Source organism: Centropristis striata, chromosome 13 (assembly GCF_030273125.1).
Source record: "Centropristis striata isolate RG_2023a ecotype Rhode Island chromosome 13, C.striata_1.0, whole genome shotgun sequence".
Taxonomy (NCBI): domain Eukaryota; kingdom Metazoa; phylum Chordata; class Actinopteri; order Perciformes; family Serranidae; genus Centropristis; species Centropristis striata.
The window spans coordinates 31,708,924-31,853,102 of record NC_081529.1 but is presented as its reverse complement, the minus strand read 5'-3'; the positions used below and the strand labels follow the sequence as shown (position 1 = coordinate 31,853,102).

The window sequence follows — 144,179 nt, the reverse complement described above, 5'->3', positions numbered from 1 at the left end:
ATGTTTACTTTTAGTCATACTTTCATGTGACTTTATATATGTGGTCATTTACGCACTTAAATACTCAGGCTTCAGACGTGACGATCTACTGTAGATTATTAACTATGGAAGTGGAACTTTCCCCCTTAATTTTGGCAATAATAGAACCGGTTTGTACACAGGTTATTATAGTTAACAAAAACTAATGAAATAACGAAAACTAGAATTGAAAAAACATTTTCGTTAACTGAAATTAAAATACAAACGAGAGTTTAAAAAAAAAAAAAAAAGATAACTAACTGAAACTGTATTGTGTGGTTACAAAACTAACTAAAATTATAGTGAAAATGACCTTCGTTTTCGTCTTTGTCAACTTTTTTCATGCGTAAACCTTTTTGGTTGATATGAAATCTATTTCATCTATCTGGTTTTAAACTTAATAAACTTATTGGGGCTGAGATGGATCAGACAAAGGAAATAAAGGAAACATTTATTGTGACTTTTTTGACTCTGGCACCCAACAAATACCCCTTTACAAAAAAACTAAAACTAACACTAAAACTAAGCATTTTCCAAAAAATAAAAACTAATTAAAACTAGCAAACTCACTCTAAAAACTAATTAAAACTAACTGAATTTGAAAACGAAAAATCACAACGAAATTAAAACTAAAACTGATGAAAAATCCAAAACTATTATATCCTTGTTTGTTACACAGGTTACCTTTGGTTAGACTGGACTATCTCTGTCTCAGTTTACACCAATCAGAAAACATTGTCACTTCATCCTTAGTTAAAGCCAAGTATTGAAGAAATAGATAACCAGCGCGATTAACACCTACATCTTTTCTCAAATGCCAAATAAAAGGGAGCCTGTTTGGTTTCAGAATTGGCTGGGGAAATAAACTTCAAATGTGGGAATATAATTCAGTATGTTTATACAGGTGCATCTCAATAAATTAGAATATCATATAAAAGTCCATTTCCAGTAGTTCAAGTCAAATAGCCCCAACCAAGTATTGAGTCATATAGATGGACATACTTTTCAGAGGCCAACATTTCCATATTAAATATACTTTTTAAAATTGGTCTTTTGTAAAATTCAAAATTTTTTTGAGACACTGAATTTTAGGTCTTCATTAAATGTAAGCAATAATCATTAATAATTGGAAGAAATTAAATAAATGAAGACATGAAATGTTTCATTCTGTGTGTAATGCATCTATATAAAGGTGTTATTTCCACTTTTTAAATTGAATAACTGACATAAATGAACTTTCTATGATAATCTAATTTATTGAGATGCATCTGTATATGTAATAAATATATTTAAATTGCAATATAATTTAAATAATGCCACTTAAAATGTCTTAGTAAAGAGCTAGTTCTTTATTTTAGATAAATATTTGCTCCTTAATATCAAGAGCATCTTTCTTTTATTGCCTTATCTTTGACTGATTATGATCATTATTGTATTTTTAGGAGAACACGGACGATAAAAAAATGCTTTATGTTTGGTTTGTTTAACCAGAAAAACACACAGGTTTATATGACGGGTTATATGTGGAGGTATATATATATATATATATATATATATATATATATATATATATATATATATATATATATATATATATATATAAAGATATATATATATATACCATCGACCAATAAGATGGTTAAGCATCGGCCCCTGCAGAAACATGCATGTACATTGGGCTTTAATTGTGCCAATTTGTATTTCCACTTCAAAATCATATGATGATGAAGATGTGTGTGTGTGTGTGTGTGTGTGTGTGTTGGGGGGCAGCCTGTCCTGTCCTGTTGAATCTTGCTTCAATGTTTCTATTTATCTATTTTATATATTGTCTCTTTGCCTTGTTCTGTAATTAATTTTACTTAATCATTTTCTTTTTCTATACTCATTTTCTATGTATTGTTCCATCAACCTGCCCAGGGACTACAGGTGGAAAATAGCAATCTGCTAGAACCTGGCACAATGCATATTCTCTTGTTGTACAAGATGAATGTCTTATTGTGCGCTGTCCCTGTTTTGAAATAAATAAATTACAAATTACAAATGAAGCCGAGTGTGTAATAAACAGGGTGTTCTCTATAACATGTTACAACAACTAATGTTGCACACATGGGAGAGTAACCCTATACAGTATGACTAAAATTAAACCTTTTTCATCAAGCCTGCAAGAAAACAAATCCAAAATAGCATGCTGTGCTACACTGCCCTACAGCAGCTCAGAAATAGGAAGCCCACTTTACAAATCTGCATCACTCTGATCAGATTCTGTTGAGCAAATGTTTCAAGCTTTCTTCAAATGCAGATTTGTAGCAAAAGAAAAAGCAAACAAAAGGCAATTTGTAAAAGTATTTTCTACCCGCACAAATGGTTGGATTTAATCATTTCTGGGTAAAGCAGCGTTAGCAAATAAAATAGAATTAATCTGCCCAGTAGGCAAACTTTACACAATTGTGTGCATGCCAACTGTGAAGCTGCAGGTTGGCAGAGCAGAGCAGAGCAGGCAGCCGCGTACTTGTGATGTGATAGCGAACAGAGCTTTAGGGGAGGCAGACTGAGAGTCCGCACATGATGAGCCTGCACTTGTACTTGCAACACGACTGCCCATCTGCAGCACAGGAAAAGAGTAACAAATAATTAATGAGCGGTAAACTGTATGTAGTTGCCACATATCTTATTTTTATACACATTTTATAGTTTTTGAGAAGTTCAGGAACAACAGTAAACCCCCCTGGCTCCCACATGGTTGGACCTAGAAGTCTGGAATTGTATTCAGGTGTGGTTGACAAGATGTAGAAGGTATATGGGGTTTGCATATTTGCATATTCTATAACTTACTTATCATAGACTTTTTTAAGCCATGTTTGAACTGATGTGGTTTTGGTTGTGTTTTAGCCACAGAAACCATCAGCCTTGAGTGATCTCAGATATCCCTTATTCAGAGGTGGGCCGTCAGGGCCAGCAAGGCCTTCTCTGCTGGCCTAACATAACCAGAAATCATGATCATGATTATGATAAAGGTTAATTTAATTTTTCATTTACTTTCCCTAAATATCTAAAAGTATTCATATTCTCCTCATGTCATATTATGCTCCTTGCAGTGCTGTTGTTTTTAGGTTAGAGTTTTTATCCAATCAGAATTCAGCTATCTTATGTTGCCAGGCTGTATGAAATCTGCCCGGGCCTTCAGAATCAACAATGCAGGCGTCTGTGCACTGTAAGTGAATGGGCAAATACAGTTGATAGATAGTTGCGATAGCCAATCAGATCACGAGTTGTGTCAGTAAGGCCCTCTAGCTGGCCTCACGTTGAACGTGACATTTACGCGTCCTGTGATTGGATATGGATACTTACTAGTTTGAGCCACGGCAGTGCTATGCAGATCAACAGAGTCACACCCGGGACTGTTAACGGTATGTAAATAATCTGGCGCATTGGCGCAGCTGTGTGGTTGTACTCAAAGCAACAGGTCACGGAAAGTCGTGATACGTCACATTTTGACATGAAAAAGTTTTTTCACAAAGAAACTTGTTTATTGTGTCACTGTCGCCAAAGTACGGCCGTCTTGTTAGCGTCTTTCTGATATTAAACTGCGATTCTTTGTGGACTCATTTAATAAAACTTTTTGGAAAGATAATTTTAAAGACTTTTATTTTTAAGTTTTGACAGTAGCATATCAGATATGTTTTAATTGCTAATGCGGTATTGTTGATTTTTAAAAATGCGCCGGATAATAGCCCATTTTGTACACAACTGAGGTGATGCAATGCCTAGTAGTGCTTAAGTGTGTTGATAACTACTCTCCAGTCCTGGTGTTATAAATGCTGGCATAATGAAAGGTATTTATTGACTAAGTTGGACATCACTGAAGGCCTAAGTGTGAAATGCACCGCCCGCCACTGCCCTTATTCAATAAGAGAAGGTAATGTTCTGACATGGTGTCATAAATATCTTACCTGTCCAGCAATGGGGAAAAGAGGCTTTGTGACATCTGGCTGGACTGAGGGGACAGTGGCAGCAACAACAGCAGGTCTGGTCAGCACGTTAGCAGCAGGGGGAACCTGAGCCATGTGTGTGATGCCAGGACGGTGGCCCACGGGAGGAGGCATGCCTGACAGCAGCAGAACAAATTCATTACATTATTATTTATGATGGTGTCATGCATAAATAATATGCCCAGCCCAAACAGGCTTACAAAACATCATTATTTAGAAAAAGAGACCAAAAATCAAAGTAGCAGCATACATTACAAATAATACTGAGCATATAAACCAGCCGGAAATTTTTCCAAGCTTTGTTAGTGTAACAACTGATTCTCTCAGCATCCGTGCACCAAAACATTTCTGGATTTTGAACAGACATTTGATCATATTTTCATCATAATTAGGACAATACAGAAGACAATGTGATTCATTCTCAACTTCTCCTACTTCGAATAATTCACACAAGTTGTCCTTCTGGATGTTTTTTAAATCTGCTAAATCTGGACAAATGATTCCTGTTCTCAACTGTGCAACGAAACACGTTTGAGTCTTTGTTATTACATAATATTAAGTGTCACAATTGTGCTTGATGTGGAAGTAAGAGCTTTCTGGGGGCATTACCTGGTGGCACACCTGGCATCATTGGTGGCATCCCTGGACCTGGGGGCATCATCCCGCCCATTGGTATCATTCTAATCAAATGAGGGGAAAATCTATGTTTATAATACCAAGAAATAATGATGAGGGGAATAACATTAATTAATAATACAAAGCATTTACCCTGGAGGCATTCCTGGCATTACAGGGGGCATTCCTGGCATCATTGGTGGCACACCTGGCATCATTGGGGGAATTCCTAAAACAAAGAGATTGAAGAGAAAAAGACATAAAACATCACTGAACAGTTCATTTAATTTATATTAAACATGACATAAACAACGCCTGCTCTTATAAGTTCCTGTTCAAATAGCTTGTTCTTCAAGAAATACCTCACGCTTTAAACAACCTTTCTTTCTTGAAGAAAATGTTGTTTTTCTTGCATGCCTCCACGGTGAACTGAGAATCCAAAAACTGAGTAAATTCTTAATGGATTTAGGTAAATGGGGGCCGCTACTAATCCAGACTTGCATGAGACAGCAGTGATCAGCCATGGATTTATACTATATGACTTGTTTGAGAGGTTTGTAAACAGACGTTTTGATAATAACCTTGCTGTTGTTGTAAACAACACCCATTTACTTTAATTCAGGTGGAAGAAAAACAAAGTTTTCTGCATGGATTTATGGTAACACAAGGGTAATAATTGATATATAAACTGACATTTTAAAGGTGAAGTATTTCTTTAATAGTTTAGGGAAAATACAGAACGTGTTCATGGATATAATATAAATAGAAGACTTCTTCACTTAATCACAGTAATAAAAGACATTTAAACTTGTTTACACCATGATCAAACTATGACTATCAGAGTCAGGAACATTTAAGGACACAAAGTGTAATCAATGTGCTTGAAAACATCTAATGTCTGAATCTAGTCTCATGGCTGTTAAAAAGAACAGATTGAGGCAGAGCAGTTAGGGGAAAGTGAAAGAAGATACAGCACCTGGATAAACCCTGTCAGCAACAGGTTTGAGGTTAAATACTGGACTTGCTCCATAAACAGAATGAAATCAATTCGGCGTTATTTAGGATTAGCTCAATAGCGGTCTTATTTAAAGTGATTGTTTACTACCTGAGTAGCTGCCCGGTGGTATTACTGGAGCACCAGAGCCAGGAGGCATTCCAGGCTGGGTCATAGGGGGTATGAAGCCTGCCTGTGGCTGGCCTACAGCGGGCTGCTGGAAGGAGGGACCAGGCTCATCATCCTCATCATACTCATCAGAGTCATCCTGGTTCTGCTTTTTCTTTTGAGTCTCTGGAAATAGGGAAGAGCATAATAAGTCCCAAGAATAGACCATAACAAGACATTAAATCAAAGTAATGCAATGCAAATACCTTGGTTCTTTTGCTCCAGTACTCTTCTTCTCTCTTCCATGTCTTTTTCCGGGATACCTTCCATGCCATATATTTCCAGCTCGATATCCGTCCTTCCAGGTATTGCATTAGGGACTCCATCAATAGTCTCTTTATGTACCTACGATCAAAGTGATAAAGTGAGCTACATCGAGCAAACAAACAAAGTACTTTGATTGAGCTCATGGAGATGTTTTGCATTATTGTTTTTCCTCACCTGCATGCAGTGGATTGCAAGTCCGGGGCCCGTGTACAGCTTTTTATGACAGATGTGGCACTTGAAATGCTTGGCCTTCTGATGCTGAATGAGGATCTTCTCATCATCGAAATCTCTGTTACAGTACCTGACATTACAATTTAGGAAACTCCTGTCAAACACTCGGTGATGCATCATTGTAACGTGTTGTGTCTTAGCTGGTTTCCACACTAACTGGTTGCCGCTGTGTTCTGCCTCAGTCAGCAGATTCGTCACATATTTATCCCTTTGATGCACAACATGGGTCTAAAGTGACCTGACTGAGTTTTTATTTTCTATATCTTTGCAATAAATGAATTTCATTTCATTCCAGGTTTTCCTTAATCAACTTGTTTTTGATCATCATACATCCTCATTTTTTGTTTTCATTTCTTACTTTTTGAATAAAAACCCTTTTTGTATCACTACGCTTCTAATGCACAACACATTTTTTTTAGACCACCCTTGTTTTCTTCATTGCATTTGTTCATTTTGATGCCTGGTATAACTAAATGTACATTTTTTTAGTTTAATTTAAGAGCTGATATCTAGACATTTTCCATGGTTTTCTTGATAATGATTTTGGTTATTATGAAGAAAACCATGGAAAATGTCTAGACATCAGCTCTTAAATTAAACTCTTATGAGCTATTTATGTTGTTATCATTATATTTGTCCAAACAAATGTACCTTTAGTTGTACCAGGCATTAAAATGAACAAGAAATGGAAGAAAACAAGGGTGGTCTAATAATTTTTTCCATGACTGTAGAGGTGATGGTTCATGAACAATTCAATTTTGCTGTAGTGAATTTGAATCCAGCTCTAACCGATCTTGCAAACATTATATTTTCATGCTTTCTTTTTATGTGTAGGTGGCTGTGATTTAGTGTTCACTTATGCAACAATATTATCCACAGTAGATAGGAGATGCGACCTGAAAATTGCCAGTTATAAGTTTATTAAATATGTGACGAATCTGCTAACTGAGGCAGAAAACAGCTGCACACAACAGTACGGGAACCAGTTAGTGTTGAAACCAGTAAGGACATAACACCAGCTCTTCTTGGTGAGCTGAGACAAATGATCCGGATCACTAAAAAGAGACCAAACTACCATCACTGGCTGAAACCAGTAAGGACACAACAATGGCTATTTTACAGTGTCGTACGTTTGTTTATTCCGAAACAACATGCAAACAGGAGCGTTCCTGGTGGCACACCTGGTAGAGACACTGTCCTCGTAAGAAAAAATCCCACTTGTGGCCGAATATATATTACATCACTATATTTTTAAATTAGGACTGGGCTGTAAAAAACAAAAACAAACAGTTGGGACCAGCAGGGGGCGCCTTGAGGCAATAATATGTCTCTGCAGACTCGGAGAATGCAGATTCAGACCCGCAGTTCTAGACCCCTTGTATTTCACTTGTATTTAAAACTGCAGCTAAATCAGCATCTCAAAATCCCTAAAAAGAGAGTGCTTGATTAATCAAAGTTAATATTTTTCAAGTGTTTTACAGACATAAACAAGGCCAAAACTTAATAATAATAGACAAAATTAAATTTTAGATCTTCTGCGCTGGATGAGCTTAATTTCTGTCCAATAAATCTCTAAATATATGCTATAGAGTAGCCTAATATTAATGTAGTGATATAAACACACATGATATAGATGTATGAATAATAAAGGGAAAACGTGTGTGTAGGTGTATTACATGATATACATAAATTCATACATAATTAACTTTTTGCATAAAGTACACTAAATGCCAATATGTATCCTAATCAGTTTCATGCTTGTATGAAAACGTAGGCCCATATATGTTTTTCTCATATCAATCACACCCGCGGCCCGGGTTCGAATCCCACTCGGAGCCCTTTCCTGCATCTCTGTCTCTATCAATAAAGCCCAAAAAAAAAAAAAAAAAACATGCTAACAACAAAAACAGCACACCAGAGACCGACATTGCCTGACTTAATGTTAAATATTTTCTCCAAAGCCGGTCATTAAACTAAAGCCACCGAGAGAAAACGTTAAAAACATGCTATATTAACCACATACCATGAGCCTGCCATTCTAACGGTTACTGTTGCCTCAGTTACCGTTGGCTTACTGAACTGAAGATATCGCTGTCTAACACAAACACAGGTCTTAATAACAGCAAGAAAACGGTATAACACAACTGTGGAAAAGGATACCAGCACCAAGGCTTCATCTGCTTTTTTTTCTTTCTTCCCATGATTTCTGTAACGCTACTGTAAGTCCTCTGCCTGCCAATCCAGTGAAGTAAACAGCTAACACACCCACCAGAGGAGAGAGCTGAGGAAATTGAAGATGGCGGCGGGTTTACAGCGCACTGCGGCCTCAAGGGAGGACGGAGTGTCTGCAGACCCGGAGACTGCAGATTCAGACCCGCAGTTCTGGACCCGCAGTTCTACACCCCTTGTTTTTTGCGACAGCGCCCCCTATTTCATTAGAAGCATTACGTCACCCTGTTAAAAATAATCGCCTAACTCATTTTTTCAAGTTTTGCAGGAAACACAAAAAACTTCACCAAAAGTGTAACATATGACATTTATTGATCATTTCACTCAAAAAAGGATGTAACAAAGGATGGCTATTGGCATAGTAATAACACTGTGTGTAAATTATGTAACTTAAGAGAAATAAACGACTTGATGGCATGTTCAAAAAATTGCCTTAGTCACATTTTATTTTGATTTAGGCATAATAAATCCGCTTAAGTCACACACTTGACAGGCCATTTATCTTAAAGGGGTAAAATCACATGATCTGATCAACTGATGATGTAGGCAATTTTGACAAAAAATGACTTAGGCGATTATTTTAACAGTGTGACGATGTGCTTTAAATTAAACCTAATATATAATAAATTAATGAATAAATGATTAAAGCAATGAAGTGGATGATATGAGAAAAACATATATGGGCCTATGTTTTCATACAAGCATGAAACTGTTTAGGATACATATTTGCATTAAGTGTACTTTATGCAAAAAGTTAATTCTGTATGAATTTATGTATATCATGTAATACACTACACACACGTTTTTCCTTTATTATTCATACATCTGTATCATGTGTGTTTATATCACTACATTGCTATTAGGCTACTCTATATGTGATACTCACAAAATATGTGTTTTTGTTGAGAGGTTACTGCCTTTTATTTCCTCTGAGAGTCACTTTTTTTTGGTTTGTTGCTATTGTATTGGTTAATTGTGGTCTGTCTGGTTTGGTTTGGTGTGGGTCGCACGCGGAAGCACACAGTGACGCACTGTTGCGTCAGATGGACGCTGGGTGACGGCGCCTGCCGGCAGCGTCACTGGGTCTCTAGGCAACGAATCGCGAGGTAGAGCTCATAATCCAAACGAATGGAGAAGGAGCAACAGGTCTGCTTCGCTGATTTCTGTCTTATAATTTCAGGTTAGTTACTAATTTTTTTTATATGACTACAAATGTTGAAAAACTAATATGAATCCCTGGTGATATGTGGTTTGTAAATTAAATGCATGTTAAGTATGTAAATATTAAAGTGTCACGGTAACTTGTAGATGAGAGATATTGCCAACACCGTAGTCAACTGTTACTTTGTTACTTTGTTTCTTTGTTTCTTTGGGCTCCAGGGCATTTGTGGGTTATGGCTGTATCTATTTTATATTGGCTATATGTGTGAAAATCCGTTGTTGGTTTGATACAATGTTAAAAATGTTTAAGCTAATGCTAATGTACAGTTAAAAATCAGTTGGAATCAGTTACAACGGCAGTTTGGTTAAGGGCACGCGCATTAACCGTTAACCGCGAAACTAACGGCAAGTTATGAGTCAGCCATGTGTATTCTTTCTGTTGGTATTCTTTTACTGGAAAAAATGCTTTACATAATACCATTTTACCATTAATTTGTTTGCCTTTTGTTATCACTTCTTGTACCATATTTTTTTCAGCAACCCATCTCTAAAGTTACAATATTGCTACTAGCTTACATATATTTACAATTATTTTTAAGCATTGTATTTCAAACAAAGATAAGGAAGTTCATTTAAAACTTTTACATAAAATATACCCTGCCTATTGTCTTATGGCTAAGTTTACGGGAATGTATATTTCTTGTACCCTTTGTAAACATAATAATTAAAAAATATATATTTTTTAAAATTGTAAAATATCCTAAAACAGATCTGTAGCCTCGCTTTTTTGAAGATACCTAATATATATATATTTTTTTTTACTATAATCCAGACGATGGCGCTCTTGAATCTCTGACAAACTTCATTATTCTATATGCAACCTTTTTATTAGGCCTATTTTTAAAAAACACAAATTGTCGAAATTACTTGATAAATTATCAGTTTTTCCTCCATGAAGTGTATTAAACACTTATTTTTGACTCAATTTATCAAACAAAAAAAAGGTACGCTTCTGAAAATTCATGGAACTTTTTCATATATCGCAGAAATGTTTGTCAATTAAAATAATAATTTAAAAAAGTATCCACAATTCATACCTTTGCAAGTCCAAACACTATTTACAGAAATAACACTATCCTAGTATTTGCACAGCCCCTTTTAAAAATGTTGTAACGATAAATAAATAAATTAATAATAAAAATAAAAATAAAGACACTTAAAGCTAGAGCAGAGGGCATTGTAATCATAGTTTTCAACCATCTCTTCTCAGTGAACTGCCTCCTTGCTGGAAGTCTGAGAGAATTTTCTAGCTATCAATATGAATTTCCCATTTTTTTTAGGAGTCTGTTGACACTGATATAGGCAAATAAAAACAGCATGGATTTGCTGAACAGAGGTTTCAATTCATCGCCACAGTAGGAATGAGCATGGAAGATTCAGTGATTCAAGATATACAGGAATGTGCAGAAAGAGTAGAGTGCCATTGTTTGTAAGGATAACTGAAATCTCTTTTTTTCTTCCCTTTTGACTGAAATAAAACAGAAAAATGACACTAACTTAACCAGCTGGAATTTTAAGTCAGTCAGAGTGTTTGTGGTTTATCAAATGAAGAGATGTAAAATTAGCAGCCAGGAAGAAAGTCTTGATGCCAGGACCAGAAATCAAGGAACGTTTATATATCTTTATATAATGAATAAACCATGCAATGCACTTAGCTATTAATCTCAGCTAAATCACATTAAGTCGTTATCCTCAGGTACACTAACTTTCTGCTCCGAGAACTAATGGTAATTTACCTAAATGTAACTGTGTGCAAAGACCTTTGATTCTGCAGTAGTCCCCTCAGGCCTGGGGATCTTTACATCACTTACATAGTGATTGGATAGCTGAGAAATACAGTGGAGCATTTAGAAGATAAAACATATTTCTTTTAGTTTTTAGAGACCAAATAGTGTTTAAAAAAAGCATATATAAATATAACCGTAGAATCAAATCGACACCTCTAATAAGACAGCCATACATGTAAATATTAAGGATCATAATAAACAGGATTTCTTTCCAAGCTACTGTGTTAGATTGCTGTGGATGTAGCTCTCTGTAACAAATATAATAGTAACTCTGGGTGACTCTACGTCCCTGTTCACCTCCAGTACCAGACCAGCTGACCAGAGCTTTCCACGACCCTGCTCACTGGTGACAGCTGCGCCCATCTCTATGGAGCAACACACCATCCCAGAATGGCCAAACAACAGCTCCTTCAAGACAGACGGGCAGTCAGACCAGGTCTAGAGCACGACCTGACCCAGGTAACCCTAACCCCAGCCACCCAGGTGTGCTCCACTCGCCCCAGCACAACAACTCTTCTATTTACTCCGTGTTTACCTCTTTGATGTAGATTCTTATTCTTATGTTGCAGTTTTCAGACTGTTTTACTGGAACATTATTAGTATGTGGTTGCCTGATATCATTCCACTGCATTCAACACTGGAGCATCACCAGCAGTAACCCTGAGTGTCACATTTAATGTCTCAGACATTCAGTGTAAATTAGTTAGTTTATAAAGTGACTTTGCTGCCTCAGAAAATATATGAATAGTGATAAAGCTCAGGACTGAAATATGAATATTATTACTATCAATTGTTGATACCTGAAACAGGAAGCTATAATATCATTAGTCTTAATCCTTTTTCAACATGCAGGAATTCAATTGTAAATATGTAAAATATTCTCAGTTGTAAAAGGAGATATCTGTAATTAAATTAAAGAAATCAGTTTTGATTGTTGAAATGTTTTGACATTATATTTGTCACATCTCAGAACTCTTTTACAGATGTGTTCAATTTCAAATTCAATCTAATTAAAAATGAGATTTTAACATTTTAAATGAAATGCCTGGAAGACACAGTAGGTGTCTCCAGGATCACATTTTGCCACGACACACACACACACACACACACACACACACACACACACACACACACACACACACACACATTACTGTCGCAGCTAGTAATAACACAATGGTTCAGTAAAGATAAGCAGGTCTATTCTTAGTCCTCTTTATTTCTCATATATGGATGAACAAACAAGCAGCAGTTTTGTCATTGAACATGAAAGAAAAACGATTGAGATAATTCCTTCAATAAGCCTGAAGTCTCTGTCCAATCCAACCTGTGATATGTACTGTAATCCAGGTTCAGGACGACTATAAAATCATTGAAATTTCAGCATGCTAAACTACTAAAATATAAATCATGGACAAAAAATTTGAAAATATATTGAAGAAAAAACCTGTTAAATCATTAAAAACAAACAGTCTCTTGGACTTCATAGTGGCCTAATGGCTAAGACATTAAAATCACAATGTTTAAATCTGATTGGGATTGCTGCATGTCATCCCTCTTTCTTTCTCCACACATTTCTGCCTCTGATCTTTAATCTTTAAGGCAAAAATGTCCTAACAGAACCAGAAAATCTGAAACCCCCACACATGTAAATCACCACCACCAAACAACAATAGTACATATAAAAAACAGGGATAATAACTTGACAAAACTGGTTGAGACTAAATCCAGAAGCCTCTCCTCTCTAATGCCTGCAGGAACCTTCAGTGGGTGATCAGGCCTCTGCAGTTTCTCTCCACTGAGCAAACCTGAAACATCCACCAGAGAGACAAACACTGAATATTAGTAACAAACAGTAGAGCTGTCATCTCATTTATCCTTTTTGAATGCTTCATGTCACTAAAACGTACCTGTGTAGATGTCATGGATGCAGTGCAGCTGTTGGACCCGGTGGATCTATTAAACAACATATTATTATTTACATCATTCAGAACAACAAATTAATCAGGACATTATGTTAACATTTTAAAAAAGGTTTTACCAAACAAGAGGTTCATCACCTGGGCTTCACATCAGTTCCATGTAGTGCTTCTTCACCATCTCAAGCTCCGCTTTAACATCTAAAAGAAACAGTGCACTGTAAATTACACTATTGATGACTTAGTGATGCCATTTTGATATTTACAGTACTTTTTATATCACATTTGTATTTGATAGATTTTACCTGGGATTGAGGCACCATCTGTCTTGAGTGACAGCTCGATTGATTTCTGCATTGTTTTCTCCAGTTTCTCCAGGATCTCCATCTAAATTAGCACCAATTTATTGTCAAATATTGTGTTCAAGATGAACTGAATCCTACATGAATTAACTGTTTAGATGTGAGTACAGAGAGGTCAGACTGGGCTTACATGTTAATAGTTACATAATATTTTGTATATTTCTGTCTTAGAACAATGGTTGAATGTTTGTAACAGTGCCTGGAGTGTTTTTCGTAGAAAGAGCAGCTTTGCATATTTCCCTTAAATTTAGACAGCACAGCCCTTCTTACATTATCGTGTGACGTTGTATAAAATGTGACAAACCTTCAGGTTGACCAGCTGGTTCAACATTTCATTTTTCGCTTTCTCAAACATGATGTTCCCTGAATTATGTACATGTTCCATAATAGTTCTCCTCATATTGTCCAGTGAGCCGGCTCCTGTACATTTTTGTGCTTCTGCAGTGAAACAGAAAATTGTTGTCTTTTCTGCACAGTTGTGATGAATGTAACTGAGTATTGAAGCTCAGGTTTTATGTCTTGATTTTCTTACTTTGATAGCATTCTTGCATGTCTTCCTCGATTGTCGTCATCAGACTGCTGTAGATTATTTTCTTGCGATCCCGGATGATTTTGTTCAGTTTTGTCTTAATTATTTCTTCCTTTGAAAGAGAAATTAAAACACCATCAACATATTTTCAAGTAAAATCAACCATTACAACTTTTTTTGCTGTGAATTATTCAAATTCATTCATAAATCTGCATAGTAAACATTTATTTTACTGTATCTTTGGTCTGTATCTGACAGCTGCTTTCCCTCCCAATCTGCTGTGTCGTGACATTTTAATCAGATGGTTGGACATACAGACTAGACTCAACACTGAGCATGCTAACAAACGCTATCACCAAAATCAATACTTTCTACCTACACATATCTGCATTTCTTATTAGTTATTGACTCCAAATACAGATACATGAGTGTAATTTAACGTTTCAAGGCTCCGTGTGGCATCAGGGGGGCACCGCTGAGGATGTGTGGACTACAGACTGCGCTCATTCACCTGTTCACACACACATTCATACAGGTGGCAGAGGCTACCCGACCACCTGCCACCATTGGGAATTCATTCACACAGCAATTCGGGGTGCATCAAGCTCTGATCATCTCCTGAGTACTTTGTACGCCTGCATTTTGTATCAAGTTTTTGGCCCAGGCGTCTCCTGAACCAGCAGATGGCCAGAAAGGAGGGTGATGTTGCAAAAGCATAAACCTTGGCTCAGGCTGTGTTATGGACAGGATGTCAAGGTGCAGCCAGGGGGAGCAGAAGGTCTTGGGATCCTTCTGCCCCCACAAACTGGCCCCAGATAAATGGGAAAAAAATGAACGGATGGACAGATGTTTACTCTTCTGCTTCAGTCTCCCTGATCTGGACAAACAGCTGATAAATAGATACATTTATTAATAGGATAGTACCGTTCTAATCTTTTACCTCTGTTCTGAGAAACATGAGTTGCAGTTCAACATATTTGTTCTTTTGCCCCTTTCGCATCATCATCCTCTTTGTGTCAAGTGAAAACTTGTTGATGATCCCATTAAATGGTTCACTTTTTCCTTCATTTCTGAAACATAAAAAGTTAAAATGCTCTCGACTTAATGTAATTTGTATATATGTATTATTTAACACAAGTGGCACGTTTTTACTTATGAGAAGAAGTAACAAATGTTATGCTAAAACCTACAGTTACAAAGTAAAAACATGGGTTTCTTGTCTTCATTAAGAAATTTCTTACGGGAAGGTCTTCTTGAATTCCTCATCAATGCTGTCAGTCAGACATGAAGCCAACTTCATGTTCAGGTTTATTTCTTTCTTTCCTCTCGGTTTGTGTTTGCCGCCGTAATTAACTACACACTTCAATGTCCTGTGAAAGCCTTTATTCTTGCTCTGAAGCTGAAACAAGAAAGAAAGACAACAGACGTAATGCAATAGAGTTAACATAGTCACAAGAATTTCAAAATCGGTTGTTTTGATGTCATTATAATTCAAATACATACGACCGACTCCAATTTCTTTTCCCATGAACTTTTTAGTTTTTCGACACCCTCACTGAGGCGTCTTTCAAAAGACCAGTGAGTCTTTTCAATGGATTTTCTGACATTGTCAAGTCCAAGATTCATCTTTTTTTCAAGTTCTGTGCACACATCTGTCTTGTCATCCTGAAATGAAACACAACACATTCAGGATTTAAAGCAATTAAACTAGGTTGCTCCCTTTATTTAATCACATATGAATTTCATTTAAAATTGTTTGATGGTTATGCTTAGCCTGGCTAACACCAGACTAATCACAAATGAGATTAGTCCTGAAACCAGCCATTCATTTCTCCGTAGAGGAGGCGTGGTTTATGATCATCCAGAGCCGTTTATTGGGCACTAAGAATGTCTATCAAACGTAGCTCTTAGCCAACCGTATCAGTTATACCAGATGACGTATGTAGAGTGACAGAAATTGATGTTTACATAGCCAACAGCATATTCTGACTCTGGCTGCTCACCGTCTACCGGCAGTGTTGATGTGTGTGTGTGTGTGTGTGTGTCTGAGAGAGAGAGTGTTGCTTGCTGCTTTGCTTCTCCAGTTCTCGCTTTCTGCAAGATTATTTATTTTTACGCCTTATTCCCCCTCATGTCATTCAGCCACACACGTCCACTGATTTTATGGTCAATAGACAAGCTGCTGGGGGTCTCTGGGCGGCTCCGCTGTCCCCCGGCTCGTAGCGAGATCACCGGCGTTACAGCAGCAAGCGGTATCGGGGCTCGTTGGTAGATTAGGCTTTGGCCAAATCCTGTCGGAAGCAAGGCTAAAACATCCTTTTTGGTGGTGAAACAGGAGTTTAAAGTCAAACGTTGTTCTTCTTTTAAAATCAACTTTCGGTCTAAACTATTTAAAACGGCTTCTACAGCTAAAGAGAGTTTTGGGTCTGCTGCAGCCATGTGGGATCCGTAAGAAAACTACAAAACTACAAGCTTCCTTCTGCCGAGTAGTACGCGTCACTGTCTTGCCGTCCCTCCCCGTTCTGTGATTGGATCCCTAAAACAGGGCTAAGAAACCTCTCTGGTTTCCAGACTGCCTGGAGGTTCGAAATGAAATTGAGCACGCAAGGCAGTATGGGTATACCCAGGCTAGGTTATGCTGCTTCTTAAGCAAAAAAAAGACAAATCAGGAAATCAACTCCCTAAAAATTCTGTAGAGTTGGTAAATTAAATCTACAAAGTCTCTCTCTGACTTTATCATGTTTTCACTGAATTTGAGCAACTAAAATCACATAAAGTTACCTGTGTGTGTGTGTGTGTGTGTGTGTGTGTGTGTGTGTGTGTGTATCTGTAACTGTAACTGTAATCACATAAAGTTGTGACTGTGTCTGTCTGTGTGTGTGTGTGTGTGTGTGTGTGTGTGTGTGTGTGTCTCTCTCTCTGTGAGAGATGGATCAAAGGATGAAAGGCTTTGGGGTCGACCAATCAGAGCAGAGCAATCATCGGAATTAATTGCCGCTGCCAGCTATTGCATAGCTGTAAGGACCAGTGCTCGGTGCGATTGCCCCGTGGCCCTAATGAAAAAAGTGTTATTTCTTGATCTTACCCCTTGTCTTTGTCTGGCCCCTTGAATCAGAGAGAGAATCCCAAGAGCTCCAGACACATAGTTAAATGTCTCTGAGTGACAGTCGTTGAGATCTTGCAGAACTTCCTGAAGTTTGGGTATCTCTGTAAAAAAAAAAAAAAATGCAGTTTGCATCTCACATATTTAAGCTAAATACTAACTTTTAAATAGAAAAAATAAATTTACTATTTTTGTTGTTAATTATAGCATTTAAAGTAAACGAAAACTAAATTTTAAGCTTTACATTTAATGCTCATTGACACCTCAACTTACCAGTGCCATTTGCGTCTAGATGTTTCCCTTTGAGAAACTCTTTGACGCTCACTGTGAATACTTCCAAACATTCATCAGTGAAATGTTTCTGGGGAAAAAAATAGTTTTTTCAGGAAGGATTGCTGGTGTCGAACATCATTGTGCTATATTTTCTGTCACTTGAGAAAAATTCACCTTAGACTGCTTTAGTTTGCTGAATTTTTGTTTCACTTGTTCCTTGGCTTGTTCGTTTCTTTTAAATATGAGATCACGAACACCAGCTGCTGACCTGTAAGAAAAGGTTTGTATTAAGTGGCGCCTCAGACAGTATTTGAAACACTGAAACCAGAAATCTGACTTCTCTTGAAGAATAAAAGCCTGTACCTGTTAATAACAAGCATACCATTTACAACAAAAAAAGTGTGACCATTTATCTGATGGTGTGTAAATATTATATAACCTTTTTTATATATATCTTTCATGTAACAGCAATGTAATAGCAACATTATACATTGATATCCCCTAAGCATTATGGAATATTGTGATGACCCCCTCCCCTTCTGTGTGTTGTGGCTTGTCGTATTTGTCTTCCTTGGTAAGAGGAGCCACATGTCAGGCCACTCCTCCAGTCTGAGGCTATATAGAGGAGCTGAGGCTTCATCTCTCTCTCTCTCTCTCTCTCTCTCTCTCTCTCTCTCTATCTCTCTCTCTCTCCCTCCCTCCCTCTCTCCCCCTTTCTTATAACTTGAATACATGTGTGGTCTCCCTTGTTTTTGTCATGATCTATGAGACGGTTCATGACAATATGTAGTTCAAAATCTTAAAGGCAAACATACTGCACAATAAATATTCTTTTGACATAACAGAGGCTCAGAGGGTCTCGACATGGTTTGGTGATGTCAGTGTGTGTGTTGTGGGGATGCAGTTGCAACAATTTGTTTCAAGGGTCCATAGTATGACACTTTCAATATTCATGCCCCTGAACTAGTTATATGTACTTGTACTTGTGTTTACTCCTGCTGATTTGTTGGGCTCTGTATGACTCAGTGTCTAATCTGGATGTTATCATACATCTTAAATCACTTACTGATCATCGCAGTCTTCAATATTATCTGACTTGGTGCAGATAAAGTCAATGCGCTGACACTCGCCACCATTTCCCATGAGGCTGCTGGCACTTTCCAGGATCTCCCAGGCTTCCTTCTCTGCTGCTGCTCGATCAATGTCAGTCACGACCCACACAGTAGAGCAACTTCCAACAACCTGAAGGGACATAATAGCAAGTTTGTAATAAACAATTAATCACCAGCTTTGTAAAAATGTTCCAGATAACACAATAAACAGCATTGCATGTGAATAAATTACCCCTTTCCACATCTTGTCTCTGCTCTTGTTACAGTCCCCATTTCCAGGAAGATCCACAAGTGTGACGTGCTGGAGAAAATCATTATCTGGCACCCTCACAGTCACACACTTCACCAGTGGCCAGTACCACCTCTTTACTCCTTCACCTTCTCCGTCTTTTGAGTCACTTCTTGTGTATTTGACCAATTTCGCAGAGAGCTCTCCAGCCTGCAATAAACAATAACATCAGATGAAGTAAGTGTAACTATAAACTTGATGTTATATCTTAAAAAAACCCAAAAAAGAACATGAAAAGACCAAATAAACGCGGGCCAAGTACCGATCGTTGTGGTACTCCACAGGTTACACTAGAATTTTTTCAAACCAGTTGCATTAATTTTGAAACAGTTAACCATAATAATGACTTTTAAACTGCACAAAAAGGTCCATAGCACAATCAATTAAAAACAAAATAAAGACAATATTTTTTGTGATTTTCCTATGAGGGGTAGTTTTGATATGGGGTTGTAGTTGAGGACAGATCAAGCCACCTTTTTTTTAAAGTATTCTTTACATACTGATTTTACTTTAAGATGATGTGTTCAACTACTGTAGGACTAAACCAACCTGACATGGCTAAACTGTAAATAACATAAACTTCAATAACCCAGAATTCAAAATGTTTAACTGTCAGACAGACAAGAATGTTTCACTGAAGCGATATCTGATGTTTCTCTTACTTACTGTTTCACATGTCAAAATCTTGCTCTTGGAATGGAGAAATTCTGGGATTTCTTTGAAATGTTTGTTTTCCATGAGATTTTCCACAGATTTGTTTTTCCATTCCTCTCCATACAGAGCTGACAGCTTTTCATCGGTTTCACAATCATCATCCTCATCATCCTCATCATCCTCCTGATCCGTGTTATCCTCAAGGAAATTCTTCAAGGTCCACAACTCATCTTTCCACTCCTAAAAAAGTATTTGAATGTGAATATAACTATAATATAAGTCAAATTAAATTGCACATTGTGAGATCAACTATATTACATACATTGCATAACATATTTTTGTAGCTATATCATAACTTTTTAAATAGCCTCAAGTAAACCATCATATTCAGCTCATTTCACCTCTTTTGTGATGAACTCAATGTGTGCCTTGTACTTCATGTTGTGCCTGTTAGCCTCGACTTTAATCATGACTGAAGTACATGCTTTGACACTTCCAGATGGCAAGAGATTCTTCTCTCCAATGATTGCATTTATCAAAGAGCTCTTCCCAGCCCCGGTTTTACCAAAGACACCAACCAGCTCCCTCTTGTCTGTCTCCAAATCACTGATTCTTTGCCTGTTGTACAAGAGTTTAAATCAGGGTTAATCAAATTAATTTGGAAAATACACAACTAAAAATGACTCCATCTATAAACAGCCGACTCAAGCATAATGTCACTTTAGTAAGAACTTTTACATATAAAATAAAGGTAAATTAAGTAATCTCAATACTAACTTGAGGAAGTTGTTGAGCTTGTTGTCTTGGTTAGGCAGTTTTTTCTGGACACCTCCCATGATTTTTTTTACATCAGACAGTATGATTCCTTCTGTCAGAATAAAAGAAAGCAGTGATATACAATAAGGCATGTTGTTATGCAAAAAAGAAAAGAGAAGAATATGTGAGAGGCACTTTCTCCACCAAGTTAATTTAGGATGCCTCAGAGTGTTTCATCAGGCTTTTACTAAATGGAAACTTGGTTTCTGGATAAAAAGGCCACAGTTAAGTTATATCTTTAGGACCCTTGTTACTATGGATACCTCATAAATCTGGCATGCGCATCATGTTTGAAGTGTCCTGATAAGATTTTAACAGTCAATGACAAAGTATTTTCTGTGTCAAAAATATAAAAACAGACATTTGCTAGACAATTTAAATTTCATTTTTTTTTAAACACTATAGTAAGTTGTATTTATTTAGAAAGTATTAAAAATACCTGATCCCGGTTCAGTGTCAAGTCGTGATTTTCTAGTTGGTGACTGCCATTCGCTGGACCGGTCGTGAAGATCCAGCTTTCTCTTTCCTGATTGGATTTTTTAGATAAAGACTGGTCAAAGCAAGACACCACTACCTTGAAAACATACATGAACACTAAATGTAATCAATAAGTAATCAGTAAGATACTAAATATCTCACCTTTATCCCTTGTGCCACTGGTGGATGCAGAAACCTGTGGATGAACAGGAATATTTTACTTTTAAATGAAAGAAATTGACTTCATGCTCTGTCCTCTAGGGTTCAACCAGCTTGATCACACAACTTAATTTTTATTCTCATCCAACCTGGGATGAGCCTTAGAAAACCCTGAAGGTAGAGTCTTAAATAGAATGAACAGCTGATCACATTCAGCATTTTTTTCGCCATCAGTCAACACGCTGTGATCCAGTGAGACAATTCTTCAGTCAAGGATCAGCATGTTCATAATCTCATCCCTGTGAAATGGAATGTCCTCAACATCCTTAACATCATACTTCATATTCCCATGTACGCTTCAGATAAAAGTAACTCTCTTAACTAGGCAATAACTAGACTAGACAGCTCCACCCACCAGCTCAGCTGCCTGTCACCTAAAGCTAAGTGGATGTACTACAATTTAATCAAATTCTGCTCTACGCCTGTACAAACTTCTACCGCAACTAACTATCTTATTACACCAGTAAAATGTAGATAATGAAGATTTTTTTTTAAATTCTTTAATCATCCTTCACCACCACACTTTATCAAATAAGTTCAAACTGAAATCCATAGAAAGTCATAGAAGTTCATCACAATACAACTGAGAATATGATTGTGGAATTTAATAAAACAGTTAAATAACTTAAAACAGAAAGAAACTACCAACAACCCAACAACACTACAACTACTCATAATAATAAATAAAAAACAATAATTATTATAATATATATATATATATATATATATATATATATATATATATATATATATATATATATATATATATATATATATATAAATTATATATATATATTTATATGAAACAGATGGTGCCTTGAATACAGTGAACTGTGTTAAACTTTATTCAACTTACTTGAGCATAATTTCTAATCCATAATAGTTAAGAAATGTTAAAGTTCTCGTAAATGCCATTGATGTCAATGGCATTTGAGTAGTATTTGTTTTTGTTTTGTAATTGTCTTCACAGTGCAAAACTTTACCTTCAACAACTGGAATTTCTTTCTGAATATTGCACTTGGTCCCACTTTTGAGATCAAACCAGAGATATCTTGATCATAGAGACTATAAAGAACTTCCTCATTCCTCATAACTCCTCCCATAGTCTGCTTAACCTCCTGTCTTACCTTCTTATATAAATGGTCTCAGTTTCTTATTTATGTTTATGCCTTCATGTCAGAAATGAGCTACACAGAGAAGCTTGCCTTGGGTTAATTCAATTGTTTGTCACATTTGTTGAAGCATCACTTAATTTGGCTGGTTAAACTACTAGTTTAATCTTGAACTGCACATTTTGTTTTGTCACAATGTTATACAACTCTCTCTCTCTCTCTCTGTCTCTGCAGGATACCAGGCAGGACACTAATAGCATAAAATTAAATAAATGCTCGCCACTCTGATGCTGTCAAAAAGTCCCTACACTAGTGATCGCAGAGATCTCTGTTGTTGTTTTTTAATGGTGAAATTAAGGATACTACTAATTTTTAAACATATTACCCTTATATTCTTTCATGTCTCAAATAACTTATTTCTCTGTTCTAAACTATTTAATAGTCCTTTGTTCTTTTAATTTGCCTCAAAATGTTTTACTTTACGGGCATTGAATTGCCTTCGTGTATGAAATGTACTATACTGGGAGACAGCTGGTCTGGCTCTATCCAAAGGTAACAACATTCACAAACAAGCACATATAATTTCACCTTATAGACATTATACTTGTGTCGATTTATTTCATCCAACTTTGTGTAATACATTTATTCTCAATTATATGTGACACTATTCCTTGAAAAGAGCACCATTTAAGTGTTATTCTGTTCAGTTTGAATGTCATGAACTAACCAGGTCAGGTCTCTCGTCACTGTTTGAACTCATCTCCTCTTCAGTGTCCATCCTTTCAGGAGGATCCTCGTGTTTTATTTTCAGGGCCTGTAGTGATGACACATGCTTAAATTTAAGATTCACTTCATAAGCACATACTTTATCTTTTTCTTCTGCCTGTGAGGCATTAGTGTGGTGGCTGGCTGACAAAAGTATCAGAACTTTCTTATGAAAGACAGCAGACGCTAAGGGGTTAACATCCCCTCCGGCTCTGTGACTGCAGCTGGGAGAGACTGCTGCAGGAGGACTGTGCCACTTCAACTCGTTCTTACTCTTAAGGAGCCACAGCCCCGCCCCCTCGAAGAGTAAGAACAAGTCTCCAAAGGTCTCCAATAACACCAGAAAAAGTCGCTAAATTTATTGACAAAGTCACTAAGTTGGCAACACTGCTTTGCCGGCTTTTACGAATGGCGCGTGTTGTTGTGGTGTCGAGTACTACGCCACATCCTGCTTAGCCTTCTATCAGCAACCAGGCTTATTTCAGGAGAGAAAAAACAGCCCTGCTCTTCGACAGGGCCAAAAAAAGTCTCGACAAAGGACCGCTCAGGACGGCTCATATTCAAATTAGGGGCGTTTCGGGTATTGGACTGTAATGGAAACAGCCCTAAAATCCTCTTTCATAGTGTGGTCCCACAAATGTCCCGCTATATAGCCGGAAAGATCTGTGCCAGCTTTTCGCCTTAGGGCGTTCATAGTGATCCCACAAAGGCGTGATATTTGTGCCCTTACATAGTACAGTCTGGCGTCGTGGAACGAAGTGGGAGAGTATAGTGACATGCAACAGAGCAGTAGCAGTGCTGCGCAGTAACACAGTGCTAACAGGCTAACAGTTAGCTCTGTAGCAGTACAGAATGTATGTGCTGCAGCAGGATGTGTTCACTTGGTGACGTCCTTTGTTTACAATAAGCACCGGACACTCAGCGGAAAATTAGCGATGCTGTTTTGTTTACAATTAGCGGCGGACGCTGTGTACAGTTAGCAACGGCGGCCGCCGTTGTTGTGCAGCTGAACTGTGATTTGATGACTGCCGGACCAAGTGGGAGGTGTGTGTCGGACGTCAAGTGTGACTTCAAATATCCCGCTTCACCCCAATGTCCTGTTCATAGTGGTCCCGCTTCCAATAGACCCACCAATTTTCCACCTCTGTGACGACCTCTGGAGGCGGAAAATTGTTGGGGTCATTTGAATCCGTCATCCCGCTTCGGGTGCGTTCATAGTGCAGGCGAGACTTTACAGAGCCGTAAATGTCCCGGCATGAAACGGCACTATGAAAGGGGCTACTGAAATACATATGAGACTTTCTGGGAACAAAGTGTTCAGATTAATTTAAGAAGTTAAGGAGAAACATAAGATCGCAAGTTGCCTTAAAAGTTTCAGGAATCTGTTGTCGCCACCACACTCACACACAAAAAAAACCCTCAGCTGTCAAGGGTATTGCTGATTTACTTACTCTTAATTAGTCGTTGTTGTTGAGTGAGAAAATTGAGAGAAAAGATCATTAGGATCGTTTTTCATCTTTCAAAATTAGTTGTAATCTCTGAACAAACAAAAACACTTACCTGTAAAGTATGAGATATCTCAATGTATATGGATCAAAGTTTGTCCTTCATCTGTGAAGCGATAAATGATTAATGGTCAAGCCACACACAAAAAACAGACAGACAGACAGACAGACACACACACACACCAATGTTAAACATTAACCAGAAACTAATTTTTGACCTCAGAGAACTGTGATATAAAACCTTTCAGTTGGACTGTGACCTAACTCACACTGAGTAAGCCTTCAGATTTAATCACTTACACTCTTTGCTGAACAGGTGTTTTGATTTGTCTCCACAGTGTGCAGGTAACATTTGTGCATGGAAGAGTCAGTGATTCATGATAATGTACAGTAAGGTGAGTGTACCACTGTTAGACATAAGGACCTTTACAACCACATTTCAAACAGTGAGACTTTAATTATAATGTTGTACTTGGTTACAGTTACAATGTAACAGGTTACATCATTCAATAGCAAGAAGAGCACTCACAATATGCAACATTTTACTGACACATATCTTTCTATCATAATCTGAGTATTTAAAAAAAATAAGAAAGTAAACAAGCTTTACAGGTAGTTATTTCAGTAATAACTGTATCACAATACAGCAAAATCATTTTAGTATTTATACATTACTGTTAACATTGATTTTCATAAAATTTTCAAAATGAGCAAGAACACCATTTAGATCAAGATACGCCATATAGTTTCAGGCAGAAATACAATCAATATGTACTATATTGATTGTTTAATTAGTGAACCAAATAGATCAGAAGTCAAGTCAGTAGTAAAAGTAGTTACATATTAACAAACACTAAAGTTAATCAGTTTGAACATTAGCCTCTTATAAACCAGCTACTCTGCTGCGTTCAGGGGGAGGGTTAGGATTAGGCCGAAATAGCCAAGTGTCAGTCCCCAAAACAGGGCATTTTTCCCCTGTGTTTTTGGCCGGATGAAGCTCCATGAAGCCTTGAAGCTTTTCATCCAATTAGTTAAAAAAAAAAAAGGTTCATTTCTCAAGGCTTCATGTTCAGATAAAACCCCCCTGCTGGTCAAAATCTGTATTGTCATTTCAACTATTTGTGATCGGCCTCTTGTCTGTCTGCAACAGTGTCAGCTTGAGAATAATCACTGCCAAGAACAATTTAATTTGATTATGTGTGGTTCAGTCATTTAATGTGTTTTTGATTACTGTGTGGGTAATGACAAGAGTCTACTAATGTAAAAAAAACCAACCTGTCAGTATAATTTCAGTCAATGTTTGAATAAATCCAATGGGACATGAGATGTTTGTGTTAAAACTGTTGCAGTGTTTTCCAAAGATTAGACAGTGATTGTGCTGATGAATACTGGGTTGATGATGATGATGATGATGATGATGACTTTATTAATTTTTATCAAACAATATTTTTGCCACTGTGCTTTGACTCAATTTTGTGGAGATCCATTGCGCTTTATATATTGTTCATAAATCACGGCAACACTCGAAAAATTCCCAGAACCATCGAGGCTTCACACGTCATCAGTGACGTCACTCGCCCTTAAAGAAACAAGCCTCGATACGCTTCATAAAAGACTTCCTGGATTTCTCGACACGCTCCGAAGCCTCGGCACAGTCCGTCCCATCACTACTGCAAACGCTTTAGTGACTTCAATATCTCTCGTATGTGTTTGGTACAGGCACAAGCCAACCACTCACAAACTGACATTTACACTTGATATACTCTAAGAGGAAAGCTTTCGGTTTTTCGGTCCTTTCAACTCTTTCAAAGATCGTCTTAGACGTATTGTTAGGACGCATTTCGCTGAACAGTGTACCAGGTGTGATGTCATACAGGTGGACCACAATGATCAACTGTATTTCTCCACAGCAGCCATCTTTAAGTTTGACAACACAGCCTGTCTTGTCTGACTCTTTACAGTTTGCAGAGTGATAAACAGTGTGTCTAATACTAAAGGACAAGTAAAAATAATGGTTCAGATATGTAGGCTGCAGGATACCAGGCAAAACACTAATAGCATAAAATAAAAGAAATGCTCGCCACTCTGATGCTGTCCAATATTCTCTACACTTTAGGGATTGAGGGGATCTGTGTTTTTTTTTTCAAACGGTGGCTTTAGACTTTGAAGACGTGAGTCCATTTGGGAAATCTGTTGGCCTACGTCACAATCAGAATCACTTTTATTGTCACTGTACCTGGGTACAATGAGATTAATAAACAAACAATCACCAAGTCAGTGTGAGAGACAATGTCTCAGAAATAATAATATACAAATAATATACAAACAGACATAAGGACATAAGGTGCACACTTTTTGAATTGCAGCAGTGAAAAATAAATATGGTCCATACACGTGAGATATTGCACTTGTTTGGAGGTATTGCACAAGAGGGAAGATCAGTTCATACTGCAGTTTAGGGTGATTATGGCCTTGGGGAAGAAGCTGTTCTTGAGTCTGTTTGTTCTGGCCTTAATACACCTGTAGCGCCTCCCTGAGGGCAGCAGGTCGAACAGGGCGCAGCCAGGGTGGGAGCTGTCCTTGGTGATTGCTCTGGCTCTGTTGAGGCAGTGGGAGGTGTAGATGTCCGTCAGGGGGGGGAGAGGGCAGCCGATGATCTTTTGTGCTGCCTTTATGACTCTGTGCAGCCTCTCCCTGTCTGCAGCGGTGCAGCTGCCATACCAAGGTTTCAGAGAGTTTTTATTTTTTATTTTTATCCCACGATTTTGTAACCCATTTTATTTATCACCCAGTTTGTCCTATCTTGATCCTGGGCGCTACCTCGTCTGGGGAGAGCCCTGAACTGGCCACATGCTTCCTCCGATACATGCGGAGTTGCAGACCGCTTCTTTTTTTTTTTTTTTAAGATTATTTTTTGGGCATTTTTTTTGCTTTATTGATAGTGATAGATAGGTAGAAAGGGGGGTGATAGAGGGCAAAGGGAGCTCAGGCCGGATTCGAACCCGGCTCCGCCTTAATGAGCGCTCTACCAGTGTGAGCCACCGGGACGCCCGCGGACCGCTTCTTGACACCTGACAGGGGGAGATTCCCCGGTCGTGGGAGGATCACGTTATTCCCACCGGTTCCTCGCCCCGACCAACCAGAGGGAGGCTCTAAAGCTTTTTGTGAGAGGTCCTCGGGGGACACGGGGAGAACATGCAAACTCCACACAGAAAGGCCCTTTTGCCGACACCGACAGCTCTACAGACACCGGAGACATGGAGCTGGGGACACGCCTCCAATGTCCACAGCGTCCTGGCGGGAATCGAACCCAGGAGCTGTGAGGCGAGAGCGCTACCAACTGCACCACCGTGCCCCAGGTTTCAGAGAGTTGACTGGGTCCAACCACAGAAGCATGAGTCGTCTGGTAACACCACGTAGAACAGAGTGCATGTAGTCGGGTACAAATCCAAAAACAATGTCAAACACAGGAAGTATGGAAAAAGCAAGGACAAGGCCTTTTACTCCATTTTTTATCAGACCCTTCAGCTTGTATCGCATTATCCCTAAACATTTCATTTGACCTGGCTACTTGCTTCTGTTCATCATATGGATAGGACCTCATGTATCCACTGCCTTTTTTAACCATCATGCCAGGATGCAAACACCAGTCACAACCATATTCACCATCACATCTTTAATGTCATTCCCATGATTGACTGTTTTAGGTAACAACTCAGTGCCATAATTCTTAAAGACATCTTTCAGAAGGTCTTTGAGCGATGCAAACAAAAAGAAGTGTCCATTTTCAGAGCTGCTTTTTTTTGTTGAACATTGTGCCACAGTGCAAACAAGAAGAACCATCAGGAGATTCTTCCATGTAGTTTTGACACTCATGGCAGTAGAACACACTCGAAAAGGTGGGAATCTTATCAGAGAGATATTTGGATGCAACAACCAGATTAGGGCACAGGAAATTCAGTAGAGCCATTAGGCCACAGCGACAGTAAGTTGGTGTCGCAAAATGAAGAGTATCACAGCAACTAGGCCTTTACCTGAGTTCCTGTTGGACATTGGCTCCTCACTCTGCAAAGACAGAACACATACGTATAATACAATGAGGGGAAGAAATGTGTGTTAACAGAAACATAAGACCCATCTTGATGCAGACTTTCACCGAGGAGAATGGGGTTCGTGTCCGTGTAAAAATGTTACATCACTTCCACGGTTCACGGTTTGTGAATTATGTTTTTTAAATTTGACTTCCATTTTGAACATAACTTACGTAATATTCGCGGTTCAGGGTTTGTTAATTATGTTGTTTGCGTTCTCGACATAACTAACGTTGTTTCCGTAACTTCCGTAACTCTGTGGCTCACTGCAGCCTTGTAGCTGCTTCACTTCCAGCATTTACGTACATTTTTGTTTTTTTGTTGCAATAGTCCAAACATGTTATCACAAGAGCCTGTATCAGAAGTTGTCATTTGTTCCAAGTTTCGTGGAGAACTTGTGGGGACAAGTTGCGTGGATCTGAGTTGAATTTTATTTGGCTGATATAAGGCGGGATGGTCCGGGATGACCAGAAGTCATTCAAATACATTCAAATTAAGTGAAACATTTCTCTATCATTCAATATTCATCTTAATTAGCTGTCATTTTTATTACATACCCTTTAACCAATCAGATGCAGGTACCCACCTACTCACAAACAACATGAAAGGGCTGCAACTGAGGCGTGCTTCCTCTTTAAGCACCAGCACAAGATGGCCTCCACAAAGGACTCAAAGGACAGGTTATGACTTTAACTAAAACTGAGCTTTATGCAAAATAAACAATGTGTATCTCCTAAATTTATCATCTAACTGTTTCATACCAAATAAAGGAAACAAAGAAAACTGTGTATGAGTTTGTGTACTTTTGTTAAAGGAAAAAAAAGGGTTTAAGCAACAGCTAGTGAGGGAGTTGATGCTTCCTCACATTTCACACCTCCTCCCCCTCTGGCTTACACAGGTCAGGCAAACGGGAAAGATAGTCAGCAATTATGTTTTTCTTACCCGGACAATGCTGTATGGTGAACTGGTATGGCTGGAGGGCTAGGCACCAATGCAGGATCCTTGCATTCTAATGCTGCTTGGAATGCATCCACTTCAAAGGCCTGTGGTCAGTCTGCAGCACAAACCGTCTTACCAAAAGGTAGTACCTCAACGAATCAACAGCCCATTTGATAGCCAGCCCCTCTTTTTCCACAGTAGAATATTTTTTCTCACGGTCAAACAGTTTCTTACTCAGGAATAGGACAGGCTTCTCCTCACCAGGCTCTCCTTGGGCTAGCACAGCTCTTAGTCCAACACCCGAGGCATCGACCTGCACCAGGAATGTTTTTTTGAAGTCTGGACTCTGCAACACAGAGGCTTGACAAATCTGCCTCTTTAATGCCTGGAAAGCATATTCACAGTCATTATTCCAAATCACTTTGGTGGGTGATTTTTTTGTTAGGTCAGTGAGTGGTGCTGCCAGTGTAGCAAAGTGGGGAATAAACCTTCTGTACCAGCCCACTAGTCCTAGAAAAGACCTTACTTGTTTTTTAGTAAGGGGTCTGTTGATCATCTGTATGGCCTTTACCTTTTCTATTTGTGGATACACATCTGGGTATCTGGTGGCATAGTCACATATTACAAGGGCAAATTTGTGTCCATTGCTACTTTTTGGTAGGGGACCAATGATATCCATAGCTATTCTCTCATAGGGCACACTCATGATAGGCAAAGGTTGTAATAGGCCTCTGTCTGAAACCTTGGTGGGGGCTACAATCTGACAGTCATGTCATGTTTTACAATATTCCATTACATCTTTGTACAAACCTTGCCAATAGAAGCGCTGAGCAATGCGGTTATAGGTCTTAGTTTGTCCTAAATGCCCAGCCCATGGAACAGTATGACCCAAACGCAAAATTACTTGACGATACTCTTTTGGAATAACAAGCCTAGGCTTCTCAATGTCTGCCAAATACAAAAGGTTGTCTTTTATGATAAAGGGATCCCCAGTTGCATTTTCCAGCCCCCTTGTGCCTGTGTCATAGTCCCCATTAACTTCACATGCTTTTGCAAAGAGAGGTTTTAGAGATGAGTCATTCTCCTGGCTCTGCCTATATTTGTCAGGGGGGGTCAATGATGGATGACACAGGAAGCTTAGGTTCAGAGGTTTTAGCTTTATCCTGATTTCTGTTTTTCTCCTGACGTCGTTGTCTTTTTGTTTTCTTAACCTTATTTCCCCCTTCAAACAAACTGTCATGTATACCTGGCAGGGGTTCTAACCCCTTGGCCACTGAGCGGGTAACTACAGCACAAGAGTATGCAATAGAATTTTGCTGGACCAAGCTGTCAAGGATAGGCAAATCTTCTCCAAGGATTACATCATAGGCTAATTTATCTATTTCCGAGAGGGGGCCTCAGTCAGCGTGTGCGCGCCACTCCAGACCGCCGCTTCTTTTCCCCGTCGGTGGGTCTGGGAAGCAACAGGCTGCTGAGGATATTCCCGACGACCGCTCCTCTCTTCTTGTTGTTGGAACTTCCATGGTCCGACATGTGGAGATTAGCAGATGCAGCACTTCCTGCCACCCAGGTGCGCTGGTCCAGGACATCAATGACGTCACTCTCCACTGTGGTTGCTCACGTTGGTACGTGCGACCTCAAACTACAGCAATCAGAGAAGCTTAAGGACGACTACATCTCACTCATAAGCACCATCCTAGACTCCAACAAACAGTGTGTAGTTTCTGGCCCCTTTGCTCCCCCCTGTTTTGGTGATGTAAAATTTAGCCGACTCAGACAACTCCACATCTGGCTACTGTTGGATACTGTCGCAGCCGATACATCCCATATGTGGACAACTTCACCTCCTTTCTCAACAGAACTGACCTCTTCAAAAATGACCGTCTGCACCCAAATCTCATCGGATCTCGCCTCCTATCCCTGAACATTGATCTCACCCTGCGCTCCTGCATGGCTTACTCTGGTTGACGGTCAGTGATTCCACACTTAAAACACTATATCGGTCCAGGGACAGTCTCATCTATCCCTGTTATCATAAACCTTAGGCCTAAGAAATGCACTTCTGATCACACCAGCTCAGCGAATCACAGTAATCTAATCCATATCCCTCCAGTTGTCAGCCCCTCACACAGCAATGCACCTCAAATAATAAAAATGGCTCTTTTAAATGTCAGGTCACTTACAAATAAATCATTTTTAATTAATGAACTCATTAGTACCCACAGTCTAGATTTCACTCTACTAACTGAAACCTGGTTGGATAAAAACGGAGCCACTACACTCATTGAGACTGCACCTCCGAACTTCAATTTCCTCCATACCACTAGAACTGATAGGAGAGGTGGTGGAATTGCTGCTGTCTTCTCTGACATTTATGTCTGCAAGGAAGTCCACCGTGGTGATTACATATCATTTGAATACCTTGCCTTGTCAGCGCATTGCAAAACTACAGTCTTAATAATAACTGTTTACCGTCCACCAAAATCCAAATGTGGATTTCTGGAAGAATTCTCCCAGCTATTATCTAAGGTTTCCATTGATTATGACTGTCTTATTATATCTGGTGACTTTAATATTCACATTGACAATGAAACTGACCCAGATGCCATAAACTTTGTTAGTCTGCTGGAGGCATTCGACCTCTCCCAACATGTCCGTGGACCCACCCACAATAAAGGGCATACTCTGGATCTTGTCATCTCAAAAGGACTCAACATTACAACACCTCTTGTCGTAGATATAGCTTTTTCCGATCACTGTTGCATTTACTTTGATGTTTCTGCTTTCCCTGTACAACGTCAAAGTTCTCAATTACTCAAAAGACGCATAATTAATTAATTAATGATAATTAATGACAATACAATTGAAAGCTTTCAAAAAACTATAAATGAGTTGTCGTTGTCCATGACATCTTCAACTGGGGATCTTGTGGACAACTTCAACTCAAAAATACAGAATGTATTCAACAAAATTGCACCGCTTAAATCTAAATATGTAAAAAAACAAAAAGCTTCCTGGAGAAATGGAGTGGACATTAGACAGTTAAAGAGAAAGTGTCGTCAGGCAGAGCGACAGTGAAGAAAAACAAGACTTTACGTTCACAATGACATCTATAAGGATAAACTGAATGAATACAACAAAGCAATTAAACAAGCCAGACAATCATTCTTTTCTAAAGTCATCAATGAAAATATTAATAATAGTAAAATGCTTTTCTCCACTGTTGACAGACTTGTTAACCCACCACCCACTATTCCTTCAGAAATATTGTCCTCAGTAAAATGTGATCAATTTGCTTCTTTCTTTAATAACAAAATCATTACTATTAGACAAAACATTACTGCCCCTAAAACCTACAACTGAACTTGCCCTCCCTTTCTCCAGAAACTCCACCTGTGTCATGCCTCATTTTAACTGTTTAAATCTGATAGAACTTGGTGATATTGTTGGTCAGCTCAGGTCCTCCACCTGCTGCCTGGCTCTCCTCCCAACTGCATTTTTCAAAAATGTTTTTAACTGCTTAGCACCAGAGGTTTTACATATCATTAACACGTCTCTTCAGTCAGGTATATTTCCCACATCACTAAAAACAGCTGTCATCAAACCACTTCTGAAGAAAAACAATCTGGATCAAAGTGTCATTGCAAATTACAGGCCCATCTCCAACCTACCATTCCTCAGTAAAATACTTGAAAAAACAGTTTACATTCAGCTCAAGAATTATCTAGCATCAAATAGCCTCTTAGATACATATCAGTCTGGATTCCGTCCCCACCATAGCACAGAAACAGCACTTATTAAAATCCTAAATGATCTACATATAAACACAGACTCCAAAAAAATGTCTATTCTTGTTCTACTCGACCTTAGCTCTGCATTCGACACCATTGACCACAATATCTTACTGGAAAGACTTGAAAGGTGGGTTGGTTTATCAGGCCCAGTTCTAAACTGGTTCAGAACCTACCTTCAGGACAGACAGTTTTACGTTTCCATCTGTGAATTTCATTCAAACAAAATGAACATTACATGCGGGGTACCACAAGGGTCAATTCTAGGACCACTACTGTTTAATCTCTACATGCTTCCACTCTCACATGTCATACGCAAACATAAAATTAGTTATCATAATTATGCAGATGATTCACAACTTTACATTTCACTACACCCCGATGACCTATCGCCCATAACATCCCTCACTCAGTGTATCAAAGACATTAATCAATGGATGTCACAACATTTTTTACAACTAAACAAAGACAAAACAGAAATACTCATCTTTGGTGCACAGGCTCATAGACTGAAAATTGCAGCACACCTCAACTCTCTCTCCCTTGACAGCAAAACTGAAGCAAGGAATCTGGGTGTAATTATCGACAGCAATTTAAATTTCAGAAGTCATATCAACCACATCACCAGCTCATCTTTCTACCATCTCAAAAATATCTCTAAATTGAGAGGCTTTCTGTCAAAATCCGACTCAGAAAAATTAATCCACGCATTTATAACAAGTAGACTAGATTACTGCAATGGTTTATTCACTGGAATCTCCAAATCAAGCATTCAAAGGTTACAACTAATTCAAAATGCAGCTGCACGCATTCTCACTGGCACCAAGAAATATCAACACATCACACCCGTTCTTAAATCTTTGCACTGGTTACCCGTTAGAATAAGAATTGATTTCAAAATACTGCTCCTGGTTTATAAAGCACTACACGGCCTTGCACCTCAGTACATCACAGATATGCTCATCACCTACACGCCAGCAAGAACACTTCGGTCAACAGGCAGTGGCAACTTACTCATCCCTCACACCAGATCCAAAGAAGGAGAAGCAGCTTTTAGTGTTTATGCCCCGCGAAAGTGGAACACCCTGCCTGACACAGTTAAACTTGCCACATCAGTAGCCATTTTTAAAAACAGATTAAAAACCTATCTTTTCTCTACAGCATTTGGTTGAATTGTGTGCATGTGTGGTTGTGGGAGTGGGTGCACATGTGTGAGTAAGTAAGTGTATATGTGGTGAATATGGAATAGCTCGTCTACCTGCACTCTTCAATTAATTTGTAATCGATTTTTGTTCGTTTTTTCTGTGTTTTTTGTTGTCGTTTTTTTTTAACTGTAATTATGTGTATACATTGTGAAGCACATTGAGTCTGCCTTGTGCATGAAATGCGCTCTATAAATGAAGTTGAGTTGAATTGAATTGAATTGAATTAATGTCATACATTCAAATTAAGTGAAACATTTCTCTATCATTCAATATTCATCTTAATTAGCTGTCATTTTTATTACATACCCTTTAACCAATCAGATGCAGGTACCCACCTCCTCACAAACAACATGAAAGGGCTGCAACTGAGGCGTGCTTCCTCTTTAAGCACCAGCACAAGATGGCCTCCACAAAGGACTCAAAGGACAGGTTATGACTTTAACTAAAACTGAGCTTTATGCAAAATAAACAATGTGTATCTCCTAAATTTATCATCTATTTCATACCAAATAAAGAAAACAAAGAAAACTGTGTATGAGTTTGTGTACTTTTGTTAAAGTAAAGTAAAGTAAAGGGTTTAAGCAACAGCTAGTGAGGGAGTTGATGCTTCCTCGCAGCTAGTAAGCTCAGTCCTAAATAAAAATATAGTGATGTCATATATTTAGATGAACAGTAAGGAGACCCAGTTAAAATGTATAAATGTATAAATAAATAAGTAATAAATAATCGATGATTAATGTATGATTAACTAAATGAAAGTTAATAAAGCTGATAGATATAATTATTCAATGAAACACATTATAATTAAATAGGACATAAATGTATATCATGAATTCATTTCTAAATGTTCCTTTCCTTTATTCTTCCTTATATCTATTTTTCCTGTAAAATAGTCAACTTTTCATGTCAGAAAAACAGAAACCCTTTTTCAGCTTTGTGAGGAGCATTTGGTTGCGTCTTCTCCTCCAGTTTTCTCCTCTCATGTTTTTACTAAGAGCATGATGGGGAAAAATTGCATGGTCGGAAAAAAAACTGCTAAAAGAATCTAGTTGTAGTCTTGTAAATAGTTATCCTGCAAGATTGACAGTCTGTCTAAAATCCCAGTGTGAGACCAGACTAGGACTAAAAACTCTAAACTCTTGTCTTTAGATGTGAGCTGATAGTTTTCCAAATATTTTTATCAAATATTTAAATCTTCTGATGTTTAGGGAGCATTACTCAGGAAAAGATTCATCAAGTGTTTTACTTGTTTAAACATGATGTATGTAAGGGGTTCAGGCCATGACAATGTAAAGTATTACTTGCATTGAATTGCCTTTGTGTATGAAATGTACTATGCAAATATACTTGCGCTGCCTTGTAAACATGAGCTGTAATTCACAAAGACTGAATGGGGAGACAGCTGGTCTGGCTCTATCCAAAGGTGACAACATTCACCAATAAGCACCTATAACTTCACCTTACAGACATTATAGTAGTGTTTTTTTTTTATCCAACTGTGTGTAAAAAAAAAAAAAAAAAAATATTCATCACAAAATGTGAAAATATTCCTTAAATGGCTCGTCGTTTGAATTTGTCTCCTCCTCAGTGTCCATCATTTCAGGAGTATCCGTATGCTTTCTTTGCAGGGCCTGTAGTGGTGATATGAATTTAATATTTATTGGTCCATCTATCACAAATGTATGTATTCATCTGTTTCAGTATCCATAATTTGTTATCAACATTTTGTATAGTCATTAGATTTTTTTTGTTTTATCTATTTTCTTATCTACCTTCTTCTAAGGTGTTTGCTTGTACTATGTGGCATTAGTGTGGTGGCTGGCTGACCAAAATATCAGAATTTGATTTTTTTTTCTTCTTATGAGCGACAGCTGCTGCTGCTGTTATTCCATTTAACAAAAGTAAGAAAAACAGAGTTGGATTTTAAAAAGACAAATTCAGATGCATGAGGTGAAAATTATGTATGTAAGATAATAAATTTTTTTTATTTCATACAGTCAGAAACGTATGCTTGTGTCAGTGTTTTAACAACATACAGTAGCACATCATCCTGATTGACTAAATATGCACATTTAACATTGAGTGAATAAAGGTGCAGAGATCAGGAACTGACTTCTAAAATAGTTATGTTAGATTCCTCATAGCTTAGCTTCAGTGTCATAATAGTTAATAATTAATGCAGAATGTACAGTACCTTCAAATCTCTGTATGAACTCACTGAAGCCCCACTCAGTTAGTTTGCCTCGGACAAAGTCTGGTGTCTCCATGGCAACCCACTGTAAAAATGGGTTGAGAGTGGTTGGTTGATATTGAAAGTTTTATTATACACTCAACATCACTGCCTTACACTGTCCAATTGAATTCTGAGGTTTTTGATAAGAGGTGTCAGTTTTTCAACAGCTGCTTTAAAACTCCCTTTAAAATAAAATGTAAAGTAAGAGGGCATTTTATTCTGATATTCCACTGTGAAAAGTCCTGTAAGTTTGTGTAAAGATACCTGAGGTCCACTAGAATGTATTAGACGTGGAATTATTGATTGGAAACAGACCGTTTAATTTGGATTATTTTTTAATATGTCATATTTTACTGTACAGTCTATATCCAGGGGCAATTTATTAAGAATTTCCACAGTGAAAAGTCCTGTAAGCTTGTGAGAAGACACACCGAGGTCCTGTTTGAAGTGGAATTAGTGATTGGAAACAGTTTAATTTTAATCAATTTTTTATTTTGATGTTACATTTTTACTGTACAATAAATATCCAAGGGCATTTTATCCTGATATTCCACAGTGAAAAGTCCTGTAAGTTTGTGAAAAGATAACTTAGGTCCAGAATGTTGAAAAGACCGTTTAATTTTGATTAATTTGTAATATAATGTCATATTTTAATGTACAGTCTATATCCAAAGGCGTTTTGTTTATAAAAAAAAATACATAGTGAACAGTTATGTGAATATCATGCAATTAATCTTATTTCCATATTTATCTGGTATTTGGGCCTGGTTGTGTAACACTTTATTCTGAAAACTGATAACCTCACGTCGATACAAGAAATACGTTTTTGGCGCAACACAATTTGATTATTTCACGTGTTCATGTAAAGTTAATACTTCATCTCCTCTCTGCAGGTAAGAGTTTTATACTGAAAAAAGTGAGAAAGAATGACAGTAAAGTGTTTATCCTACATGTCAGCTCGCTTGGAGCAGTTTCAATAAATTTACCGTAAATATCAGAATATGGGCGCACTACATTATATAGGGACGGCTGGTTTGACTACGGAGAAGTGAAGGACGGCTCACTTGGCCGCAGTTCTAGTTTATAGTTGTACAGTGGGCGGACATAACACATTTCTACTACATGAGAAAAACATTTGGTTTTTGCCTTAAATTGCATGTTTTCAGCATTAAAAATAGCCTAACTTTGCAGCGTTATTTCGACAACTTCCCGACACGATATCCTGATGTTTAAAAATGCCTTATATCTGTTACGGCCTCCGGAAAAAAAAATAAAAATAAAAAAAAATGGCGAAAAATACTGACGGAACTACCGTCGAAACGCTAAAGCGGATAAAAACAAAGGCAACACAACTGTATTATCACAACAAACATTTATTGAATCAATGGCACTAATATTTATACTGTTTTCTAATAAAAGTGTACTTACATTTCTTCTCCAAGCTTGTAGTGGAAATGTTGTAGACTTACACTCCCTGTGCTCTCTGTCTTCCTCACCTCCTTCCTTTAGAGCAGCTCTGTATAACATGCTTGCAAAAGTCAGCCCTTTACAACTTCCCAATGCAAAACTGTGAATTTACATACTCTACAACAATGGCTTTCTATCTTTAATTACTGTCCCCTCCCTGTACCAACAGAGAAAAACAGCTGCTGAATCAGAAAGAAAAAAACAATCTGATCAAAGATGGATAATCAGGTTAGACGAGGTTCATATGAGGTTAGAAATGGTTTTAGAACACGATGAGACCAAAACACATCCTGTTGGTGCTGTCAGGGGACAAAACTACATCTATGTATCAGGCTGTCTGTGAGAAAGCTTTTTGAGTTCTGTGTTTTTCAACCAGTGCTCATAACAGCAATCAAGTTTCAATGTAGAAATCAACTCTTAATACAAAATGTGTGTTGCATGTGGTGCTTGTAAATGTAGCAATCGCAAATTAAATCAGGAAGTTCTTAGTGTCCTTGTTGTTGTCACACCGTGGTGAGGTCTTGGGTTTTTTATGTTTTGGTCTCGTCACTGCTTTTATTTTGAAAAGTAACTCTCCTCTCGTTTCAGATCACCTGCCCCTCCCTGTGTGTGTCACCTGCCTGAGCGTCTCCCCTAATTACCAATTGTGTTCACCTGGTGCTCCCTCCCTCATGTGTTAAATAGTCTGTGTCTCCCTTGTCCTGTGCCAGTGTGTCGTTTTTCGTCTCGCCAGCATTTCCACAGTTCTTGTCATCGCCACAGTCATCTGCCTTGCTTCGTTTTCAAGTTTGGTTCTCCTCGTAAGAGTGATTTTCTTTTGTAAATTTTCACAGCTTAGCTGCTCCCTTAGTTTGTTAGTTGTTTAGATTGCCTGTTGTATTTCCTCCTTAAGAGTGATTTTGTGTTATTTAGTTTTTGCCCTTAGATTGTTCCTCCATTTTACGGAGTGATTTTTAGTTTAGTCTTTTTCCCTGTTTAGATTTTCCTCCCTTTTGGAGCGTCTTTTGTTTATTAGTATTTTAGTTTGTCCCTTTTATTCCCCTTTCCCTTGTCTAGTTATTTATTCTTTACCCCATAGGATAGTTTGCCCTGAGATCAGGATAGTCAGGAGTTTAGTGTTTTTTCCCTCTTTGTAGGGATTATTATTGTTAGGTCCTTTAGACTGTTAATGTTCATAGCCTTTTTGTTTCCTCTGTTCGGGGAGTTCCTCTTGCTGACCAAGTATCTAAATAAAGTGCTTTTGACATACTCTGATATATCTCTGCGTCTGAGTCCTGCTTCGAGCCCGGCCTGACAGTTGTTGTTTTCCAGCAGAGCTGTTTGTGTGTTTAATTTGTTCTGATGGTGTGTAGACGTCACTTGCTGCTGCTGCTGCTGCTGCTTGGTACAAACAGCTGCTTACTTACCAATGCAACAGTCATGCAAAAAGACGACAAATCAGAACCTGATGTCAGGGCACACAAGATCAGCCACTTGATGAGCACAGGGTGTTTTGCTGCAACATCATTTTTGTGGTTTCCTAATATCATTATTGTCTCACTGTTAAATTTAGTCTCTCACTAATATATCTAGTTGAGAATGCATTGATGTCATTGCACTTACAATTATTCATATCAAATCACATTTTATGAGCTTATATCTGAAAAGTAACTAGTACCTGCAGCAGTCAGATAAATGTTTTGAAGTAAGAAGTCCAAAAATTCCCAACTGAAATCTAGTAAAGTAAAAATGTACATTAATAGGAAAAAGTAAGAACCTCAAAACTGTACTCAAGTACTGTACTGGAGTAAAAAAATAATAATATATATATATATATATATATATATATATTGACATCTATAATTAAATCAAAGACATCTGTAAATCACTTTTGACTTGTCAAAATGTAATTTTGCAATGTTTTAACATATTTGTCACATCTCAGAACTGTTTTACAGATGTGTTCAATTAATATTTCATCTAATTAAAAATTACATTTTAACATGTTGAAATGCCTGATGCGCACGCACACACACACACACGGTGAAAATTATACAAGCATCACTGTCGCAGCTATTAATAGCACAATGGTTCAGTAAAGATAAGCAGGTTTATTGCTATCATCTAGTTCTCTTTATTTCTCATATTTGGATGAACAAACAAGCAACAGTTTTGTCATTGAATATGAAGGAAAAATGTCCAATCCAACCTGCTATTTGTACTGTAATCCAGGTTCAGGACGACTATAAAATCATTGAAATTTCAGCATGCTAAACTACTAAAATATAAATCATGGACAAAAAATGTGAAAATATATTGACGAAGACATTTAAAAACCTGTTAAATCATTAAAAACAGAGTCTCTTGGACTTCATAGTGGCCTAATGGCTAAGACATTAAAATCACAATGTTTAAATCTGATTGGGATTGCTGCATGTCATCCCTCTTTCTTTCTCCACACATTTCTGCCTCTGATCTTTAATCCATTGAAGGCAAAAATGTCCTACCAAAACCAGAAAATCTAAAACCTTGCTACATGTAATTCACCACCACCAAACAACAATAGTACATATAAAAAACAGGGATAATAACTTGACAAAACTGGTTGAGACTAAATCCAGAAGCCTCTCCTCTCTAATGCCTGCAGGAACCTTCAGTGGGTGATCAGGCCTCTGCAGTTTCTCTCCACTGAGCAAACCTGAAACATCCACCAGAGAGACAAACACTGAATATTAGTAACAAACAGTAGAGCTGTCATCTCATTTATCCTTTTTGAATGCTTCATGTCACTAAAACGTACCTGTGCAGATGTCATGGATGCAGTGCAGCTGTTGGACCCGGTGGATCTATTAAACAACATATTATTATTTACATCATTCAGACCAGCAAATTAATCAGGACATTTTGTAAACATTTAAACAAAGGTTTTACCAAACAAGAGGTTCATCACCTGGGCTTCACATCAGTTCATTGTAGTACTTCTCCACCATCTCAAGCTCCGCTTGAACACCTAAAAAAGACAGTAATGATGACTTAGTAATGCCATTTTGATATTTACAGTAATTTTTATATCAAATTTGAATTTGATAGATTTCCTTTACCTGGGATCAAGTCACCATCTGTCTTGAGTGACAGCTCGATTGAGTCCTGCATTCTTTTCTCCAGTTTCTCCAGGATCTCCATCTAAATTAGCACCAAATTATTGTCAAATATTGTGTTTGAAGGATAGGGATATTTAGCTTAGCTTAGCTTAGCTGTAACTGATGTGTTAAAACTATTATTTGTTAAAAAACCTCATGGACTTTGCAGAAGAGTGTTCAACGAACATTTAAGTTTCACTTCATCTATTGAACTGCACCTGGTCGAGAGGGCAGATCCTGCCCTCATTATGAGCAAGGCTCACTTCTTCTATTTGTCTATAGGTTAAGACAGCACATCAAGCGGTCTTATTGAACCTTTCCTGAAAATTGGTTAGAACTAAATCAGGGTGCAGCTATTTCAGTAAGAAACATACACAAAGGCCTCAAAAAGGGAACTAAGAAACATAAATAGACACCATAGGCTTCACAAAAAGGGAAGGTGTTAAATATCACGAGGTGTGCAGTATGGGTTGGGAGTGCGGGAGGCTTTAAGAGCCCCAGCTATAACATGTTCAAGATTAACTGAATCCTACATGAATTAACTGTTTAGATGTGAGTTCAGAGAGGTCAGACTGGGCTTTAATGTTAGTAGCTATAAAATATTTTGTATATTTCTGTCTGAGAACAATAGTTGCCTGGAGTGTTTGTCATAGCAAAAGCAGCTTTCCGATGCATATTTCCCTTAAAATTAGACAGCACAGCACATCAAAACCCTGCGTGTTTTACTAGATCATCGTGTGACGTTTTATAAAATGTGACAAACCTTCAGGTTGTCCAGCTGGTTCAACATTTCATTTTTCGCCTTCTCAAACATGATGTTCCCTGAATTATGTACATGTTCCTCAATTGTTCTCCTCATATTGTCCAGTGAGCCCTCTCCTGTAAATTCTGCTGCTCCTGCAGTAAAACAGTTAATTGTTGTCAACTCTTCTGCACAGTTGTGATAAATGTAACTGAGTATTAAAGCTCAGGTTTTACGTCATGATTTTCTTACTTTGATAGCATTCTTTCATGGCTTCCTCGATTGTCCTCATCAGACTGCTGTAGATTATTTTCTTGCGCTCCCGGATGATTTTGTTCAGTTTTGTCTTAATTATTTCTTCCTTTGAAAGAGAAATTAAAGCAGGATCAACATATTTTCAAGTAAAATCAAACCATTACAATTTTTTTTGCTGTGAATTATTCAAATTCATTCATAAATCTGCATAGTTAACATTTATTTTACTGTATCTTTGGTCTGTATCTGACAGCTGCTTTCCCTCCCAATCTGCTGTGTCGTGACATTTTAATCAGATGGTTGGACATACAGACTAGACTCAACACTGAGCATGCTAACAAACGCTATCACCAAAATCAATACATTCTACCTACACATATCCACATTTCTTATTAGTTATTGCCTCCAAATACAGATTCATGAGTCTAATTGAATGTTTGAAGGCTCCGTGTGGCATCAGGGGGGCACCACTGAGGATGTGTGGGTGTCTTTACAGCAGGCATGAATTTATGAATTGAGTGTATGTTTGCTGGTATGGATGTTGACTGGCTCTTTCAAAGCAGTCATTAGGACAAAGGAAATGCCCAACATCTGCATTGCTAACATTTACTGTATTTATAGAATTTTCCATTTACAGTAAACATAAATGTTCATTTGTATTTACTGACTGTTTACAACTTCTTCCAGCATGATCTGTTTATCTAGAAAAACACTGGCAACATGCAACATCTACACTATTTTTATTGCTCTTGCCACCCTGTACTGAATAGCGCCATAGGCCCAATACCTGCAGGAATAGGCATTTGGGTGCAATGTGAGCTGGGCAGCAGGACATAGGCTAACCACTGGTATCACAGACTCATTCTATGGTGGAAGTGGAATGGCCTCAGTCTATGAGGTCTTCAACTCCCACCTCCAGTAGAATTTTTGTGGATCCTAGGAATGATTGTGGTCATCGAATCCTGAGTGGGTCATGTTAAAACCTCCACTGTGGAGGCAGCTGCTAGGAGTTGTGGTTGGTAGACTGGTGTGCCTGTTGCATCTGCAACCTAAGAACCATTCACCAGCGGTGAAGGAAGCCATCGAGCCTAAGAAGGAAGCCTTATGGGCTTGGTTAGCCCAGGGGTCTCCTGAACCAGCAGATGGCCAGAAAGGAGGGTGATGTTGCTAAAGCACAGACCTTGGCTCAGGCTGTTATGGACAGGATGTCAAGGTGCAGCCAGGGGGAGCAGAAGGTCTTGGGATCCTTCTGCCCCCACAAACTGGCCCCGGATAAATTAAAAGAAAATGAACTGATGGACAGATGCTTACTCTTCTGCTTTAGTCTCCCTGATCTGGACAAACAGCAGATAAATAGACTTATGAATAAGATAGTACCATTCTGATCTTTTACCTCTGTGCTTAGAAATGTGAGTTGCAGTTCAACATCTTTGTACTTTTGCTCCTCTTCCATCATCCTCTTTGTGCCAAGTGAAAACTTGTTGATGATCCCATTAAATGGTTCACTTTTCCCTTCATTTCTGAAAAAAAAAGTTAAAATGCTCTCCATTCAATGTAATTTGTTTATATGTATTATTTAACACAACTGTAACTGTAGGCTTCAGCATAACATTTGTTACTTCATCTCCATAGTAAAAATGTGCCAACACTGTTTTTTTTGTCTTCACTAAGAAATTTCTTACGGGAAGGTCTTCTTGAATTCCTCATCAATGCTGTCAGTCAGACATGAAGCCAACTTCATGTTCAGGTTGATTTCTTTCTTTCCTTCTGGTTTGTGTATGCCGCCGTTATGAACTATAGACTTCAATGTTGTGTGAAAACCTTTATTCTTGCTCTTATGCTGAAACAAGAAAGAAAGACAACAGACATAATGCAATACAGTTAACAGATTCACATGAAGGGCAAAATCGGTTGTTTAGATGTCATTATAATTCAAATACGTACAGGATGTAAGACCGACTTTAAGCTTTTTTCCCGTGAACTTTTGGATTTTTCGACACCCTCACTGAGGCGTCTTTCAAAAGACCTGTGAGTCTCTTCCATGGATTTTCTGACATTATCAAGTTCATGTTTCATCTTTTCTTCAAGTTCTTTGCACACATCTGTCTTGTCAGCCTGAAATGAAACACAACACATTCAGGATTTAAAGCAATGAAACTAGGCTGCTCCCTTTATTTAATCACATATAATTTTAACCTCTATTTTTTCTATGGTTACGCTGCTTCTTCAGCAAGAAAAGGAAAAGGAAAAAAATCAGGAAATCAACTTCCTAAAATTTCTGTAGAGTTGGTCAATTAAATGTACAAAGTCTCTCTTTGACTTTATCATGTTTTCACTGAATTTGAGCACAGTTTATTTCTGTTGTCTTATTTTGCTATGAATATTATTATATTCTCTCAATATTAATTACACAGATAATGAAAGAAGTGTTGTTTCTTGATCTTACCCCGTGTCTACGACTGGCCCCTTGAATCAGAGAGAGAATCCCACGAGCTCCAGACACATAGTTTAATGTCTCTGAGTGACAGTCGTTGAGATCTTGCAGAACTTCCTGAAGTTTGGGTATCTCTGTAAAAGAATGCAGTCTTTATTTTACATATTTAAGCTACATGCTAACATGTCAATAATTCAATTAATTATTTTTGTTTTGAATTAAAGCATTTAAAGTAAATTAAAACCAAAATTAAAACTTTACATTTAAGTGCTCATTGACACCTCAACTTACCAGTGTCATCTGCGTCTAGATGTTTATTTTTTAGAAACTCTTTGGCGCTCACTGTGAACACTTCGAAAAATTCATCACTGAAATCTTTCTGGAAAAAAAAATCAGGAAGGATTGCTGGTGTCGAACATCATTTTGCTATATTTTCTGTCACTTGATAAAACTCACCTTAACCCGGTTTAGTTTGCTGAATTTTTGTTTCACTTGTTCCTTGGCTTGATTGTTTCTTTTAAATATGCGATCACGAACAGCTGCTGACCTGTAAGAAAAGGTTTGTATTAAGTGGCACCTAAGACAGTATTTGAAACACTGAAACCAGAAATTTGGATTTTTTTTGCAGACTTCTCTCCTCTAAATAAAAGCCTGTAACTGTTACTAACAAGCATACCATTTAATTTAAAACAAAAAAAGTGTGACAATTTATCTGAAGGTTTGTAAATATACAGTACACACATATATATATATATATATATATATATATATATTATGGCATGCCATTCAGGAAATTATATATATATATATATATATATATATATATATGGATTCAAAACCTGAGAATATCGAAACCTGAGTATATATACTGTACTTTTCAGTGAGCAGTGGTGTTTTTCTACTGTACTGTTACTGTGTGTTCTTCCATATTTTCCTGCAGGCCTATGGCCTTGCTTTGTTGTGCTGTGTGTTATTGCATTTATATATATTCATTCATTTAAGAGTGAAAGTTATCCATTCTACCAGGTTCCAGTCCTACCTGGCTGGAAGAACAGAATATGTCTCCCTGGGAGGGGCAAAGTCAGAGACACAGACTGTCACCTGTGGTGTCCCTCAAGGGTCGGTTCTCGGCCCCACCCTGTTCACCCTCTAAACTCTTCCCCTTGGCCGTATCATAAACCAGCATGGAATATCATTCCACTGCTACGCTGATGACACACAACTATATATAAAAACTGGTCCATCACTATCATCATCATCATCATCATCACCATCATCATCTTCATCAACACTGAGCACCTGCCTTGAGGAGATAAAGGCGTGGATGGCAAAAAACTTTCTTCAACTAAACAGCTCAAAAACAGAAGCTATCCTAGTTGGCACACCACACCAGGTCCGGTCATCTCCCATAATCCCACATCACCTTCTCTGGTCAAAACATCCCCCTGTCATCTACAGTCACCAACCTGGGTGTAAAATTTGACACTCACCTCACCTTTGACACCCACATTAAACATCTCTGCAAGACCTCCTTCTACCACTTCCGAAACATAGCCAAACTCCGCCCCACACTCAGTCTGTCAGATGCAGAACAACTGGTCCACGCCTTTATCTCCTCAAGGTTGGACTACTGTAACGCACTCCTCATCGGGACTCCTAGCAAGAGCCTACAAAAACTGCAATATATCCAGAACAGCGCTGCTAAGGTCCTGATGAGGGTGCGTAAATATGACCATATCACACCCATCCTTCACTCACTCCACTGGCTTCCTGTTTCATCCAGGATCAACTATAAAATATCCCTACTCACCCATCAGTGCATCCATGGAAATGCCCCACCTTACCTCAAAGTACTCCTCACACCACAAACCTCCTCACGTAACCTCCGCTCCGGAAACAAACACACCTTACACCCCCCCAGGACAAAGCTCCATACAATGGGCGAGTACAGACTCTTTTAAAAAAGGCCTAAAAACCTTTCTTTTTAGAAAAGCCTTTTATTAAATGTATCGTTGTGCTTTGGCCTTTTAACCTGTTTTTAATCTTGTTGTACTCTGTAGCACCTTGAGATTGCTTTTAACAATGAAAAGTGCTTTACAAATAAAAAATATTATTATTATTATTATTATTCTGTCTTTCTGTGTTTTGATTGACACTCTGGGATGAGGGCTGTCTTATGTAGCCTACATGGAGTGTAGTGTGGATATGGTGTGGTATGGTTAGTATGTCTACATGTTCAGGAGAGCACTAAGATAGTTTGTGTGTCATCAGTTGTGGTGGGCCGGTTGGGGCAAAATAGTATGGGACTTTGAATATTCATGCCCCTGAACTAGTTATATGTACTTTTACTTGTGTTTATGAGCTCCTGGGCCCTGTATGACTCAGTGTCTATTCTGGATGTTATTTAACTTTCTACTTTTCATCTTAAATCACTTACTGATCATCGCAGTCTTCAATATTATCTGACTTGGTGCAGATAAAGTCAATGCGCTGACACTCGCCACCATTTCCCATGAGGCTGCTGGCACTTTTCAGGATCTCCCAGGCTTCCTTCTCTACTGCTGCTCGATTAATGTCAGCCACGACCCACACAGTAGAACAACTTCCAACAACCTGGAGGGAAATAATAGCAAGTTTGTAATGAAAAATCTATCAACAGCTTTGTAAAAACATGACTTTACAGTTTCCAGATAACACAACAACAATAAACAGCATTGCATGTGAACAAATTACCTCTTCCCACATCTTGTCTCTGCTCTTGTTACAGTCCCCATTTCCAGGAAGATCCACAAGTGTGACGTGCTGGAGAAATTTATTATTTGGCACCCTCACAGTCACACACTTCACCAGTGGCCAGTACCACCTCTTTACTCCGCCTTCTGCGTATTTTGAGACACTTGTGTCTTTGACCAATTTCTCAGAGAGCTCTTTAGCCTGCAAGAAACAATAACATCAGATGAAGTAAGTCTAAGAATAAACTTGATGTTATATCTTCAACAAAACAAAAACAAAATATTCCACAGGTTACACTTAATTGCATGGAAATAAGGTTGCCAGTTTGAATAAAATAAGTAATATTATTATTTGTAACAAAGAGGTCAACCCAGTCTTCCAACCTGTTCAACACTAACAGGAACAGAACTTTACTGGAATTTGTCAAAGCAGTTGTATTAATTTTGAAACTGTTAATCATAAAAATAACTTTTCAAACTGCACAAAAAAAGGTGTTTAGCTCAATAAATAAAAACAACAAAATAAAGGCAATACTCGTTATGATTTTTATGATATGGGTTTGTAGTTGGGGTCAAGACCTCTTTTTTTAAGTATTCTTTACATATTGATTTTACTTTTACATGATATGTTTAACTACCGTAGAACTAAACCAACCTAACATAAGCTGGTGTAAATAACATAAATCTCAGTAACTCAGAATTCAAAACGTTTAACAGTCAGACAAGAATGAAGCGATATCTGATGTTACTTTTACTTACTGTTTCACATGTCAAAATCTTACTCTGGGAATTGAGAAATTCTGGGATTTCTTTGAAGTGTTTGTCTTCCATGAGATTTTCCGCAGATTTGTTTTTCCATTCCTCTCCATACAGAGCTGACAGCTTTTCATCGGTGTCACAATCATCCTCATCATTCTCCTGATCCGCGTTATCCTTGAGGAACTTCAGCAAGGTCCATAACTCATCTTTCCACTCCTAAAAAATGAAATTATTAATTTTACTTAGTGAAATTAAATTGCGCATTGTTAGCTCAACAACAATATATTTTTGTAGCTATATCATAACTTTTTAAATAGCCTCAAGGAAACCATCATATTCAGCTCATTTTACCTTTTTTGTGATGAACTCAATGTGTGCCTCGTACTTCATGTTCTGCCTGTTAGCCTCGACTTTAATCATGACTGAAGTACATGCATTGAAACTTCCAGATGGCAAGAGATTCTTCTCTCCAATGATTGCATTTATCAAAGAGCTCTTCCCAGCCCTGGATTTACCAAAGACACCAACCAGCTCCCTCTTGTCTGTCTCCAAATCACTGATGCTTTGCCTGTTTTACAAGAGGTTAAATATGGGTTAATTGATTCATTTGGAAAATACACAACTAAAAAATGACTCCATCTATGAACATCCTACTCAAGCATAATGTAACTTTAGTAAGAATTATTTATAACATTTAGGTAAATAAACTGGTGTTATGGCGTTCATGGTTTAGGCTGCAGTATTGGATTTATGGAAGGAATGATGAAAATTAAAATCTTTACCATTTCAATAGGGCACCGCAATACAGCACCGCACCGCTGTATCTTGCCCACTCGGGCTTAGAGCCCTAATTAGGGGTACCGGAGGTACTGAGAACCCTATTGAAATTGTAAAGATTTTTTTTTCATAATTTCTTCCATAAATCCCATACTGCAGCCTAAACCATGAACGCCATAACACTGGCAGTCACAGGGCTGGTACAGACTGCTGCACCAACACTTAATACTTACTTGAGGAAGTTGTTGAGCTTGTTGTCTTGGTTAGGCAGTTTTTTCTGGACACGTCTCATGATGGTTTTCACATCAGACAGTATGCTTCCTTCTGTCAGAATAAAAGTAAGCAGTAATGCACAATAAGATGTTTTGTTATGCCAAAGAAACAAAACAAAAATGTGTGAAGTTAATTTAAGTTGCCTCAGAGTGTTTCATCAGGCATATACTATGGAAACTTAGCACTGGATAAAAAGGCCACAGTTAAGTTATATATTTAGGACCTTTGTTACTATGGATACCTCACATTCTGGCATTTGGAAAATGTTTGAGGTGTCCTGATAAGATTTAAAAAGACAGTCAATGAGAACTATTTTCTGTTTCAAAGATTTGCTAGACTATTTAAATGTCTTTAAAAAAACATTATAGTAAGTTGTATTTATTTAGAAAGTATTATAAATACCTGAGTATGATCCCGGTTCAGTGTCAAGTCGTGGTTTTGTAGTTGGTGACTGACATTCGCTGGACCGGTCCTGAAGATCCAACTTTCTCTTTCCTGATTGGATTTTTTTTTAGATAAAGCAAGATATCACTGCCTTGACATGAACATGTTATCAATCAGTAATCAGTATGATACTAAATATCTCACCTTTATCACTTGTGCCACTGGTGGATGCAGAAACCTGTGGATGAACAGGAATATTTTACCCTTAAATTAAAGAAATTGTATTCATGCTCTGTCCTCTAACAGGATTCAACCAGCTTGATCACACAATTTCATTTCATTAACTTCAACTTCATTTTTGTTCTCATCCAACCTGGGATGAGCCTCAGAAAACTTAAGTCTAAAATAGAACGAACAGCTGATCACATTCAGCATCTTTTTCCCCTCAGTCAACACACTGTGATCCAATGAGACAATTCCTCAGTCAAAGATCAGCATGTTCATAATCACATCCCTGTGAAATGTAATGTCCTCAACATCCTTAACTGAGCAGAATTGGTCGCTTCTTCATACTCCCATTTTCACTTCAGATAAAAGTAATACTCTCTTAACTAGGCAATAACTAGACTAGACAGATCCCACCAGCTCAGCTGTCTGTCACATTCTGCTCTACGCCTTTACAAACCTGTTCCACAACTAAAACACCAACGTGAATCTTTTTTTTTTTTTTCCACAATATTTTTATTGAATTTTACACATTTATAGACAGCAGTGGAACATGATCACCAAGTTACATTTCTCATAAAAAAGATACATCACATTTCACATATTCCACATAACACAAGTAAATTAACAAACAAAACCAGACAAAACAAAACAAAAGAGAGAAAAACAACAACAACAACCAAACAAAAAAAAACAAAAAACAAACTCAGCAACAACTCAGCACCTCACAACCGAGTCAAGGTGAATGCGCACCCTGATTTGCAAGAAAGTTCAATAAGGGTCTCCACACTTTTTCAAATTCCTCCGCTTTTCCTCTGGTTATATAAGTCAGTCTTTCCAGCACCACAGAGGATGCCATCTCCTTCACCCACACGTTTATTGAAGGTATATCCATTTTTTTCCAAGATAGAGCTATCATTCTCCTGGCCTGCAGGAGTCCAAAGTCAATCAAAGTTGACTGTTTAGAGCTGACTACACAATTGTCCGGGTATATACCCAGTACACACAGCTTTGCCTGGTGGGGCACATTCACTCCCACAATCCTAGATATATACTCAACAACTTTCACCCAGTATTCATTTAATTTTGGACACTCCCATACACAATGGTACAGGGTGCCTTTTCCTTCCAAACATTTAATACAAGTATCTGGAACATCAGGGCACCAACGATTCAATTTCACCGGGGTAATGTAAGTTCTCATCAACCACTTGTATTGCAATAGTGTCATTCTAGTATTGATTGATTGTTTTTGAGCTTTTAAGCATGCCATTTCCCAGTCAGCTTCATGTATATCTTCTTGAAGATCTACTCTCCATGCCTCAAGCCTGTCAGTACTAGATTCCTTATCATATGACATCAAAGCTGTATAGAATAGAGAAATCTGACCTCTCCCATATAAATTTGAAATTGTAAGTTTTTCAAGATGTGATAGCGGTGGCGGTTTAGATAACATTTGCTTATGTTTTGATTGTATGAAATGTTTTAATTGTAAATGTTTGAAGAAATGTTTTTTTGGAATGTTATAAGTCTGACACATCTGATCAAAAGTGAGAAAATTACCATTCATATAAAGGTCCCCTATTTTCACAACACTTCTTTCTGCCCAGAGTTTAAAACCGCCATCTGCTCTTCCTGCCCTGAAATTTGTATTACCCCATATGGGAGAGAACTGGGATATGGGAGGAATGTCTTGAATATACTGATGCGCTTTATACCAGATATCAATAGTATTTTTGAGGAAAGGGTTCTTTGTTGTTCTTTTCAGTCTTTTTGGGTCTGCAGCATAAAGATACAGCTTTAATGGGAGATTTAGTGCTGATGCCTGTTCGATATTCATCCAGGATGGAGGAGCTTCCGTTGAAAAATAAAACATTGCAGAGCGTAACTGTGCGGACCAATAATACAGTTTCAGGTTAGGGAGCCTTAACCCTCCCCGTTCATAAGGCAGGTATAGCAGTCTAAGTCTCAATCTGGGTTTATTATTATTCCAGATAAATTTACTAAAGATGCTATTTATTTTGTCAAAAAATCCTTTCGATAATGGTAGGGGGAGTGATTGAAATAGGTATAAACATTTTGGTACTATAGCCATTTTAATCATATTTATACGGCCGATCATTGATATGGGCAATGTCATCCAACGGTCCAATGTTTCCTTCACTTCATCCACTAACGGATCATAATTTGTTGGGACAATAGTTTTAATTTCGGGGGTAATTTTGACACCGAGGTAGGTGAATCCTTCCTTTGAATTAATAAAAGGGGTTCTTATGATTGGTTTCAGTCTTTCTTCCTTATTCAGAAATAATATTGATGATTTTGAGTGGTTGATAGTGTATCCGGAGAATCGCCCAAATATTTCAATCTGTTGCATTAAGTTTGGGATACTGACAGATAAGTTTGTTAAAAAAATAATAACGTCGTCAGCATATAGGGAAATTCGATGCTCCTGTTCCCCTAGCTGGATGCCAGACAGGCCTGTCTGTGTTCTTATTGCCATAGCCAATGGCCCTATGGCCAACACGAACAGCATCGGCGACAGAGGACATCCCTGGCGAGTAGACCGTTCCAAGGTAACTGGTTTAGAGACCATACCATTTGTTAAGACACTGGCTGTTGGGTTAGTATATAAAATTTTAATCCATTTCAAGAAATTATTTCCAAAACCAAATCGAGGCAAAACATTAAATAGATATGGCCATTCTATTCGGTCAAAGGCCTGTCGAGCATCCAGTGATAGTACTGCCGCATCCTTAGTGTCAAATTTTTCATGTATAATGTTAAGTACTCTTCGAGTATTGTGGAATCCTTGGCGTTTTTGTACAAAACCGTTTTGATCATTATGAATCAGGTGTGGAATATGAGGATCTAATCTCATGGCAAGAGCTTTACAGAGGATTTTTGTGTCAACTCCAAGAAGACTTATTGGTCTAAATGAAGAATACTCTGTAGAGGGTTTGCCTGGTTTCAGGATCAGGGTTATCGTTGCTAACCTTAAAGAGGGTGGAAGAGTTTCATTTTGATAGGACTCGTTAAACATGTTTAAGAGTGGGAGAAGCAGTTTTTCTCTGAATGTTTTGTAAAATTCTATTGGCAGGCCGTCAGGTCCTGATACTTTACCACTGTTAACATTTTGGATAGCCTGTGATACCTCTTCAATTGTTAAATCACTATCTAACTTTCCTTTTACATCTTCTGTCAGTGTCTGAAATTGTAACTTATCAAGATATTTGTCCCTTTCTTCCGAGGCTTGAGAGCATTCTGATCTATATAAATGTTCATAGAATTCCCTAAAAGAATTATTTATTTCCGTTGGATCTACTGTTAGCCTTCCTGACAAAGTTGTTATAGTATTAATTGCTCTATCAGACTGCATTTTTTTGATTCTCCATGCCAAAAGTTTCCCCGCTTTTTCCCCTTGATCATAATAGGATTGCTTCAGCCACAACAGGCTTTTTGCAGCTTTGTCTGCGGATAATTTATTGTATTTGGTTCTCAAAACTAACAGTTCTTTTTCTTTTGTTGGGTTGTCTCTTTTATTTAAATCTGTCTCTATGGATTTTATTTGCTTTTCCAAATTTTCCATGTCTATTCTTCGTTGTTTTGCTTTGGAGCTTGTATAGCTAATAATTTCCCCCCTTATGTATGCTTTAAATGCTTCCCACCTTGTGCTAGCGCTGGTTTGATCCGTATTGATTTCAAAGTAGCCATCTATTTTAGTTCCTATATGTTTAACAAAGTCAGGGTTATGTAGCCACCAAACCTGAAATCTCCAGCTAGGGGGACTGTGTACGAGTTTTGTTATAAGAATACTTAATGAAATAGCAGCGTGATCGCTAATTATGATACTATCATACCAGCAACTTTTAATCCTTGATAAAAGCTCCCTTGAGACGAGAAAATAGTCAATGCGAGAACGGGATTTACCAACACCTGAGTGACAGGAGTATTCTATTTTACCAGGATTCTGTTCTCTCCATACTTCAACCAGATTTAAATCCACAATATACTGTTTCAATGATTTTCTAGTTTGTGCCTTAGAGGTATCACAGCCTGTAGATCGGTCTTTTACTGGGTTTAAAACGCAATTGAAGTCTCCCCCAATTATATAAGATCCTCGTAAAGTGGACATGGTCAGAAACAGATCTTCAAAAAATTTTGGATTATCCTCATTTGGCCCATATACACTTACTAGATTTAATGTGACAGATAAAATATGACCTTGAGTAATAACATACCTTCCAGCTGGGTCTTGAATGGTTTTTGTGGTCTGAAATGGTATAGTTCTGTGAATAAGAATAAGTACACCCCTAGCATAATTGTTGTATGATGCGTATATTACCTGACCAGTCCATCTATTCTGAACCAATTTAATATCAGAGGCTGTCAAATGGCTTTCTTGAATAAAAATTATTTTGGACTTGAGCTCTTTAATCCTGTTTATGACCTGTTTCAATTTTCTTGGCTTCCTCATACCCCTAACATTCCAGCTTGTGATTTTAATGTCAGAGGTATTCAGGGTGTTAGTTTGTTCCATGTATAGAATTTGTTGGTTTTACAAGGAGAAGTCATTAAAGGTATTTTTGCTGTGCTGAGTCCCTGACACACATAAAAGAAAACAAAAAACACATAAAAACTTACACATAAGAACATTTGAACCCTTGGAACCCCCCTCCCCTTACTCACTACAAGAACTTTTGGGGCTTATACTGATCCACCCTATGGAGGAGCAGCTAAACTGTGCAAACCTAACCCTGCAAGCAGCCAATGGTCTCCATCAGCCGTGCACCTCGTAGTCTATTGAAACATTTCGTATTTAACCCTCATGGCTTAATAATAACATCAGAGTAGCAACTATTTTGAACGCCAATATTGAATAGTAAAATGTTCTTTAAGACTCAAATCAAGTTTCAAAAGCAACCAGAGCTGTTATAGAAAACTCAGTTGACATAAACCTCCTCTTAATAAACTCCTTTCAAAAACAATAGAAGTTGATGAGGTATTTCTCATTCCAAGAAAGAATATCTTGAAAACAACTCGATTCTCTTGGACCCAGTCAGGATAGTTTTATACCTCTTAAGCAGGCAGTGACATCCTTTTTTTTTTTTTTTTTTTTTTTTTAAGATGAAAATTATTTTTTTTTCAAATGAAAGTAAGCAGAATGATAAAGTCAATCTGGCAGTATAGACATCTTCTAAAATAATAATAGAGGTTGAGGAGCTTTTTTTTTTTTTTTTTTTAGCAAAACAAAGCAAATCCTGTGAGAAGAAAAAAGAAATCTTCTTGGGTCCAGTTAAGTGTACCAGTGACACAGCTGACACCTGCTGGCTAAATAATGTAAATAAACAAAATACTGAGTTATCGACTACAGTTATCCTGACGGCAAAAAATACCGAGCATTTTCAAAATACAACAGGATGCTGGAAATAATAATATTTATATAATGGAAATAATGCAGACTGAAAGAAATGGAAAGTAAAAGAAAAGGAAAAAATGTCTTCTGAGTCTCAGTCTGGTTTTCGTTTCATACCTGTAAGTCAGCCGGTGCCAGCTGACTTATGTAAGCAAGCAAATAGTTTCCACTGCCACCTTCAGTCCTCTCCAACGTGTTCGCGGCGGAAGTCTTCTGCCTCTTTCGGTGACGAAAACAGGTGTATTTTCCCCCTGTAGAGGATCCTCATCTTGCATGGATTATACTGGAATCCGCGGAAAGTCCCTCTCTCCACGAACACCTTCCTGGCCGCGTCAAATGCGCGCCGTTGCCGCATCGTCTCAGCCGAGAGGTCCTGTGCGAAGAACAGCCGGTTCCCTTCATGCGTAATGGTGCGCTGCTTGGTGGAGCGGAAAACAAACTCCCGGTCTTGAAATTGCAGGAACCGAATGAGAACCGCTCTGTGTTGATTTGGTTTCGGCGGTGCTAAGGTGCGATGGACCCTCTCCAGGACGAAGGATCTGTCGGCGTTCAAGTCTAGCCAGCGCGGTAACATGTCCTTAATGAACTCCAGCAGCGGTCGGCTGCCTTCGGCACCCTCCGGGAGTCCAAACAACCTCAAGTTCTTCCTTCGGCTCCGATTCTCCATATCCTCAGCTTTCGACTCCAGGTAGCCGATTTTTTTCACAGCATTGGTTAGCTCCGTCTGGCTTTTCTCTAGTTGATCCTCTGCTGATGCTATGCGGTTTTCAGCCTCTTCCATCCGTGTGGTGTTGGAAGCCACATTTCGCTTCACCTCGGACACGTTGGTTTCCAGAGCAGCGACAGAGCTGGCCATCTTACCCAGGCGGCTGTCTATGCCATCTAGTTTGGATCCAAAGCTCCGTGAATCTTATTACACCAGTAAAATGTACATATTTGTTAGCCTGAGTATACCCAGACTGCCTTGCGCGCTCGAATTTAATTTCGAACTGCGGCGGGGTCTGGAAACTAGCAGGGATTCTTAGCCCTGTTTTAGGGATCCAATCACAGAGCGGGGAGGGACGGTGAGACGATGACGCGTACTACTCGGCACTTGGAAGCTTTCCGGATCCAACATGGCTGCTGCAGACCCGAAACTCTCTTTAGCTGTAGATGGTGTTTTAAATAGTTTAGAGCGAAAGTTGAAAGGCGAAAGGTCTCTCGGCGGCTCCGCTGTCCCCCGGCTCGTAGCGAGATCACCGGTAGCGGGACTATTAGCGCCGCACCGGCGGTCTCGGCGGCTCGTTGCGCCGAGCCGGTGAGACCGCCGGTCACCGCCGGTGATCTGGCTACCAGCCGGGGGACAGCGGAGCCGCTGAGAGACCCGCAGCAGCTTGTTTGTTGCCCATAAAATCAGTGGATGTGTGTGGCAGAATGACATGAGGGGGAATAAAGCGTGAAAATAAATAATCTTGCAGAAAGCGAGAACTGGAGAAGCAACGCAGCAAACAACACTCTCTCACAGACACACACACAACAAACATCCATCTCTGTTGCTCTACATACGTCATCTGGTATAACTGATCTGATTGGCTAAGAGCTACCTACAGACGCTTTCGATAGACATTCTAAGCGCCCAATAAACGGCTCCGGAGGATCGTAAACCACACCTCCTCTACGGAGAAAAGCATTGAAGGTGTCCAGACCTAATCTCCAATGAGATTTGGTCTGGTGTTAGCCAGGCTACATATTTGTACCTTTTTATCAAATTCTTTAATCATCTTTCACCACCACACTTATTGAATAAGTTCAAGTGTAGAAAGTCACATATGTTCATCACAATACAACTGAGAACATGAATGCCATGTGTAATTTAATAAAACAATTAAATAATTTAAACAAAAGAAAAGCAAATTATTTCCCAGGAGAAACACATATAATACTATTTGGTATTTGTAACCTAATTTCACCTGGTCAGTTCAAATTTAACAAGACAAAATGTCTCTCTGTCTCTTGTCTTTTATTTCAACAGTCCACCCCAACACAGGCATTTAGATTCAGAGGTATAAATTACTACTACTATTACAATAATAAACTAGAAAATTTCCTCAGGGGAAATTCTGAAAGGGCCACGGGGGCTACTGCCGGTGTGTATGATGAGATTCTTCAGAGATTTCAAACAATTAATACTAGTAATGTGATGATACTATACAGTATTATATACAAGGAGCACACCTACAACAAGCATTCCTTTTTAAGTATTTATTTATACAGCAACCTATGACCTTTAACCTCAAAATGTGTGTGTGTGTGTGTGTGTGTGTGTGTGTGTGTGTGTGTGTGTAACGAAAATCACATAGAGTTACGTGTGTGTGTGTGTGTGTGAAGCATGTGTATCTGGAGGAGTGTGCACGCGTAAGCACGCATGTGTGTGTGCGTGTATCTGTAACTGTAATTACATCAAAGGCAATCAGGTCAAATCAATCAACAGAATTAACTGCCACCTGAATGTACCGGAACAATGACAGCAGCCAGAGGTGGACAGACCGGAATTTCTGGCCTCGAACAGAAATCATTTTTGGCAAAACCATAATACCTATCATTGATCCGACTTCATTTGAGCGCCCTGAGTTCTTCCTGAACGTCTACATATGTTTTTTGTGAAGAAAAATGAAGAAATAGCTTTGTAAGAGCGATCTGAAAAACTGTTAAATATGCTTTTCTACAGAAATCTTCCTGCATTTTTAATATGGGAGCCAATGAGGCTATTGGTGCGTGTTGGTGGCGCATATGTGCATCCTACGCCCAAACTATAACTCTTTACCAGGGGATTGTGAGTGAGAAGACAAATTTTCCTACATTTCTATGTATAAATTATTTCTGTAGAGTGGAATTTGCGGCCTCGAGCGCAGTTTTAAAATTTATTTTTTGACAATTTTTTCTCTCCCTCTACACTCTGGCGATGATGTCACATACTGTGACACGAACATTCCGTGCAATACACACCCATTATAATCTCAGAATTTCTCCAAAAATGATCATGGTCATTGAACAGGGATTGATAAAAAACTATATGACCTATCGAAACGTGGATTAATACACCAATACACAAGAGTTGTGTCTACTGCTACTAATTTTTTTTCCCGGCTGTCCCATTCACTTCAATGCAAAATTTTGGGCAGTTTTTCGGGACGTAAGTCGTATTCCGTATAGAAAAGTAATAGCACACTGATCTCGATCAAACCGCACGTTTTGATATATAATTTGTACTCTTCGAGTTGTAGGACCAGTTGCGGGAAGAAATTGTGTCCAGAAGAGGAAGAAGAAAAAATCCAGTATAACAGTAGTGCTCGGTGCGACTGCCCCGTGGCCCTAATAATAAACAATAATAATTATAATAATGTTAAATGTAGCGATAACAACATCTGCACATAAAACAGATGGTGCCTTGTATGAATGAATACAGTGAATTGTTTGAAACTTTATTCAACTTACTTGAACAGAGGAATCAACTGTTTCTGGATATGCTGTGATTTGTTCCTAGTGACAAAAGGAAAAAGTTGCAAATCCATTTTAGTTAAGAACTGTTAAGATGATAATAAATACTATTGATGTCAATGATATTATTTGTCTCTGTTTTGTAATTGTCTTCAAAGTACAGGACTTTACCTTTAACATCCGGAGTTTCTTTCTGAATTTTACCCTTGGTCCCACTTTCGGGATCAAATCAGGGATATCTTGATCATGGAGACAGTAAAGACTTTCCGCGTCAATGCCCTCATCTGTAAAAAAAAAAAAAAAAAAAAGTAGCCTATACAGTTGAATCTTTGCCGCAGAAATCTATCATATAAGGTGTGAAAAATGCGTGAGCGTTTTTTTGAGACACATAAACAAGAATTGCCAGGATTAGTATTAATGTTAAAGGTTAACAACAAACCAGCACAGTAATACTTTACCTTTAAATTTGTCTATCCACTTGCTGAGACCCCACTCAGTTAATTTGTTCCGAACAAAATCATCCATGATCAAGAACAGCAACTGGAGGATAAACACATAATGTTTTAATCAACAATGACTACGTGACATTTAAACTGTTATGATCAATAATTGATCTGTTATTATTACAGACAAAGGAAGTAACAAAAAGAAGAAGATAGAAAAAAAGGGTTGTAAGTGTGTCATTACTTTCCTACCAGTGTGAATGCGTCATACAGACATTTAGCTTGTTGTAAATATTAAATGCGTGGTTTTGATATATCTTGGATATATTTTTGTTAAGAAAATTAAGAGAAAACATTATAGGCATCGTTTTTTATCTATCAAAAATAGTTTTAATCTCTATTGTTAGATAATTCAATTTTAAAGGTTTCCTCAAGCTATTTTTCTGACACCAACAGAAAATCCTCACCTATTTCTCTATGCAGATTGTTTGATGGGGAATGATGAGCAGGAGACGTCCAAGTTCTCAGTTTAACATACTTTTATTACAATACGTCAAGAAATGTGCAGTTACAGAGTCTCTGGGTTCAAAACTCACTTCCCAGATTTACATGATAAAGGCGGATCAGTTCATGAGGTCTGACCCCCCTTCTGTCCCTCGAACCCTCTTTTATATCTAACAATGGTTTACTAATCATGAAGGTGGATTTCTTCCAGGAAGTTCCACCTTCTGGATCCGCCGATTCGTCAGTTTTAATCAATACAGAGACACATCATGTCACCGCGCAACAATCTTCACTGCCCTTCACACTGTGTCCTTGACCTGTCCTGTTCTCCAAAACATTCAACAAAACCTTCTGCCTTGTTATGTCTTACAGATATAATTTGGAGACACAGATTATAGAATCTTAATCAGTTTAAGCAAATGGAATATATGTATTTAAAGTAATCACAGTTTCTAAACCAAAATAACACACAAACATAATCATTGTTTTAAAACAATATTAGCACATGATCATTGTATCAAAAGCATATTGCATGATTCATACATAAATGCATAGAGAGAGGGCACACACACACACACACGTACGCATGCATTTGATATTGACCTTTGATAGTGACCTGCGTCAGGCACAGAGACAGACAACAGAGACAGACAGAGAGATTGAAAAAGAAAGACGAATCAAATTATTTCTTACACTATCTTTTAATCTTTAAAAAAAAACCTTACCTGTAAAGTGTAAATATGAAAATATCTACATTTATAAATGTTTGTCTTCCGGCTGTGAAGCGAGCGAGACGATTCCGTCACGGATCTCCCTCTCGACAGTCAGACCCAACCCATAAAATGAAATGGAAACTTATTTGTTCTATTAAACTACTCTGTCAAAGGTGTGCACACGGTAGCTCCTCCCATAATCTGCTGAACAGCACTGAAAGCTACATATGAGACTTTCTGGGAACAAAGTGTTCAGATTAATTTAAGAATTTATGGAGAAACATAAGATAAGCTGCCTTAAAAGTTTCAGGAATGTGTTGTCACTACCACACTGTCAGGAGTATTGCTCTTAATTTGTTGTTGTTTGTTGAGAAAATTGAGAGAAAAGAACATCATAAGGATAATTTTTCATCTTTCAAAATTAGTTTTAATCTCTGAACAAACAAAAACCTGTAAAGTATGAGATATCTAAATGTATATGGATCAAAGTTTATCCTTCGTCTGTGAAGTGATAAATAATTAATGGTCAAGCCACACACAAAAAACAGACACACACACACACACACACACACACACACACACACACTCACACACACACACACACACACACACACACACACACACCGATGTTAAACATTAACCAGAAACTAATTTTTGACCTCAGAGAACTGTGATATAAAACCTTTCAGTTGGACTGTGACCTAACTCACACTGAGTAAGCCTTCAGATTTAATCACTTACACTCTTTGCTGAACAGGTGTTTTGATTTGTCTCCACAGTGTGCAGGTAACATTTGTGCATGGAAGAGTCAGTGATTAATGATAATGTACGGTAAGGTGAGTGTACCACTGTTAGACATAAGGACTTTTACAACCACATTTCAAACAGTGAGACTTTAATTATAATGTTGTACTTGGTTACAGTTACTATGTTACAGGCTACATAATTCAATAGCAAGAAGAGCACTCACAATATGCAACATTTTACTGACACATATCTTTCTATCATAATCTGAGTATTTAAAAAAAATAAGAAAGTAAACAAGCTTTACAGGTAGTTATTTCAGTAATAAGTGTATCACAATACAGCAAAGTCATTTTAGTATTTATACATTAGTGTTAACATTGATTTTCATAAAATTTACAAAATGAGCAAGAACACCATTTAGATCAAGATATGCCATATAGTTTCAGGCAGAAATACAATCAATATGTACTATATTGATTGTTTAATTAGTGAACCAAATAGATCAGAAGTCAAGTCAGTAATAAAAGTAGTTACATATTAACAAACACTAAAGTTAATCAGTTTGAACATTAGCCTCTTATAATCCAGCTACTCTGCTGCGTTCAGGGGGAGGGTTAGGATTAGTTTGAAAAAATAAACAAACATAAATAGTGATGGCCGGATGAAGCTCCATGAAGCCTTGAAGCTTTTCATCCAATTGGTCCAAAAAAAGGTTAATTTCTCGAGGCTTCATGTTCAGATAAAACCCCCCTGCTGGTCAAAATCTGTATTGTCATTTCAACTATTTGTGATTCTCTTCTGGAATCGACTCCCTCCCCAATGCAGACAGTTTTTCCACCCCTGATGAGTTGGTCCTCAACTACAACAACAGTCTCCATAATCTCCTGGACTATCTCGCCCCACTCAAAACCAGATCTGTCACCTTCACCTGCTCCTCACCGTGGTTCACGCCCGCTCTCAGACAACTCAAATTCATAGGACGCCGCCTGGAACGCCTCTACAATAAGACTGGTCTAACTGTTCACAAGGAAATCTATCATAACCACATACTCCACTACAAGAACTGCATTACCAAGGCCAAATCCACATACTACGCAGATCTAATCAGTTCCAACTATGGCAATTCAAGAGCCCTCTTTTCACTCGTCCGCAACACCACTCAACCTCCGGACTCACTACCACCACAGATGTACTCTACCGCCTCCTGCAACACTATTCTATCCTCTTTCACTACTAAAATCCACAACATCCACCAGCAACTTGCTCCCAGTGCCTCTCATAGTTCATCTCCGTTATTTCCATCTGTGCCCCCCTCCCACACTCTCTCAGCATTTACCCTCCCCCCACTCTCTGTAATTACTGATACCATCAAGAAATCAAAATCATCAACCTGCCGCTTAGACCCCCTTCCAACTACTCTTGTCAAAGCCACCATTCCCTCTCCGGCCCCCCTCATCACACACATAATCCACTCCTCTCTCACTACTGGAATTGTCCCATCACCCCTCAAAACAGCTGCTGTCACCCCAATACTAAAAAAACCTGGTGCAAATCCCAACGACCCCAACAACCTCCGTCCCATCTCCAATCTGCCATTTCTGTCAAAGATTCTGGAAAAAACTGTTGCCACTCAACTCCATTCCCACCTTTCCCACAATGACATTTTTGAACAATTCCAGTCCGGCTTCCGACCTCTCCATAGCACTGAAACTGCACTACTCAAAGTCACCAACGACCTCCTCCTCGCAGCTGACTCCGGTCTCCTCTCCATCCTCATCCTACTTGATCTGAGTGCGGCCTTCGACACCATCTCACACACCATCCTCCTTGACAGACTCCTCTCCATAGGCATCACGCACACCCCCCTCAACTGGTTCAAATCCTACCTCTCTGGCCGCACACACTTCACACTTCATACAACTCAAATCATTCACATCACAACCACTCCCAGTCACCACTGGGGTGCCCCAAGGCTCTGTCCTGGGACCCCTCTTATTCATCATCTACCTACTCCCCCTTGGTTACATTTTCCGGAAACATCACATCAACTTCCACTGCTATGCGGATGACACCCAGCTCCATATTTCCACTGAACCTGAGTCCACCTTCCCTCCCCCCCTCCTCACTGACTGCCTCCTCGAAATACAGTCCTGGTTTTCATCCAATTTCCTGAAACTGAATAGCAACAAAACAGAAATTCTACTCATTGGCACAAAAACCACCCTATCCAAATCTCCCAGTTTCACAATATCCATAGACAATTCCAACATCTCTCCATCCCCCAAGGTAAAGAGTCTGGGTGTCATCCTTGACAGCACACTCTCATACACCTCACACATCAGTCACATAACCCGCTCAGCCTACCTCCATCTCCGTAACATCAACCGCCTCCGCCCCTCTCTTACACCCCACACAGCTGCCATCCTGTTTCACAGTCTCGTCACCTCCCGTCTTGACTACTGCAACTCTCTCCTGTTTGGACTTCCGCAAAAAACTCTTCACAAACTACAACTGGTACAGAACTCAGCAGCCCGCATCATCACAAGGACCCCATCCAGTCACCACATCACACCAGTCCTCCAGCAGCTCCACTGGCTCCCCATCACACACCGCATCCAGTACAAGACTCTACTGCTCACCTTCAAGGCCATTCACAACCTCGCCCCTCCATACCTCTCTGACCTCCTCCACATTGCCACACCCGCCCGCCCACTCAGATCTTCTTCCTCCACCCACCTCTCTGTCCCCCCTGCCCGTCTGGTTACCATGGGGAGCAGGGCTTTCAGTCGCTCTGCTCCCTTGCTTTGGAATTCCCTTCCCCCTTCCCTTCGCAACATCACATCTCTCAATCAATTCAAATCACAACTCAAGACCTACCTGTTCAGACTCGCCCACTCCATTTGACTCCGCACAAACTCCCCTCCTTAATTGTAATGTATTTGTAAATATTCTGATTTGTTTAGATTGTATGATATGTATGATGTTCTGCTTGTTTTTTGTTTTTTCCATGTTGTAAGGCGACCTTGAGTGCCTTGAAAGGCGCCCTATTAAATAAAATGAATTATTATTATTTATTATTGGCCTCTTGTCTGTCTGCAACAGTGTCAGCTTGAGAATAATCACTGCCAAGAACAATTTAATTTGATTATGTGTGGTTCAGTTATTTCATTTGTTTTTGATTACTGTGTGGGTAATGATAAGAGTCTATTAATGTAAAAAAACAAAAACATGTCAGTATAATTTCAGTCAATGTTTGAATAAATCCAATAGGACATGAGATGTTTATGTTAAAACTGTCGCAGTGTTTTCCAAAGATTAGACAGTGATTGTGCTGATGGGGTGATGATGATGATGATGATGATGACTTTATTAATTTTTATCAAACAATATTTTTGCCACTGTGCTTTGACTCAATTTTGTGGAGATCCATTGCGCTTTATATATTGTTCATAAATCACGGCAACACTCGAAAAATTCCCAGAACCATCGAGGCTTCACACGTCATCAATGACGTCACTCGCCCTTAAAGAAACAAGCCTCGATACGCTTCATAAAAGACAATTTCTCGACCCGCGCTCCGAAGCCTCGGCACAGTCCGTCCCATCACTACTGCAAACGCTTTAGTGACTTCAATATCTCTCGTATATGTTTGGTACAGGCACAAGCCAACCACTCACAAACTGACATTTACACTTGATATCCTCTAAGAGGAAAGCTTTCGGTTTTTCTGTCCTTTCAACTCTTTCAAAGATCGTCTTAGACGTATTGTTAGGATGCATCTCGCTGAACAGTGTTCCAGGTGTGATGTCATACAGGTGGACCACAATGATCAACTGTATTTCTCCACAGCAGCCATCTTTAAGTTTAACAACACAGCCTGTCTTGTCTGACTCTTTACAGTTTGCAGAGTGATAAACAGTGTGTCCGTGAGTGAAGCTGTCATAAGCTTCTACTGATTTGACAAGAACTGGTCGATGTAGGAGCTCTTCTATCGATTGTTTTGTGGATCCTGTGAGATCCAGATAGATTGATTTTCCAAGGGGTCTGTCAGAGACACTGCCATCTTTCTCTGGTGTGAGCTTGGCTAATAACTCACCAAAATCAGATTGTTTCTGAAACACTGAAGAACTGAAGTGTCTGGGTATGTGCTGCCATAAAATAAACCTCTGGCAAATGTGTTGATGTTTAGGATTTATGCCCTTAAGAAGTGCCCTTAAATATCCATTGTTTTCCTCAAAACTAAATGCTGATGTTGCCCAGAGAGGCCCCCAGTTCAGTACACTTTCAGTTAAGTGGATTAACTGATGGCAGTTGAAAGACACATTTTCTTCACCATAAAGTACTTTCATGTCTTCTACAAAGCGCACCAAGGACTCATGGGCCAGCTGTAGGTCATGTTGTGATATCGATTCTTGCAGCAGAATGTGAATTCCAAACGACAAGTAAAAATAATGGTTCAGATATGTAGGCTACAGGATACCAGGCAAAACACTAATAGCATAAAATAAAAGAAATGCTCGCCACTCTGATGCTGTCCAATATTCTCTACACTTTAGGGATCGAGGGTATCTGTGTTTTTTTTCAAACGGTGGCTTTAGACTTCGAAGACGTGAGTCCATTTGGGAAATCTGTTGGCCTACGTACCAACGTTTCAGAGAGTTGACTGGGTCCAACCACAGAGACATGAGTTGTTTGGTAACACCACGTAGAACAGAGTGCATGTAGTCGGGTACAAATCCAAAAACAATGTCAAACACAGGAAGTATGGAAAGCAAGGACAAGCCTTTTACTCCTTTTTTTGGATTATCAGACCCTTCAGCCTGCATCACATTATCCCTAAACATTTCATTTGACCTGGCTACTTGTTTCTGTTCATCATATGGATAGGACCTCATGGATCCACGGCCTTTTTTAACCATCATGCCAGGATGCAAACACCAGTCACAACCATATTCACCATTGAATTTGCGGCAATTCCGGAGGAGTGGCCTGGCTTGACATAGGCCATTGTGTTAAAGGGGTAAAATCACATGATCTGATCAACTGAGGACGTAGGCAATTTTGACAAAAAAGGACTTAGGCGATTATTTTAACAGTGTGACGATGTGCTTTAAATTAAACCTAATATATATGGGCCTACGTTTTCATACAAGCATGAAACTGTTTAGGATACATATTGGCATTTAGTGTACTTTATGCAAAAAGTTAATTCTGTATGAATTTATGTATATCATGTAATACACCTACACACACGTTTTCCCTTTATTATTCATACATCTGTACATCATGTGTGTTTACATTGATATTAGGCTACTCTATATGTGATACTCACAAAATATGTGTTTTTGTTGAGAGGTTATTGCCTTTTATTAGCCTGGCTAACACCAGACCAAATCTCATTTGAGATTAGGTCTGGACACCTTCAATGCATTTCTCCGTAGAGGAGGTGTGGTTTACGATCCTCCAGAGCCGTTTATTGGGTGCTTAGAATGTCTATCAAAAGCGTCTGTAGGTAGCTCTTAGCCAATCAGATCAGTTATACCAGATGACGTAGTAGAGCAACAGAAATGGATGTTTGTTGTGTGTGTGTCTGTGAGAGAGTGTTGCTGCTGCTTTGCTTCTCCAGTTCTCGCTTTCTGCAAGATTATTTATTTTCACGCTTTATTCCCCCTCATGTCATTCTGCCACACACATCCACTGATTTTATGGGCAATAAACAAGCTGCTGCGGGTCTCTGGGGGCTCCGCTGTCCCCCGGCTCGGAGCGAGATCACCGGCGGTGACCGGCGGTCTCACCGGCTCGGCGCAACGAGCCGCAGAAACCGCCCGTGCGGCGCTAATAGCCCCGCTACCGGTGATCTCGCTACGAGCCGGGGGACAGCGGAGCTGTCGAGAGACCTTTCGCCTTTCAACTTTCGCTCTAAACTATTTAAAACACCATCTACAGCTAAAGAGAGTTTCGTGTCTGCAGCAGCCATGTTGGATCCGGAAAGCTTCCAAGTGCCGAGTAGTACGCGTCATCGTCTCACCGTCCCTCCCCGCTCTGTGATTGGATCCCTAAAACAGGGCTAGGGTAATTGCCTGGTTTCCAGACCGTCTGGAGGTTCGAAATCAAATTCGAGCGCGCAAGGCAGTCTGGGTATACCCAGGCTAGCCTTTTATTTCCTCTGAGAGTCACTTTTTTTTGGTTTGTTGCTATTGTATTGGTTCATTGTGGTCTGTCTGGTTTGGTTTGGTGTGGGTCGCACGCGGAAGCACACAGTGACGCACTGTTGCGTCAGATGGACGCTGGGTGACGGCGCCTGCCGGCAGCGTCACTGGGTCTCTAGGCAACGAATCGCGGGGTAGAGCTCATAATCCAAACGAATGGAGAAGGAGCAACAGGTCTGCTTCGCTGATTTCTGTCTTATAATTTCAGGTTAGTTACAAATTTTTTAATATGACTACAAATGTTGAAAAACTAATATGAATCCCTGGTGATATGTGGTTTGATATGCATGTTAAGTATGTAAATATTGCATGTTAAGTATGTAAATATTAAAGTGTCACGGTAACTTGTAGATGAGAGATATTGCCAACACCGTAGTCAACTGTTACTTTGTTTCTTTGTTTCTTTGTTTCTTTCGGCTCCTGGGCATTTGTGGGTTATGGCTGTATCTATTTTATATTGGCTGTATGTGTGAAAATCCGTTGTTGGTTTGATACAATGTTAAAAATGTTTAAGCTAATGCTAATGTACAGTTAAAAATCAGTTGGAATCAGTTACAACGGCAGTTTGGTTAAGGGCACGCGCATTAACCGTTAACCGCGAAACTAACGGCAAGTTATGAGTCAGCCATGTGTATTCTTTCTGTTGGTATTCTTTTACTGGAAAAACATGCTAAAAGAATCTAGTTGTAATCTTGTAAATAGTGACCCTGCAATACCCTGTATAGGTAGCATTACATAATACCATTTTACCATTAATTTGTTTGCCTTTTGTTATCACTTCTTGTACCATATTTTTTTCAGCAACCCATCTCTAAAGTTACAATATTGCTACTAGCTTACATATATTTACAATTATTTTTAAGCATTGTATTTCAAACAAAGATAAGGAAGTTAATTTAAAACTTTTACATAAAATATACCCTGCCTATTGTCTTATGGCTAAGTTTACGGGAATGTATGATTTGATTTGATTTGATTTGATTTGATTTGATACTTTATTTATACCAAGAGGTAGATTTGGTGTGCAGTCGAGTGAGATGTCTCAGCACAGAACACACAGCATACAGACATTAAGAACACAACAGACAGATGAAAGACACAGTAACCATTAAGCAAATAAAAAACTCAAAGAAGTGCACCACTGCATCCCATTGAATGCCATAGATTAAAAAAAAAAGTCAATCGAATAAGTAAGTAGATAAAAATTTTATGATGGTAAGGATGGATAATTAAAGAGCTGCTGTCATGGCCTTAGTAAATGGTATGTTTTATTTACTTCCCTGATGGCAGAGGGAACAAAGCTTTCTCTAAATCGCTTCGTTTTACATGTAGGCAATTTGTATCTGCGGCCAGATGGGAGAAGCTGAAATTGTTTGTGTAGTGGGTGGGAGCCATCTCGCAGAATGGAACCAGCTATCCTCTGCAACTGCCTAGTGTAGAGAGCTTCAGGGTTAAGTTGTGGCTCACCAATCAGCCTGCTAGACCACCTGACTATTTGTTTGAGGGAGTTTTTATTTTTAAGAGACAGATTGCTAAACCAGCACACCAAACAAAAGGATAAAATAGATTCAATAAAAGCACTGTAAAAAAGAGTCAGTAGGGTTCGGTCTATGTGTAGATAGGACAGTTTCCTCATAAAGTACAGGCGCTGGTTGGCCTTTTTAAAGACAGCTTCACAATTTGCCTCAAATGTGAGCTTGTTGTCAATAATGGTGCCAAGGTATTTTTACTTGTCCACTGTCTCCACTATCTGACCTTTTATGTCTGTAGGCATCTGTGCCTGGGGGTGTTTTCTGAAGTCAATCGACATGTCTTTGGTTTTAGTAATATTCAGCTGCAGATATGACTTGTCACACCAGTCTGTGAACTCAGCAACTATTGGACCATGGCTTGCTTCTTTCCCATGTAGTAGGCTTACAATTACAGTGTCGTCAGCATATTTTATAATAGATCTATCTGCTCTATTGCTGCGACACATATTTGTGTATAAAATGAACAAGAGAGGAGACAGTACACACCCCTGTGGAGACCCAGTGGAGCTGCAGGTCTGGTCAGATAGGATGCCTTTGACTCGTACTCTCTGTGTTCGGTTGGTTAAAAAATTTAAAATCCAACCCACAAGGTTGTTACTTAAATTGAATTGTTCCACAAGCCTTTCCACTAAGACATGTGGTTGGATTGAATTAAAAGCAGACATAAAATCAATAAACAAGAGTCGAACATGTGTGTCCCTGCCTTCTAGGTGTTTAAAAATCATGTTAGAAAGGGTAGCTGTAGCATCCTCAACTCCTCTGTGTGGCCTATAGGCAAACTGCAGGGTATCCATATCGGACTCTGTCCTTTTCATAATTTCAGTTTTAACTAATTTTTCAAAGGTTTTCATTACAGTGGATGTCAGGGCAATAGGTCTAAAATCATTCAACACTTTAGGGCAGTTGGATTTGGGAATTGGGACTACTACAGCATCTTTCCAACATTTAGGCACATGCTGTGTTTGCAGAGACTTGTTAAATATATGATGGAATATTGGAGCCAATTCCTTAGAGCATGTTTTAAGCAGGCGTCCACAAATGTCATCAGGTCCCTGGCTCTTATTTACTTTTATGCACGAGAAAGCCTTTACAATATCTGCTTCTCTTAACTGAAAATGGTCTTGGTCCATTAATTTGTGTCTAAGCTCCTGTGTTTCTCTATTAAAGTCTGCTGTATCAAAACGGGAGTAAAAACTATTAAGTGCATTTGCAAATTCATAATCTGAGTCAAAGCCCTCTAAAGTGGCGTTGTTACCATTATTTATGTCACACTTATTAATACCTGAAATACTTTTCATGCACGACCATGCTGAACCCAGCTTGTTTGCAGCCATGCTGTTTTGTAGTTTGTCCCTATAGTTCTGTTTTGCTCTTAATATTTCAATTTTCATATTTTTAGTAGCTAATTGTATTTCAGATGCAGATCCTTGCTTGAAAGCCAGTTTTTTTTTCTGAATGCTAGCTTTAACAGATTTAGTCACCCATGGTCTGTTATTAGGGTAGATTTTTACTTTCTTGCATGGTATTATCATGTCTCTGCAGAATGCAGCATAGGAACATGTTACGTCAGTAAGCTCATCAAGGTCTCCACCACATGCATCTACAAATACATTCCAGTTAGTACATTCAAAACACTCCTGCAGACACTGAACAGAGTCCTCAGTCCATATTTTGATTTCCTTAGATGTAACTTTCTCCCTCTTCAAGACAGTTTTGTAGGTGGGCAGGAGGTGCACACAATTGTGATCTCCGTGGCCCATGGGAGGTAAGGGAAGTGATTTGTAGGCATTTTTAACTGATCCATGACAAAGATCAAGGATTTTATCCCATCCTGTATATTTCTTGTACCCTTTGTAAACATAATAATTAAAAATGTTTTATTATTTTAAATTATAAAATATCCCAAAACAGATCTGTAGCCCTGCTTTTTTGAAGATACCTAAAATATATATATTTTTTACTATGATAATCCAGACGATGGCGCTCTTGAATCTCTGACTAACTTCATTATTCTATACGCAACCTTTTTATTATTATTATTAAAAAACACAAATTGTCGAAATTACTTGATAAATTATCAGTTTTTCTCCATGAAGCGTATTAAACACTTATTTTTGACTCAATTTATCAAACAAAAAAAAGGTACGCTTCTGAAAAATCATGGAACTTTTTCATATATCTCAGAAATGTTTGTCAATTAAAATAATAATTTTAAAAAGTATCCACAATTCATACCTTTGCAAGTTCAAACACTATTTACAGAAATAACAATATCCTAGTATTTGCACAGCCCCTTTTAAAAATGTTGTAACGATAAATAAATAAATTAATAATACAAATAAAAATAAAGACACTAAAAGCTAGAGCAGAGGGCTCTTTTAGTTTTTAGCTCCAGTGTTCCCTCATGGGGGCCTCCTCACTGGGGGGTGTGTTGGGTCTGCCCGTGGGGATATGGTCTTGGAGACTCCCTGGGCCTGGGGGACTAGGCGGCTCTGCACCATGTGTGGAGTCCGCCCCGGTCTACCCGGGTCCTGGTGGTCTCTGTGACGGCGTCCTCTATGGCTGTGGGCTCTGCCACCTCTCAGTGTGGATGCTCCCACAGGTTGCTTTTTCCTCATCTGGATCCTCGGTGCCTTGCCATGTCTCTACACTGTCAATCAATGTGCTGTGTGTGAGTCTGAGTGTGTTTGTGTGCATGCATGACTAAATGCGTGTGTGCATGTTTGTGTATGTATACTTACAGATGTGTATGTGGGGGAGGGAGGGGTGGGTTTTGTCATTTTGTTTGTTTTTATTCTTATTTTTTTGTAAAGCACTTTGTGTTGCATTTTTATGTATGAAAAGTGCTATATAAATAAAGTTTGATTTGATTCGATTTGATTGTAATCATAGTTTTCAACCATCTCTTCTCAGTGAACTGCCTCCTTGCTGGAAGTCTGAGAGAATTTTATAGCTATCAATATGAATTTCTCTTTTTTTTTTGTCTGTTGACACTGATATAGGCAAATAAAAAAACATGGATATAGTAAGAAAGCGAAAATATCAAACAATGATAACAATGCATAAGTATATGTACCCACAACCACAGTGTCTGCTGAGAAAAAGTCTGACCCTTGGACACATGTAGTTGATGACCCCTTGGTTCAGAGTGTCTGCACTGTGGAGGCAGCAGAACGCTTTCCCTGCTGTGAACACTAGAGGGCAGTAGAAGCCAATGTTTTGCTGAACAGAGGTTTCAATTAATCTCCAAAGTAGGAATGAGCATGGAAGATTCAGTGAGTCAAGATATACAGGAATGTGCAGAAAGAGTAGAGTGCCATTGTTTGTAAGGATAACTGAAATCTATTTTTTCTCCCCTTTTGACTGAAATAAAACAGAAAAATGACACCAATTTAACCAGCTGGAATTTTAAGTCAGTCAGAGTGTTTGTGGTTTATCAAATGAAGAGATGTGAAGTTAGCAGCCAGGAAGAAAGTCTTGATGCCAGGACCAGAAATCAAGGAACCTTTATATATCTTTATATAATGAATAAAACATGCAATGCACTTAACTATTAATCTCAGCTGTATCACATTAAGTCTTTATCCTCAGGTACACTAACTTTCTGCTCCGAGAGCTAATGGTAATTTACCTAAATGTAACTGTGTGCAAAGACCTTTGATTCTGCAGTAGTCCCCTCAGGCCTGGGGATCTTTACATTGCTTACAAAGTGAGTGTTTATCTGAGAAATACAGTGGATCATTTAGAAGCTAAAAGATATTTCCTATAGGAGTTTTTGGAGACCGAACAGTGCTAAAAAAAGCATATATAAATATAACCGTAGAATCAAATCGACACCTCTAATAAGACAGCCATACATTTAAATATTAAGGATCATAATAGACAGGATTTCTTTCCAAGCTACTGTGTTAGATTGCTGTGGATGCAGCTCTCTGTAACAAATATAATAGTAACTCTGGGTGACTCTGCGTCCCTGTTCACCTCCAGTTCCAGACCAGCTGACCAGAGCTTTCCACGACCCTGCTCACTGGTGACAGCTGCACCCATTTCTATGGAGCAACACACCATCCCAGAACCGGTCAAACAACGGCTCCTTCAAGACAGACGGGCAGTCAGACCAGGTCTAGATCACGACCTGACCCAGGTAACCCTAACCCCAGCCACCCAGGTGTGCTCCACTCGCCCCAGCACAACAACTCTTCTATTTACTCCGTGTTTACCTCTTTAATGTAGATTTTTATTCTTATGTTGCAGTTTTCAGACTGTTTTACTGGAACATTGTTTGTATGTGGTTGCCTGATATCATTCCACTGCATTCAACACTGGAGCATCACCAGCAGTAACCCTGAGTGTCACATTTAATGTATCACACATTCAGTGTAAATTAGTTAGTTTATAAAGTGACTTTGCTGCCTCAGAAAATATATGAACAGTGATAAAGCTCAGGACTGAAATATGAATATTATCACTATCAATTGTTGATACCTGAAACAGGAAGCTATAATATCATTAGTCTTAATCCTTTATCAACATGCAGGAATTCAATTGTAAATATGTAAAATACTCTCAGTTGTAAAAGGAGATATCTATAATTAAATTAAAGAAATCAGTTTTGATTGTTGAAATGTTTTGACATATATTTGTCACATCTCAGAACTCTTTTACAGATGTGTTAAATTTTTAATTTAATCTAATTAAAAATGAGATTTTAACATTTTAAATGAAATGCCTGGAAGACACAGTAGGTGTCTCCAGGATCACATTTTGCCACGACACACACACACACACACACACATTACTGTTGCAGCTAGTAATAACACAATGGTTCAGTAAAGATAAGCAGGTCTATTCTAGTTCTCTTTATTTCTCATATATGGATGAACAAACAAGCAGCAGTTTTGTCATTGAACATGAAAGAAAAACGATTAAGATAATTCCTTCAATAAGCCTGAAGTCTCTGTCCAATCCAACCTGTGATATGTACTGTAATCCAGGTTCAGGACGACTATAAAATCATTGAAATTTCAGCATGTTAAACTACTAAAATATAAATCATGGACAAAAAATGTGAAAATATATTGAAGAAGAAAAAACCTGTTAAATCATTAAAAACAAAGAGTCTCTTGGACTTCATAGTGGCCTAATGGCTAAGACATTAAAATCACAATGTTTAAATCTGATTGGGATTGCTGCATGTCATCCCTCTTTCTTTCTCCACACATTTCTGCCTCTGATCTTTAATCCATTGAAGGCAAAAATGTCCTAACAGAACCAGAAAATCTAAAACCTCGCTACATGTAATTCACCACCACCAAACAACAATAGTACATATAAAAACAGGGATTATAACTTGACAAAACTGGTTGAGACTAAATCCAGAAGCCTCTCCTCTCTAATGCCTGCAGGAACCTTCAGTGGGTGATCAGGCCTCTGCAGTTTCTCTCCACTGAGCAAACCTGAAACATCCACCAGAGAGACAAACACTGAATATTAGTAACAAACAGTAGAGCTGTCATCTCATTTATCCTTTTTGAATACTTCATGTCACTAAAACGTACCTGTGCAGATGTCATGGATGCAGTGCAGCTGTTGGACCCGGTGGATCTATTAAACAACATATTATTATTTACATCATTCAGAACAGCAAATTAATCAGGACATAATGTAAACATTTTAACAAAGGTTTTACCAAACAAGAGGTTCATCACCTGGGCTTCACATCAGTTCCATGTAGTGCTTCTTCACCATCTCAAGCTCCGCTTGAACATCTAAAAGAAACAGTGCACTGTAAATTACACTATTGATGACTTAGTGATATTTACAGTACTTTTTATATCACATTTGTATTTGATAGATTTTACCTGGGATCGAGGCACCATCTGTCTTGAGTGACAGCTCGATTGATTCCTGCATTGTTTTCTCCAGTTTCTCCAGGATCTCCATCTAAATTAGCACCAACTTATTGTCAAATATTGTGTTCAAGATGAACTGAATCCTACATGAATTAACTGTTTAGATGTGAGTTCAGAGAGGTCAGACTGGGCTTACATGTTAATAGTTACATAATATTTTGTATATTTCTGTCTTAGAACAATAGTTGAATGTTAGTAACAGTGCCTGGAGTGTTTTTCGTAGAAAGAGCAGCTTTGCATATTTCCCTTAAATTTAGACAGCACAGCCCTTCTTACTATATTACCGTGTGACGTTTTATAAAATGTGACAAACCTTCAGGTTGACCAGCTGGTTCAACATTTCATTTTTTGCCTTCTCAAACATGATGTTCTCTGAATTATGAACATGTTCCATAATAGTTCTCCTCATATTGTCCAGTGAGCGGGTTCCTGTACATGCTGCTGCTCCTGCAGTAAAACAGTTAATTGTTGTCAACTTTTCTGCACAGTTGAGATAAATGTAACTGAGTATTAAAGCTCAGGTTTTATGTCATGATTTTCTTACTTTGATAGCATTCTTGCATGTCTTCCTCAATTGTCGTCATCACACTGCTGTAGATTATTTTCTTGCGCTCCCGGATGATTTTGTTCAGTTTTGTCTTAATTATTTCTTCCTTAGAAAGAGAAATTAAAACAGGATCAATATTTTAAGTAATATTTAAGTACGACTTTTTTTTGCTGTGAATTACTCAAATTCATTCATAAATCTGCATAGTTAACATTGACTTTACTGTATCTTGGGTCTTGTTAAAATAATTGATTATTTTCTATTTTGGTAAATCATTTGATTGCTTGATTTCTGCTTCTCTGTTGTTTGACTCCCTGGTGTCTGTCCCTGTTGTCTGTCTCTGTGAGTGACGCAGGTCACTATCAAAGGTCAAACCTTGGGTGTAATATCTCTCTCTATGCATTTATATTAAATCAGGCAATATGGTTTTTGATACAGTGATTATGTTTGTGTGTTAATGTTGGTTTAGAAATTGGTTTAGAAACTGTGATTACTTTGATTACATATATTTCATTGTCTGTTTCATATTTTTTAGACTTTTAGAATCTATGTGAGACAGTGAAAATCCTTTGGCTCTGTAAGACATATTATCTTTGTAAGACATAACAAGACAGGAGGTTTTTGTTGAATGTTCTTGAGAAGAGGCCAAGTCAGGATGGCCTTGTCCGGGGCAGCAAGATCGTATGCCCAGGTGGCATGACGTGCCATTGTATTGATTAAGACTGGCGAATCAGCGGATTAAGAAGGCAGAACTTCCTGGAAGGGGTGGACCAGCATGTTTTGTAAACAATTGTAAGGTTTTTAATGGGTTCGTAGGGAGAGAGACGTGGTTCAGACTTCACGAACTGAAACCCGTCTGTTTGTATTCAGGGACATGAGTTTTTGATCCCGGAGAATCTCTGTAAAATGCAAATTTTTGACGTATTGTAATAAAACTATGTTAAACTGAGAACTTGCACGGCCTCCTGCTCTTCATTCCCCATCAACGATCTGCGCAGAAAAATGGTGAGGTTTTTTCTGTTGGTGACAGATTATTCAATTTTCAAGGTTTCCTCATGCAATTTTTCTAACAGTCTGTATCTGACAGCTGCTTTCTCTCCCAATCTGCTGTGTCGTGACATTTTAATCAGATGGTTGGACATACAGACTAGACTCAACACTGAGCATGCTAACAAACGCTATCACCAAAATCAATACTTTCTACTTACACATATCCACATTTCTTATTAGTTTTTGACTCCAAATACAGATTCATGAGTGTAATTTAACGTTTCAAGGCTCCGTGTGGCATCAGGGGGGCACCGCTGAGGATGTGTGGACTACAGACTGCGCTCATTCACCTGTTCACACACACATTCATACAGGTGGCAGAGGCTACCCGACCACCTGCCACCATTGGGAATTCATTCACACAGCAATTCGGGGTGCATCAAGCTCTGATCATCTCCTGAGTACTTTGTACGCCTGCATTTTGTATCAAGTTTTTACCCCAGGGGTCTCCTGAACCAGCAGATGGCCAGAAAGGAGGGTGATGTTGCAAAAGCACAAACCTTGGCTCAGGCTGTGTTATGGACAGGATGTCAAGGTGCAGCCAGGGGGAGCAGAAGGTCTTGGGATCCTTCTGCCCCCACAAACTGGCCCCAGATAAATGGGAAAAAAATGAACGGATGGACAGATGTTTACTCTTCTGCTTCAGTCTCCCTGATCTGGACAAACAGCTGATAAATAGATACATTTATTAATAGGATAGTACCGTTCTAATCTTTTACCTCTGTTCTGAGAAACGTGAGTTGCAGTTCAACATATTTGTACTTTTGCCCCTTTCGCATCATCATCATCTTTGTGCCAAGTGAAAACTTGTTGATGATCCCATTAAATGGTCCACTTTTTCCTTCATTTCTGAAACATAAAAAGTTAAAATGCTCTCGATTTAATGTAATTTGTATATATGTATTATTTAACACAAGTGGCATGTTTTTACTATGGAGAAGAAGTAACAAATGTTATGCTAAAGCCTACAGTTACAAAGTAAAAACATGGGTTTCTTGTCTTCACCAAGAAATTTCTTACGGGAAGGTCTTCTTGAATTCCTCATCAATGCTGTCAGTCAGACATGAAGCCAACTTCATGTTCAGGTTGATTTCTTTCTTTCCTCTCGGTTTGTGTATGCCGCCGTTATGAACTATAGACTTCAGTGTCCTGTAAAAACCTTTATTCTTGCTCTGAGGCTGAAACAAGAAAGAAAGACATCAGACATAATGCAATACAGTTAACATATTCACAAGAATTTCAAAATCGGTTGTTTAGATGTCATTATAATTCTAATACGTACAGGATGTAAGACCGACTTTAAGTTTCTTTCCCATGAACTTTTTGGTTTTTCGACACCCTCACTGAGGCATCTTTCAAAAGAGCTGTGAGTCTTTTCAATGGATTTTCTGACATTGTCAAGTCCAAGATTCATCTTTTTTTCAAGTTCTGTGCACACATCTGTCTTGTCATCCTGAAATGAAACACAACACATTCAGGATTTAAAGCAATTAAACTAGGTTGCTCCCTTTATTTAATCACATATGAAATTAATTTAAAATTGTTTGATGGTTATGCCGCTTCTTAAGCAAAAAAAAGAAAAATCAGGAAATCAACTCCCTAAAAATTATGTAGAGTTGGTAAATTAAACCTACAAAGTCTCTCTCTGACTTTATCATGTTTTCACTGAATTTGAGCACAGTTTATTTCTGTTGTCTTATTTTGCTATATGTGATATGATCTTATAATTAATATATATATTAAAAACAAAGACAACTAGAAAATTTCCTCTGGGGAAATTCTGAAAGGGCCACGGGGGCTACTGCCGGTGTGTGTACACTATGATGAGATTCTTCAGAGACTTCAAACAATTAATACTAGTAATGTTATAATACTATATAATATACAAGGAGCATACCTACAACAAGCATTCATTTTCAAGTATTTCTTTATACAGCAACCTATGCCCTTTAACCTCAAAATGTGTTAAAGGGCAAAAAAAGTTACCTGTGTCTGTCTGTCTGTCTGTCTGTCTGTCTGTCTGTCTGTCTGTGTGTGTGTGTGTGTGTGTGTGTGTGTGGGTCTCTCTCTCTGTGAGAGATGGATCAAAGGATGAAAGGCTTTGGGGTCGACCAATCAGAGCAGAGCAATCAACGGAATTAACTGCTGCTGCCAGCTATTGCATAGCTGTAAGGACCAGTGCTCGGTGCGATTGCCCCGTGGCCCTAATGAAAAAAGTGTTATTTCTTGATCTTACCCCTTGTCTTTGTCTGGCCCCTTGAATCAGAGAGAGAATCCCACGAGCTCCAGACACATAGTTAAATGTCTCTGAGTGACAGTCGTTGAGATCTTGCAGAATATCCTGAAGTTTGGGTATCTCTGTAAAAAAAAAATGCAGTTTGCATCTCACATATTTAAGCTAAATACTAAATTTTAAATGGAAAATCAAATATACTATTTTTGTTGTTAATTATAGCATTTAAAGTAAACAAAATCAAAATTTTAAGCTTTACATTTAAGTGCTCATTGACACCTCAACTTACCAGTGTCATCTGCGTCTAGATGTTTCTTTTTTAGAAACTCTTTGGCGCTCACTGTGAACACTTCCAAACATTCATCACTGAAATGTTTCTGGGGAAAAAAAGAGTTTTTTCAGGAAGGATTGCTGGTGTCGAACATCATTGTGCTATATTTTCGGTCCCTTTATAAAACTCACCTTAACCTGGTTTAGTTTGCTGAACTTTTGTTTCACTTGTTCCTTGGCGTGTTTGTTTCTTTTAAATATGAGATCACGAACACCAGCTGCTGACCTGTAAGAAAAGGTTTGTATTGTATAGTGTTTGTAAGTGGCGCCTGAGACAGTATTTGAAACACTAAAACCAGAAATCTGACTTCTCTGTAAGAATAAAAGCCTGTACCTATTATTAACAAGCATACCATTTACAACAAAAAACTGTGACCATTTATCTGAAGGTGTGTAAATATTATATATAACCTTTTTATATATATATATTTTTTTTCATATCTATCTTTCATGTAAATACAATGTTCCAAATATGATCACAGGCAGAAAAATTAATGTTCATGGAAAACATAATCAATGTTTCCAGGGATAACAACATTATACATTGATATCCCCTAAGCATTATGGAATATGTATTTCAAAATCTTAAAGGCAAACATACTGCACAATAAATATTCTTTTGACATAACAGATGCTCAGAGGGTCTCGACATGGTTTGGTGATGTCAGTGTGTGTGTTGTGGGGATGCAGTTGCAACAATTTGTTTCAAGGGTCCATAGTATGACACTTTCAATATTCATGCCCCTGAACTAGTTATATGTACTTGTACTTGTGTTTACTCCTGCTGATTTGTTGGGCCCTGTATGACTCAGTGTCTATTCTGGATGTTATTTAACTTTCTACTTTTCATCTTAAATCACTTACTGATCATCGCAGTCTTCAATATTATCTGACTTGGTGCAGATAAAGTCAATGCGCTGACACTCGCCACCATTTCCCATGAGGCTGCTGGCACTTTCCAGGATCTCCCAGGCTTCCTTCTCTGCTGCTGCTCGATCAATGTCAGTCACGACCCACACAGTAGAGCAACTTCCAACAACCTGAAGGGACATAATAGCAAGTTTGTAATGAAAAATCTATCAACAGCTTTGTAAAAACATTACTTTACAGTTTCCAGATAACACAATACACAGTAAACAGTATTGCATGTGAATAAATTACCCCTTTCCACATCTTGTCTCTGCTCTTGTTACAGTCCCCATTTCCAGGAAGATCCACAAGTGTGACGTGCTGGAGAAAATCATTATCTGGCACCCTCACAGTCACACACTTCACCAGTGGCCAGTACCACCTCTTTACTCCTTTAGCTTCTCCGTCTTTTGAGCAAATTCTTGTGTATTTGACAATTTTCGCAGAGAGCTCTTCAGACTGCAATAAACAATAACATCAGATGAAGTAAGTGTAACTATAAACTTGATGTTATATCTTAAAAAAAGAAGAAAAAGAACATGAAAAGACCAAATAAAACGTGGGCCATGTACTGATCGTTGTGGTACTCCACAGGTTACATTTTAATATAATTTTTTCAAACCAGTTGCATTCATTTTGAAACTGTTAACCATAATAATGACTTTTAAACTGCACAAAAAGGTCCATAGCACAATCAATTAAAAAGAAAACAAAATAAAGACAATATTTATGATTTTCCTATGAGGGGTACATTTGAGATGGGTTTCTAGTTGGGGACAGATCAAGCCAGCTCTTTTTTTAATTACTCTTTACATACTGATTTTACTTTTACATGATATGTTTAACTACCGTAGAACTAAACCAACCTGACATGGCTAAGCTGGTGTAAATAACATAAACCTCAATAACCCAGAATTCAAAACGTTTAACTGTCAGACAGACAAGAATGTTTCACTGAAGCGATATCTGATGTTTCTTTTACTTACTGTTTCACATGTCAAAATCTTGCTCTTGGAATGGAGAAATTCTGGGATTTCTTCGAAATATTCCATGAGATTTTCCACAGATTCGTTTTTCCATTCCTCTCCATACAGAGCTGACAGCTTTTCAACGGTGTCACAATCATCCTCATCATTCTCCTGATCCGCATTATCCTCAAGGAAATTCTTCAAGGTCCACAACTCATCTTTCCACTCCTAAAAATGAAATAATAAATATAACTTAGTCAAATTAAATTGCACACTGTGAGATCAACTACTGTATATTACATACATAACATAACATATTTTTGTAGCAATATCATATATATCAACTTTTTAAATAGCTGCAAGTAAACCATCATATTCAGCTCATTTTACCTCTTTTGTGATGAACTCAATGTGTGCCTCGTACTTCATGTTCTGCCTGTTAGCCTCGACTTTAATCATGACTGTAGTACATGCTTTGACACTTCCAGATGGCAAGAGATTCTTCTCTCCAATGACTGCATTTATCAAAGAGCTCTTCCCAGCCCCGGTTTTACCAAAGACACCAACCAGCTCCCTCTTGTCTGTCTCCAAATCACTGATGCTTTGCCTGTTGTACAAGAGATTAAATATGGGTTATTTGATTCATTTGGAAAATACACAACTAAAAAATGACTCCATCTATAAACAGCCGACTCAAGCATAATGTCACTTTAGTAAGAATTATTCATAACATTTAGGTAAATAAACTGGTGTTATGGCGTTCATGGTTTAGGCTGCAGTATTGGATTTATGGAAGGAATGATGAAAATTAAAATCTTTACCATTTCAATAGGGCACCGCAATACAGCACCGCACCGCTGTATCTTGCCCACTCGGGCTTAGAGCCCTAATTAGGGGTACCGGAGGTACTGAGAACCCTATTGAAATTGTAAAGATTTTTTTTTCATAATTTCTTCCATAAATCCCATACTGCAGCCTAAACCATGAACGCCATAACACTGGCAGTCACAGGGCTGGTACAGACTGCTGCACCAACACTTAATACTTACTTGAGGAAGTTGTTGAGCTTGTTGTCTTGGTTAGGCAGTTTTTTCTGGACACATCTCATGATGGTTTTCACATCAGACGGTATGATTCCTTCTGTCAGAATAAAAGTAAGCAGTAATGCACAATAAGATGTTTTGTTATGCCAAAGAAACAAAACAAAAATGTGTGAAGTTAATTTAAGTTGCCTCAGAGTGTTTCATCAGGCATATACTATGGAAACTTAGCACTGGATAAAAAGGCCACAGTTAAGTTATATATTTAGGACCCTTGTTACTATGGATACCTCACATTCTGGCATTTGGAACATGTTTGAGGTGTCCTGATAAGATTTAAAAAGACAGTCAATGAGAACTATTTTCTGTTTCAAAGATTTAAATACAGACATTTGCTAGACCATTTAAATGTCTTTAAAAAACAACAAAAACAAAAACATTATAGTAAGTTGTATTTATTTAGAAAGTATTATAAATACCTGAGTATGATCCCGGTTCAGTGTCAAGTCGTGGTTTTGTAGTTGGTGACTGACATTCGCTGGACCCGTCCTGAAGATCAAACTTTCTCTTTCCTGATTGGATTTTTTTTAGATAAAGCAAGATATCACTGCCTTGACATGAACATGTTATCAATCAGTAATCAGTATGATACTAAATATCTCACCTTTATCACTTGTGCCACTGGTGGATGCAGAAACCTGTGGATGAACAGGAATATTTTACCCTTAAATTAAAGAAATTGTATTCACGCTCTGTCCTCTAACAGGATTCAACCAGCTTGATCACACAACTTAATTTCATTAACTTCAACTTCATTTTTATTCTCATCCAACCTGGGATGAGCCTCAGAAAACCCTGAAGGTAGAGTCTAAAATAGAATGAACAGCTGATCACATTCAGCATCTTTTTCCCCTCAGTCAACACGCTGTGATCCAATGAGACAATTCTTCAGTCAAAGATCAGCATGTTCATAATCACATCCCAGTGAAATGTAATGTCCTCAACATCCTTAACTGAGCAGAATTGGTCGCTTCTTCATATTCCCATTTTCGCTTCAGATAAAAGTAATACTCTCTTAACTCTGCAATAACTAGACTAGACAGATCCCACCAGCTCAGCTGCCTGTCACCTAAAGCTAAGTGGGCGTCCTACAATTTAATCAAATTCTGCTCTACGCCTGTACAAACCTGTTCCACAACTAAAACACCAACGTGTATCTTATTACACCAGTAAAATTTACCTTTTTATCAAATTCTTTAATCATCTTTCACCATTAAATAAGTTCAAGTGTAGAAAGTCAGATATGTTCATCACAATACAACAGAGAACATGACTCGTGTGGAATTTAATAAAACAATTAAATAATTTAAACAAAAGAAAAGCAAATTATTTCCCAGGAGAAACACATATAATACTATTTGGTATTTGTAACCGAATATCACCTGGTCAGTTCAAATTTAACAAGACAAAATGTCTCTCTGTCTCTTGTCTTTTATTTCAACAGTCCACCCCAACACAGGCATTTAGATTCAGAGGTATAAATTACTACTCCTACTCCTATTACAATAATAAACTAGAAAATTTCCTCTGGGGAAATTCTGAAAGGGCCACGGGGGCTACTGCTGGTGTGTGTACACTATGATGAGATTCTTCAGAGATTTCAAACTATGCCCTTTAACCTCAAAATGTGTGTGTGTGTGTGTGTGTGTGTGTGTGTGTGTGTGTGTGTGTGTGTAATTAAAATCACATAAAGTTACGTGTGTATGTGTGTGTGTATGTGTTTGAAGCATGTGTATGCATGTGTGAGGAGTGTGCGTGCTTACGCGCATGTGTGTGTGTGTGTGTGTGTGTGTGTGTGTATCTGTAACTGTAATCACATCAAAGATCAAAGGCAATCAGATCAAAGCAATCAACAGAATTAACTGACACCTGTTAATGAAAGAGTGACAGCAGCCAGAGGTGGACTGGAATTTCTGGCCTTGAACAGAAAGCATTTTGGGCAAAACCATAATACCTATCATTGATCCGACTTCACTTTGAGCGTCCTGAGTTCTTCGTGAACGTCTACATATGTTTTTATTTAAGAAAAATGAAAAAATAGCTTTGTTAGAGCGATCTAAAAAAACTGTTACATCTCCCTTCTTTTAGAAGTCTCCCTGCGTTTTTAATATGGGATGGTGTTGGGGTGTATATGTTGGTGGTGCATCTGTGCGTCCTACGCCCAAACTATAACTCTGACAGCTTTACCAGAGGATTGTGAGTGAGAAGACAAATTTTCCTACGTTTCTATGTATAAATTATTTCTGTAGAGTGGAATTTGCGGCCTGGAGCGCAGTTTTCAAATTTATTTTTTGACAATTTTTTCTCTCCCTCTACACTCTGGCGATGATGTCACACACTGTGGCACGAACATTCCGTGCAATACACACCCATTATAATCTCAGAATTTCTCCAAAAATGATCATGGTCATTGAACAGGGATTGATAAAAAACTATATGACCTATCGAAACTTGGATTAATACACCGATACACAAGACTTGTGCCTACTGTTTAAAGTTTAAATGGAGTCTCTAGGTGAAATCATGCTAGAGAAGTAGACGTTTAAAAATCTCCAATTATTGTTCTTTTTTTTTTCCCGGCCAACCCATTCACTTCAATGCCAAAATTTTGGGCAGTTTTTCGCGACGTAAGTCGTATTCCGTATAGAGACGGAATAGCACACTGATCCCGATCAAACCGCACATTTTGATATATAATTTGTACTCTTAGAGTTGTAGGACTAGTAGCGGGACGAAATTGTGTCCAGAAGAGGAAGAAGAAAAAATCCACAGTATAACAATAGTGCTCGGTGCAATTGCCCCGTGGCCCTAATAATAAACAATAATAATTGCAATAATGTTAAATGTAGCGATAACAACATCTGTACATAAAACAGATGGTGCCTTGTATGAATGAATACAGTGAATTGTTTGAAACTTTATTCAACTTACTTGAGCAGAGGAATCAACGGTTTCTGGATCTGTTGTCTTTTGTTCCTAGTGACAAAAGGAAATAGTTGCAAATCCATTTTAGTTAAGAAATGTTAAAATTATAGTAAACACTATTGATGTTAATGATATATGACCGGCGTTACAATAGCGGGGCTAATAGCTAATAGGGACGCTACCGCTATTAGCCACGCTACTGTAACGCCGGTGATCTCGCTACGAGCCGGGGGACAGCGGAGCCGCCGAGAGACCTTTCGCCTTTCAACTTTCGCTCTAAACTATTTAAAACACCATCTACAGCTAAAGAGAGTTTCGCGTCTGCTGCAGACATGTTGGATCCGTAAGAAAACTACAAGCTTCCGTCTGCCGGCAGTGCATCGTCTTGCCGTCCCTCCCCGTTCTGTGATTGGGTCCCTAAAACAGGGCTAAGAAGCCTCTCTGGTTTCCAGACCCTTTCGCAGTTCGAAATGAAATCGAGCGCGCAAGGCAGTCTGGGTATACCCAGGCTACCACAACACAACAAAATAAGAAAAAGAGCTGCAAATAGACCGCAACACAACAGAAATGTGTTACAGAAAACTACATGCGAAGCTCAACAACACAAGCGTATGAATGAAAAAAAACTTGATTCAACTTACTTTAGCAGAGGAATCTGTTTCTGGTTTTTGTTCTTTCTAGTGACAAAAGGAAATAGTTAGAAATACCAATTCATCTTACAGACATTATAGTAGTATTGATTTCTGTATGTAAGAAATCAAAAACATTTATTTTTACCAATTTGTGAAACTATTCCTTAAAAAGAGCACAATTTAAGTGTCATTCTGTTCAGTTTAAATGTTGTGACCGGGTGAGCCATTTCCCTCCTGGTCACTGCATGACGCTGTGCCAGCTGTGTGCAGGTTAATTGGGGCGTGGCGCGGTGTGTGTGTGATGAAAACAGGTGTGTTTGTCACCACTCTCCCTTTTCTGATTCTACACTGCGGCGCGTCTGGTGTGTCAGGTCGCCGTGCATGTCCGTGTCTCCTCGGCGCAACATTAAGGTACGCATCCCGTCCTAACTGCCGTCTTGTGTTACTTTTATTTGGCCCTGGGGCTTCATCCTCCCGCTCCGTTGCAGTGGCATGGAGCGACGGTGAGCCGGAGGGGGCAAGCAGTTCGGTCGGAGTGCGTGCTTGGGTGCAGTAGAGCTCAGAGATAGGCTGCTCTTAACTGTCTGCTGTTGCAGTTTGCCTCTCAGTGCGCTAGTTGTGACACTCTCTCTCTTTGTCGCTGTACAGCGGGGCGCTGTAACCAGCGTCTCCCACTCTCCTAGTTCTGCACTTATCCGTTTGGCGTCCTGGTGTGTATCCGGTCATCGGCCACCATGACGAGGTCTGCTGCTGTCCTGGCTCTGCTAAGTGTGGACTGAGAAGCTCCACTGTCTCGGGTCACTCCACGTGCCCACAGTTTCGGTCCTTTGTGGACGAGATTCAGACAAGTTAAAGCCAAGTTTGGCTCACCTGTCGCCTGTCTTTTTAATTATTTTTCATAAGTCAATATTAATTTCAAAGAGTAAATATTTCGTTTGTTTAATTAAGCTTGTTTCTGTTTAGGGTTTGATCAATAATAGTTTGGGCTATTTTTCTCATATTAGGTTGATAAGTATATTCTTTTGTTTAATTTTTGATTTGTTTCTATCTAGTCTAAGTTGGGTTATATTAGGATTGTGTTTCTTTTGTTAATTTGTTTAGAGCCTTTGATATTTCTATTCTGTTAATTGTGTTATCCCTTTGGCTCTTTTAACTGAGATGCCCCAGATGTCCCCACACTGTGCCTGATATTAATTGGTGTTTCCTTATTTTACTATAGGTGCTGGGTCCCAGCAAGCGGCAGCCTTTCCCTGGTGGTGGTGTTTGACACAGTTTGGTTGCAGTGCACTGGTGGTTTAGTTTGCATTTATCCCCTTTTGAGTTCCCTGCCGCCGTGGTAAGCCCAGCCCTGATTGGTATCTTTTGTTTTCCCCCGCCAGTGTGGTGGCCCCATCTGGGTGCACTTGTTCCACCTTGCAACACCCTTATTTTAGTCATTTTAATAATTTTGTTAAATAAAATTGATTTACTTTGAAACCACGACCTCTGGCCCGTGTGTGATTCCGGACCTGTGTTGGCCTTTGTAGGGCAATTTCCTGGGTTAGAATCCCAGGTGGCGTTGTTGGCAACTCACATTACACATATACACGCATACACAAACACACTCACACCCGCTCCCGCCACAATGTCATGAACTAACCAGGTCAGGTCTCAGCCCGTCGTTTGACCTTGTCTCCTCTTCAGTGTCCATCATTCCAGGAGAATCCTCGTGTTTTATTTTCTGGGCCTGTAGTGGTGACACATGCTTGAATTCAAGAGTCACTTCATAAGCACATACTTATATATATTATCTATATCTTCTGCTATAATCCCTTTTTCAGTTATGACTGAAATTACGAGTTGTTGTATTTGTTATTGGCTCTACTGTAAATTAATGAATGAATGTATACATCTGTTTCATATTTTGCTGTTTTATCTTTGTTCTTCTGTCTCTGTGAGGCATTAGTGTGGTGGCTGACTGACCAAAGTATCAGAACTTGATTTTCTTATGAGAGAGAGCTGCTGCTGCATTTATGACATTAAAAAAAGTAAGTAAAGTAAAACAGAGTGGTATTTTCTACAGACATATCCAGATGCATGAGGGGTGTAAGATAATTCATACATTTCATACAGAGTCAGAAACGTATGTTCCTGTGAATTGTGATACAAAGCCTGTGTATGTTAAAGCTTAGTACCGCTTTTAAGCTTGTGGTGGAAATGTTGTAGACTTGTACACCCTGTGCTCTCTGTCTTCCTTTAGAGCAACTGTCTATAACACGTGTGCACAAACCAGCTCTTTATAACTAAAATTTTCATTTACGTCTTTTATGCCTTGCAAAACCCTAGAAGTGGAGTCCAAACAGGTGCAATATGATAATACAAATAATAATGATGTTAAGAGCAACAATTATAACATCTGCATATAAAACAGATGGTGCCTTGTATGAATGAATACAGTGAGTTGTGTGAAACTTTAACAGAGGAATCAACTGTTTCTGGATATGCTGTGATTTGTTCCTAGTGACAAAAGGAAAAAGTTGCAAATCCATTTTAGTTAAGAAATGTTAAGATGATAATAAATACTATTGATGTCAATGATATTATTTGTCTCTGTTTTGTAATTGTCTTCAAAGTGCAGAACTTTACCTTTAACATCCGGAGTTTCTTTCTGAATTTTGCCCTTGGTCCCACTCTCGGGATCAAATCAGGGATATCTTGATCATGGAGACAGTAAAGACTTTCCGCGTCAATGCCCTCATCTGTAAAAAAAAAAAAAAAAGGTAGCCTAAACAGTTGAATCTTTGCCGCAGAAATCTATCATATAAGGTGTGAAAAATGCGTGAGCATTTTTTTGTGACACACAAACAAGAATTGTCAGGATTAGTATTAATGTTAAAGGTTAACAACAAACCAGCACAGTAATACTTTACCTTTAAATTTGTCTATCCACTTGCTGAGACCCCACTCAGTTAATTTGTTCCGAACAAAATCATCCATGATCAAGAACAGCAACTGGAGGATAAACACATAATGTTTTAATCAACAATGACTATGTGACATTTCAACTGTTATGATCAGTAATTGATCTGTTATTATTACAGACAATGGAAGTAACAAAAAGAAGAAGATAGGAAAAAGGGGTTGCGTGTGTGTGCGTGTGTCATTACTTTCCTACCAGTGTGAATGCGTCATACAGACATTTAGCTTGTTGTAAATATTAAATGCGTGGTTTTGATACATCTTAGATATATTTTTGTTAAGAAAATGAAGAGAAAAGAACATTATAGGCATCGTTTTTTATCTATCAAAAATAGTTTTAATCTCTATTGTTAGAAAAATAGCTTGAAGAAACCTTTAAAATTGAATTATCTGACACCAACAGAAAATCCTCACCTATTTCTCTGCGCAGATCGTTTGATGGGGAATGATGAGCAGGAGACGTCCAAGTTCTCAGTTTAACATAATTTTATGACAATACGTCAAGAAATGTGCAGTTACAGAGTCTCTGGGTTCAAAACTCACTTCCCAGATTTACATGATTAAGGCAGATCAGTTCATTCGAACCCTCTTTTATATCTAACAATGGTTTACTAATCATGAAGTTGGATTTCTTCCAGGAAGTTCCACCTTCTGGATCCACTGATTCGTCAGTTTTAATCAATACAGAGACACATCATGTCACCGCGCAACAATCTTCACTGCCCTTCACACTGACCTGTCCTGTTCTCCAAAACATTCAACAAAACCTTCTGCCTTGTTATGTCTTACAGATATAATTTGGAGACACAAATTATAGAATCTTAATCAGTTTAAGCAAATGGAATATATGTATTTAAAGTAATCAGTTTCTAAACCAAAATTAACACACAAACATAATCATTGTTTTAAAACAATATTAGCACATGATCATTGTATCAAAAGCATATTGCATGATTAATACATAAATGCATAGAGAGAGGGCACACACACACACACGTACGCATGCATTTGATATTGACCTTTGATAGTGACCTGCGTCAGGCACAGAGACAGACAACAGAGACAGACAGAGAGATTGAAAAAGAAAGAAGAATCAAATTATTTCTTACACTATCTTTTAATCTTTAAAAAAACATACCTGTAAAGTGTAAATATGAAAATATCTACATTTATAAATGTTTGTCTTCCGGCTGTGAAGCGAGCGAGACGATTCCGTCACGGATCTCCCTCTCGACAGTCAGACCCAACCCATAAAATGAAATGGAAACTTATTTGTTCTATTAAACTACTCTGTCAAAGGTGTGCACACGGTAGCTCCTCCCATAATCTGCTGAACAGCACTGAAAGCTACATATGAGACTTTCTGGGAACAAAGTGTTCAGATTAATTTAAGAATTTATGGAGAAACATAAGATAAGCTGCCTTAAAAGTTTCAGGAATGTGTTGTCACCACCACACTCTGCAAAAAAAAAACCCATCAGCTGTCAGGAGTATTGCTCTTAATTTGTTGTTGTTTCTTGAGAAAATTGAGAGAAAAGAACATCATAAGGATCATTTTTCATCTTTCAAAATTAGTTTTAATCTCTGAACAAACAAAAACCTGTAAAGTATGAGATATCTAAATGTATATGGATCAAAGTTTATCCTTCGTCTGTGAAGTGATAAATAATTTATGGTCAAGCCACACACAAAAAACAGACACACACACACACACACACACCGATGTTAAACATTAACCAGAAACTAATTTTTGACCTCAGAGAACTGTGATATAAAACCTTTCAGTTGGACTGTGACCTAACTCACACTGAGTAAGCCTTCAGATTTAATCACTTACACTCTTTGCTGAACAGGTGTTTTGATTTGTCTCCACAGTGTGCAGGTAGCATTTGTGCATGGAAGAGTCAGTGATTAATGATAATGTACAGTAAGGTAAGTGTACCACTGTTAGACATAAGGACTTTTACAACCACATTTCGAACAGTGAGACTTTAATTATAATGTTGTACTTGGTTACAGTTATTATGTTACAGTTTACATCATTCAATAGCAAGAAGAGCACTCACAGTGTGCAGCATTTTACTGATGCATTTCTTTCTATCGTAATCTGAGTATTTTTAAAAATTAGAAAGTAAACAAGCTTTACAGGTAGTTATTTCAGTAATAACTGTATCACAATACAGCAAAATCATTTTAGTATTTATACATTACTGTTAACATTGATTTTCATAAAATTTACAAAATGAGCAAGAACACCATTTAGATCAAGATACGCCATATAGTATCAGGCAGAAATACAATCAATATGTACTATATTAATTGTTTAATTAGTGAACCAAATAGATCAGAAGTCAAGTCAGTAGTAGTAGTAGTTACATATTAACAAACACTAAAGTTAATCAATTTGAACATTAGCCTCTTATAATCCAGCTACTCTGCTGTGTTCAGGGGGAGGGTTAGGATTAGGCCGAAATAAACAAGTGTCATGCCCCAAAAAAGGGCATTTTTCTTCTGTGTTTTTGGTCCTGGTGCTGCGAACTAGTGATGGCCGGATGAAGCTCCATGAAGCCTTGAAGCTTTTCATCCAATAAGTTAAAAAAAAAAAGGTTCATTTCTTTTTCTTTTTTTTTAACAATCTGTTTATTGGATTTTACATTTTTATAAAACATACAAACAATACTGTTCCATACACCAGTAATTGCAAGTGAATACAACATACTACAGAACAGATACCAACCCCCCACCCCTCTCCCATAGGCACCTAGCCCCAAGAAATTGGCAAATGTAGTTGAAAAGTTAAGATAAACAAACAAAGGAAAAACAAAAAAAGATGGGTTGTGATAAAAGAATAGATAAAATGATAAAATAAATAACAATAATAAAAATAAGTAAATTAATAAACAAAACAAAAAAAGATCAATAAAATCAACAAGAAATAACAAATACCTAACTTATTATATATACATATACATATTTGATTTAAAAAAATTGTAGTAAAAAAACAGATAACAAAAAATAAGTAAATACAATTAAAGGGAAAACAAACAAACAAACAAACAACAAACAAACAAAGGCTCAGCTCATTTCAGTACTCAATTCACAGTCATCAGACATCTTGTGCTATTGACATAAGATAAAAAGGGATTCCAGGACTTCTCAAATGAGACAGCCTTACCAGTCAAAGTCTAATTTTCTCTAATTTAAGAAAATAAAGCACCTCCTTAACCCAGTGTGAATAGGTAGGTGGGACTGAGGATTTCCATTTTAAAAGTATCAACCTCCTGGCCAGCAGAGTAGTGAATGTTATCAGGTCCTTTTTAGCTGGGGAAAGAGTAAGTGGGAAAGGCCATACACCAAATAGGGCAGTTAAAGCATTTGGAGTCACATCCCTTCCAGTTACCTTGGATAAAGTACTAAAGATCTCAGACCAAAATCTAGTCAGAGAAGAACAGCTCCAAAACATGTGTGAATAATTAGCTGTGGCTGGTTGGCATCGATCACATATGGGAGACACTGTATCAAATATTTTTGCAAGCCGCGCTTTAGTGTAGTGAGCTCGATGGAGAATTCGACATTGCATAAAGCTGTGTCCAGCACAAATCGAAGACTTATGTACTCTCCGTAAAATCTCCTCCCAAACATCATTTGAAATCACCTCTCCAAGATCTGTCTCCCAAACTGTTTTAAGAACAGTAGAAGAGCCTTGACACAGGTTATATATATTTAAATAAATAGAAGAGATTTCCCCCTTTAATGAAGAGAAAGGCTTCAGAAATGTTTCAAAATCTGAAGACTTAGGAAGAGCAGGGAATTCTGGGAATGAGCTACGGATAAAATTTCACACCTGAAGATATCTAAAAAAATGACCTTTTGGAAGCAAAAATGTATCTTTCAATTGCTGAAAAGAGGCAAAAATAGAGTCAACATACAGGTCTCTAAAAGTTTTTATGCCCAGCCTAGCCCATATAGAGAAGGTGCTGTCCAATAATGATGGGGGAAAAATAGGATTAGCTGCAAGCGGAGCACCAATAGAAAGTGTTTGCAGGCCAAAATGACGTCTAAATTGAGACCAAATTTTAATACTGGAGGCCACTATCACATTGTTAGTATAACCAGAAGTGGAAAAAGACAGGGTGAGTACAATAAGGCTTTCAATGACACCGGATAAACAGAATTTGCTTCCAAGATCAACCATGATGGAGGGACCTCAATATCTCCATAATTAACCCAATAGTTCAAATTTCTAATGTTTGTTGCCCAATAATTGTAAAGGAAGTTTGGCAATACAATTCCACCCAGAGCCTTGGGCTTCTGTAAAACTTGTCGACGCATCCTAGGAGTTTTCTTGTTGCAAAGAAAATCAAAAATAAGACTATCTACTTTACAGAAGAATGAAAGAGGAAGAAAGATTGGAATGCATTGGAATAAATATAAAAAGCGTGGAAAAATGTTCCTTTTAATTGCATTGATTCTGGCAGCTATGGAAAGGCTTAATTGCGACCATCGCTCGAAATCTATTTTAATTTTTGTGAGCAGAGAGACAAAATTTTCCCTATAAAGATTAACCAACGTTTTGGCAACATATACTCCGAGATAGACAAAGCCAGAGTTCACAACTTTAAAAGGTACGTTTGGGAGTTGAAGTGAATTTTCATTTACTTTTCCATTAACAGTAAACATTTCGCTTTTGCCTAAATTAAGTTTATGTCCAGAGAATCTACTAAATTTGTCTAGAACTAAGAGGACTGCAGGAATAGAACGTGACAGATTAGACAAAAATAATAAAAGGTCATCAGCATACAGCGCCACCTTCAGCTCTACACCATTTCTGGTTATACCACAAATATCAGGATGAGACCGCAGAGCAATTGACAAAGGTTCCATCACAATGGCAAATAAGAGCGGACTTAAAGGGCAACCCTGCCTTGTAGATCGATGTAACTGAAAATATTCAGAATTTGTGCCATTTGTCCTGACCAATGCCTGAAGAGAAGCATATAATAACCTGACCCATGAAACAAATTTTTCCCCAAAACCAAATTTCCCCAAAATTAAAAAAAGATAATCCCACTCTACCCTGTCAAACGCCTTCTCTGCATCAAGTGCTATCAGAGCTTCTGGGAGAGCAGTTGGAGGGGAATTATAAACCACATTAAAAGTTTAAAAAAGGAATGTCTGTTGCGAATAAACCCAGTTTGATCCAAAGATATGATTGAAGGTAGGACAACTTCTAAGCGTCTGGCAAGCAACTTGGACAATAATTTGAAATCAGCATTCAGCAGACTAATGGGACGATAAGAACCGCATGAAAGTGGGCCTTTACCTTTCTTTAAAAGCAGAGAAATGCAAGCCTGGTTTAGGGTGTGGGGAAGAGTGCCTGACTTATAAGACTCAGTGAACATCTCTAATAGGTGCGGGGCCAGCTGTTTCCAAAATGTTTTATAAAACTCGGCTGGGAAGCCATCTGGACCGGGACTTTTACCACTTTGTAATGATTTAACTGCTGCCTCAAGTTCAATCAATGTGATAGGACGTTCAAGCTCCTCAGCCGCAACCCGATCCAAAGTGGGAGTGCTAAACCTATCAAAGAAAGAGATCACATCTGCAGAGGTATTATGACAATCCGATGAATATAGCAATTTATAGAATTCCATGAAAGTTTTATTAATATCAATCCGAGGAATTAACTGAGACGCAGAAATTTGACGTAGCCGATGGGCCAAGAGTTTGCTAGTCTTATCTCTCTGTTCATAAAATTTAGATCTTGACTGTAGTAAAAGTTCAGTAGTGTATTGTGACATAATAAGATCATATTCAGCTTGTCATCTCGTCATCAATGACGTCACTCGCCCTAAAAGAAACAAGCCTCGATACGCTTCATAAAAGACTTCCTGGATTTCTCGACACACGCTCCGAAGCCTCGGCACAGTCCGTCCCATCACTACTGCAAACGCTTTAGTGACTTCAATATCTCTCGTATGTGTTTGGTACAGGCACAAGCCAACCACTCACAAACTGACATTTACAATTGATATCCTCGAAGAGGAAAGCTTTCGGTTTTTCTGTCCTTTCAACTCTTTCAAAGATCGTCTTAGACGTATTGTTAGGATGCATTTCGCTGAACAGTGTACCAGGTGTGATGTCATACAGGTGGACCACAATGATCGGAGTCGCCTGGCACAAACAGTTGGATGTGCAAACACAGTTCTCTTTAAAAAGTAAGATCAACTGTATTTCTCCACAGCAGCCATCTTTAAGTTTGACAGCACAGCCTGTCTTGTCTGACTCTTTACAGTTTGCAGAGTGATAAACAGTGTGTCCGTGAGTGAAGCTGTCATAAGCTTCTACTGATTTGACAAGAACTGGTCGATGTAGGAGCTCTTCTATCGATTGTTTTGTGGATCCTGTGAGATCCAGATGGATTGATTTTCCAAGGGGTCTGTCAGAGACACTGCCATCTTTCTCTGGTGTGAGCTTGGCTAATAACTCACCAAAATCAGATTGTTTCTGAAACACTGAAGAACTGAAGTGTCTGGGTATGTGCTGCCATAAAAGAAACCTCTGGCAAATGTGTTGATGTTTAGGATTTATGCCCTTAAGAAGTGCCCTTAAAAATCCATTGTTTTCCTCAAAACTAAATGCTGATTTTGCCCAGAGAGGCCCCCAGTTCAGTACACTTTCAGTTAAGTGGATTAACTGGTGGCAGTTGAAAGACACATTTTCTTCACCATAAAGTACTTTCATGTCTTCTACAAAGCGCACCAAGGACTCATGGGCCAGCTGTAGGTCATGTTGGGATATCGATTCTTGCAGCAGAATGTGAATTCCAAACGACAAGTAAAAATAATGGTTCAGATATGTAGGCTGCAGGATACCAGGCAAAACACTAATGGCATAAAATAAAAGAAATGCTCGCCACTCTGATGCTGTCCAATATTCTCTACACTTTAGGGATCGAGGGGATCTGTGTTTTTTTTCAAACGGTGGCTTTAGACTTCGAAGACGTGAGTCCATTTGGGGAATCTGTTGGCCTACGTACCAAGGTTTCAGAGAGTTGACTGGGTCCAACCACAGAGACATGAGTTGTTTAGTAACACCACGTAGAACGGAGTGCATGTAGTCGGGTACAAATCCAAAAACTATGTCAAACACAGGAAGTATGGAAAGCAAGGAAGAGCCTTTTACTCCATTTTTTGGATTATCAGACCCTTCAGCCTGCATCGCATTATCCCTAAACATTTCATTTGACCTGGCTACTTGTTTCTGTTCATCATATGGATAGGACCTCATGTATCCACGGCCTTTTTCAACCATCATGCCAGGATGCAAACACCAGTCACAACCATATTTACCATTGAATTTGCGGCAATTCCGGAGGAGTGGCCTGGCTTCGGCATCAGAGGAGCAAACCAAGGAGAAGACTTTTGAGGAGTGAATTTTGCCATTGCTGTCGTTCCACTGAAAGGGATTTTGGGCTAAATCACGACATTCATCTATAAAAGGCTTCAGAAATGTGTTCATCTCAGGTTTTTTTGGTCCAAACCAAAGTCCTGCCACTATTACATTTTCCTTTCTTTGTGTGTAAGGAAGTTCGTTAATTGTAAACTGAAGGGGCCAAATTGACATGTCTGGGTCATAAATTGGTACGCCGTCACAGTTCCATACCAGTGTAAGGTCGTCTGCAGCCAATGTTCCTTGTTTAAGTAGGTTCTGGTACATTTTCCCATCCATCACATCTTTAATGTCATTCCCATGATTGACTGTTTTAGGTAACAACTCAGTGCCATAATTCTTAAGGAAATCTTTCAGAAGGTCTTTGAGCGATGCAAACAAAAAGAAGTGACCATTTTCAGAGCTGCTTTTTTTGTTGAACATTGTGCCACAGTGCAAACAAGAGGAACCATCAGGAGGTTCTCCCATGTACTTTTGACACTCATGGCAGTAGAACACACTCGAAAAGGTGGGAATCTTATCAGAGAGATATTTGGATGCAACAACCAGATTAGGGCACAGAAAATTCAGTAGAGCCATTAGGTCACCCACAGCGGCAGTAAGTTGGTGTCGCAAAATGAAGAGTATCACAGCAACTAGGTCTTTACCTGAGTTCCTGTTGGACATTGGCTCCTCACTCTGCAAAGACAAAACACATATGTATAATACAATGAGTGGAAGAAATGTGTTAACAGAAACATAAGACCCATCTTGATGGGATTAGCATTACATGGGAGGGGAATTAAATATTCTCTTCACTTCACATATTTAAGTTCAGCGGACAGCATTTTGATCATTGGGGGAATTATAGCATATGGTCCTTAATAGAAAAAGCCAAAATCTTCCACATGGATGCAGGGGAGAGCTGAAGGAGAGGCAAAGATTCTGCGTGAGAAAATTTGACTAAAAAATGATGCCCTTCTTGGAGTCAAATAAACTGCAGACTTTCACAGAGGAGAATGGGGTTCGTGTCCCGTGTAAAAATGTTACTTCACTTCCAGCATTTACGTACATTTAAGATTTTTTGCCCTAAACCTAGGTCAGTGGGGTTTTTTTGCCAGTTGCTGTTTTGTAAACAAGAGACAGGATTTTGAATTTGATGCGGGCTGCAACATCGATCCAGTGCAAAGAGATGGATAATGGAGTGACATGTGCTCTTTTGGGCCGGTTGAAGACCAGACGCACTGTCACATTCTTGATCGTCTGCAGAGGCTTGGTAGTGCATGCAGGAAGACCCGCCAATAGAGAGTTGCAATAGTCTAAACGTGATATCACAAGAGCCTGTATCAGAAGATGTCAGTTGTCCAAGTTCCGTGGAGAACTTGTGGGGACAAGTTGCGTGGATCTGAGTGGAATTTTATTTGGCTGATATAAGGCGGGACAGTCCGGGATGACCAGAAGCTCAGTCTTAGAGAGGTTGAGCTGAAGGTGGTGTTCTGTCATCTATGTAGCGATAGCAGCAGAAAGCAGAGATACGAGCTGAGACAGTGAAGTCGTTTGGTGGAAAGGACAGGAATAGCTGGGTATCATCGGCATAACAGTGATATGAGAAACCATGATTGCGGATGATTGCACCACATCAATATTAAATGATGTGAATTCCACCTCCAGTAATCCAGTGATAGTTGTCTGAACATCCATAGGTGTATATGGCAAACAGGAACGGCTTAGAGCTAATTTGGCATACCCATAACATTGTGAATATGCCAGAATATCAACAAATCTAACAATCAGGTTTCAAAAGACAATTCCATTATTTGCCTGTCCATAGTTTTCTTAAAATAAATATTCAGTACGAATTACAGTGTAATGTCTTACCATCTCAATGTCTGGACTGGTATCAGATGTTGAAGTAGACTCAAAGCCCCATGGAAACATAGTTGGGTCCTGCATATAAGAACATCTCATTAGAACGTGCAACCTGCAGTATATTAAAGTGAATTATAAAAATCCATCACAAAATTATGTTTAAGGACAAAGACAAAACATCTGACTGGTCTTTCACATTGACTTTGCACATGCTGAATGTTTCTTGTATCTGCTGAAGGCTTTGTCCTCAAGTCCTACGAGTTATGCTGAGCTTACACCAAAAGATTTCCCAGACTAAAAGCTGAAAGTCTTTAGTAAATCTAGGAGTTTTGCTGGAGTCACGGCGCTCCCGTCATCTCCATGGTTAAGTTTAAGGTAGTAATCTGCTCTGTTTAATATCAGTCTTTTCCTAGTCTTGGGTTTGGATCATATTAAACGTGTTTGATATTATCTCAAGTCTCAGTGACGTAACACAATCACCAACCAATAGATGAGCGGGGAAAGGTCCCCGGTTCCAGACCGGCCAGTAAAACCACTTCCACAGGAAAAAGGAACATCACAATAATGCCTCAATAAAAATATAGTGATGTCATATATTTAGATGTTTCTTAGTAAAGAGAACAGTAAGGAGACCCAGTTAAAATGTATACATAAATAAGTACTAAATAATTGATGATTAATGTATGATTAACTAAATGAAAGTTGATTGAGCTGATAAATATAATTATTCAATTAAACAAATAATAATTAAATAGGACATCAATGTATATCATGAATTCATTTCTAAATGTTCCTTTCCTCTATTCTTCCTCATATCTATTTTTACTGTAAAATAGTCAACTTTTCATGTCAGAAAAACAGAAACCCCTTTTTCAGCTTTGTGAGGGGCATTTTGTGGCGTCTTCTCTTCTTTTAGTTGTTGGCTCTATCCAAAGGTGACAACATGCACCTATAATTTCACCTTACAGACATTATAGTGGTGTTGATTTTTTTTTTATCCAACTGTGTGTAAGAAAAAAAAGTATTTATTCCTCACAAAATGTGAAAATATTCCTTAAATTTAGTGTCATTCTGTTCAGTTTGCATGTTGTGAACTAACCAGGTCAAGTCTCAGCTCGTCATTTGAATTTGTCTCCTCCTCAGTGTCCATCATTTCAGGAGAATCCGCATGCTTTCTTTGCAGGGCCTGTAGTGGTGATATAAATTTAATATGAATTTGTCCATCCGTATATAATCACAAATTTATGTATTAATCTGTTTCAGTATCCACAATTTGTTATCAACATTTTGTGTAGTCATTAGATTTTTCTGTTTTATCTCTTTTCTTCTGTCTCTGTAAGGTGTTTGCTTGTACTATGTGGCATTAGTGTGGTGTCTGGCTGACCAAAATATCAGAATTTGATTTTTTTTTCTTCTTATGAGCGACAGCTGCTGCTGCTGTTATTCCATTTAACAAAAGTAAGAAAAACAAAGGATCTTAAACAGACAAATTCAGATGCACGAGGTGATAATTATGTAAGATAATTAATTTTTGATTTCATATAGTCAGAAACGTATGCTTGTGTCAGTGTTTTAACAACATACAGTAACACATCACCTGTAAATATTCTCTGAGCTTCTTTCGGAATTTCACTCTTGGTCCAATTTTAGGAATCAGATTGTTCAAGTTGCACGATTTCTCGAGACTTACGAAAGTTTCCTTGTCAATGCCTTCATCTAAAATTAAAAGAAACATAAAATTGACATTTGCTTTGGTTTCATATAAACAATCACATACAGTATAGAAAAAACTGATGTAATGTCAATATTCAGGATGTGCCCAACAATGTAGATCTGTAACGAAGTATTTTACCTTCAAATCTCTGAATCAACTCACTGAGATCCCATTCAGTTAATTTATCCCGGACAAAATCACATGTCTCCATTGAATTCCACTGCAAAAGTGGAAATTGAACACATTTTTTTTTTAATCAAAAACCAACCAAAAAAAAGGTTTGTTGAACCCATAACTGAAGGGTATTTTACATTATATGTGCTATGTAAAACAATGTTTATCAAACACTGAGGGGTTGCTGATACTGCAGTTTTATTTTGTTTGACTTTTTAAAGCCTTTTTTAATGGACTGCAACTGATCTGCGGAAACAATAAAAAATGTTAAATTCCATAATTTTATTCATCTTAATTTGGCCTGAAACTGTAATCTCTGTTTTTCCAGCAACATATATTTAATTGGCTGTGGAAGCTGAAAAAACAGAAATGATCAAATCTTTGAAAGCTGATACAAGGATCTTTTTCTGCAAAAGTAGATTCAATTGTTGAGTAATATGGAAACAATAAGTTTTTTTATTGATTTGAATGGTTTATTGCCATTTCTGTGCTGCATGTCCTTCTTTGTACATTTCTTTGCAAGATGACTTCATCCAACACCTAGAAAGATGTTTAAGCTCCTGTAACATTGAAAAATTGCGTTGTTCTTTTAACCTTACCTGTAAGTATTCTTTGAGTCTCTTCTTGAATTTCACTCTTGGTCCAATTTTAGGAATTAAAACACTGATGCTGTCTGAATCTCCAAGACTTAGAAAAGTCTCCTTGTCAATGCTTTCATCTGAAATGGAAAAACAAATCCTGATTGACTGAATATGCACATTTAACATTGAGTGAATAAAGGTGCAGAGATCAGAAACTGACTTCTAAAATAGTTATGTTAGATTCCTCATAGTTTAGCTTCAGTGTCATAATAGTTAATAATTAATGCAGAATGTACAGTACCTTCAAATCTCTGTATGAACTCACTGAAGCCCCACTCAGTTAATTTGTCTCTGACAAAGTCTGGTGTCTCCATGGCAACCCACTGTAAAAATGGGTTGAAAGTGGTTGGTGGTTGGTTGATATTGAAAGTTTTATTATACACTCAACATCACTGCCTTACATTGTCCAATTGAATTCTGAGGTTTTTGATCAGAGGTCAGTTTTTTAAAATAAAATGTAAAGTAAGAGGGCATTTTATTCTAATATTCCACTGTGAAAAGTCCTGTAAGTTTGTGTAAAGATACCTGAGGTCCACTAGAATGTATTAGACGTGGAATTATTGATTGGAAACAGACCGTTTAATTTAGATTATTTTTTAATATGTCATATTTTACTGTACAGTCTATATCCAGGGGCAACTTATTAGGAATTTCCACAGTGAAAAGTCCTGTAAGCTTGTGAGAAGACACACCGAGGTCCTGTTTGAAGTGGAATTAGTGATTGGAAACAATTTAATTTTAATCAATTTTTAATTTTGATGTTATATTTTTCTGTACAATAAATATCCAAGGGCATTTTATCCTGATATTCCACAGTGAAAAGTCCTGTAAGTTTGTGAAAAGATAACTTAGGTCCACTAGAATGTATTAGAAGTGGAATTAGGCTATTGATTGGAAACAGACCGTTTAATTTTGATTAATTTGTAATATAATGTCATATTTTAATGTACAGTCTATATCCAAAGGCGATTTGTTAATTAAAAAAAAACACAGTGAATAGTTATGTGAATATCATGCAATGATTTCCATATTTATCTGGTATTTGGGCCTGGTTGTGTAATACTTTATTCTGAAAACTGATAACCTCACGTCGACACAAGAAATACGTTTTTGGCGCAACACAATTTGATTATTTCACGTGGTGCGTTCATGTAAAGTTAATAACCTACTTTATCTCCTCTCTGCAGGTAAGAGTTTTATACTGAAAAAAGTGAGAAAGAATGACAGTAAAGTGCTGATTTGACTACAGAGAAGCGAAGGACGGCTCACTTGGCCGCAGTTCTAGTTTATAGTTGTACAGTGGGCGGAAATAACACATTTCTACTACATAAGAAAAACCATTTGGTTTTTGCCTTAAATTGCATGTTTTCAGCATTAAAAACAGCCTAACTTTGCAGCGTTATTTCGACAACTTCCCGACACGATATCCTGGTGTTTAAAATGCCTTATATCAAACATTTATTGAATTAATGGCACTAATATTTATACTGTTTTCTAATAAAAGTGTACTTACATTTGTTCTCCAAGCTTGTAGTGGAAATGTTGTAGACTTGCACTCCCTGTGCTCTCTGTCGACCAGGTCCGGGTACTATAGTATAATTCCTTTTTCTGTCCAAACGAAAATACGAAAAAAGGAAAACTGTGCCCCCTTTTCCTTTTTTTCGTTTTAAACCAAAAACGAAAAAACGGATTTTGCTATCAGCATCAAAAAACGAAATAACCAAACAACCTAAATGAAATAACGGCCGTTATTTGTTTTTTGCAAATTCATTTTTCCTTTTTTCGTTTCTCATTTATTGATATGACGTCGGACACATCGGAAGCGGAAAAATAAAAGTCCCGTCAAAATAAAAGTCCCGTATTAATAAGTACTTATTATCAAGCATAAAAAGGATTAAAAAAACGTATAATCGTACACTAGTATAAGCTACTGTTCTCTGAACCATGCATGGTTCACATTTATTAACATAATTATTATTGATCATTAATTATAATTATAACTAATGCCAGGCCTAACGCCATAAATGAAAGCTATCGCTATGAAAGAGGTTTTTTTTTTCAAGATAAATGAAGTAGGACATTAAAAGATTCCCTTTGATTAGATAGGCTATAGCACACTCAGAACATTGTCATATCATTTAATTACAGCCATAGGCGGCGGGTGAGCCTGACGTTTGGGAGCCTATCTGACCACATGTTATACAGCCCGGTCGCCGGTGCTGATCGCTTCTGAAGTACTTTTATGTTGTTTATCTTATCACCATGGCAACGCGTTGTCACCGGCAACTTGTCAGCATAGTGACGAACGGGCAGCAGCTGCAGCGACAACCTCACACACATTATAAACATAATTATTATAGGAGCTCAGTCTTATACTGAGTTACTGAGGTATTTGGGTCCCGGAATAACTTGGTTGACACGCCTCGCCTTGACCGATGCTCTTCTACCGTATTGAATAAATGTTCACGCTGTTGCCCATCATAGTCCATTTATTGCCGTGCAATGTAAACAAAGAAAAAACATACAAACAAATACCGGCATGATGCATTACACTGCTAAAGCGCTACAGCGGCGCAGCGGCGTAGCGGCGGTCAAAAAACCGTTTGCCCTTCCGGGTCAAACCCTCCACAAAGAGTGAACAATCACACCTATATACACCTGAGCTCCCCAGGTAACAGCATAGCGACCCCACATATACATTGAGTGAATTACACCACACATAAACACTCAACCAAACACATTCAGCTCCTACACACCGGCCCCTAATTGTTAATGACAGACCGACATAACAATTCAAAATACAACATGAAAGGAGCAACATGTGTTAATACAGTTACATTAAGGTACAGTACAGACCAATCTACACTCCATGTACCAAACAGAGTTTTGTCACCGGCCTTTCAATAATGTTGGCCTTTGTCTGTAACCTCACAGAACGCACAAGCCCTTGTTTATCTGGAAAACCTTCCAGAACTCTGCCAAGTGGCCATGAACCACGTGGAGCTGAAGAATCCATGATCACCACGATATCTCCAGCTGTCAAACTCCTCTTCCTCTCATTCCACTTTTGCCTCTCCTGGAGCAAGGGCAAATACTCCCGAATCCATCTCTTCCAGAAAAGGTCCGAGAGATACTGTACTTGTCTCCAGCGCCTTCTCACGTACAGATCATGATGTTCAAACACTCCAGGTGGCAAAGCTGGTTTCCCTCTTAAGAGAAGAAGATGATTAGGCGTGAGAGGTTCCAAGTCATTAGCATCCTCTGAGAGCTTGGTGATTGGACGGTCGTTCAAAATGGCCTCCACTTCACAGAACACTGTATGAAGTCCATCATCGTCTAACTTCTGCTGATGCAGAACAGAACTGAGTACTCTTCTCACCAGGCGGATCATCCGTTCCCACACACCACCATGGTGTGAGCCTGCTGGCGGATTAAAGTTCCACTGAATTCCAACCTGTGACAGAGCTCCTTGAATCCTGTCCTGATTCAAAGCAGTAAGCGCCTCCTTCAGCTCTCTGTCTGCTCCAATGAAGTTAGTGCCATTGTCTGATGTGAGACTTGTCACCTGCCCTCTTCTGCTGATAAAACGCCGCAGAGCATTGATGCATGCGTCCGTGTCCAATGAAACAGCCACCTCCAGATGGACTGCCCTGCTCGCCATACAGGTAAAGATAGCGCCATATCGCTTACAAGTTGATCTTCCTCTCCTCACCTCCACTGGACCAAAATAATCCACTCCTGTGTTGGTAAATGGTGGAAGATCAGGAAGGATTCTCACCTTTGGCAGGTTGGCCATTTTTTGTTCCACTGCTCTTCCATTGTAGCGTCTACAGAAGCTGCATTCACCAACAATTTTTCTGACAGCTGCATTGCCGTTGGTTATCCAAAACCTCCTCCTCACCTTAGACAGCGTGTGAGTCCGTCCACCATGCCCCAGATTCTGATGCACATGTCTGAGAATGAGCGTGGAAATGTGCTGGTCTTTGGAAAGAATAAGCGGATGCTTGGCTTCCTCTGGCATTGCTCCTCTGCTCAATCTTCCCCCAACTCTCAGGAATCCATCCTCCAAACATGGATCCAGCCTGTATATGGGACTCTGTCGACTCACTGCCTCTTTCCCAGATGACAAAGCAGACATCTCTTCACCAAACCTCTGTCGCTGACAATAGCGAATTATGGCACCCTCTGCTCCCAGCAACTCATCCAGCTTCAGACTGCCACTTATGGACGTTGATGTAACTCCCTTTCTTTCCGTCTGCAACAAACTGCCCTGACTTCCTTTCTCCAGACAATTAGACACAGAAGCTTCTAATTGTTTCCTCTTGCGACTCTGTGCCAACAACATGACCTTTAACCTCAGGATCCAGGCAACAGCTGTCTTTAGTCTCCTCCAGTCAGAAAAGTAGGCGATGAGCTGGTTCGTAGGACTAGAAACATCACACACACTGATGGTATTCACCGTCACCTCCTTTCTGACCTCTTGGTCATCAGAGTCCACTGAGACGTCCAACACAGTTCTAGGCCAGTCCTCCTCATGCTTCCAAAGAAAAGAAGGCCCTTCCAGCCACCTGCGGTTGTTCAGAAAATCAGAGACCTTCATTCCCCTCGATGCATCGTCGGCTGGATTATCCTTGGAACCTACATGCCTCCATTGTGAGGGTTTAGATGTTTCTCTGATGGTCGAGATTCTGTTGGCCACGAACGTGTGAAATCGTCTGTCCTCGTTGTTAAGGTACTTCAAAACTGAAGTGCTGTCAGTCCAAAAGACTGAATCCTTCACCTGGACATTCAGCTCTGCCTTTAACAACAAGTCCACTCTAACTGCGAGGACAGCTGCCGTCAACTCCAGTCGGGGAATAGTCACAGCCTTCAGTGGTGTCACCCTGGCTTTGCCGAGCAGAAAGGTGACCTGGATGTTATTTTCCTGATTTAACATACGGATGTATGTTACAGTTCCGTATCCTCCTTCACTGGCATCAGCAAAGTGATGTAACTGGGCATGCTTGATCTCTCCAAACCCCACTGGCTTGATGCACCTTCCCACACTGAATGCAGACAGCTGCTTCAAGTCCTCCAGCCACCCTTTCCAACGAGGTAAGATGTCCCTGGGCAGATCATCATCCCAGCCACAGCCTCTCCTACAGAGCTCCTGCTGCATCATCTTGGCAGGCAATGTGACTGGTGCCAGAAAACCCAACGGATCGTACACCGAGCTGGTAACTGACAGCATACCACGTCTGGTGAGAGACTGTTGTTTCATCTCCATCTTAAACCTGAAAGAGTCAGTCTCCACACACCACTGTAGACCCAAAGCCCTTTCCAGCGGCAGAATATCTTGGTCCAAATCCAACTCCTTCAGGTCCTTGGCCCTTTGCTCCTCTTTGATGGCCTGCAACACAATACGACTGTTGCTTATCCACTTTTCCAAAATGAAGCTCCCCTTCTGACACAGAGCAGTAAGATCTTTTATCATTTGGATAGCTTCTTCTTCAGTGGCTGCACTCTTTAAGCAGTCGTCTACATAGAAATTTTGCTTAACAGACAGAACCACATCGTCCACAAACTCAGACTGGTTGTCATCTGCAGTTTTCCTAAGTGCATAGCTTGCACAGCTAGGAGATGACACAGCGCCAAACAGGTGTACAGTCATCCGATACTCCCTGAGGTCCTGAGTGATGTCACCATCTGGCCACCAAAGAAAGCGGAGAAAATCTCTATCCTCCTCAGCAACCTTCACTTGATGGAACATGGCTTGAATGTCGCCCATGAATGCCACCACTTCATTCCTGAAACGAAGAAGAACTCCAAGCAAAGAGCTGGTGAGGTTGGGACCTGGCAACAACTCGCTGTTCAAAGATGCTCCTTGAAATGTGGCTCCACAGTCGAACACTACACGGAGAGATCCTTTCCTTGGATGATGGACACCATGGTGAGGGATATACCACACCTTCCCCCTTTCACCATGCAGCTGTTCCTGAGGCACTTGCTCTGCGTAGTTCTTACTGACGAGTGTGTTCATGTACCCACTGTACTCCTGGTGCAAGTGTTTGTTGTTCAGAAATTTTCTCCTCAAACCCTGGATCCTTTGCTTAGCCACTGCAAAGTTGTTAGGTAGACAAATCTCCTTGTTCTTATAGGGCAATTTCAAACAGTACCTTCCCTCCTGAAGTACTGCTGAGTGCTCCATGATTTCCAGGAACTTGAGATCTTCTCTGGACATTTCATTCTCCTTTGTGGTTTTCTCATTAAACTCATGATTATACTGCTTGACCAGCAATTCTTCGAGCTTACACACAGAGATCCTGTTCACCATTGCCAAGGGCAGCTCCTCTTCTGAAGCAACACTGTTTCCATTCAGTGGTCCATTAACAACCCACCCAAGCACTGTCTTAATAGCATATGGGCCATTCCCGCTACTGTTAATGACCTCCCAGGGCTCTAATATCCTGGGAGCGTTGGTTCCAATTAACAGGTCGACATTTGCTTTTATGTTTGGGATGTTCACCTTGGATAAATATGGCCATTTTGCCAGTTCCTCAGCTGTTACCATGTTATTAACATCAACTGGCATTTTTGTCTGTGTGAGAACCTCTGGGAGAACATGAAAGTCATTGCTGTCCAGATTGGATACCTCCAAACCAGTCAATGAGTACGCCGGAACCACTGTTTTTTGCCCCATCGTGCTCAACAGGAAGCTGGTTTTTCTCCCTGGGACATTCAGCTTTCGCATAAGATATTCTGAGCAGAATGTGGCTGAACTTCCCGGGTCCAAAAAGGCATAGGTTTCTATGATGCGATTTCCCTTTGCACCTTTAACCTTCACAGGCAGGATAGATAACACACACCGGTCCTGACCGGCCCCTGTGTGTCCACATGTTTTGAATGAAGTTGGCTGGTGAGATGTTTCAGACTGTTCCAGAGCTGGTTGCCTTTTAATATGAAGCACAGTGGGGTGGGTTTGACTACAAATTTTACATGTCAAGCGGCTTTCACACTCACGGCTCATGTGTCCTACACATAAGCATGCAAAACAAACCCCCTTTCCCCTCAGAAACAAGATTTTTTCTTTGTGCTTCTTTCCCTGGAACTGTTTGCAGTCCTCCAAAGAGTGGTCACGAGCACAGCAAAGGCATTCGGCCTTTTTTGCTTCTCTTGGGTCTGATGTAAACTCTTTAATTTTCCCAGGCACTTCCATAGATGTTACAGTGGTAGCCACAACATTTCCTTTCATTTTGTTTCTAGGTTGCGCTTTGAACCAAGAGACAGTCTTTATTCCAGCAACACCAGATGACTCCTGTATCTCACCAAACAAAGGGTCAGAAAGAATGCTGACACGACGCTCGATAAATGTGACCAGATTAATGAAGCAAGCTGGCTGACTGGTTGTCTCCATTATGTCATGAGCTATGGTCCTCCACTGCTCCCTCATTCTGAATGGCAACTTGGACACAATGGCTCTTATATTTACTGGCATATCCAGTTCCTGCATGTACTGAAGCTCTTCCATTACATTGCAGCATCCACGCAGGAATAAGGAATAGGCTTGCAGTGTTTTCACGTCCTCAGATTTTATTGTCTGCCAAGCCAGAGCCTTTTCCATGTAAGCACTTGCGATTTTGTACTGATTTCCAAAATGTTTCTGGAGGAGTTCCTTTGCCACTGCGTAGCCACGCTCAGGGGCCATGTGCTGGCAGCTACGCACCAATTCACGTGGCTGTCCTCTTGTAAACTGTTCCAGATAGTACAAACAGTCTGCTTTTCCTGCCTTTTCCTCCACTCCTTGCTCAAAGGCTTTAATGAATGCCCTGTACTGGAGAGGGTCCCCTTCAAATGTGGGAATATCTCGTGGGGGCAGTGACATCATATGCTGCTGCTGTACCAGAGCTGCTGTTATTTCATTTTGCCTCTGCATGATGGTAAGTATGTCAGGTGGACTTTGACTGACGTATGGATAGTGTGTAGGTTGAGCAGTTGTTGTTGACTGATGTTGAAAATTCAGTGTTGTTCCAGATGTATTTACTTGTTGCTGTTCATTTTGGCTGAACTGATGCACTGAAGCAGCTTGAATCCATTGCTCAGTTTCCTTGGGTCGCACATCCTTTGGTAGAGTTTTGTTGGGTGGAAGTGACCATTTTGTTGATTCATTTTGTTGTGTTGATTTCCATGTCTCAGGGTTGTACTCCTTTGCCATAGGGTTTAATGTGTTGACAGCTTTTTCCAGATTTTTCCTTTTCTCCTTTTCCAGATAGGAATTCATGCCATTGGATGATTGAGAAGAACTTCTCCGCTCTGAAGCATTTAATACAGCTAGCTTAGCAGTGGAAGCAGCAATTTCAGCTTCCAAATCCAGCTGCTCTCTTCTCCTTCTCAGCTGCTGTTCCTGTTCCTCCAAAGCATGCCTTTCCTTTAAAGCTGCAGCACGAGCAACAAGTGCTGCCTTTTCTGCCTCAGCCTTCATGGCTGCACAGGATGCAGTACTTGATTTTGCACTGTTATGGCTCCTATGGCTTGAGCGTTTACTAACATTTGAAATGCTGTCATTAGGATTAATGTCATCCACCACATAACCCTTTTCATTACCTTCATCACATGAAACCCACATTTTTGTGTCAGCAATACACTCATTAATTGGCAACATTTTGGCCTTAAACCATATTTCATGTTTTTCTTTTTCCTCACATGGCAAAAGACCCAACAAATGATTATGCATATTTTTTACTTCATAACAAACTTCAAACAATTCCTCAAGAGCATTTTGCACCTCAGTTTTATCATTGTTTAACATCAAACCTTGTATTGATTTTCTTATGCTGGCTGCTTTATTTAACTTAGCTTTTCTACCAGATTGCAACCTGTCTAATTCATTGGCAAGAGCCTTTGCAGTGAGTTTAACCACTCGTTTTTCAGTTTGTGTTTTAACACTACCAGCCACACTACTGGATTTATTAACAGTCTGCACATGAGTCCCGGCAGTTTTAATTATGTCCGACGCAGCGTCGCGCTTCTCCATAATGAATAGTCAGCTGATAACCAGTTCACAGCGAAACAAAAGAACCGACGCAAAGTTTATTGTCCCCCCGGCTTCGCCGACCAATGCATTGGATTTATGTCCGGCTATGTGTGCACACAATTTAAATGGCCATTCACCGGTGTAGCGCTACACATACCTCCGACCGTGCGTTGGGCGCCGTGAGATGATCCGGTGCTCCGGTGGCTCCGATGCTCCACGGCTGGCTCAGCCTCAGTCCCGTAACTCCGCCGGCGTCCCGACACCCACGTCCAAACGCTCTCCAAACCTCCTCGCAGTTCCAAACCGCTTCCAGCAGCTCCACTCGTCTTTGCGCTCACCTCCGGTCCGTACCAAACGTGCCGGTGTCCAAACGAAGTTCCAACTGGTGCGGGTTTTTTGACTAATATTATAGGAGCTCAGTCTTATACTGAGTTACTGAGGTATTTGGGTCCCGGAATAACTTGGTTGACACGCCTCGCCTTGACCGATGCTCTTCTACCGTATTGAATAAATGTTCACGCTGTTGCCCATCATAGTCCATTTATTGCCGTGCAATGTAAACAAAGAAAAAACATACAAACAAATACCGGCATGATGCATTACACTGCTAAAGCGCTACAGCGGCGCAGCGGCGTAGCGGCGGTCAAAAAACCGTTTGCCCTTCCGGGTCAAACCCTCCACAAAGAGTGAACAATCACACCTATATACACCTGAGCTCCCCAGGTAACAGCATAGCGACCCCACATATACATTGAGTGAATTACACCACACATAAACACTCAACCAAACACATTCAGCTCCTACAATAATAATTATTGAAAATGAGAATTTGTGAAGTTATCGCTTCAGTGCTGATGTTTAGCCACAGGGTGGCGCAGTTATCACATGAAGAGTAGATCTGAAGAGGCTCAACCAGGCTCTGTGTTCATGTTCCGGCTCAACAAAACCTTTAGCCCCGGTTAGAGTTGACTGGTGTTATTTTCCGGTTATTGTCCGGCTCTGAGCTTTGTGCTCTGTGCGCGTTCTCATCAAAGGAGCTGCGATCGCGAGCAAGCTTCCCCCATATTCCAGGGATTTATTATGACGCAGCTCCTGCGTTGCCATGGTGATAAGATAAACAAAGTAAAAGTACCTTACTTCAGAAGCGATCAGCACCGGCGACCGGGCTGTATAACATGTGGTCAGATAGGCTTCCCAAACGTCAGGCTCACCCGCCGCCTATGGCTGTAATTAAATGATATGACAACGTTTTGAGTGTGCTATAGCCTATCTAATCAAAGGGAATCTTTTAATGTCCTACTTCATTAATCTTGAAAAAAAAAAAAAACTCTTTCATAGCGATAGCTTTCATTTTTGGCGTTAGGCCTGGCATTAGTTATAATTATAATTAATAATCAATAATTATGTTAATAAATGTGAACCATGCATGGTTCAGAGAACAGTAGCCTATACTAGTGTATGATGATACTTTATTTTAATTTTTTATGCTCGATAATAAGTACTTATTAATACGGGACTTTTATTTTGACGGGACTTTTATTTTTCTGCTTCCGATGTGTCCGACGTCATATCAATAAATGAGAAACGAAAAAAGAAAAAATGAATTTGCAAAAAACAAATAACGGCCGTTATTTCATTTAGGTTGTTTGGTTATTTCGTTTTTTGATGCTGATAGCAAAATCCGTTTTTTCGTTTTTGGTTTAAAACGAAAAAAGGAAAAGGGGGCACTGTTTTCCTTTTTTCGTATTTTCGTTTGGACAGAAAAAGGAATTATACTATGATACCCGGACCTAAAATGCCTTATATCAAACATTTATTGAATTAATGGCACTAATATTTATACTGTTTTCTAATAAAAGTGTACTTACATTTGTTCTCCAAGCTTGTAGTGGAAATGTTGTAGACTTGCACTCCCTGTGCTCTCTGTCTTCCTGGTCCGGGTACTATAGTATATTCCTTTTTCTGTCCAAACGAAAATACGAAAAAAGGAAAACAGTGCCCCCTTTTCCTTTTTTTCGTTTTAAACCAAAAACGAAAAAACGGATTTTGCTATCAGCATCAAAAAACGAAATAACCAAACAACCTAAATGAAATAACGGCCGTTATTTGTTTTTTGCAAATTCATTTTTCCTTTTTTCGCTTCTCATTTATTGATATGACGTCGGACACATCGGAAGTCCCGTCAAAATAAAAGTCCCGTATTAATAAGTACTTATTATCAAGCATAAAAAGGATTAAAAAAACGTATAATCGTACACTAGTATAAGCTACTGTTCTCTGAACCATGCATGGTTCACATTTATTAACATAATTATTATTGATCATTAATTATAATTATAACTAATGCCAGGCCTAACGCCATAAATGAAAGCTATCGCTATGAAAGAGGTTTTTTTTTTCAAGATAAATGAAGTAGGACATTAAAAGATTCCCTTTGATTAGATAGGCTATAGCACACTCAGAACATTGTCATATCATTTAATTACAGCCATAGGCGGCGGGTGAGCCTGACGTTTGGGAGCCTATCTGACCACATGTTATACAGCCCGGTCGCCGGTGCTGATCGCTTCTGAAGTACTTTTATGTTGTTTATCTTATCACCATGGCAACGCGTTGTCACCGGCAACTTGTCAGCATAGTGACGAACGGGCAGCAGCTGCAGCGACAACCTCACACACATTATAAACATAATAATTATTGAAAATGAGAATTTGTGAAGTTATCGCTTCAGTGCTGATGTTTAGCCACAGGGTGGCGCAGTTATTACATGAAGAGTAGATCTGAAGAGGCTCAACCAGGCTCTGTGTTCATGTTCCGGCTCAACAAAACCTTTAGCCCCGGTTAGAGTTAACTGGTGTTATTTTCCGGTTATTGTCCGGCTCTGAGCTTTGTGCTCTGTGCGCGTTCTCATCAAAGGAGCTGCGATCGCGAGCAAGCTTCCCCCATATTCCAGGGATTTATTATGACGCAGCTCCTGCGTTGCCATGGTGATGAGATAAACAAAGTAAAAGTACCTTACTTCAGAAGCGATCAGCACCGGCGACCGGGCTGTATAACATGTGGTCAGATAGGCTTCCCAAACGTCAGGCTCACCCGCCGCCTATGGCTGTAATTAAATGATATGACAACGTTCTGAGTGTGCTATAGCCTATCTAATCAAAGGGAATCTTTTAATGTCCTACTTCATTTATCTTGAAAAAAAAAAAAATTCTTTCATAGCGATAGCTTTCATTTATAGCGTTAGGCCTGGCATTAGTTATAATTATAATTAATAATCAATAATTATGTTAATAAATGTGAACCATACATGGTTCAGATAACAGTAGCCTATACTAGTGTATGATGATACTTTATTTTAATTTTTTATGCTCGATAATAAGTACTTATTAATACGGGACTTTTATTTTGACGGGACTTTTATTTTTCTGCTTCCGATGTGTCCGACGTCATATCAATAAATGAGAAACGAAAAAAGAAAAAATGAATTTGCAAAAAACAAATAACGGCCGTTATTTCATTTAGGTTGTTTGGTTATTTGGTTTTTTTTATGCTGATAGCAAAATCCGTTTTTTCGTTTTTGGTTTAAAACGAAAAAAGGAAAAGGGGGCACTGTTTTCCTTTTTTCGTATTTTCGTTTGGACAGAAAAAGGAATTATACTATGATACCCGGACCCGGTCGGTGCTGTCAGGGGACAAAACTACATCTATGTATCAGGCTGTCTGTGAGAAAGCTTGTTGAGTTCTGTGTTGTTTTACTAGTATTCATAACAGCAATCAAGTTTCAATGTAGAAATCAACGTTTAATACAAAATGTGTGTGTTGCATGTGGTGCTTGTAAATGTAGCAATCGCAAATTAAATCAGGAAAATAAATCAGGAAGTTCTTAGTTTCCTTGTTGTTTTCCAGCAGAGCTGTTTGTGTGTTTAATTTGTTCTGATGGTGTGTAGACGTCACTTGCTGCTGCTGCTGCTTGGTACAAACATACAAACCAATAAAACAGTCATACAAAAAGAATGCAAATCAGAACCTGATGTCAGGGCATACAAGATCAGCCACTTGATGAACACAGGGTGTTTTGCTGCAACATCATTTTTGTGGTTTCCTAATGTCATTATTGTCTTACTGTTAAATTTAGTCTCTCACTCATATATCCAGTTGAGAATGCATTGATGTCATTGCACTTACATCAGCGGGGAACCACTGCTTTAATTATTAATATCACATTTTATGAGCTTATATCTGAAAAGTAACTAGTACCTGCAGCAGTCAGATAAATGTTTTGAAGTAAGAAGTCCAAAAATTCCCAACTGAAATCTAGTGAAGTAAAAATGGGATTAGTTTAATAAGGAAATGTAAGAACCTTAAAACTGTACTCAAGTACTGTACTGGAGTAAAAAAAAAAATATATATATATATATATATATATTGACATCTATAATTAAATCAAAGACATCTGTAAATCACTTTTGACTTATCAAAATGTCATTTTGCAATGTTTTAACATTATATTTGTCACATCTCAGAACTGTTTTACAGATGTGTTCAATTAATATTTCATCTAATTAAAAATTACATTTTAACATGTTGAAATGCCTGATGCGCGCACACACACACACACACACACACACACACACAGTAAAAATTATACAAGCATCACTGTTGCAGCTATTAATAGCACAATGGTTCAATAAAGATAAACAGGTTTATTGCTATCATCTAGTTCTCTTTATTTCTCATATTTGGATGAACAAACAAGCAGTTTTGTCATTGAATATGAAAGAAAAATGTCCAATCCAACCTGTGATATGTACTGTAATCCAGGTTCAGGACGACTATAAAATCATTGAAATTTCAGCATGCTAAACTACTAAAATATAAATCACGGACAAAAAACGTGAAAATATATTGAAGAAGAAAAAAACAGTTAAATCATTAAAAACAAAGAGTCTCTTGGACTTCATAGTGGCCTAATGGCTAAAACATTAAAATCACAATGTTTAAATCTGATTGGGATTGCTGCATGTCATCCCTCTTTCTTTCTCCACGCATTTCTGCCTCTGATCTTTAATCCATTGAAGGCAAAAATGTCCTAACAGAACCAGAAAATCTAAAACCTCGCTACATGTAATTCACCACCACCAAACAACAATAGTACATATAAAAACAGGGATAATAACTTGACAAAACTGGTTGAGACTAAATCCAGAAGCCTCTCCTCTCTAATGCCTGCAGGAACCTTCAGTGGGTGATCAGGCCTCTGCAGTTTCTCTCCACTGAGCAAACCTGAAACATCCACCAGAGAGACAAACACTGAATATTAGTAACAAACAGTAGAGCTGTCATCTCATTTATCCTTTTTGAATGCTTCATGTCACTAAAACATACCTGTGCAGATGTCATGGATGCAGTGCAGCTGTTGGACAAACAACAACAAACAACATATTATCATTTACATAATTCAGAACGGCAAATTAATCAGGACATTATGTCAACATTTTAACAAAGGTTTCACTAAACAAGAGGTTCATCACCTGGGCTTCACATCAGTTCAATGTAGTGCTTCTTCACCATCTCAAGCTCCGCTTGAACATCTAAAAAAGACAGTAATGATAACTTAGTAATGCCATTTTGATATTTATAATTTTTATATCAAATTTGAATTTGATAGATTTCCTTTACCTGGGATCGAGTCACCATCTGTCTTGAGTGACAGCTCCAATGAGTCCTGCATTGTTTTCTCCAGTTTCTCCAGGATCTCCATCTAAATTAGCATAAACTTATCGTCAAATATTGTGTTTGAAGGATAGGGATATTTAGCTTAGCTTAGCTTAGCTGTAACTGATGTGTTAAAACTATTATTTGTTAAAAAAAAACTTCAGGGACTTTGCAGAAATTGTTGAACGAACATTTAAGTTTCACTTCATCTATGGAACCTGCACGTGGTCGAGAGGGCAGATCCTGCCCTCATTATGAGCAAGGCTCACTTCTTCTATTTGTCTATAGGTTAAGACAGCACATCAAGCGGTCTTATTGAAACTTTCCTGAAAATTGGTTAGAACTAAATCAGGGTGCAGCTATTTCAGTAAGAAACATACACAAAGGCCTCAAAAAGGGAACTAATGCCCCGTTCACACGAGGACGGTCTGAACAGAAGACGCAAAAGAGGCGTCGCGTCTTCACTTTTTATTCCTCGTTCAGACGAGCATTTTCGGGAGGAAATCTGCGTGCACACGGTGACGCAAAAGTGTGTGAAATTCGATTGTATGCAGCCAGGCGGCATCACTTAAAGCGATAAGAGCATCTTTCGGCATGCAGAAGTTTTCACGCCACACATTTTCATCAGCTTCTCCTTCCACAAAGTTCTCCACCATCACTAGATCTTCCCCACCCTTCTCTGTTCACTAATACTATCTCTACATATCCTGTACATTTGGTGGAAAGACTCCTGTAAGTTTATTAGAGCTGCCAGAGCAGCTTGAAGGTTCGACGCATGGAAATAATCCCACATTTGTTTATTTTCCTGTACTGGAGCATGTATGTGACGTAAACACATACGTGACGTGAGCAGATCTGAGCAGAGTTTTGCGTCTTGTCAGTGTAGACGGACACGCTACGGCGGAGCGTATTTAACTATTCCACTTTGGAAGGTGGTTTCAGATTTTTGCGTCTTTAAGCCCCCAAAACGCTGTCACCGTCTAAACGAAAGGCACTTCTGATAAAATATTTTGTCGTTTTCACCCACGAGCGTCCTCGTGTGAACGGGGGCTAAGAAACATAAATAGACACCATAGGCTTCACAAAAAGGGAAGGTGTTAAATATCACGAGGTGTGCAGTATGGGTTGGGAGTGCGGGAGGCTTTAAGAGCCCCAGCTATAACATGTTCAAGATTAACTGAATCCTACATGAATTAACTGTTTAGATGTGAGTTTAGAGAGGTCAGACTGGGCTTTAATGTTAGTAGCTAAATAATATTTTGTATATTTCTCTCTGAGAACAATAGTTGCCTGGAGTGTTTTTCATAGCAAAAGCAGCTTTCCGATGCATATTTCCTTTAAAATTATCCAGCAAAACCCTTCGTGTTTTACTAGATCATCATGTGAGGTTTTAAAATGTGACAAACCTTCAGGTTGACCAGCTGGTTCAACATTTCATTTTTCGCCTTCTCAAACATGATGTTCCCTGAATTATGTACATGTTCCTCAATTGTTCTCCTCATATTGTCCAGTGAGCCGGTTCCTGTAAATTCTGCTGCTCCTGCAGTAAAACAGTTAATTGTTGTCAACTCTTCTGCACAGTTGTGATAAATGTAACTGAGTATTAAAGCTCAGGTTTTACGTCATGATTTTCTTACTTTGATAGCATTCTTGCATGGCTTCCTCGATTGTCCTCATCAGACTGCTGTAGATTATTTTCTTGCGCTCCCGGATGATTTTGTTCAGTTTTGCCTTAATTATTTCTTCCTTTGAAAGAGAAATTAAAACAGGATCAACATATTTTAAAGTAAAATCAAACCATAACAGTTTGACATCCTTTAAAAAAAATTAAAAATGCGGGCCACACCAGAAATAATTGTGTCACTCGGTGAAGTGTTTGAGACTCCAGCGGGAGGTTCAAGCGAAGAGTGTAATGACGCAAATAAAACTAGAATCTAGGCAATTGAATAGCCAATAGGGGGGACGAGAAATTACACCATTGTTTCCAGGGGGTAGAGTTGTTTTTGGAAGGGTGAGCAACAAGTAGCCCACCAATGAGGAATTGTGTAGTAGGACTCTTCTTCGGTCAGGACCATAGACACAGGTTTATTGTCTTCTGTATGAGATTAAACTCTGCTGTATCAAACTCTTACTTTACCAGAAACAAGTAGCCAGGTTAAATCCACATAGTTAAAAATGCACCAAAGGGGCTGCTGGTGGCGTTGCTCTTGGTACCATCTTTCTTCCTCTTTCCCTTGACCATGACGACTTACTCAATTCCGGTTCGAGTGTCAACTCGAAGATACTTCAGACCACGCTCAGGCCACCGTACTTATACACCTCCTTATACACCTTGTGCAGCCCGCTCGCTCAAAACACACTCAGCACCTTGTTGAGGGTGGACTCTGGAACTGCCAGTCTGCATGCTGTAAGACTGAGTTCATCTCTGGCTTTGCTGCTCAGCAATCACTGGACTTTCTTGGACTCACTGAGCCGTGGTTAACACCAACCAACTATTCCTCTCCTGCAGCTCTTTCTGCTGCCTTCTCCTTTTCTCACATGGTGGAGGGTGGAGGAACAGGTCTTCTCATAAACCGCAATTGGAAGTTCTCCCTACATCCACTGTGACAGTTTTCCCCAAAGTTCTTCGAATTCCATGCTGTCACCATAACTTCTCCCTCACCAATAACCATTGTTGTTCTCTACCGCTCACCTGGTCCTTTGCATTTACATTTAGTCATTTAGCAGACGCTTTTATCCAAAGCGACTTACAGGAAGAAAGGGGAACAATCAAGGTATAGTGCAATAAGAGCCATTAGTGCAGCAATAAGTGCTAGTGATGATTCGTTAAGGGGAATTGTCTAGTGGTGCTCGGAGAGAAAATGCTCTCTGAAGAGCTGGGTCTTCAGGAGTTAGGGACGCCTGTGCTCTAGTAGGAACTGGTAGTGCGTTCCGCCAATGGGGAACAAGAAATGCAAAAAGTTTGGATTGGCTTGGGCGGACAGGTGGCAGAGCCAGGCGACTCCTTTTCTAACTTCCCTGAAGATGGCCCACCACTTGTTTGAGAAGTCAGCTTACTTACTTCTTCTACTCTCGTCCTTCGCTCTTCTGCTCACTCAATCACCACCTACTCACAAAACCGGCAACCACCATGATCTCATATTCACCAGGAGCGGCTCTACCACCAATCTCTCTGTAACTCCACTTCATGTCTCTGACAACTACTTCATCAATTTCTCGCTCCCACTCTCCGTATTGGACTGTCTGCCCCCACCGATAGATACCAGTTCGCCGCAACATTCTCGCTCTCTCTGCCCCTGCTCTGGCCTCATCCGTTCTTCTTCCCTTCCTTCATCTGACTCATTCTCACTTCTGCAGCCCAACTCTGCAACCGACACTCTCTACCCTCTCCTCCTCTCTTGACTCGCTCTGTCCTCTCACTCCTCGGAAAGTGTGCAAGTCCTCCCCTGCTCCTTGGTTGTCGGACTCTGTGCGCACCACTAGAGCTCCCCTAAGGGCATCAGAAAGGAAGTGGCAGAAATCTAAACACCCTGAGGACCTATGCAACTACCAATCTCTTTTTGCTGCATTCTCGTCCTTGATCTCCGCTGAAAAAAGGTCTTTCTATCAGACTAAGATTCAATCCTCATTTTCCAACCCGAAGAAGCCCCTCCTCCTTCCTCCCTCCTATTGAGCCATTTTGTCAACTACTTCCTGAAAAATATTGAGGACATACGCTCTTCATTTACCCTTCCAGCAACTTGCCTCTCCTCTTTCCTTGTCATCATCTCCCACTCTCTCAGCATTCACTCCACTGTCTCCTCAAGTGCTCAGCCTTGTAAACTCTGCCCGTCCTACCACTTGTCAGCTGGATCCCATTCCTTCCCACCTGTTCCAGTCTACTGCTTCCTTCCGTTCCTCTCCCATCTAATAAACATTTCCTTGACTACTGGCTGCTTTCCTAACTCTCTGAAGGAAGCAACTCTGGAACAGGCCATCTTCACTCAACTCTCCTCCAATCTTCTCCAATCAACAGAGACTGCCCTTCTCGCTGTGACTGGACAATGCGAAAGCAGCCTCTCTCTCAACTATGCTGGTTCTACTTGACCTTTCTGCGGCTTTCGATACTGTTGATCACCAGATCCTCATCTCCACCCTTCACCACCTTGGAGTATCTGGCTCTGCCCTCTCTCTACTCAAGTCCTATCTCAAGGACTGCACCTTTCGTGTGACTTGGAAGGGTTCTGTGTCAGAACCCTGTCCACTCATCACCAGGGTCCCTCAAGGCTCTGTCCTTGGTCCGCTCCTTTTCTCGATATACACCACCTTCCTCAGCTCTCTCATCCACTCGCATGGCGTCTCCTACCATAGCCATGCCGACGACACCCAGCCAATCCTTTCATTTCCTCAGTCCGAAACACAGGCAGCAGCACGTATCTCCGCATGTCTGGCCGACATCTCCCAGTGGATGTCCTCACACCACCTCAAACTCGACCTAGATAAGACCTCCACATCACTGTCGAGAACACAGTGGTTGCTTCCACGAGACCGCTAAAAACCTTGGCGTGACTCTCGACAACCAACTGCCCTTAATGCAAACATTACCGCTACCACCAGATCCTGCAGATTCTTGCTGCATAATATCAGAAGAATCCGCCCGTTTCTCACTCAGAAGGCAGCTCAGGTCCTTGTCCAGGCACTGGTCATCTCACGCCTGGACTACTGCAACTCCCTCATGGCAGGTCTGCCTGCCAAAGCCATCCAGCCTCTGCAACTTATCCAGAATGCAGCTGCTCGATTGGTCTTCAATCTTCCCAAATTTTCACACACAACACCACTCCTCCGCTCCCTCCACTGGTTACCGGTGGGTGCGCAGATACGCTTCAAGACTCTCACTCTGGCGTACTCCGCTGCTAATGGTTCAGGTCCTGCTTACATACAGGATCTTGTCAAACCCTACACTTCTGCCCATCCTCTCCGATCTGCATCAGCCAAACAGCTGGCAACTACCACCCTGCATGGATCAACTCGCCTCAAAACCACTTCCCGACTCTTCTCTGTCCTGGCACCCAAATGGTGAAACGAGCTCTCTAATGCTAACCCTTCGGCTTTAGTTTCCCTGATCTGGACAAACAGTTGAAAAATAGAGTTATGAATAGGATAGTACCATTCTAATCTTACCTCTGTGCTGAGAAATGTCAGTTGCAGTTCAACATCTTTGAATTTTTGCCCCTCTCCCATCATCCTCTTTGTGCCAAGTGAAAACTTGTTGATGATCCCATTAAATGGTTCACTTTTTCCTTCATTTCTGAAACATAAAAAGCAAAATTTCGCTCAATTTCGATTTAATATAATTTGTTTATATGTATTATTTAACACAACTGTAACTGTAGGCTTTAGCATAACATTTGTTACTTCTTTTCCATAGTAAAAACACTGGGTTTTTTGTCTTCAACAAGAAATTTCTTACGGGAAGGTCTTCTTGAATTCCTCATCAATGCTGTTAGTCAGACATGAAGCCAACTTCATGTTCAGGTTGATTTCTTTCTTTCCTTTTGGTTTGTGTATGCCGCCGTTATGAACTATACACTTCAATGTCCTGTGAAAACCTTTATCCTTCTTCCTAGGCTAAAACAAGAAAGAAAGACAACAGATGTAGTGTAATACAGTTAACAGATTCACATGAAGGGCAAACTTGGTTGCTTTGATATCATTACGAAAATACATACAGGATGTAAGACCGACTTTAAATTTCTTTCCCATGAACTTTTGGAGTTTTCGACACCCTCACTGAGGCATCTTTCAAAAGACCTGTGAGTCTTTTCCATGGATTTTCTGACAATATAAAGTTCATTCTTCATCTTTTCTTCAAGTTCTGTGCACACATCTGTCTTGTCAGCCTGAAATGAAACGCAACACATTCAGGATTTAAAGCAATGAAACTAGGCTGCTCAATATGATGCTTGTGCTGCTTCTAAAGCAAAAAAAAAAAAGGAAAAAAAGAAAAATCAGGGAATCAATTCCCTGAAATTTCTTTGGAGTTGTTCATAGTCTCTCTTTGACTTTATCATGTTTTCACTGAATTTGAGCACAGTTTATTTCTGTTGTCTTATTTTGCTATGAATATCATTATATTCTCTCAATATTAATAACAAAGACGATGAAGTGTTATTTCTTGATCTTACCCCTTGTCTACGACTGGCCCCTTGAATCAGAGAGAGAATCCCAAGAGATCCAGACACATAGTTTAATGTCTCTGAGTGACAGTCGTTGAGATCTTGCAGAATGTCCTGAAGTTTGGGTATCTCTATAAAAAAAAAATGCAGCTTGCATTTCACATATTTAAGCTACACACTGAATTTTAAATGGAAAATATTTAATTAAAAAAATTTAAGCTTTACATTTAAGTGCTCATTGACACCTCAACTTACCAGTGTCATCTGCGTCTAGATGTTTCTTTTTTAGAAACTCTTTGGCGCTCACTGTGAACACTTCGAAACATTCATCACTGAAATGTTTCTGGAAAAAAAAATTTTTTTAGGAAGGATTGCTGGTGTCGAACATCATTGTGCTATATTTTCGGTCCCTTGATAAAACTCACCTTAACCTGGTTTAGTTTGCTGAATTTTTGTTTCACTTGTTCCTTGGCTTGATTGTTTCTTTTAAATATGAGATCACGAACACCAGCTGCTGACCTGTAAGAAAAGGTTTGTATTAAGTGGCGCCTCAGACAGTATTTGAAACAGTGAAACCACAAATCTGAACATTTTTTTGCAGACTTCTCTCCTCTGTTACTAACTACTACACTTTGGCCTCCAATCATGCCGCTTCGAGGCCCTGGAGTACCAGCTGGGCTGAAGGTCTTCTATGGGACATTCCTCTATGGGTGCAGTCCAAGAGGCTGGCCCTTCGAGATACAGAAGTTAATCAATCCAGTGGCAGTGAGGTTCAATCTCCCCAGGTCCATGCGCACCCCCACCACCTTCCACGTGTCCAAGATCAAGCCGGCCCGAGAGCACCCTGATCCCCAACAATGAACCTCCTCCACCGCCGCGACTCATTGATGGAGATGCTGCCTAAACAGGCCCCAAGGCAGAGGGAGGGGCCTCCAATACCTGATGGACTGGGAGGGCTACAGGCCAGAGGAGAGGTCCTGGGTTCCTGAGAGGTATATTCTGAACCATCATCTTTTCCAAGAGTTCCACCCGTAATGAGTAATAGTGAGTATGAGTACTAACCAGTGGCGTTTCCTCCCCTCTCACCTGAGCGCACAGAAGCTCTTCTCGGATTGAAGCTTCCCCTCTCAGCCTGAAGTGAACTGTGTTTTCTGAGACTGTGTTTCAAAGAACTTTGCTTACTGTCTGCCTGCCTGAGCATGCTGCATTTGGGTCCATACCCGACCCGTTACATCATGTAAATGCAATGTCCCAAATATGATCACAACCAGGACATTAATGTGCATGGGATTGCAATTATACATTAATATTCCCAAAGCATTATAGTCAATGTAGTTCAAAATCTTAAAGACAGAGCATATGCAAAATACAAGTAAGACAAAGAATGACAAAAATAAATAGTTTAAAACTTTTTTCATACTTAAATATACTAATACTAAATATTCTTTTGACATAACAGAGGCTCAGAGGGTCTCGACATTTTTTGGTTGATTTTGTGGGGGTGCAGTTGCAACAATTTCTTTGAGGGTTCGCCCAAAGCATGAGACTTTGAATATTCATGCCCCTGAAGTAGTTATTAGGGCCTCGGGGCAATCGCACCGAGCACTGGTCCCATACAGCAATAGTAGTAATAATATAATAATATATTATATTGAAATAATATAATAATATATTGAAATGAATGAGACAGCCGACAAAAAATGAAAAAGAACAATAATTGGAGATTTTTAAACGTCTACCTCTCCGGCATAATTTCACCTAGAGACTCCATTTGAACTTTAAACAGTAGACACAAGTCTTGTGTATTGGTGTATTAATCCACGTTTCGATAGGTCATATAGTTTTTTATCAATCCCTGTTCAATGACCATGATCATTTCTGGAGAAATTTATAATTATAATGGGTGTGTATTGCTCGGAATGTTCGTGTCACAGTGTGTGACATCATCGCCAGAGTGTAGAGGGAGAGAAAAAATTGTATTTTTAATTTATACATAGAAATGTAGGAAAATTTGCCTTCTCACTCACAATCCTCTGGTAAAGCTGTCAGAGTTATTGTTTGGGCGTAGGACGCACAGATGTGCCACCAACACCACCAACAGCCTCATTGGGTCCCATATTAAAAACGCAGGAAGACTTCGGAAAAAAGAAAGATGGAAGAGTTTTTTTAGATGGCTCTAACAAAGCTATTTTTTAATTTTTCTTTAAAAAAATCATATGTAGACGTTCAGGAAGAACTCGGGACGCTCAAAGTGAAGTCGGATCAATGATAGGTATTATGGTTTTGCCAAAAATGCTTTCTGTTTGAGGCCAGAAATTCCAGTCCACCTCTGGCTGCTGTCACTCTTTCATTATTCATCATTGCTTTGATCTGATTGCCTTTGATCTTTGATGTGATTACAGTTACAGATACACACAGACACATGCGCGGAAGCACGCACACTCCTCACACATGCATACACATGCTTCAAACACACACATGCACGCACGCACACACGCACACACGCACACACACACACACACACACACATTTTGAGATTAAAGGGCATAGTTTGAAATCTCTGAAGAATCTCATCATAGTGTACACACACCGGCAGTAGTCCCCGTGGCCCTTTCAAAATTTCCCCAGAGGAAATTTTCTAGTATGTACTTGTACTTGTGTTTATGAGCTCCTGGGCCCTGTATGACTCAGTGTCTATTCTGGATGTTATTTAACTTTCTACTTTTGGCATCTTAAATCACTTACTGATCATCCCAGTCAATATTATCTGACTTGGTGCAGATGAAGTGAATATGCTGACACTCGCCACCATTTCCCATGTGGTTGCTGGCACTTTCCAGGATCTCCCAGGCTTCCTTCTCTGCTGCTGCTCGATTAATGTCAGTCACGACCCACACAGTAGAGCAACTTTCAACAACCTGGAGGGAAATGATAGCAAGTTCGTAATGAAAAATCTATCAACAGCTTTGTAAAAACATTACTTTACAGTTACCAAATAAAACAAGACACAATAGACAGCATTGCATGTGAATAAATTACCCCTTTCCACATCTTGTCTCTGCTCTTGTTACAGTCCCCATTTCCAGGAAGATCCGCAAGTGTGACGTGCTGGAGAAAATCATTATCTGGCACCCTCACAGTCACACACTTCACCAGTGGCCAGTACCACCTCTTTACTCCTTTCGCTTCTCCGTCTTTTGAGTCACTTCTTGTGTATTTGACAAATTTCGCAGAGAGCTCTTTAGCCTGCAATGAACAATAACATCAGATGAACTAGGCTTGACTATAGACTTGATGTTATATTTTAAGAAAAAAAAAATAATGTGACAAGACTAAATAAATGTGGGCCAAGTACTGATCCTTGTGGTACTCCACAGGTTACACTTATTTATTTATTTATTTTATTTATTACTATATTTCTATAGCACCTTTCAAAATCAGGGTTACAAGGTGCTTTACAAAGTACATTATCACGGAGGCAATACAACAGTTAAAACAAAAATAACAGAACATCATCAAAAACAGTGAACAAGCAAAAACAATAGGATACAAAATTAAAATATGTGTAAGACGTTAGAAATCATTGCACAAATGCCAGTCTGTACAAGTGGGTTTTTAAAAGTTTTTTAAAATGATACACAGACTCAGCTGCCCTGATACTGAGGGGGAGCTTGTTCCACAGCGTTGGAGCTAAGACAGTAAAGGCGTGATCTACCTTTGTCTTGAGCCTAGACCGTGGGACGCTTAACAGTATCTGATTTTGAGATCTGAGGGATCTCGGTGCAGAGTAGGGGGTTAAGAGTTCTGAAATATAAAGTGGAGCTAGACCATGGAGAGATTTATAGGTAATAAAGAGGATTTTAAACTGAATTCTGTAACGGATGGGGAGCCAATGTAATGCTGCGAGGACTGGAGTGATGTGTTCTCTGCGTCGGGTGTTTGTGAGAAGTCTTGCTGCTGCATTCTGTACCAATTGTAGTCTATTAATTGCTGCATCATTTATACAGGTGAACAATGAATTGCAATAGTCCATGCGGGAAAAAATAAGAGTGTGGATGAGCTGTTCAAGTATGTTTCTGGGGAGCATTGGTTTGACTTTGGTGATGTTTCTAATTTGTATGTAGCAAGACTGAACAAGGCTTTTAATGTGCTGATTGAAGTTGAGCTGTTGGTCAAATATGACTCCCAGGTTCCGAGCTGACTGTGTTGTGTTAATTGTTAGAGGACCAAGGTGAGGGGAAACACTGTTAGAAATATGATCAGGGCCGATAACCAGGACTTCCATTTTATCTGTATTGAGTTGTAGGAAATTGGAAGCCATCCAGTCCTTAATGGCAGCGAGGCAGCAGAATGGAATTTTTTTGAGGCAGTTGCATTAATTTTGAAACTGTTAATCATAATAGTGACTTTTATAACTGCACAAAAGAGGTTTGTTGCACAATAAATAAAAACAAAACAAAATAAAGACAATATTCATCATGGTTTTCCTATGAGGGGTACATTTGAGATGGGTTTCTAGTTGGGGACAGATCAAGCCAGCTCTTTTTTTAATCTTTACATACTGATTTTACTTTTACATGATATGTTTAACTACCGTAGAACTAAAACAACCTGACATGGCTAAGCTGGTGTAAATAACATAAACCTCAATAACCCAGAATTCAAAACGTTTAACTGTCAGACAGACAAGAATGTTTCACTGAAGTGATATATGATGTTTCTTTTACTTACTGTTTCACATGTCAAAATCTTGCTCTTGGAATGGAGAAATTCTGGGATTTCTTTGAAATGTTTGTATTCCATGAGATTTTCCGCAGATTTGTTTCTCCATTCCTCTCCATACAGAGCTGACAGCTTTTCAACGGTGTCACAATAATCCTCGTCATTCTCCTGATCTGCGTTATCCTCGAGGAAATTCAGCAAGGTCCACAACTCATCTTTCCACTCCTAAAAAAGGAAATTATTTAAGTTATTAAAATTAAATTGTACATTGTTAGCTCAACAACAATATATTTTTGTAGCTATATCATAACTTTTTAAATAGCCTCAAGTAAACCATAATATTCAGCTCATTTTACCTCTTTTGTGATGAACTCAATGTGTGCCTCGTACTTCATGTTGTGCCTGTTAGCCTCGACTTTAATCATGACTGAAGTACATGCACTGACACTTCCAGATGGCAAGAGATTCTTCACTCCAATGATTGCATTTATCAAAGAGCTCTTCCCAGCCCCGGTTTTACCAAAGACACCAACCAGCTCCCTCTTGTCTGTCTCCAAATCACGGATGCTTTGCCTGTTTTACAAGAGTTTAAATCTGAGTTATTTGATTCATTTGGAAAATACACAACTAAAAATGACTCCATCTAACAGCCTACTCAAGCATAATGTAACTTTAGTAAGAATTATTTGCTAAAAAATAAAGGTAAACTAAGTAATCTCAATACTAACTTGAGGAAGTTGTTGAGCTTGTTGTCTTGGTTAGGCAGTTTTTTCTGGACACATCTCATGATGGTTTTCACATCAGACAGTATGATTCCTTCTGTCAGAATAAAAGAAAGCAGTAATATACAATAAGGCATGTTGTTATGTAAAAAAGAAAAGAGAAGAATATGTGAGAGGCACTTTCTCCACCAAGTTAATTTAGGATGCCTCAGAGTGTTTCATCAAGCTTTTACTAAATGGAAACTTGGTTTCTGGATAAAAAAGGCCACAGTTAAGTTATATCTTTAGAACCCTTGTTACTATGGATACCTCATAAATAATGGCATGCGCATCACGTTTGAAGTGTCCTGATAAGATTTTAACAGTCAATGAGAAACTTTTTTCTGTGTCAAAAATATAAAAACAGGCATTTGCGATACAATTAAAATGTCATTTTTTGAAAAAACATTACAGTAAGTTGTATTTATTCAGAAAGTATTATAAATACCTGAGTATGATCCCAGTTTAGTGTCAAGTCGTGGTTTTCGAGTTGGTGACTGCCATTCGTTGGACCGGTCGTGAAGATCCAAGTTTCTCTTTCCTGATTGGATTTTTTAGATGAAGATTGGTCAAAGCAAGACAGCACTACCTTGAAAAAAATACATGAACACTACATGTAATCAATAAGTAATCAGTAAGATACTAAATATCTCACCTTTATCACTTGTGTCACTGGTGGATGCAGAAACCTGTGGATGAACAGGAATATTTGACTCTTAAATTAAAGAAATTGAATTCATGCTCTGTCTTCTAACAGGGTTCAACCAGCTTGACCACAACTTAATTTAATTAACTTCAACTTCATTTATGTTCTCATCCAACCTGGGATGAGCCTCAGAAAACCCTGAAGGTAGAGTCTAAAATAGAATGAACAGCTGATCACATTCAGCATCTTTTTCCCCTCAGTCAACACGCTGTGATCCAATGAGACAATTCCTCATATTCCCCTTTTCGCTTCAGATAAAAGTAATACTCTCTTAACTAGGCAATAACTAGACTAGACAGCTCCACCCACCAGCTCAGCTGCCTGTCACCTAAAGATAAGTGGGCGTCCTACAATTGAATTAAATTCTGCTCTACGCCTTTACAAACCTGTTCCACAACTAAAACACCAACGTGTATCTTATGACACCAGTAAAATGTAGATAATGAAGCTTTTCACCACCACACTTTATCAAAAAAGTTCAAACTGAAATCTGTAGAAAGTCATAGAAGTTCATCACAATACAACAGAGAACATGACTGCCATGTGGAATTTAATAAAACAATTAAACACTTTAAACAGAAAGAAAAGCAAATTATTTGCCACAAGAAACAAATATAATACTCTTTGGTTATTGTAATCTAATTGCCATTATTTCACTGTTGGTTTAGTATTTTATTTTGCCTTCATGTTCCATTGTGTTTCCTGTTTTATTTTGAAACTCCAACGGCAGTCCAACATCTACAAGGCAGCTGCAGATCACAAGAGGACACCTGCCCCACATTACATGCTGGACCTGCACTGTCATGATTTCACTGTCTGTTTAATTTTTTATTATGCCTTCATCTTCCATGTCTTGTGTTTCCTGTTTTATTTTAACCCCTGTCTCTAGCTGTATCCCAAAGTCAATGAAGGATCCTCAAGCGGCTGAATTTGAAGGATTCTACGTCATCGACAGCTGAAGGTCTGTCCCAATGTCCAGGATCCTCCAGAGGGCAGAGTCCTTCTTCTGCCCAAATTCAAAGGGTGCATGTGTGTATCCTCCTGTATCATATGTGCTCTGACTACCCATAATGCTTTGCACACATTGGTCTACGATCTAGAAACAGCAACGCCGGTGGAGCAATATGCATTTAAATATATAAGTATTTTCAGTTTACACTGAATGTTATTACATAACTTACAAAAGCAAGTCAAGCAAAAACATATACATTAACAAATGCCGGAATATTTAGCTAAAAGATAATAAACATCATCTTGATACATTGCCGGTTAAGTTAATTAATACCATCTCAGTCGCTAAAGGTATTGTTAATTCATTTATATGCATCAGATGATAATGTACTATGTGCAAAGTATATTTAGCTATGTCATTCAAAAAATTATACATTTGTTTATTGTGTTAACAGGGACGACAGTCCGCTATAATCCTTTATTGTTATTTATAAATAACTGTTTTTAATCTGCAGCGCTGAATTTAAGCAGGGCATCTATGGCGTCATTTTAGTGCCAAAATCCACGCGCGTAAAAACATGATCAGCGCGCATAAAGACCACTCTCAGCGCGCTCGTGGTCTCTGTTTATACGCTCGTTGTCACTTTCTGCGCGCTCGCGGTCACTCTCTGCGCGCTCGCGGTCTCTGTTTACACGCTCGCGGTCACTCTCTGCGCGCGTGTATATATATATATATATATATATATATATATATATATATATATATATATGCCCTGTCTGGGCCAACACCTAGAAACAGTGAGGATTGTTGTTATTATCGCCTTAATATTCAGACAGATATACAGTGCTAGCCTATAACAGCAGTGGCTACGTTTAAAGTTGCTACGAAAAATTGCTGACCCAATACATAACATTCTCATAACCTTCTGTTATAGTGGTCTGATCACAGTGGAGGAGACCTGGCAGTTTCCTGAGGGAAAAAAAACATTTTCATGGGGCTATCATGGCTGAGCAAGTAAGTCACACAGTTAGCCTATCTCTCAGAATTCATTTTGATATCATTTGATTTTATGCCGGGACCAGTGGGGTAGTAGGATTTTTTTTAGTGGGAGGTATGTTTATGAGTTTCACATAAGTTGTAACAATAGGAACTTTTGTTGGGAACCCTTGTTTAGCTTCGGTTTTCACACGGACATTTTTGAGTGTGACACCACCTAAGTGACGAGACGGAGAAGGCTCTGATCTGAGACAGTAGGCGTTTAAAGTGACAAATCAAAAAGGAGGGGGGTTGCGGGGGCCGTCCATTCAATGCCCGCCCCCAAAGTGCCAAAACTCAGCAAAGTCGAGCGAGGAGAAAGCACAGAGAGAGACCGCGAGCGCGCAGAGAGTGACCGCGAGCGTGTAAACAGAGACCGCGAGCGCGCAGAGAGTGACCGCGAGCACGCAGAAAGTGACAACGAGCGTATAAACAGAGACCACGAGCGCGCTGAGAGTGCGCTGAGAGTGGTCTTTATGCACGCTGATCATGTTTTTACGCGCGTGGATTTTGGCACTAAAATGACGCCATAGACATCCAATTACGCAATGACGCACAGCTGCACACTCTGAAGGCTGCTCCATTAGTGCGTTATTACAGTGAGAGGAAGGACTCTTTCCTCGTCTCTGGAGGACCCGACTCTGAAGGAAGGATCCTTGACTTTGGGATACAGCTTCTGTTTCAGGTTCCTGTCTGCCCCGCCCCCCTCCACGTCTGTGTGCACCTGAGCCCTGATTGTGTCTCCCACACCTTTTTCCCATCACTCCCCATTAGCCCTGTATATAACCCCCCTTTGTGTCTTGTCTTTTTGCCAGTTCATTGTTTTTCTTAGATCACTTACCAGTATTCCTCACAGTCATAGTCTTGCCGTTTTTGATACATTGCCTGTCTTTTGGATTCTGCCTTTTTGCCTGTCGTTTTTTGGATACCTTTGTCTATTTTGACTGCCTGCCTGTGGATCGACCTCACCTCAGAATAAATGCCTTTTAATTATTGGAATCTGTTCTTAGTCGTGCATTAAAGTCCTCCTTTCTGTGCCACGTCCCATGACACTAATATCACCTGGTCAGTTCAAATTTAAAAAGTGAAAATGTCTCTCTGTCTCTTGTCTTTCATTTCAACAGTCCACCCCAACACAGGCATTTAGATTCAGAGATATAAATTATTCCTACTACAACCATCAACACTACAACTACTCATAATAATAAATAATAAACAATAATTATTATAATAATAATCATGTTAAGAGCAGCAATAAGCCTATGAAACAGATGGTGCCTTGAATACATTTAACTGTGTTAAACTTTATTCAACTTACTTGAGCAGAGGAATAACCTGTTTCTGGATCTGTTGTGTTTTGTTCTTCCTAGTGACAAAAAGGAAATAGTTACAAATCAAAAATAGTTAAGAAATGTTAAAATTCTAATAAATGCTATTGATGTCAATGACATTTGAGTAGTATTTGTTTTTGTTTTGTAATTGTCTTCACAGTGCAAAACTTTACCTTCAACAACTGGAATTTCTTTCTGAATATTGCACTTGGTCCCACTTTGAGATCAAACCAGAGATATCTTGATCATAGAGACTATAAAGAGCTTCCTCATTCCTCATAACTCCTCCCATAGTCTGCTTAACCTCCTGTCTTACCTTCTTATATAAATGGTCTCAGTTTCTTATTTATGTTTATGCCTTGGTGTCAGAAATGAGCTACACAGAGAAGCTTGCCTTGGAGTAATTAAATAGTTTGTCACATTTGATAAAGCATCACTTCATTTGGCTGTAGTTTAATCTTGAACAGCACACTTTGTTTTGTCACAATGTTATACATCTAACATCTAACATTTTCTTCACCATAAAGTACTTTCATGTCTTCTACAAAGTGCACAAAGGACTCATGGGCCAGCTGTCGGTCATGTTGGGATATCAATTCTTGTAGCAGAATGTGAATTCCAAACGACAAGTAAAAATAATGGTTCAGATATGTAGACTGCTAGCCTGGGTATACCCACGCTGCCTTGTGCGCTCAATTTCGTTTCGAACTGCAAGGCGGCATGGTGTCCATGGCCGATTTTGGAATCCAATGACAGAACGGGGAGGGACAGCAAGACGATGACGCGTACTATTCGACAGACGGAAGTTTGTAGTTTGCTTACGGATCCAACATGGCTGCAGCAGATGCAAAGCTCTCTTTCAATCTAGCTGTAGACGGTGTTATAGATAGTTTAGAGCCAACGTTTGGCTTTACGCTCCTTTATCACCACCAAAAAGGAGGTTTTAGCCTTGCTTCCAACAGGATTTGGCAAAAGGCTAATCTACCAACTAGCTCCGTTACTGGCTAAGCTAATGGGGGTTAGCGTGCATTCGTAGCGCCCAATAAACGGCTCTGGACGATCGTAAACCACGCCTCCTCTAGGACTGAATGACTAGGTGGTCTCCAGACTATATCTCATTTGTGATATATTCTGGTGTTAGCCAGGCTAGTAGGCTGCAGGATACCAGGCAGAACACTAATAGCATAAAATAAAAGAAAGCCACTCTGATGCTGTCCAATAGTCTCTTCACTTTTGTGATCGGGAGGATCTATGTCTTTTTTCTTAAAACACAAAGACGTGAGTCCATTTGGGAAATCTGTAGGCCTACGTACCAAGGTTTCAGAGAGTGACCCATGAGTCGTTTGGTAACACCATGTAGAACAGAGTGCATGTAGTCAGGTACAAAACCAAAAACAATGTCAAACACAGGAAGTATGGAAAGCAAGGACAATCCTTTTACTCAATTTTTTGGATTATCAGACCTTTGAGCCTGTATCACATTATCCTTAAACATTTAATTTGACCTGGCTACTTGTTTCTGTTCATCATATGGGTAGGACCTCATCACAGCCTTTTTTAACCATCATGCCAGGGTGAAATCCAGGATACTTCTCATTTTGAGCCATCTTAGCTATATATTAATTCCTGTCTCGCATAATGAATCTCTCTGTTTTTAACTTTAAAAATACTCATTTGTTCTTTTAATTTGCCTCAAAATGTTTTACTTGATTAAGATTATCTTTATATTTATCTTTCCCAAAAAAATTGAAACTATTCCTTAAAAAAAAGCACCATTTAAGTGTCATTCTGTTCAGTTTGCATGTCATGAACTAACCAGGTCAGGTCTCAGCTCGTCGTTTGACTTCCGTTTCGTCCTTTCAGTGTCCATCATTCCAGGAGTATCCGCATGCTTTCTTTTAGGCACCTGTAGTGGTGACACATACTTAAATTTAGGATTTGGACTTCCAGTAACGTCATGGTAGGAACAACAGCCTGATTCTCCGTCTGCGGGAAAAAAACGTTAAAAAAACTAGCCAAATCAGTGTTTTAACTCTAAGAAAAGAGGTGGAAAAGAAAGAAAAAGCGGTTAAAAAAGACGAGAAACGAACAGACACTGCTTCACCTAAAGATTCCATGCTATGATTTTGGTTTAAAATATTTGGTCATTTTGGAGATTTCTGTATTTTCAGCGATTGGATGAAGAGCACTTCTGTTCTACAAACTGCTGAGAAACCTCAATATTGTCAATAAACCTAGGAAAGCTGCACATCCTCTGAATGCTCCAGGTCTCTAGTTTATGGTTGTAAAGTTTCATGAGGCTGTGATTATCCTCCGATGCTGCTATGAAGTGGCTACTACTGATGACTAACCCACTAACCCAATATCCCACATGAAGAGAACTGGACTCATTGAATCCACAAGAGTCTCAGCTTTACACTGATACCCAGTTTATGTCATTCAGCCTGTTTAGGGACCTCAGTGTGCACAAATATTCACATACAACACCCCTCCTCCGCTCCCTCCACTGGCTACTGGTGGCGGATACGCTTCAACACTCTAGCTCTGGCGTACTCTGCGGTTCAGGTCCTACTTACATCCAGGACCTTGTCAAACTCTACACCCCTGCCCGTCCTCTACGCTCTGCATCAGCCTAGACATCTTCCGCCACAGGCTGAAGACCTACCTCTTCCAACAATATCTCGGTTAAGTCATGGTCACCTAACATATATATTTAAAAAAAATCAAAAAAAGCTCTTATTCTTTTCTCTTCTTCTTTTCTTCTTTAACATATAGCACTCCTTTAGCGATGACAGTTAGCTGTTATAGTTATGTACTTACTTGATTCCTGTGGTCTATGTCTAGTACCATCAGGTTGAATGCACTTATTGTAAGTCGCTTTGGACAAAAGCGTCAGCTAAATGACATGTAATACAGTAGGCGGAAATAACAAATTTGTGCTACATGAGTAAAACTATGTTGTTTTTGCCTTAAACTGCATGTTATCAGCATAAAGTTGGCATGTGTGTAAAGAGGAGACTTGTTGGATTATTTTCATTGAGATAGCATGACGTCAGAGGTCACATGACCGCTTCTATAGATTCCTTACATCTTCTACTTTCATATGATATCAGTATCTTCAGTATATTCCTAAAGCCTGCTACGCCCTCCGGAAGAAATTTTTTTTAAATAAAGGAAATTGCATTCACGCTCACTCATTTGTTCTTTTAATTTGCCTCAAAATGTTTTACTTGATTAAGATTATCTTTATATTTATCTTTCCCATCTTTCTTTTAGGCACCTGTAGTGGTGACACATATTTAAATTTAAGCTTGACCACACAACTTAAAATTCACACTGAAGTTTCCATTTATGTCTTTTATGCCTTGCAAAACCCTAGAAGTGGAGTCCAAAAAAGGACGAACAGGTGTAATATAATAATACAAATAAAAATAATGATAATGTTTAGAGCAACAATTACAACATCTGTACATGAAACAGATGGTGCCTTGTATGAATGAATACAGTGAGTTGTGTGAAACTTTATTCAACTTACTTGAGCAGAGGAATCAACTGTTTCTGGATCTGTTGTCTTTTGTTTCTAGTGACAAAAGGAAATAGTTGCAAATCCATTTTAGTTAAGAAATGTTTAGATTATGGTAAATACTATTGATGTCAATGATATTACTTGTTTTTCTGTTTTACTTTACCTTTAACAACAGGAGGTAGTTTTTGAATTTTGCCCTTGGTCCCACTTTTGGGATCAAATCAGCAATTTCGAGATCACCGAGGCAGAGAAGACTTTCCTCGTCAATGCCCTCATCTGTTAAAAAAAGATTCAGTTGAATTTTAGACAAAATCGCTGCAGAAATCTATCATATAAGGTGTGAAAAACGAGTGAGCTTTTTTTTGAGACATACAAACAAGAATTGCCAGAATTAGTCAGGGCTGATCTCTCCTATTTTTCCTAAAAATGAATCATCAAAATCGTACTGCAGAACTAATATAAATAATAAATACAAACATTATATCATATGGGTGAACAACAAACAGTAGGCTACAGTAATACTTTACCTTTAAATTTGTCTATCCACTCGCTGAAACCCCACTCAGTTAATTTGTTCCGAACAAAATCATCCATGATCAAGAACAGCAACTGGAGGATAAACACAAAAAATGTTCTAATCAACAATGACTATGTGACATTTTTAAACTGTTGTGATCAATAATTAATCTGAATTTTTTTTACAGACAATGGAAGTAACAAAAAAGAAGAAGAAAATAGGAAAAAGGGGTTGCAAGTGTGTCATTGTGTGATAGGCCTACACCTGGTCAGTAACACAGTTCACTCTGGATTTCCACCCTGACTCATCTCATCTGTAAGTCTATTTAGCCTACCTATCTTTAGGAGTTTTAAAGTGAGCTACAAGGTTTGATTTTCCAAGAATATTCAAATAGTTTCCAGCGAATATCAATGTTCAATGTGTATGTGCTGGATGGTGTGGTACCTTATGAAAAGTAAGTGTTTTATGGAGTTGTAGACGTTGTAGCAGTCTGCGTAGTCACAATAAATGAAACACAATAGTTATCAATCAATCTACACATTCCACAACACACCTAATAACCCTTACTCACATTATTCACATCCATCTGTTTGTGCTGCATGTAAACTTATTCCCTCCTATATCTGTGTCTGTATATACACTACCGGTCAAAAGTTTTAGAACACCCCAATTTTTCCATTTTTTAATTGAAATTCAAGCAGTTCACGTCAAATGAACAGCTTGAAATGGTACAAAGGTAAGTGGTGAACTGCCAGAGGTAAATAAAAAAAGGTAAGCTTAACCAAAACTGAAAAATAATGTACATTTCAGAATTATACAAGTAGGCCTTTTTTTTCAGGGAACAAGAAATGGGTTAACAACTTAACTCTATGGAGTCTTGTCCATTTTTGAATTCTTTTCATGTCTTTGTAAGTCATTTTGTGACTTTTAGTGTCTTTTTTTGGTCATTTTGTGTCTTTTTTTAGTCCTTTAGTCCAACATAAAATGTGATTTTGAATCTTTTTTTTACTTTCAAAACACTATCATGCTCAATAAAGAATTTTAAATGTTGCAAATGTGCATTCATTTCAGAGTACACTGAGACATTAAACTGCATCATTTTCAATTAAATTCTGGAAAAGTTGGTGTGTTCTAAAACTTTTGACCAGTAGTGTATGTCTAACCATGTTGAATGATTAAGTTTCTTTTTCTTAAAATAACATAATATTTCTGTGTATCTTTATATCTCAATGATGCATACATCCATGTATTACCCAATATACACTTTATATATTAACACTACGCAAGAGTTTCACACCTCATTCTACATCCCACTTTCACACACAACCTCATTTGGCCATAATTGAAAAATCTACCTAATCTCCCACTATACCAATACATACTTCATAGTTCCTTTTAACGCCGTTGATTTTTTTTTATTTTTTTTTTTAACATGCGCACGTTCTGTGAATATGACCCTAGGCCCGCCCCGTAGTTTGGGAAATCAGTCTGTCACAACTTCTGCCAGGCTTTAGTTTTTCATTTGTCTGTTTCCTATTTTGCCACACTAACTTTCATATCATTTCAGACTCGGCCACTCCCTCCTGCTCTGCGTCACCTGCTGATTTCATTCACCTGGCCTGCCCCACCCCCATACTCACCTGCTCCTCATCTGCCAATCAGTCCCTCAGTACATATACCAGTCCATTTCTCTCAGTTCTTTGCCAGATTGTCTAGTGTGTGAACCTAGCTCTCCAGCATCCTGTTACCCTGTTACCCTGTTTCTGATCGTGCTTGCTCGTGTACTGACCTGCCTGTTTTGGACTTTGTTAGAATAATTTGAATATTATACTTGTTGAAAATGAAATGTTACCGCCTTCCTCTCTTTTTCCTCTTTGTGATTTTTCTCCCAACAGTCATCACAGGTCACTATGCATGCGTTATTCACTAAATCTTGATAATGTCCATCTCTATGCATTTATATTAATCAGGTTATATGATTTTGATACATTGATTGTGTTTGTGTGTTAATATTGATGTAGAAAACTATGATTACTTTAATTACATATATTCCATTTGCTTAAACTAATTAAGATTCTATAATCACAAAAAATAGTATTGTCTGTCTTATATTTTTTAACCTTTAAAAGAACATGTAGATATTGAAGAATAGTTGGCTCTTGTTATATTTCTGTAGGTCATAACAAGGCAGTGTGTCCGTCATAACAAGTTTGTTAGCAGGCCACAAGGCCTTGTTATGGGCAGCAGTGATTGTGTTGCCCAGGTGGCCTGATGTGTGACGGTATGAAAGAAGACTGGCGAATCAGCGATCAAGAGGGCGGGACTTCCTGGAAAAAAATCGACCAGCATGTTTTGTAAACAATTGTAAGGTTATTTTAATGGGTTCCAGGGAGGGAGTCGTGGTTCAGACTTCACGAACTGAAACCCGTCTGTTTGTATTCAGGGACATGAGTTAATTTTGAATCCAGAGATCTCTGTAAAGTGCACATCTTTTGACGTATTGTAATAAAACTTTGTTAAACTGAGAAACTTGTACGTCTCCAGCTCTTCATTTCCCCATCAACGAATGCGCAGAAAAATGGTGAGGTTTTTTCTGTTGGTGACAGATTATCAATTTTCAAGGTTTCCTCATGCAATTTTTCTAACAAACTTTGGACCTTCCCTTTTGCCTGCTCCTTCTGGATTTGTTTGCCACGTGGACTGACTTCCTGGTTTGACCTCTGCTTGTATTAAACGTTTATTCTTCACCTGAACTGTTCCCTGTGTCGTGCTATTGGGTTCTTGCCTGCCATTTTGTGATTCCTGACACAGTCAGCGATGCAGCAGTAACATTGTTGCTGGCAGCAGAAACCACCATAGACATATTAAAGATATGTTTATTTTGTCTATGAATACAACCCTCCGTGAGCTGAATAAATACAGAGCGTATTTTGAATGGCAAGTTCAGCTTCAACGAGCCAAAGTTGAGTTAAGATTGAGTTACCATGGCGACGTCCAGCCTCAGATACAGAGAGACCCCCGCCCCTCACATACATCACACTTCTCACGGTAAATGCAAACTTTATTTATTGTTTGTTTAATTAAATTTTTGTATCAACCCATGTTTATCCCACACAGTAGAAGGGAATGTTTTCGCGAGCCTTTATTGACCCCATGTGGGGTTAAACAGTTACACTGTGTGAAATTATTCACACATATGAATTCAAGAGCAAACTTAAGACGTATCTTTTTAATTCGGCTTTTACTTAAGCCCATTTTAGAGATTTTTCTGCTCATGCATCTTAGTATTATAACATCTTCTCTTTTATTTATTTACTACTATATATATATATATATATATATATATATATATATATATATGGGTCAGTGACAAATAAGGGTTGGCAAGATGTCAAATGGTGTAACCACAAAAAATGATAAATATAAAATACTTCAAAACCTACATTGTATTTAAGTGGACTATTGAGCAGAACATATTCTATATACAACCATTTTTTTCAAAAATTTTGACAAATTATGTAAAAATTTGTTATATACCATAATGTTGCAATGTAAACGTGGATTGTATTTTTTTCTCATTTTAGTTCACATATATTTCCCTGTATATAATCAGATTTTTATGGGGAAAAAATTACTGGTTACACCAACTGACACTGCGTTAGATCACGTCATTAACCCATATATTATCTAATGCTGGATGGTGGGTGTTTGCTTGTTTCTATGTTTTATTATTATTATTATTATTATTATTTTATCCTTTTTTATGTAAAGCACTTTGTGTTGCATCTCTCCTGTATGAAAAGTGCTATACAAATAAAGTCTGATTGATTGAAGTGTGAAGAATCTTATTTAACTGACCAAGGTGCCTATTGCACAATGTGTTGAGCTGTTTAAAACAGTGGATGTTTAGTTAACCTTGACACATGTTAAGTATTACTGAGTCGTTCATCTGTTGTTTCTTGCTGAGGCTTCAGTCTGCCCTGATTTTGCTTTCAGCATATTTTTTTTTTATCTTGCAGTACCTTTGAGGTTATCCTGGACAGTATAAGAGTATTAAAATATCCCTTTAAGGTGGCCTATAGGCTATAACTAAATAAAAATATAAATAAAGGTTAATAAATCATAAATAACTAAAAAATGTGCGAAGAATTTGGGAATTAACTATGGATAATCATGCGATTCAACAATTAAGAGGGAAAAGAACATTATAGGCATCGTTTTTTTTATCTATCAAAACGTGTTTCAATCTCTAAAAAAGAAAAGAAAAACCTTACCTATAAAGTGTAAATGTAAAGATATCTACATTTATATGTAGATCAGTGTTTGTCTTCCGGTTGTGTAGCGAGCGAGAGGAGTCCGTCACAGATCTGCCTCTCGACAGTCAGACCCCACCCAAAAAAGGAAATCGAAACTTACTAAACGACTCAGTCAAAGGCGTGCACAAAGTTACTCCTCCCATAATTAGCTAATAATTATGGGATGATGATGATAATAATCAGATCGCATTACCTTCGTATATAAATATAAAATAATCTCATATATAAATGGTCTTATTTTGTTTTTCCTATTTATGCCTTTGTGTCGGAAATGAGCTACAGAAAAGCTTGCCTTGCATTGAATCTCTCTCTCTCTCTCTCTCTCTCTCTCTCTCTCTTATTTTTATTTTATTGATTTGAATGTTTTATTGACATTTCTGTGCTGCATGTCCTTCTTCGTACAAAGTGTATTTGTATACTGTAGCACATTACCTGAATTTTAGGAATTAAAAACATAATGCTGTCTGAATCTCTAAGACTTAGAAAAGTCTCCTTGTCAATGCTTTCATCTGAAACAGAAAATCACATCCTGATAGACTGAATAAGCACATTTAACATTTAGTGCATAAAGGTGCAGAGATCAGGAACTGACTTCTAGAAGAGTTATGTTAGAGCCCTCATAGTTTAGCTTCAGGATCATAATAATTAATAATTAATGCAGAACAGCTGCAGAAAAGCTTGCCTTGTATTGAATCTCTCTCTCTCTCTCTCTCTCTCTCTGTTACAGCCCTCATAGTTTAGCTTCAGTGTCATAATAATCAATAATTAATTCAGAATGTACAGTACCTTCAAATCTCTGTATGAACTCACTGAAGTCCCACTCAGTTAGTTTTTCAGTCATTTTGTGTCTTTTTTTTGTAATTTTGTGTCTTTTTTGGTAATTTTGTGCCTTTTTTTGGGTCATTTTGTGTCTTTTTTCTGTTATTTTGTGTCTTTTTTTGGGTCATTTTGTGTCTTTTTTCTGTTATTTTGTGTCTTTTTTGGTAATTTTGTGCCTTTTTGGGTCATTTTGTGTCTTTTTTTTAGTCATTTTGTGTCTTTTTTTGGTCATTTTGATACTGCCTCCAGCGGCCCCCAGGTAATTTGAGTTTGAGGCCCCTGATTTAGAGCAACTCTCGATAACATGAGTGCAAAACCAGCCCTTTACAACTCTCCGATGCAGAGCTGTGAATTTAAATACTCGACAACAATGCCTATCTTTCTTTCTTAGACGAGGTTGGAAAAGGTTCATATGAGGTTAGAAATGTTTTTAGAACACGATGAGACCAAAACACATCCTGTTGGTGCTGTCAGGGGACAAAACTACATCTATGTATCAGGCTGTCTGTTAGAAAGCTTGTTGAGTTCTGTGTTGTTCTACCAATGCTCATAACAGCAGCTTATTACTTAAGATTTAATGTAGAAATCAATGCTTAAAGGCTAATACATAATCTGCAAAAACAGAGAAATGTGTTCACTCCCTCAGGGCTCCAAGAATATATTCTGTTCCTGCAGCCCTGGGAGAGAGAACAACTTCCTTTGTCCTTGACACATCGTCTGGGAAGAACTTTGTTTTGTGTGGTTTCCGAGAGAAATTGTGCAATTGGTCAGAAATTTGAATTTGAATTTGACGTGTGCTGCAGTGGGAGGGCCCTATGAGAACTTCTGCAGTGGAGTTCTCATGAAGAATGAAAGGTACTGGCCAAAAATAACTTTTTTCTTGTTCTTGCCACCTCGAGAACAAGAATACATTTCTCTGTTTTTGTGGAGTGTGTAAAGGGCTTAATACAAAATGTGTGTGTTACAATAAATAAGGAAGTTCTTCGATTCATTCGGGGGGGTTTCAGCAGAGTTGTTTGTGTGTTCTTATGGTGTGTAGACGTCATTTATAACTTACCAATGCAAAATGAGGAACTGAAATCAGGGCATACAAGATCAGCCACTTGATGAACACAGGGTTTTTTGCTGCAACCTAATTTTTGTGGTTTCCTAATATCATTATTGTCTTACTGTTAAATTTAGTCTCTCACTAATATATCCATTTGTAAATGATGTTAGTGTACTTCCATCTGGTCTGTTCATCTTTACATGAACATGACCCCTCTGGTACCTGAACTAACTGGAGCCCTTTCATTCATGTTGTCTCCACCTCTCACCTGCGTGCTCTCCTCTCAGCCCAGAGAGCAGCTTCATCAAGATTATGTTGTTAAAACTTTGCATGAACCAGTTTTTATCATTTCTGCCAGTGCAAAAGTCCTGAGGTACGATTAAAACACACGGTCACCGAGCAACAACCTTCTTTCATCTTCTGGGTAGATTTCAAACCCAGCTCTTTGTGTTATTTAAAGGCTTCCTTGACAGGCATTTTTGTGGGTTTTTTTATTTTATTTTTTTAGAGTTTCTGGTTCTGGCAGGACATTTTTGCCTTCAATGGATTAAAGATCAAAGGCAGAAATGTGTGGAGAAAGAAAGAGGGATGACATGCAGCAATCCAAATCAGATTTAAACATTGTGATTTTAATGTCTTAGCCATTAGGCCTCTATGAAGTCCAAGAGACTCTTTGTTTTAAATGATTTAACAGGTTTTTTCTTCAATATATTTAAACATTTTTTGTCTGTGATTTATATTTTAGTAGCTTAGCATGCTGAAATGTCAATGATTTTATAGTCGTCCTGAACCTGGATTACAGTACATATCACAGGTTGGATTGGACAGAGACTTCAGGCTTATTGAAGGAATTATCTTAATTATTTTTCTTTCATGGGGCTACGCGGTGGTCTGGTGGTTAGCACTCTTGCCTCACAGCAAGAGAGTCACCGGTTTGACTCAAGGCTCATGTTCTCCCCGTGTCAGCGTGGGTTCTCAGGCTTCCTCCCACAGTCCAAAAACATGCACTTAGGTTTAATTGGTGACTCTGAATTGCCCGTAGGTGTGAATCAGAGCGTGATTGTCCCTATGTGTCTGCCCTGCGATAGTCTGGAGAGACAATGACAAAACTGTTGTTTGTTTGTTCATCCATATATGAGAAATAAAGAGAACTAGAATAGACCTGCTTATCTTTACTGAACCATTGTGTTATTACTAGCTGCGACAGTGATGCTTGTAATATTATTTGTGTGTGTGTGATGCAAAATGTGATCCTGGAGACACCTACTGTGTCTTCCAGGTATTTCACTTAAAATGTTAAAATCTCATTTTTAATTAGATGAAATATAAATTGAACACATCTGTAAAAGAGTTCTGACAAATATAATGTCGAAACATTTCAACAATCAAAACTGATTTACAAATGTACAAATCTTCTTTTACAACTGAGAGTATTTTACATATTTACAATTGAATTCCTGCATGTTGAAAAAGGATTAAGACTAATGATATTATAGCTTCCTGTTTCAGGTATCAACAAATGATAGTAATAATATTCATATTTCAGTCCTGAGTTTTATCACTATTCATATATTTTCTGAGGCAGTAAAGTCACTTTATAAACTATAAAACTTAACTATAAACTAATTTACACTGAATGTGTGATACATTAAATGTGACACTCAGGGTTACTGCTGGTGATGCTCCAGTGTTGAATGCAGTGGAATGATATCAGGCAACCACATACAAACAATGTTCCAGTAAAACAGTCTGAAAACTGCAACATAAGAATAAGAATCTACATTAAAGAGGTAAACACGGAGTAAATAGAAGAGTTGTTGTGCTGGGGTGAGTGGAGCACACCTGGGTGGCTGGGGTTAGGGTTACCTGGGTCAGGTCGTGCTCTAGACCTGGTCTGACTGCCCGTCTGTCTTGAAGGAGCTGTTGTTTGACCAGTTCTGGGATGGTGTGTTGCTCCATAGAGATGGGCGCAGCTGTCACCAGTGAGCAGGGTCGTGGAAAGCTCTGGTCAGCTGGTCTGGTACTGGAGGTGAACAGGGACGCAGAGTCACTCAGAGTTACTATTATATTTGTTACAGAGAGCTACATCCACAGCAATCTAACACAGTAGCTTGGAAAGAAATCCTGTCTATTATGATCCTTAATATTTACATGTATGGCTGTCTTATTAGAGGTGTCGATTTGATTCTACGGTTATATTTATATATGCTTTTTTAGCACTGTTTGGTCTCTAAAAACTAAAGGAAATATGTTTTATCTTCTAAATGCTCCACTGTATTTCTCAGCTATCCAATCACTATGTAAGTGATGTAAAGATCCCCAGGCCTGAGGGGACTATTGCAGAATCAAAGGTCTTTGCACACAGTTACATTTAGGTAAATTACCATTAGCTCTCGGAGCAGAAAGTTAGTGTACCTGAGGATAAAGACTTAATGTGATTTAGCTGAGATTAATAGCTAAGTGCATTACGTGTTTTATTCATTATATAAAGATATAGAAACGTTCCTTGATTTCTGGTCCTGGCATCAAGACTTTCTTCCTGGCTGCTAACTTCACATCTCTTCATTTGATAAACCACAAACACTCTGACTGACTTAAAATTCCAGCTGGTTAAGTTGGTGTCATTTTTCTGTTTTATTTCAGTCAAAAGGGGAGAGAAAAAGAGATTTCAGTTATCTTTACAAACAATGGCACTCTACTCTTTCTGCACATTCCTGTATATCTTGAATCACTGAATCTTCCATGCTCATTCCTACTGTGGAGATGAATTGAAACTACTGCCCTCTAGTGTTCACAGCAGGGAAAGCGTTCTGCTGCCTCCACAGTGCAGACACTCTGAACCAAGGGGTCATCAACTACATGTGTCCAAGGGTCAGACTTTTTCTCAGCAGACACTGTGGTTGTGGGTACAAATACTTATGCTTTATTATCATTGTTTGATATTCTCACTTTCTTACTATATCCATGCTGTTTTTATTTGCCTATATCAGTGTCAACAGACTCCTAAAAACATGAGAAATCCAAAATGATAGCTAGATAATTAACTAGAAAATGC

At 38.8% G+C, this 144,179-nt stretch overlaps 4 protein-coding genes and 2 pseudogenes across 12 annotated transcripts in view; all 6 read right to left on the bottom strand.

Annotated features, from left to right (window-relative positions):
- znf207a (zinc finger protein 207, a) overlaps nt 1-8,568 on the bottom strand; it is a 12,778-nt gene extending 4,210 nt beyond the window's left edge. For 3 of the 4 annotated variants that reach the window (XR_009395502.1, XM_059348679.1, XM_059348678.1), the window contains exons 1-8: nt 8,443-8,568; nt 6,226-6,352; nt 5,991-6,129; nt 5,728-5,910; nt 4,776-4,851; nt 4,617-4,687; nt 3,969-4,123; nt 2,528-2,620 (exon numbers count right to left, since the gene is read on the bottom strand). Coding sequence is in view for 3 of the 4 variants with exons in the window: in XM_059348679.1 (XP_059204662.1) it covers nt 2,528-2,620; nt 3,969-4,123; nt 4,617-4,687; nt 4,776-4,851; nt 5,728-5,910; nt 5,991-6,129; nt 6,226-6,352; nt 8,443-8,483 (885 nt within the window). In the remaining variant the exon portion in view is untranslated. The remainder of the gene's footprint in view (nt 1-2,527; nt 2,621-3,968; nt 4,124-4,616; nt 4,688-4,775; nt 4,852-5,727; nt 5,911-5,990; nt 6,130-6,225; nt 6,353-8,442) is intronic. The other variant, XM_059348680.1, reaches the window with a different exon arrangement.
- A 4,215-nt stretch (nt 8,569-12,783) lies between these two features.
- LOC131983703 (nuclear GTPase SLIP-GC-like) lies at nt 12,784-24,773 on the bottom strand. 2 transcript variants are annotated; one of them, XM_059348475.1, is made up of 21 exons: nt 24,707-24,773; nt 23,109-23,195; nt 21,213-21,246; nt 21,013-21,099; nt 20,535-20,625; nt 20,159-20,375; nt 19,770-19,997; nt 19,047-19,253; nt 18,769-18,944; nt 17,877-17,970; nt 17,703-17,790; nt 17,412-17,533; nt 15,830-15,991; nt 15,568-15,725; nt 15,267-15,396; nt 14,330-14,438; nt 14,102-14,235; nt 13,741-13,822; nt 13,558-13,636; nt 13,427-13,472; nt 12,784-13,324 (listed from the first exon to the last, which is right to left on the bottom strand). In XM_059348475.1, exons 2-19 carry the CDS (start codon nt 23,157-23,159, stop codon nt 13,584-13,586), a joined length of 2,223 nt encoding a protein of 740 aa, XP_059204458.1. In that variant the 5' UTR covers nt 23,160-23,195; nt 24,707-24,773; the 3' UTR covers nt 12,784-13,324; nt 13,427-13,472; nt 13,558-13,583. The 2 variants fall into 2 exon arrangements, with proteins under 2 accessions (XP_059204458.1, XP_059204457.1); XM_059348474.1 differs by having other exon boundaries at nt 13,577-13,636.
- Nucleotides 24,774-41,283: 16,510 nt separating this feature from the next.
- LOC131983429 (nuclear GTPase SLIP-GC-like) lies at nt 41,284-59,495 on the bottom strand (annotated as a pseudogene).
- A 14,471-nt stretch (nt 59,496-73,966) lies between these two features.
- On the bottom strand, nt 73,967-88,728 carry LOC131982780 (nuclear GTPase SLIP-GC-like; annotated as a pseudogene).
- Nucleotides 88,729-90,598: 1,870 nt separating this feature from the next.
- LOC131982778 (uncharacterized) lies at nt 90,599-111,508 on the bottom strand. 5 transcript variants are annotated; one of them, XM_059347380.1, is made up of 9 exons: nt 102,025-102,144; nt 100,753-100,834; nt 100,470-100,588; nt 99,835-99,916; nt 99,580-99,698; nt 99,082-99,168; nt 97,992-98,060; nt 96,782-96,812; nt 90,599-94,284 (listed from the first exon to the last, which is right to left on the bottom strand). In XM_059347380.1, exons 2-9 carry the CDS (start codon nt 100,823-100,825, stop codon nt 93,791-93,793), a joined length of 1,074 nt encoding a protein of 357 aa, XP_059203363.1. In that variant the 5' UTR covers nt 100,826-100,834; nt 102,025-102,144; the 3' UTR covers nt 90,599-93,790. The 5 variants fall into 5 exon arrangements, with proteins under 5 accessions (XP_059203363.1, XP_059203359.1, XP_059203358.1 ...); XM_059347376.1 differs by lacking the exon at nt 102,025-102,144 and adding an exon at nt 111,390-111,508 and having other exon boundaries at nt 94,154-96,812; XM_059347375.1 differs by having other exon boundaries at nt 94,154-96,812.
- Nucleotides 111,509-114,155: 2,647 nt separating this feature from the next.
- LOC131982779 (nuclear GTPase SLIP-GC-like) lies at nt 114,156-139,376 on the bottom strand. Its single transcript, XM_059347381.1, has 25 exons — nt 139,216-139,376; nt 134,952-135,033; nt 134,588-134,700; nt 134,434-134,478; nt 132,715-132,804; nt 130,886-130,933; nt 127,530-127,563; nt 127,323-127,415; nt 126,842-126,932; nt 126,470-126,686; nt 126,123-126,338; nt 124,431-124,637; nt 124,137-124,309; nt 121,817-121,910; nt 121,647-121,734; nt 121,401-121,522; nt 120,945-121,115; nt 120,686-120,843; nt 120,397-120,523; nt 116,874-116,982; nt 116,643-116,776; nt 115,201-115,282; nt 115,053-115,112; nt 114,907-114,934; nt 114,156-114,804 (listed from the first exon to the last, which is right to left on the bottom strand). Exons 2-23 carry the CDS (start codon nt 135,016-135,018, stop codon nt 115,060-115,062), a joined length of 2,532 nt encoding a protein of 843 aa, XP_059203364.1. The 5' UTR covers nt 135,019-135,033; nt 139,216-139,376; the 3' UTR covers nt 114,156-114,804; nt 114,907-114,934; nt 115,053-115,059.
- Nucleotides 139,377-144,179: the final 4,803 nt, after the last annotated feature.

Bases quoted from the DNA above. Each gene is read 5' to 3' on its own strand.
- LOC131982778 (XM_059347376.1), bottom strand. From the start codon at position 100,825: ATGGAGACACCAGACTTTGTCAGAGACAAATTAACTGAGTGGGGCTTC. The intron at 100,589-100,752 runs GTACTGTACATT...TTTCCATTTCAG, and splicing joins GTTCATACAGAGATTTGAAG to ATGAAAGCATTGACAAGGAG. The intron at 99,699-99,834 runs GTAAAATACTTC...TTTTAATTTTAG, and splicing joins GTTGATTCAGAGATTTGAAG to ATGAAGGCATTGACAAGGAA.
- LOC131982779 (XM_059347381.1), bottom strand. From the start codon at position 135,018: ATGGATGATTTTGTTCGGAACAAATTAACTGAGTGGGGTTTCAGCGAG. The intron at 121,735-121,816 runs GTGAGTTTTATC...TTTTTTTTCCAG, and splicing joins GCAAACTAAACCAGGTTAAG to AAACATTTCAGTGATGAATG. The intron at 115,283-116,642 runs GTTTGTCACATT...ATGCTAATTTAG, and splicing joins ACCAGCTGGTCAACCTGAAG to ATGGAGATCCTGGAGAAACT.
- LOC131983703 (XM_059348475.1), bottom strand. From the start codon at position 23,159: ATGGACACTGAAGAGGAGATGAGTTCAAACAGTGACGAGAGACCTGAC. The intron at 14,439-15,266 runs GTAAAAGATTAG...TCTCTTTCAAAG, and splicing joins TCATGTTTCTCAGAACAGAG to GAAGAAATAATTAAGACAAA. The intron at 13,637-13,740 runs GTAAAATCTATC...TGTTTCTTTTAG, and splicing joins AGATGGTGCCTCAATCCCAG to ATGTTAAAGCGGAGCTTGAG.